At 41.5% G+C, this 128,995-nt stretch overlaps 5 protein-coding genes and 3 pseudogenes across 7 annotated transcripts; 3 read left to right on the top strand and 5 right to left on the bottom strand.

The window, feature by feature from the left end:
- Positions 1 to 13,242: 13,242 nt before the first annotated feature.
- Positions 13,243 to 24,044, bottom strand: Trim31 (tripartite motif containing 31). Its single transcript, XM_076859557.1, has 9 exons — positions 23,631 to 24,044; positions 22,911 to 23,006; positions 21,925 to 22,155; positions 19,866 to 19,888; positions 19,217 to 19,332; positions 16,970 to 17,044; positions 15,536 to 15,583; positions 14,776 to 14,976; positions 13,243 to 13,769 (listed from the first exon to the last, which is right to left on the bottom strand). The coding sequence occupies exons 1-9, from the start codon at positions 24,042 to 24,044 to the stop codon at positions 13,243 to 13,245; spliced, it is 1,731 nt and encodes a 576-aa protein (XP_076715672.1).
- A 2,028-nt stretch (positions 24,045 to 26,072) lies between these two features.
- On the bottom strand, positions 26,073 to 26,489 carry LOC143400804 (protein cornichon homolog 1 pseudogene; annotated as a pseudogene).
- A 3,906-nt stretch (positions 26,490 to 30,395) lies between these two features.
- Positions 30,396 to 30,856, top strand: LOC143401517 (large ribosomal subunit protein uL23 pseudogene; annotated as a pseudogene).
- Positions 30,857 to 45,187: 14,331 nt separating this feature from the next.
- Positions 45,188 to 59,477, top strand: Trim40 (tripartite motif containing 40). The gene is made up of 5 exons (XM_076859075.1): positions 45,188 to 45,532; positions 57,138 to 57,233; positions 57,752 to 57,970; positions 58,276 to 58,298; positions 59,411 to 59,477. The coding sequence occupies exons 1-5, from the start codon at positions 45,188 to 45,190 to the stop codon at positions 59,475 to 59,477; spliced, it is 750 nt and encodes a 249-aa protein (XP_076715190.1).
- On the bottom strand, positions 47,349 to 48,386 carry LOC143401695 (receptor-binding cancer antigen expressed on SiSo cells pseudogene; annotated as a pseudogene).
- Positions 59,478 to 65,335: 5,858 nt separating the features above from the next.
- Positions 65,336 to 72,642, bottom strand: Trim10 (tripartite motif containing 10). Of its 2 annotated transcripts, none has more exons than XM_076859070.1 (7): positions 72,214 to 72,642; positions 70,731 to 70,826; positions 69,897 to 70,127; positions 69,161 to 69,183; positions 68,466 to 68,605; positions 67,279 to 67,311; positions 65,336 to 65,853 (listed from the first exon to the last, which is right to left on the bottom strand). In XM_076859070.1, the coding sequence occupies exons 1-7, from the start codon at positions 72,640 to 72,642 to the stop codon at positions 65,336 to 65,338; spliced, it is 1,470 nt and encodes a 489-aa protein (XP_076715185.1). The 2 variants fall into 2 exon arrangements, with proteins under 2 accessions (XP_076715185.1, XP_076715186.1); XM_076859071.1 differs by having other exon boundaries at positions 68,466 to 68,581.
- A 2,777-nt stretch (positions 72,643 to 75,419) lies between these two features.
- On the top strand, positions 75,420 to 82,336 carry Trim15 (tripartite motif containing 15). Its single transcript, XM_076859072.1, has 7 exons — positions 75,420 to 75,803; positions 76,147 to 76,242; positions 77,791 to 78,021; positions 78,764 to 78,786; positions 80,314 to 80,429; positions 80,789 to 80,821; positions 81,822 to 82,336. The coding sequence occupies exons 1-7, from the start codon at positions 75,420 to 75,422 to the stop codon at positions 82,334 to 82,336; spliced, it is 1,398 nt and encodes a 465-aa protein (XP_076715187.1).
- Positions 82,337 to 98,551: 16,215 nt separating this feature from the next.
- On the bottom strand, positions 98,552 to 125,969 carry LOC143401509 (tripartite motif-containing protein 26). Of its 2 annotated transcripts, none has more exons than XM_076859069.1 (8): positions 125,884 to 125,969; positions 107,384 to 107,870; positions 107,133 to 107,228; positions 105,663 to 105,893; positions 102,045 to 102,067; positions 101,510 to 101,625; positions 101,236 to 101,268; positions 98,552 to 100,675 (listed from the first exon to the last, which is right to left on the bottom strand). In XM_076859069.1, exons 2-8 carry the CDS (start codon positions 107,819 to 107,821, stop codon positions 99,996 to 99,998), a joined length of 1,617 nt encoding a protein of 538 aa, XP_076715184.1. In that variant the 5' UTR covers positions 107,822 to 107,870; positions 125,884 to 125,969; the 3' UTR covers positions 98,552 to 99,995. The 2 variants fall into 2 exon arrangements, with proteins under 2 accessions (XP_076715184.1, XP_076715183.1); XM_076859068.1 differs by lacking the exon at positions 125,884 to 125,969 and adding an exon at positions 125,239 to 125,326.
- Between the last annotated feature and the right edge of the window lie 3,026 nt (positions 125,970 to 128,995).

Below are 128,995 nucleotides of genomic sequence, written 5' to 3'. Positions count from 1 at the left end.
ATTTAGTAAGTACCTACTATGTGCCAGAAACAGTGTTGGGAGCTGGGGATTCAGCAGAGACCAAAGCACATAGGCACCTGCCCTCCTAAGGAAAACAGATCATTAACAAATATATAAGGGACATGTGATTGGTAGCAATTAGTGGCTTTTATCCAAAATGCTTGGGACCTGAAATGATTTGGGAATTTTTCAGATTTTGGAATATTTGCATATACAAGGTATCTTGGCAATAGGATCCAAGTCTAAACACAAAATTCAGTTATTATTCATATTTACCTTACAAACATAACCTGAAACTAAAAGTAATTTTATACAATATTTTAATTTTATTTTTGTTTTTAAAATATACATATATTAACTTAGTGTTAATGGGAATTGAACTTAGATTACTCCACCACTGAGCTATACTATACCCCTGGCTCTTTCATTTATTTATTTATTTATTTATTTATTTATTTATCTATTTATTTATTTATCTTTTATGGTGTTGGGGTCTTGTGCATGCAAGGCCAACTAAGTTATAACCCCAGCCCCCTGCCCTTTTAATTTTTGTTTTGAGACAGGATCTTGTTAAATTGCTTAGGGCCTCACTAACTTGCTGAGGCTGGCTTCAAACTTGTGCTCCTCTTGTCTCAACCTCCCTAGTCACTGGGAGTACAGGTGTGTATGCCACCACACCCAGGAATACAATATTTTGAATGTGTCTGCATTTTGACTGTGGTCTGTTATAGGAAGTCAGGTGTGGAATTTTACACTTATGAAGTTATTTGGACACTCAAAAATTTCAAATTTGGGGACATTTCCAATTATAGATTTTTGGGTTAGGGATACTCAAGCTGCACCATAAGCTATTTAAAGTCAGGAAAGACGATAAGGAATGCTGGATGGAATGGGCAGGTTTACAATTTTAATAGGTTATATTTGAGCAAAGCTTCAAGGAAGGTGAAAGAATTACTCAAGTCCTTATCTGGAGGAAGTTATTCCAGATGAAGGGAAAGGCTCTGAAGCAGAAGCTGCTGGTGTGTTGAAGATTTAGAATGCCTGGGCACAGTGGTGCCTGCCTGTAATCCCAGCCACTTAGAAGGCTGAGGCAGGAGGATCTCAAGTTCAAGGCAATTTAGCAAGATTCTGTCCAAAAAAAGCAGGAGGTTGTGGGGACTGGGATTGTGACTCAGTGGTAAAGTGTCCCTGGGCTGAATCCCTAGTACTTTAAAAAGAAAAAAGAAAGGAAGAAAGGAAAAGAAAAGAAAATGATTTAGCATGAAGGCCATGTGGCTGAAGCAGAGGGAGGAGTAGGAAGTGAGAGAGGTGACTAGGTTGTGCACTTCATTTAGTTCAGAGTAAGGTGAGCCTGGCAGTAGATGGAGGTGCTAGGAAGGAACTGATTCTGGACATGCGTCAACAGGAGCTGACAGTTTGCTGCTGGGTTGGATGTAAGTCATAACAGCAAACAAGGAGTTAGGGAACTTGAGGGATTTGGCCCCAGCACTGAGAGAATGGAACTGTCAGTGGCTGGGATGGGAAGATGAGGAATTTCACCCTGGACATGTGAAGCTCAGCTGCCTGTTGTAAACTGTGCAGTCCTTGGTCAGCACATGACATTATGAGTAGTGGCAGAACCAAAAAAATAGTATTAATATTAGCAAATAATAATTTTCAAGTTAATTTTTTTTTTTTTTTTTTTTTTTTTTTACCATTCTCTTACCTACTCAAGGAGAATATGTCACATTCCAGTTACAGGGAGGAAACTGGCGGCCAGGTAGAATAAGTGGCCTTTTTTCTCAAGATCAAAGTCGGCCTGGGGGCAGAATCAGGGCTTGAGTTCATCTTCCTCCAGCAGTGTTGGATCCCTGACTCTTGACTCTCAGGGACACAGAGACACAAAGAGGGTCAGAGACATGGACTATGAGTCAGAGAAACTAAGTCAGAAACATAAAAGGAAGTGTGAGGCAGAGCAGAGAGACTCAGTCAGGGAGACAGCTACACAGAGTGACCTAGAAAAGCCTCAAGAGCTGAGAGCCAGCCTCATGTGCCTCTGGGACTTGGCCCACAAGACATTCTCCCTCCCTCCCTTCCTTCCTCTTCCCCGGTGACCTGTTGCCAAAATATCACAGGCATGCTGCTGGCATCCAGCCTGCCAATTAATGCAACAGCCCTTCCCTCTGACTGCCGCCAGAGCCTCAGAGGTGCCCCCCAACTCACTCCTCCAGCCCTGCCCTGCCCCACCCTGCATCTCTGAGAGGAAAACTGGCCTGGGGACCCGCCTTGGACTCTGGGGCTCCCTTCATCAAGCCGCTCCCTGAGCAGAGTATGGCCTCTCGCACCCTTTTATCTGCCATCTCTGAGCACCTTTGTGAGCGTCCTTGAAACCAGGGCTTGGTAGAGGTACCCACACCCATGCCTGGCTCCCCTGCCTTCAGGGTGGCATGTGGGGCAGGAAGAGCAGGGAGGGGCTTCAAGGAAGCCCTTGGGATGGCTCTGAGGATGCTGTGAAGACAGATCATAGGAGGAGAAAGGTGAAGCCTAGTGCAGTGACACTAAGGAGGAATTAGGGCAAAATAGGGCCCTTTGGGTTAGATAGAGGGGATGGGGTGGTGAACAACAGCATCTGAAATGAAAGAGGAGCAAACACAGGGAGGAGGGAATCTGGCAGAAGAAGCTGGATGTGATGAGAGGATTTTATCAGAACCACATAAAATTGGACATGAAATTGGAGAAGAGATAATAATTTTTGCATTTTGGAGCACCGTTATATATTTTATTTCAGCATTTGTTTATCATAAATATCATTACTCCCATTTTACAGATCAAGAAACTGAGGCTCAAGAAGTGAAATGAATTGCCCCAATTCACATCACTAGTAAGAACAGAAAATCTCTACTTTCTCTTTTATACCATAGCTTTGTGTCTGTAGGTGACACGTTAAATAGAAAAGAGAGATTAGACTCTTAGGAGGTTAAGGATTTTCATCCTACAAATATTTATGGGCCACTTTTTCTGTGCCAGGTGATATGTTAAGCACTGAAGATATTAAAAGAGTCTGTTTCAAAAGACTGAGCTTCCAGTCCAGCAGAGATGTGAGCTGTATAAACAAGACAAGGGTGTGGCCCCAGGCCTGAGGGCTCCTCTGGGGGAGGGCAGCTTGGGGAAGCTTTCGCAGGGGATGTCCGGGAAGAGGGAAAACCTTTCTCCAGTGGATGGTGGGAGAGGGTGAGAGAGGGCCTTTTAGGTAAAAGCCAGTTTGCACAGTGCATGGGAAAATAGGTGTGTGAAAGAACAAAGAGGGATGTGAAGGGAACTCAATGGAGAAGCTAAAGAAATGATGGGGAGGACAGTGGCATTAAACTCATGATCCATTTAAAATCATCGCATAGCTCTCGTGAGGGTTAGGAGGGATCTTACAACTATAGGGCTATGGGTTAAAGTGCTTCTCCCTTTGTTGGGACAATAGATATATTCATAGCATACCTGTATGCCAGATGACATCCAAAGTGCTTTCATGTATATTAGGTAATTTAATCCATGTAGCAGTATTTAATAAGAATGAGGAAGGACTGGTCAGTGGTAGAGCGTGCTTAGCATGTATGAAACCCTGGGTTCAATCCCCAGCACCAAAACAAAACAAAGAACAAGGAAAAGAACCCTATTTGGGTTGACATGAGACAATCTCTAGGAACGTGGTTAAAAAGAAGTTCAGAATATTGAGTACTATGAGTTATGATTCATATTCAATAAATACCCACAAGGGAAGAATTTTGGTGGTGGGGATAGAGAGAACAGAGCCAGGCCTGGAGAAGGGCAGGTGCAGCTCACAGCTGAGGATTACAGTGTGTGGTGAGCATCACATCCTGCCTGGGGCTGGAGCTGAGAAGGACCTAGAGCTTGCCTTGCCAAGTGCTTAGCATCAATCCTTTATCCTGGGCAAGTCTCAGAGAGTTCTTAAGTCCGGTAGGAATATATTCTGAACATGTTCCAGAGATCATTCTGGCAGCAGGTAGAGAGTGGATTGGCAAAAGTGTGAAAGATCAGGAAGATTGCAGAAGGCTGGACTGCGGGGATAGAGAGGGGGAAGAAATGTGAGGGAGTGTGTGGGCAGCACAGCTTGATGTGGGGCAGCACAGCTTAATGTGGGCAGCACAGCTTGATGTGGAAATAAGATTATTTCCAGAATTTTAATTGAAGTTATTATGTATAAATAAAAAGTCGAATAATTAGATGAGTTAGTTAGAAAAAAAATATTAGTCCTCTCCCCTATCTCTCTACTTTCAACTCTTAGCTCATTTGTTTTTGGTGTTTGTTTCTATATGCCAGGATTATATTAGTAATTATATGCTCCTTCAATTTTAGGCATTATCTATTGATTTATGCAAGATATAACTTTTTATTTAAACCATAACCTCACTTGGTCCTCAAGCAAATATCCTCCCATCTTCATTACCCTTACTTAATAGCTATTTCAAAAACACAAACATACATACATGCACATTCACACACACATATATATATATATATTTCTATGTGTATATGAGTATGTACATAAATACTCAGAAAAATGTCCTGAAGGACTACATTAAGTTAGGATTTAGGGAGACAGTAGTTAAATGAGACTTTCATTCTGCCTATCTCATTTAAATTCTTTGCAAATGAATGTATACATTAATTACTTGTATAATTTTTAAAAATAATCCATACAACAATACTAAAAGGCAATTATCATTATCCACAGTTGACAGATGCAAAAAATAAAGCCCAGAGAATTAAGTAATTTGTTCCAGGTCTTACAGCAATCAAACACCTCTGGTAAGAAGATTTGAACCTAAAGGAAGAGAAGGCAGGACATAGGATGTGATAAAGAAAGCCAGGCATTGTGTGTGTGTGTGTGTGTGTGTGTGTGTGTGTGTGGTGGGGGTGGGAGAGTAATAAAGAACCTATAAGAACAAGAGAGTCTGCCTTTGTCAGAAAGGGGAAATGAAAGCAGGGGGCATTAACATCAGAAATATCTGATTTGAAGAAACATTAAGGGCCTTACTAGGAAAAGGGAATCATTAATACACAGAAGCACTGGAGGATTAAAGGTCATGGCCCCACATCCTTAGAGGATGTCCCAGGACAACTCAGGAGCCAGGCATCTGGCAGGCTGTTGATTTATCCCACAATGACTCACTGGATCCCTGAAACTGACAGGCTGGGTGAGATCACCACCCCAAAAGGCAAAGAGCAGAGACAAGAAGGCCCTTGGGGTCCAGGGAGCTGAACCCGTCTGGTCAGAGGCCACTATCAACAAAGAATTCATATCTAATAGGTTTTCCTCAGGGCTCAAATGAGTGGGTATGGGAGTCACTGTGAGACTGTGATACAAGGCAGGATGACAAACAAAAACAGCCCAGCCAAGACAACAAGCTTCAGAGTCTCTGCCCTGGGAGAACAAGGCACCTCCAGATAGGAGAGGCCTGCATGAGGCCCCAGTCAAGGCCACCCAAGGCTGCTCCCTAATGACTAGTTGTCTTCACCATGGCCATGAAAGGTGGGGTTTTATGGCTAGGTTGGAGATTGAATACCTTGGAGATAAACTCAAGACTTGTCCTGTTTGAAGAGCTTTTGCATTGAACTGGACTCTAAACACACATTCCCCAACCACACAAATTCATCTATGCCCCAATTCCCCACCTAAGCACTCAGACAGGAAAATAGAGCAGCCTCTGTTATTCAGAAGGTGGCCTGACACCCCAAGCACTTTTATTCTCCTCCTATGCATAAACTGCCCTAGAAAATACCAACCTCAGACAAATTTACCCCAAACTGTGATACAGTGAGAAAAAGCAAGATAATTTTGTCTGAGCACAGACCAAAAAAATCATGGTAACTGTACATTCACAAAATACCAAACACCTCTGCTAAAAGGGAAGATGCATTTTTGACCAATTTGTGAGATGACTGCTATGTGTGTGTGTGTGTGTGTGTGTGTGTGTGTGTGTGTTTTATTGGGGATTTAACACAGAGCACTTTACCACAAAGCTAAAGCTCCAACCTTCTATTATTTTTATTTTGAGATAGGATCTCACTAAGTTGAGTTGTTGAGGCTGGCCTCAAGCTTGTGGTTCTCTAGCTTCAACCTCCTGAGTGGCCAGGATGACAGATGAGCTTCACTGTGTTTGGCTCTTTAAAATAAATAAATAAATAAATAAATAACCAATTACAGTTTTATCCTCATTCTAGTCTCCTCTCCCACAAATCCTATAGTAGGTGTTCTTTTTTTTCCCTAACACACTTATTGAGATGGCCTATGATTTCCTATGGAGTGCATTCTCCCTCTTGCAAGGAATAATAAATTCAACTTGTTCAATTGCAAGTGTGTTCCCAGGGTCTTTGGATGGAGAACTATTCAGTGTTCTCTCTTTTTTTTCCCATTCCTTCTTTTCCTTTTAAAATTTTTCTTCCTCCCCCCTCCCCTTCCTCCTCCTCCTCCTCCTCCTCTTCTTCTTTTCTTCTTCTTCTTCCTTTTTTTTTCTGTTTGATGTGGGTCAGAGAGTTGAACCAGGGGATCTCTACTACTGAACTACATTCCCAGTTCTTTTCATTTTTATTTTGAGACAGGGTCTCACTCATTTGCCCAACTGGACTCAAACCTGTGATCCTCCTACTTCAGTGTCCCAAGTAGCTGGGATTATAAGCATGGCCACCACATCCTGCTTCATTCTTATCCTCTGGATGCACACTGAAGAACTGGATCCATGCTGTGGGGAAGAAGCTGGGACAAAGGCAGGAGGTACTGTCAGAAGGGACAGATAGTCATGTATTCACTCAGCAAGTATTTGTGGAGAACCCACATATGCCACAGATTGTTCTAGATGCCAAGGACAATAGGCAAATAGAACAAGATCCCTGTCTTCAGGAAGCACTCAGTTGAGGTGAGGGTGGGAGAGACACAAGCAGATCATTGATTTGTGGAAATAAGTCCAATAATTTAGATATGGCCTGGGGCTGTTCTATACTCATAGAGGAGATTCATCCAAACCAGTGTAGGAGAGAAGGGGGGGGGGCATAAAAAAAAAAAAAGGCTTCTGGGAATGGGTATTTGAGGCCTGGAAGCTGAGGACAAGCTCATAAGAAGAAACAAAAGCAGGTCAGGGAGATGATAGATAGTGTGATGGGTGGTGAGTTTTATGCAGTTTGGTTTTACTAGAGTGAAAAATGGGAAGCAGGCAAGAGGAGGGATTAGACTGGAGGCTCTTACAGATCACAATGTGGATTTCAGTCCTTCTCCTTTAGAGAAAGTGAATCACTAGAGTCCAGCTAAACCTGATATGGTTAGATTCAGTTTTAAAAAATCATAAAATTTCATAAAATTTCAAGATGGACTGATGATAAAGGGATGAGTAGATAGAAACATTGGATAAAGCAACTATAGACAAATGCTAATGACAGAATCTAGGTGGTGGGTATTTGGGTATTCATTGCAAAACCCTTTTCAACTTCTGTGTGTGTGTGTTGGGGGGGGGGTGTTTCCTTTGGTAGTGTTGGGGATCAAATCCAAGACCTCATGCATGCCAGACAAGTATTTTTACAAAGGAGTCATTTATCCCAAGCCCCTCTTCTGCTTGTTGAATGCTTGTGATAAAATTTTGGGAAACAGCTAAGCACAGTGAAATATACTTGTAGTCTCAGCAACACAGGAGACTGAGACAGAAGGAACTCAAGCAAGTTTGAGGATAGACTTGGCAATTTAGTAAGACCTTGTCTCAAAATAAAAAGCATTAGGGTTATAGCTAAATGGTAGAGCTCCCCTACATTCAATCCCCAGTCCTGAAAACAAAACAAAACAAAACAAAAAAGGGAAACAATTCTTTTGGCCTGAGTCAGAGAGGATGGATTGGGCAGAATAGGTCTGGAGTCAGGAAGATGAGGGAGACAGTGGTCATGGTAATTCAGATGGGGGCTGATGGCCTGATCTAGGCAGTGGCAAGGGGAGCAGAGGAAAGAGGGTGGAGTTCTGAAGAAGAAGCATAGAGTTGGGCCCTGAAGGACCATAAGAGTGAGGAAAAAGAGGATGAGAAAAACACCTAGGTGAAGGTGAGTAAGTGGAGGATGGTGGCAAAAAAATGAGTAGAGAATAAGGCCACAGGAAGGAGGACAAGATGATTTGACGATCCAGAAGTATCTGGACTATGCTTCAGGAGTTAGCAGACTCCATGCTTCTCAAGGGGTGGGTGGAAGGGTCTCAGCACCGTGGGCCTCCTCCTTTTGACATTGACCTTAGTTGTCACTGGACTTCCCCAAGAGTGGGTGGCTCTTGCTTACTCTCCCTTGCTAGGGAGCAATTCTTTTGCACCCCCTCATGCTTTTGCACTCCCACTACACAGTTTTCTCTTCTACCTTGCCACTTCCTTGGTCCTCCAGCCTACTTGCTCAAACTTGACTCTCCCTGGAGAATACATCCTCTGACCCACTACCTTGTCTTCCTTTCTTCTTGTTTTGACTTCCTTCAGGTTTTGGCCTTGGCTTTTTCAGTAATAGAACAATGACCATCCCCTTCTCAGCTCCTGAAGGAAGAGGAGTTCTTCTTTCAGAGCCTTTCAAAAGCTGTCATGACTCTAAAGAACCATTTCCTGTCATCATTTCTCTTTTTCATAACCTCATTTTCCAGTATGTGATAGAAGGAATTATAGGTTGAACTGTGTCTGCCAGAAAGCTAGTCCTATCTCCAGATACCTATGAAGGCAACTGTTTTAAAATAGGATCTTTTCAGATGAAATCAAGTTCAAATGAAGTCAACTGGATTACAGTTGGCCTTGGTCCAGTATGACTGGTGTCCTTACAAGAAAAGGGAAATCTGGATACAGAAATACAGGGAAAAACTGGGCACAGTGGTACATGCCTATAAACCCAGCGTCTCAGAAGGCTGAGGCAGGGGGATCACAAGTTCAAAGCCAGCAATTTAGTAAGAACCAGTCTCAAAGAGTAAAAAGTGCTGGGGATGTGACTCAGTGGTTAAGCACCCTGGGTGTTTAATCCCTGGAGGTGGGGGGGGTGGAGAGAGAGAGAGAGAGAGAGAGAGAGAGAGAGAGAGAGAAAAGAAGAGAAGAAAAAGACACATAGGGGAGAGGACAGATGAAGAGATCAGAGTGATGCATCTTCAAGCCAAAGAATGCCCAGGATTTCAGTATTACAGAAGCTAGCAGAGATAAGGAAGGAGTCTTCCTTAGACCCTTCAGGGGGAGCAGGGCTCTGCTGACATCTTGATTTCAGACTTCTACCTTCCAAAACTGTGAAAGAATAAGTTTCTGTTGTTTCAAGCCACTCAGTCTGTGTGAATGTGTTATGATAGTCCTAGGAAACTAATAGGGTGTCTAGGAGGGAACAATACCATGGAAAGATTATTATTTGTCATAATCATTCTGTCACTTGTTTATGGGATTTTGTCTTTTCAAAACACTTTTTGCATGTGCTTTAGACTTAAGTTTGAGCATCCATGACCTATCTGGAATGTGGGAGTGCCAAGATACATAATTCTTCAAGAGATTGTGAGGAGTAAATGGAAAAACATCTCTGAAACCATTTAAAAAAAAAAAAACTGCTGAACAAGTTATTGATGGTACTATTAACATGTGGAGGAACAGGAAAAAAAAAATAGGTTAAGGAATGGAAATTTCAGCTCTTGATATGGACTCAGTACCTGCCCGGAACATTCCTCAGGGATATAGGATTCCAAAAGGCTCTGAAAGAGAAGCCCCTCTTTCCTCAGGGATAAGGGAGGGGATGGTCATTGCCCAAGATTAAGATTCAGGTTGGAAGACCTCCCCAAATTTAAACCTGGTCGTAAAATATTCTTCCATTCACTCTGAACCATACCCTGCACTGCCACTGGAATAGGGGAGTAAAAAATGAGTGAGAGGCTGCTTCTGTCTTCAAGGAGTTTCCATCTACTAACTGGTCCTTTGGTAGCTTTGAGAGTATGCACACTTCCTACAGGAAGAGTCAGGCACCCTGCCTGGGGAAGACTTCTTGGAGGAAGTGAGGTGGAACTGGTCCATAAAAATTGAATTTCCAGGGCTGGGGATGTGGCTCAAGCAGTAGCGGCTTGCCTGGCATGCAGGGGGGTGGGCGTTGGGTTCGATCCTCAGCACCACATAAAAAACATTAAAAACTAAAGATGTTGTGCCCACCGAAAACTAAAAATAAATAAATAAATATTAAAAAATTCTCTCTCGGGGGGCTGGGATTGTGGCTCAGCGGTAGAGCGCTCACCTAGCACGGGTGGGACCCAGGTTCAATCCTCAGCACCATATAAAAATAAAGACATCGTGTTGTGTCCATCTACACCTAAAAAATAAATATATATAAAAATTCTCTCTCTCTTAAAAAAAAAAAGGCTGAATGTTTTTTAAAAAATTGAATTTCCAAGACATTGGCCCTTTGCAGGAAAGAAAAATTAGGAGATGGTTTCTATTTAGTAAATATTAATCAACTACCCCATTCTAGTGTCTGTGCTGTGTCAGGGGTTGGGAGAGGGGCAGAAGTAGGTAATTAATGTAATACAGTCAGAGATCTCTCTTTCTAGCAAGGAAGCTAAATATGCACATAATTAAAGAAACCTGGGTAAAGTGTGTGAAGTTCATGGCTAGGACTTTTGAATATGGGAATTTGAACTACCCCGGGGTGATTCTGAATGAATGTCAGGACGGAAGTTGCTGGCCGGTCTTGGCCGCCTTGTCACCAGTCCCAGGTCCTTTCCTTGGCTGAGGAGCCAAGGCTGTTTATGTAATCAGCGGCGCCTCGCGGGCAACTGGGGGAACTGGATGGAGGAGCCCAGCCAGAGCTGACAGCGCGCTCTTGGAATCCGCGCTCTGGGCGTTGGCTCGCTCCCGCCCCGACACCTGGGCCCACCCTCCCTTGGCGGGGACACGCCCCCAGCAGCCTGGCGGTCAGCAGTCGACTCGGCACGTCGACTGCAATCCTGCCGCTTCCTAATCCCAACTGGGCGGCTGTAAAAACCTGGGAATGCCCGCCCCATCTGCCAACCCTGCCCGCCGGCCAGCTGAAGAGAGTCGAAGAGGAAGAAGCCCTTGAACATTTTGAACTCTGGCGCAAATCGTGGGTCAGACGATTTTTTACTTATTCAGTATCACCCAGGAAACACAGGCAGTCCTTTGAGTTTAACTTCGATTCCTGGCAAAACTAGAAATGATACAGATTTTTGTTGTGATGGTGAGAGTTTGAGAGGAAGATGCACATAGTACTGCTTTAACTTTGCTTTCTCAGTATCAGGACCTGGAAAAATCGGATGGATTTGTCTTTGAAAAGAAATCTTTTGCCATAATCAGAAACTTTTCAGCATTTCTGAAGGGATAGATGTCTGGGTCCTGAGTCAAATTCACTCCCAAATATTGATTCTGGTAGAGACCTTACTTAGAGGGTCTCACTCCCCCACCCTCGTGTGTGTGTGTGTGTGTGTGTGTGTGTGTGTGCGCGCGCGCGCGCTCCCTTTCTATTATGGAAAAGTTTTAAACCTATATACGCTCCCTTTCTATTATGGAAAAGTTTTAAACCTATATACGCTCCCTTTCTATTATGGAAAAGTTTTAAACCTATATAAAAGTAAAGAAAATAGTATGATGAACTCTTGGGCACTTATCTCCTCCTTCAACAATTAGCAACTCATCTCGCCTCTTTTTTCCCACTGTTTTTAAGCAAATACCAGACATCACATCTTTTCTTTTGTAAAAACTTCAGTATGCAAATAGCTTATAAAAATATAATGATCATACCTTAAAGATGAACAATTCTTTAATGTAAATGTACAACTGATGTTCAAATTTTTGTCTCATAGTTTTAAAAATTAATTACAATTAACTTATTCAAACCAAGATGCAAATAAGTCTGCAATGCATGTGGTTGATATGTCCTTTAGTCTCTTTTAGTCTGTGTGTTTCTCCTCCTTTCCCAGCAATTTTTTGTTACTTTTTATTTTTCTTTTTTTGTGGTATTGAGGATTGAACCCAAGGGTGCTCTAACACTGAGCTACATCTCCAGTTTTTTTATTTTTCATTTTCACAGTCTCACTACATGGCTATGACTGACCTCCACCTCTTATTCTTCCTGTTTTAGCTTCCCAAATTGCTGGGATTATAGACATGTGCCGCTGTGCCTACCTCTCAGCAATTTATTTAATGAAGAAAACTTGTTCTTTCTCCTGCAAATTTTCCAAATTGGAAGTTTCAGACTGTATCTTCTGAATCTCTTGTTACTCAGATCTAAATCTGATGAGTTTCAAATTAGTTTTAGTTCTTCTTTATGGACACAGCTAAGAAATACTGCTAACTATGTAGACAGTTAGATTCATTTAATCTCATTTAATTTTTTATAATGATGTAAAATATTTACATTATGTCAAATATACAAAATGACACACACTTGTGCTGAGGATGTGTCTCAGTGAGTTCAGTAAAGGCTGGCAAGCATAAGGCCCTGGGTTTGAAATATTTAGAAAAGACTAATTTCCACCTAATTTTACCCTCCCTCATAGGTAATTTGAATTAGGTTTTGATTTATCCTTCTATTTAAAAAGAAAATAAATATAAGGAAAAATGTATATTAATACCCCTCCTTATGTGACATTTAACATACTATGTGTATGGTTACCCACTTAATTTTTTCACTTAACAATATATCTTGGAGGTCATCCCATATTACAATATAAATAGTCCTCATTTGCAAATTGGTGTTAAAGAGGATCTGGCTGAGTCTCCTGAAGAGACAAAGCCCAACATAGTGGTTTTCAGACCTCAGGAAAGGATGAGGTCCGGACCAGCAAAGGCTGCATTCAGAGTTACTTGTGCAGGTGTGTGCAGCAGGAAAAATGAGGTGGAGGAAAAGAAGGGAGCAGCTCAGGTCAGCTTCTGCATCTTAGTCTCAACTAGGGTTCAAATGCTTTCTCACCTCAGCTTTTTTTAACCATCACTTGTTGAGGGGCATTTGAGTTGCTTCCAATCTTGTTCTATTACAAAAAGTGCTGCAACGGATAGCCTTATGTATAGTCTTTTGGTGTATTTGAGTCTTTCTTCTTGATTCAGACATAGAAAGGGGAAGGGGAACCTGGGAGAAAAATGGAAAATTTTAAATGGGGTCAGAATATCAGAATGTTTGGAAAGGGTTCCAGGAAGCCTAGCTTCAATGGGACTAGCTGCAGCGCATCCCAAAATGGGGAGTTAGAAGGCAAGAGACGGAGAGAAAGGAAAGGGAACTCTAGGGACTCAGGGAGATTCGGGTGCCAGGGTACAGGAGCTGGAAAAAGGGGAAGATCTGCCCAGCGAAGGAGGCGTGAAAGGTATAGATGTGCTTGCTTGTGGTGCTGTCAAAGAAGATGATCTCCCCGCGTGCGTGGTCCACGAAAATGCCCACTTTCTTCGGACGGATGGGGAGGTTCTCCCGGGTACCACCATCGGTGAGCGCCTCGCACCCAATGCTTGTGATGCGCAGCGTCCAGAGGCCTGCCAAGGGCTCCACAAGCAGACAACCCCGTCTTGACACTAGCTCCGAGGCCACGCCCACCAGACAGCCCCCGCGTTCCCTCCCTTGAAGTTCTGCCTCCCAGGCCTGGCAGCCAGAAGAAATGCCTGGAAAGCCCAGTACACAACGAAAAGGGTAGAAGCACTTGGGGTTGGCGGGCTCCTCCGACCTGCGCGGGAAGTGGAGGGCCAGAGTTACTGTCTTTAGATCCTGGGAAAGGATGAGGTCTGGGTGGGCCGAGGCCGAATCCAGTGTCACAGGGGCTGTGGGAAAATGAGGAGAAAGAGGGAGAGAGTCAAGTTATTCAACCCCAAATTCTGAGCTTCCCCAGATGCAGCTGGAAATAGGTTTCCTCTCCCCAGGCACAACCCTAGCCATAGGAGAAGTCCTCGGCCTATCCCCCCCCTTAAAGTCCATCCCTAATTTCATTATGTGCTGTTCTGTGGGTGCAGAGGGGAGCTCCCTGCTGCTGATGGTGGTGGGATCATTTCAACAATCAAAGTTGAGAGATCATCTTTTCCTTCCTCATTTCCCGTGGTCCCTGATTGAGGCTAGTATGAGATGTTGAGGCTCAGACTTTATGAGCTTAAGTAATTTTTCCAAAGTGAAGTCCCTCAAACACAAGAATGAAGAGGAAGATTGGAACACAGAAGGAATATTCAGAATCTCCTGACATCAGTCCCACATTGAGGATTCAGACATTCAGGCACAGTTTACCAAGGCTAGAAGGCTCCCCATCCACCCTCCACAACGGTTTGATTGTGGGGACTTTCTGCTGATTTGTAATCTCAATCTTTGCTGCAATATTAATTTTCCATTGCTACATGTGGGCATTTGGATGAGATGGAGGATGTGGGAATGCAGGTAAGAGCGACAGCGGTCAGGCTCATGGGGAGGGTTAGGATCTTGTTCCAGGCAGGCCTTACTCATCTTTGGCCTTGTGCCCGAACTACTGCCACTCAAATAGTTTAAAAAGAGGAGCAGCGGGGTAGTCAGGGAGGGAATCAGAGGGAGACAGTGGTAGGGACTACGTTTATCCTCTAGGAGGCACCATAGCCAAAGTGATAGGAGAAGCCAAGAATGAGGCTAGAGCTCCAAGGGTCCAAGGTTGCCTTTTCCTTTCCTTTCATTAAAGAACGCGTTCATCCTTCTCCAGCCTTCACCACCACCCGCATCTTCCCTGTCAGTAGCCCAGGCCTCTTCCCGACTTTCCACTCCCTCGACGCAACTCTGCTCAACCAGGGACCATGATCGCCTTCAGCCACTCACTCAGCACCACTTTGAACCGTTCAGTAATCTCAGCGCCAAAGCTCCCCGCTCCGTTTCCAGGAACTTCAACATAAGTCTCCCTGCTTCCGGCCAGAAGTGATGTTGAAGGGGCGGCTTCCCCAGCAAAGGGAGCCCCAAATAAGGCGTGGGTTGGAGTTGCGGGGTAGGGATTCGATGGCCCCGGCTTAATTGTTTCGTCCCCTTTGAGGAAGAAGGAGAAGGAAAGTAGAAAAGATGCCAGTAAGCGTCAGCAATGAATCTCCATCGCCAATTCTGCGGCTGAGTTCTACCTACAACAGGAGGGACCTAGGCTAAATTCAAGAAACAGGTTAGGGGCAAATGGATCCGGGGGCCCAGTATTTCCTGTAATTTGGAAAGTAGAGAAGACTCATGAGATGCCTGTCCGCCACCCATATCTGCCCATGCAATATGTGGCACCTGGTATACTCAAGAACTATAGATTCCACAGCACCCCATCCCCCAATCTCTTTTTAAGGTGTCTCTAAACCCCTCTTTCTGTTGTTTTCCTGTTCTCCTATTTGAGTAGTGGGGAGTTTCTGCTGATTTGTAATCTCAGTCTCAGGTAGGTACTGAGAGCATTGATTCATTCCACCTAGTTCTGACAGGAGAGGGTGGCCTGCATGTTAGGAAATTTCAGTGTATTCTGGGTCAATTCAGTGTATTCCCGAGGGTGGGTGGAAAAAGCATTTCCTCCAGTAGACTTGGAGGTCCTCTCACTACCCCAATGTTTGGAGTAGACTCCTAGTTGGAAAAGATGACTCTGGATTATTTTTCTCTAATAGACACCCTAGGAATTAGGGAGAGAAAACAAAAAAGTTTTTTGAGGCACTAGGAATAGAATCCAGGGTTTTTCACATGCCATGCCAGCCAAGCACTCTACCACTGAGTTATGTACCCAGACCCAAATTTAGTTTTAATAACTAGAAACTGCATATTAAAAACAAATACAAATAGTCAGCTAGGGGTAGTGGTGCAAACCTGTAGTAGTCCCAGCAACCAAGGAAGGTGAGGCAGGAGAATTGTAAGTTTGAGGACTGGCAACTCAGTGAGACCCCATCTCAAAACAAAAGATAAACAGGGATGGGGATGTAGCTCAGTGGTTGAGCACCCCAGGCTTCAATCCTCAGTACCACAACAGTCAGTGGTTCTCAGTGAACACCATCCCTGACCCAAGGGGATGACAGACAGAAGGAGGCTTCCCTACTGGTCCATAATGCTAGAACCTGGGATGTTGAACACTCAACAGGGTACAAGTCAGGGAATACAGCAAACACTTACCTTCTTCAAAGGTCAGTATCTCCTCTTGTGGAATGCTGGTAGAATAGAATCTCTAAATCTTGCTGACTTTGGAATGAACAGTGTCATTTCTGGCTTTGGAGAAGTGAATTCTTATATATATATATATATATATATATATATATATATATATATATATATATATGTTGTAGTTGGACACAATACCTTTATTTTATTTACTTTTATGTAGTGCTGAGGAACGAACCCAGGCCTCACACTTGCTAGGCAAGTGCTCTACCTCTGAGACACAACCCCAGTCCATGAATTCTTATTCTATTTCACTTAAAATCACATGGCCCAAGAAGCCTAGCTCTCTTCTCTGGAGTTCCAGGGAGCTTCATTGTAAATTGCAGGTAATAACATCTACCTTGAGGGATAGTTGTAGGGTTTCCAAACTTGGAAATGGGATGCTCAGAACATAGTGGGTCTTTAAGAAATGATAATTCTAGTGTTACCATCAGGTGGCAGAACCATTTCTACTGATTTCAGTAAAAGCTGTTATGACAATGATTCTCCATCTCTGAATTATTCTAACATCACATCCATAGTAGTTTGCCCAGAAACCTAGGCCCAGCAGGTCAGCTAATACTACGAAGAGTCGCCTCCTCTGCTTCCTTGTCTCACTTTTTTTTCTCTGCCTCTAAGCAATGAAGAATCTTAAATTTTAGAAGTATTCAAAAGTAATAGAATACTTCTAAAATTTAGGATTGTCACTATGCTGTGGATTACATAAGTTTAAATAAATAAAACATATGAGTCTGTTCTTCTCAATTGGTTCATTAGCATTCACCCAGGGAGCCTTTTTGAATCCAAAGAGAGAGTTCTTCCCCTTACATTTCTCACTTGCCCCAAATGACAAGAAGCAGCCATCACTTACAGTTCTGCTTGTCTTTTTCATTCATGCCTTTGAGGAATCTGTTTTTATCTTTCTTCCCATTAGCCTGCAGGTTATCTAGGGGTAGAAAATGCAAAGAAATGGAGTTGAGGGAGGTGAAACAGGAAGCAGGACTGCACAGCTTGGCACTGACTTGAAATTTGAGATGCTTGGGACAAGTGGGGAGATGGATTTCCTCTCTCATATTCTGGTTTTTAGATTTTAAATTTTATTTTTGGACTGAAAATTGAAGCTAGGGGCTGAGTTACATCCTCAGACCTTTTATTTATTTATTTTTATTTTGAGACAGGTTTTCCCTAAATTGCTGGGGTTGGCCTTTGATCCTCCTGCCTCACCCTCCCCAGTTGCTAGGATTATCGGCATATGTAACCACACCCAGCTTGGTTCTTAATGAACCAAGAAGATACTAAAATATAGAAGTGTCCTTTGTGCTTCCCTGTTCTTTAGCCCAGCACTATTCAATAGAAACACAGTAGAAGCCACAAATATGAACCACTTAATTTTAAATTTTCTAGTAGTCATATTTAAAAAGTAAATTAAACTGGTGAAATTAATTTTAAAGTATGTTTTATTTAACTCAGTATTTTCAAAATGTTGTCATTTTAACATATAGAATAAAAATGTATTGCTAGCTGAGTACCTGTAGTCCCAGCTATTCAGGAAGCCAAGGTAGGTGGATCACTTGAGTTCACAAATTTGAAACCAGCCTGGGCAACAAAGTGAGACACTGTCTCAATTAAAAAACTATTGTAGAGCTAGGGATATATCTCAGTTGGTTGAGTGCCTGCCAAGCATGTACAAGACCTCGGATTCAATCCCAACACCATAAATGTTTACACACACACACACACACACACACACACACACACACACACAAACACACACACGCACATATTCTACATTCTAGATTCTTTTTTTTTTTTTTTGAGACAGAGTCTTGCTTAGTAGCTGAGGCTGACCTCAAACTTGGATCTTCCTGTCTCCATTTCCTAGGAAGCTAGGATTACAGGCATGTGCCATTGTACCAGCTTACATTTTATTTTCATACCAAGTCTTCAGAAATTGGTATGCATTCTAAACCTGTAGCGCATTCGGACAAGCTACATTTCAGAGCTGACAACACATCCTAAAGTAAATGTGGATGGAATGTGGACTTTTGTGATAGTTCTAAGTAGGGGACTCTATTAAAACTATCTTTACTCCCAGCTTAGACAACTCAGTTTTGCAAGGAAGGGAGTCTTTACTGACGCCAAACCTGCTTCCCTGTTGCAAACCCAGATAAGATTTTTTCCTTTCTTCTTTCCTTCCTTTCTCCCTCCTTTCCCCATTCTCTCTCTCTCTCTCTCTCTCTCTCTCTCTCTCTCTCTCTCTCTCTTTCGTACCAGGGATTGAACCAGGGACTCTTAACCAGTGAGCCACATCCCCAACCCTTTTTATTTTTTATTTTGAGACAGAGTCCTGATAAGTTGCTTAGGGCCTCGCTAGGTTGTTGAGGCTGGCCTTGGGCTTATGATCTTCCTGCCTCAGTCCCCTGAGTTCTGAAATTAAAGACATGTACCACCATGCCCTGCCCAGGCAAGTTTTTAAAAAAAAAATTAAAAAAATTTTAGTTGTAGATGGACACAATACTTTTATATTTTTTATTTATGTGGTGCTGAGTATCAAACCCAGAGCCCGACGCACGTGAGGAAAGCACTCTACTACTGAGCCACAATTCTAGCCCTAGACAAGGTTTTGAAGAATATTTGACCAACTATCTAAAGCCCAAGTTGTTCACTTGGTGTTCTGGATGATTTCTGTTTCCTCAGGAGGGAGGAAAAAGGATTTTCCCAAAATGTCATTAACTTTTAATTGAGATTCACTTCTGTACTCAGGAAGAATCACTGGTTATAGATCTCACAGTCTCTGCTTGAAGTCTTGGGAAAGTAGTATCCTGTCTCCTCTCTGGTCCCCCAGAAATAGTCACTTACAGTTTAAGTCAAAGCCCCTTCTAGTGGCTGTCATGAGTCAGGGAGGCAAATAAATAACTTACTATGAAGACAGAGTTAGAATTGCCTGAAAGGAAGCATAGCAATACTTGGAAACTGCCCAACAGAGATCCTAGCATTTGAAGGGCCTACTAATTATTATTGGCATGTAAGAGTTACAGTTCAGCTTCTGGGGTGCAGGGTGATGGGGAGAGAATCCCCAGAGGCAGGTGACGGAAGGAAGTGACAGCCAGTTCCATACCTTCGAATTTCTTCATGTTCTCTATGATGGAGTCATGTCTTGATTTTGCTTCACTGAGTTTTTTCTCCAGGTGTGGAGGAATCAGGGTTGGACTGAGAAATTGAAATTCTTCACTCCTATGAAGTCATGGCAGGTGATGGTGAGATCAGGGGATGGGATGTGGGGGAGGGAGGACCTAGTAACATGCATAAGAGGAGATGGAGGCCTGGCTGGTGTGAGTCAGGGGTTAGTGAGCTATGAGTCAGGGGCCAGGGCTAGAGCTACAGAGCTGGAAAGAGGTGGGGCTTGAGGAAATATGAAAACGAAGGTGGGAGTTGGAGACAGAGGAGAGACCAGAACAGGGACAGGGAAATCTAGTAGGGGACCCAGGAGCCACCTAGTTGAGCAAGGGGGCATACAGAAGGTGCCAGAAAATAGGAGAATCTGGGCTAAAGAACTAGGAAGTTGACAAAAAACTTCTTCTTTTTTTTTTTTTTTTTTTTTTTTAAAACCAACCAACCCTATGCTAAGGCTCAGGCATTCCCCATCTTCAACCTAAATAGCTGACTGCAAAATTAGAGTGGAGATATTTGGGAGGGAAAAATGTTGAGTGTGTTTGAACGTATGTTGAGTACTGTATGCATGATGCATGCAGGTTGGCCCATCGTACCTGTGCAGGATAACTCTGATGTCCTAGAAGAGAAAGAGAGCACAGCTTTAGTGTGTAGCTGACCACAGGGCCAAAGTGAAGCTTCCCACCCTGCTAGAGATGGAGTGAGAAACCTTCCAATTCCCTCACTCTTCCCATCTGCCTGGAGGGCTACTCTAAGAAGCACCTCATATACCAGTAGACAAGAAAGTGGTTAGACTGAGTGAAGATGAGGAGAAGAAACACTTGAGATTCTGAGAATTAATTTTGTCTCTGATACTAAACCAAGGACAGGAGAGAGGCTGGAATGGCTTTACATAATCTTTTCCTTTCTCTGTGTATGGGTTGGGGGTGGGGTGGGGAATGGGGAAGAGAGAATTAGAGAAAGAGAGAGAGAGAGAGAGTGAGTGTGTGTGTGAGAGATTTCTTGAAAGAAAGAAAGAAAAACTTATAGGCAAAGGAGATGAATTCAGGTGTGATCATCTCATCTAATTTTGTGCATCACCTAGACCTACGCTGTCCAATATGGTAGCCACTGCACAGCCACTTATGGCTATTAACACTTGAAACAAGACTAGTGTGACAATAAACCACATTTTTAACTTAATTGAATTTTCACTAATTAAAATTTAAATTAAAAACTGAAGCAGGAGTAAAATTCTCTTTCCATGGAACACAACTTTATTGATTTGGTAGGATTACATTTTATTTCAACAACTGACAATTTAGCCTCTGAACTGAGATGTACTAAAGGTGCAAAATATATATTAGAAGTCAAAAACTCAGTACCCCCCCCCCCCAAAAAAAATCCCCAGAATGTAATACCTCAAAAATATGGAGAAAGGGGCTGGTGCTATAGCTCAGTGGCAGAGTGCTTGCCTAGCATGTGTGAGGCACTGGGTTCAATCCTCAGCACCACATAAAAATAAACAAATAAAATAAAGGCATTCTGTCCATCTAAACTACAAAATTTTTTTAAAAAATATGGAGAACAGGACGAAATAACTTTTAGACATTGAGTTAACTAAATATTTTCTTAAAATTTATTTCAGTAGTTTCTTTTTTACCTTTTTAATGTGGTTACTAGAAAAATTTAAGTTAGATACATGTCTTTCAGTGCATTTTTAAATAACACTATATAGTTCACATTATATTTTAAATTACACATGTGACCCATATTATACTGCTAAATTATGTATGTGGCTTACATGTCTGTGCTAGAGGTAATAAGATTGGGGTAAATGCAAATTAAAACTACACTGAGTTTTTATCTTACCCAACTTAGAATGTCAGCCATCAAGAATATAAACAATAATAAATTATGGCAAGTATGTGGAGAAAAAGGAACACTTTTACATTATTGGTAAGACTGTAAATAAATACAACCAGTATAGAAATCAGTATGGAGGTTCCTCAAAAGACTAGGAATAGAATGACAACATTACCCAGCTATCTCACTGCTTGATGTCTATCCTAAAGCATAAAAGACTTCATATTATAATCATATATGCATCGTCATATTTATAGCAGTATAATCATTTTCACCTAACTATGAAAACAGAGTAGGTGCTCATTAATGAATGAATGGATGAAGAAAATATGGTATATATATGCACGATGGAGTATTATTCAACCATAAAAAATGAAATTGTTTCATTTGAAGGAAATAGATGGAACTTGAGAACATCATGTTAAGCAAAATAAGCCAAACTTGGAAAGTCAAGGTTCGTATGTTTTCTCTCACATGTGCAAGCGAGAGAGGGAAAAGGAAAAGAAATGTTGTGTGGGGAGGATGAAAACTGAAGGGAGATCAGTAGAATTAAGAAAAGAGATCAGAAGAAGGGAAGAGGGGAAGGAAAGAGAAATACTGGAGAATAATATTGGCCAAATTATATTGTTATATTGTGTGCATGCATGAATATGTACAATGAATCCCACCATTATGTACAACTATAATTTACCAAAAAAGGAAAAAAAAAAAGATGATTGGGGCAATCTCGCGTATTCTGCCAGGTGGTCCATGCTCTGACTAGGGATAGACTGTTACCTGTCCACAGTTCTGCCCCCAAAGGACTCTCACCTCCAGCAGCTGACTAGGAAGCATTTGCTGCTTGACCTTCAAGGAATCAATGAGCTTCTTGAGGGTGGTCAGCTGCAACTCCATTGAAGCCATGAAGAGTTTCCTTTGCTCTGTCCCTTCCTGCTCCAGCCAATGGAGCCGGGACAGGAGGAAATTCTTCTCCTCCTCAAGGACCTGCTGCAGGTGCCTGAATTCCCCAAGGATCTTTATCCTCTCAAAATTTACATGGTTCTGGTGGCAAGAGAAAGGGACACAGAGATGAGAGGGTAGCCTCTAATATCTGCCCAGGCCACTGTATTCAATTTTAAGTGTATTAAGTTTATACTGAGTGCCAGAGCAGAACTGTGTACTGTGACAGACTTGTAGGAAAGGAGAGGTGAGAAGAATGAACTTTAAAATCACTTCCTATGTTCTTTGTTTTAAGCTAAGTTATGTTTCATCATTTTCACCTTTAAGAATCTCAGTGTCTAAAACTCACATTTTCAGAAGGCTGTCAGGTTATAATCTGCTGTCACATAATTTTTCCTTGGACATGCCAACAAAAAAAGACACCTAAAAGTGTTGGGTGATACCACAGTCTCTCATTTCGAACTTGAGAATCAGTCTCTTGTCAGTCATGGCCTCCTTAGGAAGAGCTTAGTTAAAAGCCAATATTTCTGATTTTAAGACCAGTGCAGGTTTTCCTTTTACCAACTGTGGGGCTGGTGTCAGAGGCAAGCTGCCTACCTGCTCTGTGAAAGCAAGGTGGGTCACCCAGCTGCTGCACCCTGGCAGGTCAAGTCCTTAGAGGAGAGGGCGTGAACACACCTAGCCCGCAGGTCACATTCTCTGTCCCCACCCAGGGCTGCTCCTCCTATACACTGTCTCGTTCTGCCCCAGTTTTTATCACAGAGCCTTTTTTTGGAGGGTGAGAATAATAAAGAGTTTAGGATCTTCCACAGAGATGTTTCTGTTTCCAGGGACCATGGGATGGAGTTTTTCCTTACCATAAAATCATTGATCTTCCATTCGCCTTGCTCCTTCTTTTGTACTATCTCCTTCTCTGTTTGCTGCAAGATCTCAACCTGAGATTGAATCTTCACCTGTGGGGAGGGGTGTCCTTTTTGTAGGTTGTGCCTGAGTTCTCTTCTCATTAAATCTCTCTGAGTCTCTCAGAGGAGCAGGTATGATTGACTCTCCAGAGAGTCCTAATATAATTATTAATAGCACCCCCCCACTTTCTTTCTCAAGCTGGGGGGAAGAGTGGGATAATGGGAAAAGATGGAGCCTTAGTGACTGACCTAAGAGAGAAAAATGTTATTTATGATTAATTAGAATTAATATTTGCAGGGTGCTTTGGCATCATCAAAGAACTCCCACAAACTTGCCCTGATTTGCCCTATCAACAATTTTAAGACATAGGTTTTGTTTGGATCATTTGAAACTTGAGGCACCTGAGGTTGGGAGAGGTAAAGAGTTTCCTTGAAGGTTATAAGGATACACAGGAGTCAGAACTTGAGCCCAAACCTTCTGAGCCAGAATTCAAGTCCTGTCCAGTCTTCATGGTGCATTGCATTGGGCAGCATCCCTCCCCCACCATGGCTGACTGAATTGCCCACTTAAGAGCAAAGGATGGTACAAACCACCTGGAAGAGGTAACAGTTTACAGATCCCCACTGAAGTCCTCTTCTGATGTGGGGAGCAGAGAAGGGCCCCCAGATGCCTACCTGATATTTCTGGGCAGCTTCTTCTATCAAACTGTCATTATGCGTTCTGTGGTCCTCGGATTCACAACACATCACACAGAGGAAATTCCCACTGTGCTCACAGAAGTAATAGAGCTTCTCTCCATGCCTCTGACATTTCAGCTCATCCCTTTCTGGTTGCTCCTCAGAAGCACTCATAGCTTGGATTTTCTTCACCAGATTTACCAACAGCCAGTTGGGCCTGAATGTTTTGTTCACAGAACTGTTGCAGAGGGGACATTTGAAAAAACTGCCTGATGCTTCCCCAATCCGTGTGATGCATCTGTTGCAGAAATTGTGTCCACAGTCGATGGTGACAGGGTCCTGCAGAAAGTCTGTGCAGATGGGGCAGATTACTTCCTCCTGCAGTTGGCTGGAAAACTGTTGGCTGGCCATGAGTGAAGAGAAGGCTGCTTCAGGTGTTGAAAGTCTGGAAGTCTGCTATGGACACTGGCTCTAGTAATGGAGAAGGAAAGAGAGGAGGTGTGGGTCAAAGAGTCTACCAATTCAAAGGGTGGGGAGGGAGGAAACAAAGAGGGAGAGAAAAGCAAATGAATGATAGAAAAGAGTAAAAATTTTAAATGTCGGGAATATTATAAAGAGAGGAAAACAGAACTATCCTACCTGGCTACCTCTTAAGAACAAATGGATATTATAAATGCATCTAGGCTGCTTTTGAAATGAGATAAATTGTCCTGAACTTTGAACTAATTAAGGATATGTTTCAAAGGCAGTTAATTGAGACCAGAAGGACTAGGGCACCAAAGTCCACCCAGGAAGTATTTCCCATCAGCTGTGAAAGGACCTCAGGAGGGGCTGAGTGAAGCCCGCAATGCTTTGGGCATTCCTTGTAAGCCAAGCCCAAACTTGGGGAGAGCACATGGAAAAGAAGGAAGGAAGGAAGGGAGGGAGGGAGGGAGGCAGGGAGGAAGGAAGGAGGACAAGATAATTCTCTATCTTGGGTTTGAAGAATTCTGTGAAAATGTGGACGACATTATCACCCACCTTGGGGAATTTTTAGTCACAAAGAGAAACAACTATTTTCTCTTATGGGGAACTCCTAGTCCAGTGGGAGAAGCAAGGAACTTTCTTTCTACAGGGTCATTCTTACTTTTTGTATATTATTCTTGACCCTGGTGAATCTTTTACTTTCCCATCGTACCTGTAGCCATCTGTCCTCTGTTTTTTTGTTTGTTTGTTTTTTCCCTGCAGTTCTTCAACACTCTGATGTCTCTATGTCCATTCTTTGCCCAGTCTTATTTTGGTCTATGTATGTTTCTTCCTCCTTGTTGGTGTTTCTCTGATCCCTGGCTTACCCTGCCCTATGACTTTTGTTCTGATGAGGAAAATATCAAGCAGTGTCACCTGTGTTCCCTCCTTTATCTCAATACATTTGTGTCTTAATCTTTCCTCCTTCCATATGTCTCAAGGAAAAAGAGTGCTTCCTCCCTTCCCATCTCTGAGTACTGGTTTCTACCTTTACCTCCTCTTCTCTCCAGCGTCTGGTACCTATTCCCATCAAGAAGGACATCATTCATATATTTTTTGAAATTTCAGTGTTTTATTGTATTGCACTAAGGGAACAGCAGGATGGTTATACAATTTTCTCTCTCATTCAGTTTTGAAAATCTAAAGTACTTGCAAATTCTTAAGAATACCTTTACCACCAGATTAAAACAGTAAACATAATATAACCAATTTCTTAATAAGTAGTGTCTTACAAATAAAAACACATTTAAAATAGCTTTAAATGCGTCCTTCACAAGTAATCCAGTATATATATTTTATATCACATTCACTTATGCTTAAGAATTAAAGCAAGTACATTACTCTGATGGAAACATGGGAAGTCTTTCATTCATGCAATATATAAGGATAATATTCAAGTTGAAGGAAAAAATTCCCACTCTTCTTATTTTTGTAAATGTATCCATATATAATCATCTACCTGATAAATGAGGAAACCTATAAAGTTTCCCACAAGTCAGATACATATTTTCAATTCATCAGAAGCACCTGATAGCTACAGCTAATTTATGATTAAATGGCATTTCAATAAAACCAAAATGGGGCCTACAAGTTTCTATAAACAAAAGTTTCCAATGAAATAAGGACAGTCAGTAATTAATGCACTCATTGGGAGGATTATGGCTGTTCCTTAAGGAGTTCGAGTTCAAACCTGACAACACCAAAGGTAATAATTTTATATTAATTTATACATAATTCCATTTAAATTCTTTGTCCAAGTATAACATATGAAAACAGTCTTCTCACAAGCAAAAATGTGGAAACATTTAAAAAATAAGGAGTCATTTTTTTAAAGTAACTGATCAGATTCCATAGATTACTCTTGAAAACAGGATCTTGCCATCATTTGGTGGCTGTTGCATGCACTTAACCGCACCAGTTCTTCTGTGTGTTGTTCTAAGAGCTCACCAAAACATAGGTCATGCCATACAGTTAGTTAAAAAAAAAAAAATGCTAGAAAGTAAAAAGCTAACTTGCACCATCCTTCTTTCTGACAGTATGCTAAAATATCTGCATTCATGATGTTTGAAGGATCCTAGAGTCCTGGTCCACTCATCACTGGTCTATTCATGTACCTCCAAATATGATATGCCAAGACCCAGTGTAACCACTCTGCTGCACAAAGAAACGTGACACAGACCAAAGCATGGATGAGGTACTTTGGAAGTACAAGAGGATTCAGGGTATTATACTGGTCTATAGAATTCTTGTAATCAATCTTCAGCTCATTAAATGCTATAATCAGATGGTCAAGAAGATGAGTCCGGCGGTGAGCAGCAGTGCCAGCATGTAGCAGAAGGCCGTGAACGTGAACGCCAAGGCCGAGAAGAAGGAGCGGCAGCGGCGCTGGTGCCAGCGGAGAAAGACCGTTCATTTTTACCTGGTCTAAATCTTAAGTCAAGCGGAGATGGTGGATGATTTTATGATTATATAGCCAGAGCAATTATACATTCTTCTTTGCCTGGAATAGTGCTGCGTATCACCTTTGTCCTGGTACACAACTTTTTTTTCTCCCTCCCCAGCCCCCACCAGGTGTTAGGGATTGAGCTGAGGACCTTGTGCATGGTAGGCAAGTGCTCTACCATTGAGCTACACCCCCAACCTGGTGTAAAGATTACTAGTACTTCCTTTCATTCTCACAGTTTTCCAGTTTGGACAATAAATTATGTGGTTATGCTAATTATAGCAATTGTTGGAAACCAAGGACTTTCAGGAATAATATACCTACAGGCTTCTCCATTTGTTTTAAGATCAAATTAAAGCAGCTGAAAATTTTGTTTAAGATTTTATAGGCTATATTCATCCTAAACTAATGGCCTCTGGAGGCAGAATTTAACTTAAAAAAAATTCTTATTTATTTATTTCCCCACATTTTAAAGATTGGTGAATAATAGTTGTACCTATTGGGATTTGTTGTTACATATACATACATGCACACACTATAACAACATAACTTGGCCAGTATCACTCTCCAGCATTTTCCCCCTCCCTCCCTGCCTCTTACCCCTTGTAGAATTTAACTTTTAGACAGGTTTTATTTTGTATGATGATTTAAAAAGTAGTAATAATTTGAATGTCTCTCTCTACAAGGTGGCTATTTTCTCCACCACTCCCTTTTACCTCATGTCTCCCCAGCCCCTGTAGGCATTTCCTAACTTAGCAATTTATTTTGCATATATTATCATATTTAAATCTCACTTGCAAAAAAAATTGTCAGTATCCATTCTCTGGGAAACCAAGTATGCTTCAAAATCAAAACGTAGGATTTGTTAAACAATAGGACAAAACAATAGGACTTGTTGAAACACGGATTTCCTTAGCCCCAGAACAGACTTTCTGTTTCAATAGGTCCAGGGAAGAACTGAATTTACATTTTAAACAAATTCCCAGGAAATGCAGTGTTGTCCCACTGAGAACTACTGGTTTAGAGACACCATAAGTTGCTCCAGCTACTCCAGATAACAAATGACGGAGCTCCATATTAAATGTTCTTTCTTTCTCACAGCATTAATAAAAACACATGGCAATCTTCAAAAGTGACAAGCAAATCTTTTCAAGTTTGGAGAAGCCAGCAGAGAGAGAGAAAAGGAAAATGCACATATGAACACCATCAGCGATTTCAGACAATTATCACTAAACAGGCATGATAATTTCATGAAAGGGGAACAGACATAAAAGAGGAGACTGTAACCAGTGTGGAGGCACATGCCTGTAATGCAGCAACCAGGAGGCTGAGGTAGGAGGATCTTAAGTCTGAGGCTTCACTATGTAGTGAGATACTCTCGAAACAAAAAATAAAAAGGGCTGGGAATGTGGTAGAACACCCCTGGGCTCAATCCCTAGTACCAGCCAACCAACAAACAACAAAAACAAAACAAACACCCCCCCCCACCACCACCACCACCACACACACACACATTATGTAGTGGTCCAAAAGTGCTTTCACTCTCCTAGAATTATTATTGTTATTCTTGGGCTATTCATCCACGGGACTCAATGGAATGGAAATTTAAAACTCTTAGCAGATTCAGCAGTTTGCAACTAAACTGCCTCCAATTTACAAAGGATGAGGTCTTCTTTTTTCAGTACTGGGGATCAAACTCAAAAGGTGTTTTTCCACTGAGCTATTTGTCCAGCTCTTTTCATTTTTTGTGACATGGCCTCAAGCTTGTGATCCTCTTTCCTCAGTCTCCCAAGTTGTTGGGTTTAAGGTCTGCACTGCCATGCCTGCTTAGGATTGAGGACTTGAAAGAGATGCTATTGCATGTTAGTTCCAGAGGGATAAGACATCCAAGCATAGAGTTTATAAAAACTAGCCCTAGAAGAGAAGTGATGTAGTGCTGCTGCCAAGATAGCTATCAAAAAAAAAAAAAAAAAAAAAACAGACAAGAAGTCACACAGCAGTGGGTGCATGGATTCAGTGGGGTCCTGTTAAGACTAATGATGACCTTCTCAGAAGTCACTGAGGGCCAGAGGTAGTTCTGTGACTAGATATCTCCTGTTCTTTCCTACAATGTTACATCAGCCTCCCCTGTATCAGAGCTCCAGCTTAGAGATGAAGATAAGGATGGAAGAAGCTGATGTAGCTCAGGGGCAGAGTGGGAGCTAGGGGATGGGAACCCCGGCTCCCTGTAGTCATTGGTTGGGTGCTGCTTCTAGGGAGTGTTAATTCTGGGCACTTTCAGCCTATACTGCACAGGCAGAGCAGACTGATGACCCCAAGAAGCCCTTGCATGAAAAGTTACAGGAGCTGGAAGTTGGAAGTGGGATTTTGACAGTGTCCATAACAGGGAACTAATCTACAGAGATTAAAGATGGGCAAAGAATCAGACATGTTTTTAATCTCTCTCTCCCTCCCTCTCTCTCTCTCTCTCTCTCTCTCTCTCTCTCTCTCTCTCTTTCTTTTCTTTCTTTTTTTCTTTTCTTTTTTTTTTTTTGAGGTGGGTCTCCCTGTGTTGCTTAGGCTGGCCTCAGAATTGCACTCCTCCTGCCCCCAGCTTCTCCAGTAGCAGGGATTATAGGTGCTCTTTACCTTGCCTGGCTGTTTTTAAGCTTTAGATTTGAAACCATCTCTAAGGGGTTGCTACTGAACACCTGCTACTAAAAACACAGCTATTGGTGAACATCTTAAAATTAAGTTCAGGAACAAGATAGTAATGATCACTCTAGTGGTATTACTTAACTAGTGGTATTACTTAACACAATGAGAAAATTAAGTAAGCTCTTATGTAAGTAAGAGCTTAAGAATTGGAAAGTGAAAGATATATTTGTTACTATTTAAAAGTATGATAGATTTTTCTTATAGACAACTCAATAAAATCAAAGGACAGGTTATAAGAACTAATAAAAGAGTTACTGGATAAAGATCTATAATACAAATAGAAATTGGAAACTGTAGTGGTAACATATTCTTTTATATTATTAAAAACTCCAGACAAACTTAAAGAAACTAGGAATGAATCTGTCAAAAAAAAAAAAAGAAAATATAAAAAATGACATGTTAGCAGACAGTAAATTTAAATATAGTAATATAGTAATTAACCATTAATTTATAAATTCTGTGTAATTCCAATTGGAATCTAATAGAAATTATTTTGAGGTGTGTATGTAAAACTTGGCAGATTCTAAAATTAATGTAAAAAGGCCAAGGTCCCAAAAGAACCAAGGCAATTATGAAAAAGAAAGCAAGGGAAAGAGGAATTGTCTTACCACCTAGAATGGCCTATTATAAACCTATAATTAGGACAGTGTGGTGGTGTTACAAAAATAGACAAACTGATCAATGGAACTAAATATACAGCCAGGAGCCCAGCAATTCTTACACAGTAACTTGGTCTAAGATAGAGTGGCATCACAATCTGTGGGGAATATATAAGCTACTTAATTTATGATGCCAGGTCTAAGGACTTTCCCTGTTTGGTGGGGGCTTGTGTTTGATCCATACTCACACCACATACAAATATAATTCCAGATGGCTTACAGACTAATTCAACGTGAGGGAAAAAAAATTATAGGCTGGAAGTAGATATTTGTTATCTATCTCATCATCAAAGAAATGACTAAAACCTAGAATTTATAATGAACTCCTATAAATTGATAAGGAAATTCAAGTCACCTATAAGTTAGTATGTAAATTTAAAGTGAACCCAATAAAAATGTCTACAGGGAGTTCTTAAGAATTGGAAAAGCATATTGTAAAGATCATGGGGGGCTTTTTCACCAAGATGGCGCCGAAAGCTAAGAAGGAAGCTCCTGCCCCTCCCAAAGCTGAAGCCAAAGCAAAAGCTTTGAAAGCCAAGAAAGCAGTGTTGAAGGGTGTCCACAGTCATAAAAAGAAGAAGATCCGCACATCACCTACCTTCCGGCGACCCAAGACATTGCGGCTCCGGAGGCAGCCCAAATATCCTCGGAAGAGCGCCCCCAGGAGAAACAAGCTTGACCACTATGCCATCATCAAATTCCCTCTGACCACCGAGTCAGCCATGAAGAAGATTGAAGACAACAACACACTTGTGTTTATTGTGGATGTCAGGGCAAACAAACACCAGATCAAACAAGCTGTAAAGAAGCTCTATGACATTGATGTGGCCAAGGTTAACACCCTGATCAGGCCTGATGGAGAGAAAAAGGCATATGTTCGACTGGCTTTGGATGTTGCCAACAAAATTGGGATCATCTAAACAAAAGTCCAGCTGTCTAATTCTAAATATACTTTCTTTTTTCCAACAAAAAAAAAGTAAAGATCATGGGGGAAAAATAAATAAGGTCCAAGCAAAGAAAAAATAATGATATGGTGAATGTTGGGAAAAGTGACCTCATTTTATTATTAACACATTATATAAAACCTCAACCATGTGGAATGAACAAGAGAGACAAGTCATGAAGAAGAGCAGAAAGTCTAGCAACAGAGCCAGATATACTGTACACAGGGTGAAATTTAGTATTTGTTAAAGGCGAAATGTCATATTAATGATTGAATAAGTGATATTGGGACAAAAAAGTAGCAATCAAGGAAGAAAAAAAAAATCTATATTGAAATCACCAGCTTTAACAGGATGAGCAGGAAGAGGCCTCAAAACACATTCAAAAGAAAATATGAAAATGTAAAAATACTAGAAAAAAATAATGCAAAAATTACTTTATGACTTAAGAGTGGGGAATGTCTTTATAAATATAACACAAACCATTAATATTGGTGACTTTACAAATAGAAAAGTAATTCTGCATGACAAAAATTCACAAAAGCAAATTTTAAAAATAAACAGATACAAAACTGGGGAAAATATTGGAAATTTATATCACATAATATTCAAAGGTTAAGGATCACTTTCTTCAGGATATAAAAGAGTTGCTACACATCAATAAGACCAACAATCTCTTAGAAAAATAGGCAAAGGATATGAATAGACAATTCACAGGAAAGGAAATACAAACAACTTTTGTGCAAATAAAGAACTCTCAGCCTCTCTATGAGAAGAATATTAAAGAAATGCATATTAAAATGGCACTGAAATGCAATGGTTTATATTTCAGAAGTAAAATCCAGAAGTGATGGCCAATGTCAGGAAAAACAGGGCTCAAATTGCCAGGCCCATATAAATTGATACAGATGGAGCCCAATGTCACAATGTTTCAAAATTACAAATGCTCATTCTCCTTTATCCCAGAAATTCCACTTCTAGGAATTTATCCTGTAGCCACACTCACATGCCTAAACTTACCTTGGACTTTGTAGTAATGTTTGCATTAGCAAAAGATTGAAAACAATCTAAATGTTCATCAGTAGAGAAATGTTGAAACAAATCATATTCTAGCTCTATAACTGAGTAGAAATAAAATTTCTGTATTTACAGATAGAAAATATCACTAAGATGTGTTGTTATATGAAAAAAAATGATGCAATATAATGTATATACTCCCATGCCACCATTTGGATAAAAAAATTCTTGAACATGCATATAAGCTTTCTATATAACATTTGTTGCTTCCTTTTTTGTGTGTGGTGCTGGGGATTGAACTCAGGGCCTGTATATGTAAGGAAGGCACTCTACCAACTGAGCTATATACCCAGCCCTACATTTGTTTCTTCTAAAAGAATGGATTTAGCTGACTGAGAAATTGAGAGATTTTTCATTGTTTACTCTTAAATTTTGTGAATTTTTATTTATGTAAATACCTTATGTCTTCATGACATTAAATGATTAAAAAATGGACAGAGAATGAACTGGAAATTCACAGAATAATAAATATTGTTGACCCATTCATGTATGAAAATGTAATCTTGAAAATGAAAACATATATTTTATAACTCAGATTTAAGTCTGGGAATATAAAATATGACCAATAACATGGAGAAATGGGTACTCTTATATCTTGTTGTTGATGCTGTAAATTATATCAATTTGTTAATATTTAGTAGAGTATAAAATGTGCACCTTCATTTTAAGGTTATATAATTATGATAATGGAAACAGTACTACTACTAATAAAAGCTAACATTTATTGAGGGCTTATCATGTGCCAAGCACAAATTTAAACATTTTGCAGGGAGTTATATTATCCCAAGTTTGAGGACAAGTTACCTGAACTTTAAAGAGATTAAACAATTTTCCAGAGGTCATTTGGTAAGTACCAGTGGAATGGGAACTTGAACCCTGGTAACCTCAAGAGCCTTCTTACAATTCTGCCCCCCTGGAGAAAATCTTTTACATGTGCACTCAGAGATGTGTGTTGAGAGTATTTTCACTATTGTTTGTAAAAGCAAAATATTAAATAAGACCTGCATCAGAGATTCTCAACCATAGCACTAAAACATTTTAGGCTGGGGTAGGGCTTGCCCTGTGCATTTTAAGGTATTTACCAGAATCCCTGACCTTCACCACTAGATTACAGTGTTACTCCCATTCCCCAGTTGTGACCAACAAAAATGTCTCCAGACAGCACTTCTGGCTGAGAACCACTGATCTATAAGTATCACATGTCTAGGTCTCAAAGCAACAACAAGTATGGCATTATTTATATGCACTTAAAAATACACAATCAAAAAAGCAGTAGAAGATGGGAAACAATTAAAATAGGAGCTGAGATCAATGAAATCAAAACAATTGAAAAAACTGACAAAACAAAAGTTGGTTCTTTGAAAAAATAAATAAAATAGATAAACCCCTGGCCATGCTAAGGAAGAGAAAACTTAGATTACTAAAATATAAGATGAAGAAGAAAATATCACAACAGACATGTCTGAAATACAGAAGATAATTAGAAACAATTTTGAAAATTTATACTACAATAAAATAGAAAATATCGAAGACATTGACAAATTTCTAGAGACATATGACCTATCCAAACTGAATGAGGTGTTCATACACAATTTAAACAGATCAATATCAAGAAATGCAATAGAAAATGCCATCAAAAACCTACCAACCAAGAAACCTAGGACCAGACATATTCTCAGCCTAGTTCTACAAGACTTTTGAAGAATTAACACCAATACTCCTCAAAGTATTTCATGAAATAGAAAAGTAGGGAACCCTTCCATATTCATTCTAGGAGGCTACTATCACCCTGATACCAAAACCAGACAAAGACACATCAAGGAAAGAAACTTCAGACCAATAACTCTGATGAATATAGATGCAAAAAATCTCAATAAACTTCTGGCAAATTGCATACAAAAACATATTAAAAAGATAGTGCACTATAATCAAGTGGGGTTCATCCCAGGGATGCAGGATTGGTTCAACACACAGACATCAATAAATGTAACTCATCATATTAATAGACTTAAAAGCAAGAATCATACGATCATCTCAATAGATGCAGAAAAAGCACTTGGCAAAATAAAGCACACCTTCATGTTCAAAACATTAGAAAAACTAGGGATAGTAGGAACATACCTCAACATTGTAAAAGCTATATATATGCTAAACCCAAGGCCAGCATCATTCTAATTGGAGAAAAATTGAAAGTGTTCCATCTAAAGCTGGAACAAGACAAGGATGTCCTCTTTCACCACTTCTATTCAACATCATCCTTGAAATTCTAGCCAGAGCAATTAGACAGAAGAAAGAAATTAAAATAAGTAATTAAAAAAAGTAATTAGCCTGTGAAATTTTGCTTAAAAAGAGGTATATAAAATATGACAAAATTATATACACACATGTACTTGCATTTACTTCCACTCACATCAAGGAACATTGAAAGAACACAGAGGAAACTACTGTTTACCTGTAGGGCAGGGTTTGGGGAAGGGACAAAATAGGGGCAGTATTGTTGCAAATCGTCTTGGGCACACCTTTTTATATATTATTGAGCCAAGTAAATGCATAACTCTTTAAAAATTAATATAGTTAAAATTATTTATTTTTGGGGTATCCATTTTGCGGTGGCCAGAAGCTGAAATGGAAAACTACTATATCAATTTCTCTGAGGTTACTTGCTCATCTTTACTTTTTCCTGGGCTCAGAGATGGACCAAGTCCACCATACTTGAGTTTCTACTATATTTTAATTCTAGTGCTCATTATTGATTTAGTCTAGAATATTTTTCTTCCCCCAAAATCTCCTGTGCCACCTGTTAGAATTTTGAGTTCTCTGGCAAATTTCTAAGCATGGCTTTTTATCTTCTTGAAAATAGCATGTACATTGTTGTACAGTCTGTGTCCAAATATTCCAGCATCTGGAGACCCTGTTGTGTTATTTCTTCTTTTCTTTACTGTCCTCCTTCTGGTGCCTGGTTACCTCTAATAATTTGGAAGACATTCAAGAAAGTATCTGTAGAAAGAAATCAAGGCCTAGGGTGATATTCTCTTCCTCCCAAAAGAATTCTAGTTTTTGATACTAGCAGTTTGGAATGACCTTAAATAAGTTCTTTGCTTGAGCATTTTTGGCCTTGGGACTTCCAGTTGCCATAAGCCTTTAAAGGATGCCAAAATTCAGTTTAGATTCTCAAACCCCCTACAGAATCAACAAATGCCCCCTTCCCCCAGAACAAAAGCAATCCCAAGTTCCAGGCTTGTGTACACAGATTCCTTTCCCAAGTTTTGGCCTAGCAATTCCTTACTAGCCCTTTGAATTTTAAAATATTTTATCCAGCTTTTTTAGTTGTCTTCATCTGGAAGATTGGTCTGAATTACTCAGTCCTTAATGAAAGTGGAAATCCTTCTGATCCAGACCTCAGTTTTTTAGTGGTTTACTTTTCTCTGGACATGAGTTTCTTAGAAAACTTTTTTCTGATTTCTTTTTTCTTGAGCAGTAAAGTCTACATTGACTTGTGCGAGCACACACACACACACATTGCTTCCCTCACCTGCAGTCTGGGCTGGAAGAGAACCCTGCATCCTACGCACCAAATATCCCAGGAGAGCTGAGGTCAGAGTGGCCCTCCTTACCAGACTCAGAAACAGCCTATTGGTACAAATATTCAGGTGGGGCCTGGAGAAGGCAGGTGCACAGCCGTGGCTTTGATAATTTTCTCTTCAGTGCAACACTAGCATGAGGAGCAGCCCTGGGTATAAAGGCCCCTGATAGGTCTCAGTTTGCAGAATAGGACGTGACAAGAGGATCGGAGCTGCAGCCAGCTCTAGAGGGAGAAAGAGGAGCCAAACAGAAAACAGAAGCTAAATGATGCATTAAAAACCTGTAAGTCCCCCCACGAAGATTTCCTCTTCGGCAGGCTTCACTTTTAAACAAAAGCTTTTTCATTCCATTGGTTTGGGGTGAACTGTTCCCCGAGATTTTGCTAAATGGATCCGTATAGGGCGAATTGGGTCCGCAGGGAAGAATTTGTGGAGGCTGGTTTTCGAGACCACCTCTGTTGTAGGAAATCAAATGTAAATCTTCCCAGAGTCACTTACAGTATTTGCTTTTGGTGACTACTCTCAGTGGCCACTGGGGATTGCCTTCCAGGGTTCTGGGCTTCGGTTTCCTCATTTGTAGGTTGGGGATCACTACTCTGTGAGCGACTCAAGGCGCGCAGACCCAGGTGAGGCGCTGGCAACCCGAAGTCCGCAGGGTTAGAGAAGCCAGAAGGAGCGCGGAGACCAGAGAGAACCGGCTGGCGGTGAGAGGACAGTCCAGCATCCTGGCTGCGGGCTAGGCTGCCGCGACAGGCTTTGTGAGCCTAGAGACGGCACAGGAAGTCTCTCCCTTTGAAGGCCGGACAAGGAGTGAGGCAGCTCTGGTGGCAGTTGCTGGACGTTAGGGTGGTTGGGGCAAAGCTGTTGGTGAGCGCGCTCGAGAACGAACTGGGCGCGCGCCCCCACACCCGAATGGCTGAAGGTGTTTTAAAAAGCCTATTTGAAAAATAAACAATCTGGGAGTAATCTTGATTATATTTCCCCAGTTGAGGGGGTTCATTTTTGTTCTGCTTTTATTTTTTAATCCTAAAGCACATATTCGCTTATGAATGCTACGAAGCTGCGGGCCCGGAGATGCGTGTTGGTGGAGGTTTTCTGCAAACTGCATTGTGCAGCCCTTGCCTCTGGAATTCGGAAGCCGCTGCAAAGACAGAAACTAAAAACTGCTTGAGCTCTGGAAGCTGCAGCCTCTGGCGACGGTTAGAGCTTTCAGTAGGGACTCACAGATAGATCCATGGGCGGCAACTCTGCTTCTCACCTTCAAGACCTCATCTGCCAAGATATCTTTTTCCGTTTAGACTCTTTTAAGGACTTCCTGACGGAAAACCGCCAGGGCTGGAAGCCTTCCAGGAGCACAACCTTACAGCTTGAAAACTCAGGGCGGGGTTCAGTCCAGGTTCTCGCAGCTTGAGGCTCGCAGTGTAGGACCTCTTCAAGAAAAAAATAGACAACATCAGACTACATTGGGAACCAAAGTAGATATTAGCTTAGCATGCAAAAAGCAGTGTCAATAAATTATACAATTTAAAAAACCGACAAATACCGCAACCAAAAAAAAATCCTGATAAATATTTCTAATGGTTGCCTGAACAACTGCTATATTTTCCTATATTTTTAGTTTTCTACTATTTGATTAACTCTTAATTTGATAACAGTTTGAAATGTGTTTTCTTGGTTCAGAATAATTTGGTATCTCTTCTAAACGTGGTTAATTTAAAAAAATTTTAAGTTACTATTGAAAATTTAGAAAAGTTGATTTTTATTTCACAATCATTGATAATCGCATTTAATGCACTCATTTGGAAGGCTGCCAATGCTAAGAGTTTCTTTTATGATCCTAAGATTTTTTCAGGACATTTCAAGTTTCCTTGGGTAGTGACTCACTCTATAAATTGCTTATGGTCATTGACTTGTTCATTGCTAAGTCCTTCTGGTAAAGTCCTTCTAGTAAATATCTGTGTAGATATTTTATGCCAAATCAACAAAAAATTTAAAATTTCTATGTGTTTATACAGTTTGTTCCTCATCAATAGATTACAAAAATCTAGGCATCAATTCTACTTAAAATTAATCTTTTCTCTCCAGTAAATTACTGGTTTTGGTTGGAAATGAAAAATAATTGTTACAATTTACCTTTCTTTCTTTCTTTCTTTCTTTTTTTTTTTTCTTTTGTACTGGTAATTTTACCAATTATCCCCAGCCCTTTTTATTTTTCATTTTGAGGCAGGGTCTCACTAAATTGCTAGGGCCTCACTAAGTTGCTGAGGTTGGCTTTGAGCCCACCATCCTCCTTCCTCAGCATCCCAAGTTGCTGGAATTACAGGCTAGCACCAGTGTTCCCAGCTCTTACAGTTAACTTTATTTTGGTGGGGGCGGGGGAGTAGGGGATTGAACTCAAGGGCACCCAACCACTGAGCCATCCCCAATTCTACTTTGTATTTTATTTAGAGACAGGGTCTCACTAAGTTGCTTAGTGCTTCGCTTTTGCTGAGCCTGACTTTGAACTAGCGATCCTCCTGTCTTAGCCTCCCAAACTGCTGGGATAACAGGCATGGGCCACTGCGCCCATCTACAATTCACTTTTTTGATGTCAGAATAACTTCTGTTGAATTTATATAGAAGTCTGGGATATAACTCAGTGGCACAGTGTTGTCCTGGTGTGCTCAAGATCCAGCACTGCCAAAAAAAAAAAAAAATTAGATTTTTGTAGAAATATGTAAAAAACAATTTTATCTCATGACAAATGTACAATTGTATGTGTTGCATCGTAAATATACTCCTAAAGATGAGAGCTTCCATTTTGATTAGACATTGATGAGACTGAATCCTACATTTAGAATTTTCTGGTATTGGAAGGATTTATTGGCTCTGCTGCCACAGACTTCTGGTGCTTCATGTCTTAAGACGCGTTCTTATGGTGACAATTCCTCTGACCTTGCACTTTAGTCTTTGCTGTCAAGTGAGTAATCTCAGCAGGTGGCAGAAGTATTCCTGGAAGCCATTTCTAAACTTAGCAATAACCTGATGAAACACAGAGGTATTTATAAGCCACATGTCTTAGTACACTCAAACCATGTAAGCCTAACTCAATTTCCCTTTTGCTAGATCCCCAAATGCCCACTGATACAAGGAAAGTTGGGATGGAAAAAGAGAAATGCTAACTGCAGTTAAATATACATTACTTTTGCAAATCTACAAAATAGTGTGACCATGTGAACACATTGCTACAGCCCATCCCGGGGCCTTGGAAATAGCCAGTGCAAGTGATGAACTTCATGGTATTTGTTTCTCTGCACACCCAATAACTTGAATCAGAATTGTATTTGAAGTTTCCTCTGCTGAAGTCTTACTTCAGGCTGACTCTCATAGCCTTATCGAACATCACTCTCTGCACTTGCTTACTCCTTTTGATTTTTCTCAATGCCTCAGTAAGTTTGGAATTTGCAGCTCATAAATTCCCATATTATAAGGAAGTGTCTAATTGTGTAGCCTCATCATTTTGTTGAAATAGGTGTGTCTAACTTAATGCCTACAGTAAGTCAACCACTTGTATACATTCCACTCAGGGTAGATTCTTCCCTCTCCACAACTTCTATAAGCAAAATGTCCATACTGGTCCATCTGGCTGTTCTTAGGAGCAGATGTTTTGTAAGATTCTTTCTCAACCTGTGGATGTGAACTGCCTCAATACATTTCAGGTTAATTGGGGGTTTGTTTACTTGTTTTTGTTTCTTGGTGACAATATTTGAAATCTACATACAGAAATTTCGAAGAATAAACTGCACTTTTGCTAACTGTAGTCAACATGACATAGATCTCTTCAACTTACTCCCTGACCTGCTCCTTTCTCCAGAAGCTGGTAATCAGCATTTTACTCTTTGCTTCTATGAATTCAATTTTTTCTTCTTTGTAAGTAAGTGTGATCATGAGGTATTTGGGGCTGTTTCCTCCATGCTATTGGGTGGAATTCGGGGATTTTACTAGCAATTCTGAATGTCTCTGCTGAGGCATCCACATCTCCTGAACTTCATGAGTCACTTCATTTTCTGGGATCCACATCATCAAACGTCACTTGTTTTTGTTTCTTGGTGAAAATATTTGAAATCTGTCATTTATTGTACGTTACTTTTTTTTTTTTTTTTTGGATACCAGGGATTGAACTCACGGCCACGCGACCATTGAGCACACTCCCAGCCCTATTTTGTATTTTATTTAGAGGTAGAGTCTTACTGAGTTGCTTAGGGCCTCACTGTTGCTGAAGTTGGCTGTGAACTCTGTATTCTCCTGCCTCAGCCTCCCAAGCCGCTGGATTACAGGTGTGGTCCACCACACTTATGTTGTTTCTTACTCAAGAATATTGTGTATATTATATCAACTGATAGTTTCCTGGAGATTTAAGGGGGAGGTGGTGTTGAGTTCCAGGTTAGAGGATGGCTTGCATCAAATGACAAAATTGCAGAGCAGATAACTTAAGATTTTGTATTAGGCATTTACATTCTTCACCATTCTTTGACATTTCTCCCACATGACATTTCTCATTGGCAAACTGTCCCCAGTCCCCTTGCCTTCTGCTGCCCTGTAGGTTCTGCCTTTCTCCTGGTTCCCTCTTCCTCTTATACAATTTTATGTTCTTTCTTTCCTACTTCTATCCCCGCCCCGTCTACATATTTTATGACTAATTTTACACAGCCAGATATTTTTTCTTTTTCTTTTATTGTTTTGTGCATTACAATTATACATAATAGTGGAATCTGTTGTTACATATTTGAATATGCACAAAATATAACAATATAATTTGGTCAATTTCATTTCCAGTGTTTCCCCTTTCCTTCTTCTTCTCCCTCCCCCTGTCCCCTTCTTCTACTGTACTGGTCTCTCTGAGATTCCCCCATCATTTTTTCTTCTCCAGCTTCCACATATGAGAGAAAACATAAGTCTCTTGACTTTCTGAGTTTGACTAATTTTGCTTAAGATAATGCTTTCAAGTTCCACCTATTTTCCTGCAAATGCAATAATTTCATTTTTCTTTATGGCTGAGTAAAACTCCATTGTGTATATGTTCCACATTCTTTCCCATCATCTGTTGATGGACAACTGGGCTGGTCCCATAACTTGGCTATTAAAATTGTGCAGCTATACACATGGGTATGCATGTGTTACTATAGTATGCTCACTTTTAATTATATTGTGTCATATGGTAATTCTTAGTCTTTTGAGGAAACTTCATATTGATTTCCATGGTGGTTGTACTACTTTAATTTACAGTCTCACCAACAGTATAAAACTATTCCTTTTTTCCCCACATCCTTTCCAGTGTTTATTATATTTTGCTCTGAGTAATTACACTGCCAATTTTAAGCCACCATCTTTAAGAGAAATATCCTAGTGCTCTCAAGTCATGGCAGCAGCAGTCTACCTTCCAGAGGTGAAAGGAAGAAGTCATGATCCATCTTGGGAGACAGTGCCACTTACTTTGCACCCAGAGTCAGCTACCAAAAGCACTCAGCTGAAGCACCCTCTCTATTCCTGTTCTGGGCAGAGTGGCAGGTTAAAATCCAGGTAGGAATAATTTAGAAGGTACATTGAACTTGAAGTGGTGATGGGACATCCAAGGATGTGCAGGAATTTAAACTCAAGGAGATCAAGATAAGGAAAAAAGAATCTGAATGGCATTGAGGCTCAGGTGGGAAAAGACAGAGTGGTGGCATGAACCTGGGGCCTCTGCCTTGGAAGTTCATTTAGCTACACCTCATGGCACAAGGTTGGAGTAGTCCACCTTTTACAGATGATTAGAGGGGTGAGGTGAGAGGGAACCAATAGCCAAGGAAAAGAGAATTACAAGGAGGGGACTGCTTGAACTAAGGTCTCAGAATCATAAGTTTGGATGTAATTGAGAAAATATCACTGAAATTCAAGTTTAGGATTGTCAATCTAAATTTTAAAAAATCATATTTTCTCCCAAATACTGATATTTATTTGGGAATAGCACTGCAATGGGATTGTGCATGCCAGCAAACTATGGGTGTATTCAAGGAGGTTGAGACAAGGGGAAGTTTTTGAAGTTTTCAAAAATGAAGATTACATCAGATATTTTGAAACATTGTTTCTTGGCCATAATGGCAAATAACTTGAGTAACATCAGTTCAAGGTTAAATAGACAATTGCTTGGTAGATGTCCTTGTACAAGTACTTTTTGTGAAAGCTTGGGATCTGGCAGAGTCTTCTGTGAGTTATTATCAGGTAATTGTGTGTAAAAACCCTTACTTCATAAATTTCCAGCCTTACTTACAATTTTTTTCTTAAGCTAATATTACTCAGGGGTCTGGGGGTATAGCTCTGTTGGTACAGCATAGACATAAAGCTGTTCATTCCCTAACACCACACACACACACACACACACACATACACACACACACATACACACACACACATACACAAGCTAGTATTTTACACATATATAGTTTACACATACACAAGCTAGTATTACTAAATAGTGGGTTCCTGCCTTTAAGTTGCTCAATAAACCTGTAGGAAAAACAAGTACCTAAATAACTATAGTAAAAGTTGCCATATGATCAGTATTCCACATTGGCATAAAATGCTATTTTTCTTCATCTATGTGGCCATATATCCACTTAATCAGTCTTTCTATCCATCTATCCATTCACCCACTCATTTATCAAGGGCAAGGAAAGGTGTGGAGAGAGATGACACTTTGTGGCAAAAAAGCCATGGGTCTGGGATAACAGATATCCAAATATGAATCTCAGGTCTAGATTTACCCCACTGTGACCTTGGACAGTTATTTAATTTTTCTATATTTTGTTTCCTACATTATCCCATGAGATTGTGCAGAAATGTCTAATGCAGGAGGGTCAAGGACTAGAGGTTAAAGAACAGGTGTGGCAGTGAGTAGCTTACAGAGAGAGCAGCAGAACAAGGTTGATGCCTAGATTTGTGATTTCAAGTGCTGAAATCTGAATTCCGACGAAGTGCAGAGAGTGGTCACAGGGTAGGTGGCAAAAGGGAAGGTCATTAGATGTGGGCAGGTCAAGGAACTGAGGGACTTCAGTGTTGGATGTCCATTTACATAGTCTTGTACTTAGGATAATGGAAGACATGGGGTAAGGAAAAACCTGTGATCCTTGTACCCAAGTCCTCAATGAATTAAAGGAGACAGGTGTGTGAAGGATAGCAAAGAAGAGCCAGAGTAGACAACCAGAGATCTTTCAGACAGATATTCTTACTCTGAGTCTGAGAAATAATGGTCAGGAGGTGGGGGTATGGAGTGAGGAGGGTACCCACCCCACCTGTGACCTTGAAATTTTAGGGAGTCATCTCCTTTGAGAAGAAAGCCAAGGAACTATGACTTGAGAAAGTGACTTTTTGGTATCAACCTAAAAGAAAATCTGTTTAAACATTTGGGCACCAAATATGTGGATTTATTTTTCTCACACCAACTAATTTTACAATTCTCTGACATAACTAAATGTCCTTAATTCTGACACTATCGGTGGTTAATACAGATATCACAGGTTAAGGGCTTGTTCCAGAAGACTGCCTCTTGCTTCAAATGCACATCATAAGTAGTGGGTCCCCAGGTTACCCACACTTATGGCTGACTTGGCTACAAATTGGAATTCTCCATGACTCCATCCTTAAGTTTAACAATTTGCTATAATAGTGCACAGAACTCAGAAACACATTTTAATTGCTATTACTGATTTGGTGCAAAGAAGTCACGAACAGCCAGATGAAGAGGTACATAGGGTAAGCTCCGGAAGGGAAGTGAGCACAGGATCTTGTGTCCCCGCTGAGTTGTATCCCCACTGAGTTTGGTGAGCACCATTTTCCCAGCATGTGATGCATTTACCATCCTGGAAGTTCTTTGAACCCTTTTGTTGAGACTTTCATGAATATTCCAATATGTAAGTATAATTGACCAAATTATTGGCCATTGGTGATTACTCAGTTCCCAGGACCCTCTCTTCTTTCTCGAGGTAGGAGGTAGAGCTATAAGTTCCAACTCTCTAACCATAATTGGCTTTTCTAGTAACTGGCCCCATATTTTAAGAGCCACCTCTTTGGCATAAAATCAGGTTTGGTTGAAAGGGTCCTATTGTGAATAGCAAAATATACACCAGTCACTTCTATCACTCAGGAAACTACAAGGGTTTGAGGAGTTGTCTTCCAGAACCAGGGATGAAGACCAAAAGTATACTCACCTTATTATAATACCACACAACTCCACATAGCAATCGGTGGCAAAGTAGGATTGAAGGAGGGGGCTATGGATTGAGGTTTTCAAATAAGAATCTTAGATCATTAAAAGCCTCAAGCGGCGATCCTTATTACTGGCACCAGCTGGTGTCTCACCCAATGTCAATGCTGAGATCAGCCTGACTGGAAGGTTACTGGAGGACAGTGGGGTGGGCAACTGATGTTCCAGCATCATCCAGCAGTAAGTGTCAAGGTCTCATGACACCTGGATCCTACAGTTCCATAAGCTGGAATTCTGGTGGCCTCCATTCTGAATTGACTGTCAGTTTCTGTAATATTTGCATTAAAAGCACCAAGACTTTCCTCTTTCCCGTGAGCAAACAAGCCACACCCTGCAACAATCAAAGTCCACCTGTTCTTCCAGTTACCCTAGGTCACGGGGACTTTCATTTTCCTGGTAATTCAGTGTTTCTAAGATTGGTTGAGTTGCTCCACCTCTCCCCCAGTTTTACTGACCCATGAGCATATATAATTGGCCTGATTTAAGAAGGAACCATTCACCCGGCCGGCCTTCTCCCCAGATCTGGAGCCTGAGAAAATGACCTGAAATCAAAAAGGAGAAATTGAGGTAGGATTATAAAAGAGCTTTTGTGGGGAAGGAAGTTAGGCAAGATGAGAGTGAACACACCATATTTAAGGGAAGTGGTGTGGCAGAGACTTCCTTTGGGTCACCTTTGGAGATGATTTGAAAAGAAAGAAAAAGATGGCTTCAAACATTACACAAGTCTCTCTTCTGCTTTCTGTCCTGTTTTCTTTCTCTTTCTCTTTCATTGTGGCATCTATAACCGTGGAAAAGATGCTAGTTAGGAAAAGGACTTGCTGACAACATGCTGCTATAAATGGTTGGCTGTATCAACGGCAGTACGTTACTGTGGGCGAGAACAGTTTGAACTCCTGCCGAATCCTGGCAACCAACAGCAAATCAGAGAAGACTTTCAACTTGTAAATTATGGAGGTTCTGTTTCTGGCCATGACAATGACATCCTGGCCATTTAATTTTGAACTGTATAAATATTCACAGAAAGCTCTCAAGAGAAAATGGGGGGGGGGGAATAAAAGAGTTTTTCAATCACCTGCTTCTTAGAGTTGTATGGAAATAGTGATTTCAAGTGTAGCAGATATAGGGAAACCACAGGATGCAGAGCAAAGCTAATGAGGTATTTCTTAAACTCATTCAGAATCATGGTTTAGGTGGCCAGAACTGTCTCCCTTGATGGAAAGGGGGCAACTGCCTGAAGTTGGAGCCTGAGCTGTGTCCTTTGGGTCCGTCCAGGGCTGCCTCCTTCCAGCTGAGCCCTCTCATCTGGGCTATCAAGTGTGGCAGGATTCTTCAGAAGACCCAGTGGGAGGCTGGTGGGACAGGTTGGAGACCATGGTCTCCTTACAAGAGGACAGACAGGAGGAGGCTGTCTGCCCCATCTGCCAAGAACACCTGAAGGAGGCTGTGAGCACGGACTGCAAACACCTCTTCTGTCGTGTGTGCCTGGCCCAGCACATGGAGAAGGCCTTGGCCTCTGGGGCTCTCTGCTGTCCCCTCTGCCGGAAGCCCTATTCTGAGGGGGTACTGGGGGAAGGCTACATCTGCCACAAGCACCAGAAGAGGTTTCAGAGGTTCTGTGAGAAGAGCAAATGTCTACTGTGCGTGGAATGCCTGGAGTCCCCTGAACACCAATCTCATTCTGAGCCGACCATTGAAAATGCCATCAGTCACTACAAGGTAAGGCTGAGCACCCCTGCCATGGCTCCCTGAGCTATTTGCTTCTGTGCGTGGGACCTTACAGAGAGGATCAATAACTGACACCTTTGTTCCCTCTGCTTCATTCTATTTTATATCCTTGTCTTTGCTTTTCCGTGTATATTTTGCTGCTGATGTTGGACTTTCAAGCTTTAATGTGAGGCTGTCTTAAAGGTGATACTGTCCCTGTAATGGCAGATTTCCAGGAAGCCTGAGCCACTCTTAGTGTGTTCATCTGTTGAATGAAGTTGTACCAGATAACGTAAAGTCTGTTCAATACTAAGATTATATACTCCCTGGTTGATAGTACTAGAAACTTGGCTAGAAGTGAAATCAAGTTTTACCTACGCTAGCAATTATTCTGCAAGTATATTGAAACCTGTATATTAATATATGATTCTCTCTTTTTCTTCCCCCTTTCTTTGTCTTTTCTTCACTTTTTCCTTCTCATCATGATTATTTTTATCTTACTTAATGTTTTAACAGAAAAATTTCAACCTCTTCATATTAAATTCAGACAACACCAAAAGGTATACCATCAAAACTCAAAATCATTTTTCCTGCCTCCCCACATTGTCAGTCCTAGAGGTGATCATTTTTAGATTTTTGTGTATACTTTCAGAAAATTGTGTGTGCAAATGCACTCTTGAAAACACACACACACATACACATGATTTTTTTTTTTCCTGTAGCTTGTCTTTATCATCCAAAAAAATATTTTGGACATTTTCCCATTTTTTCCATCAGTGCTTCCAGATCTTCTGAATTCTTTTCAACAATTGTATGGTATTCATTTTTTGAATGTAACATAAATAGACAAACATTGTGTTATTTTCAAGTTATTATTTTGTTTTGAGGTTGTATACAATGTTGTAATATTTTTCAATGTATATTTTGGATAACTTAGAATACCCAAGATATATTTTGGTGAAAGTGTATAGGAGTCTAATTATTTTTTCTAAGTTACAATTTGTCCTATCACCATTTATTAAATATTGCATATAGTTCTCCCACTGATTTGAATGCCAACTTTGTAATATGCCATAAATGTATATTTACTTACATATGTTCTTGATTCTATTCTGTTTTATTATTCTCTATATTCCTGCTTGTATGCCAAATCATTTTACATATTGTAAATTTGTTCTTTACTTTTAAATGTTTATGCATGCATTATAAATTACAAATATGTATAACATTACAACATAATCCAAAATAAATAGTGATATAGAAAATTTTTATGATAAATAAAACTATGGTTTTAAAGCCATTTTCTGGAAAACCAAAAATGACAACTTTAATATAATACTAAACATAAATAATACCAATTCAAATTAAAGAAGTATATGCTAGTACCAGTTTCTGATAATAAAAACGGCTTAAGTCCTACTATATGTTCAATTCAGGACAGGTATTTGTAGAAACAAAAGAATATTAAAATCATTTATTTTATAAGTAGGCCATGAAGGAAAGAATAATAAGCAGCAGAGTTCTTTTAGACCATAAAATTACTTATGCTCACTTTTTCAGCTAGAAAACTAGCTTGAGAGGTGCTACGACATTTCATTAATAATTTCTCTATAGCAAATAATTGTTTTACATCTAGAGCATATTAAAAAAATTTTATCCTAAATCTTTTTGTTGTTGTTGTTCTTTTGAGTCTTAATCACTAAGAGTTCAAGGTATTTGGTAAAACTTTGATTTCTTAGAGGGCTTGGTGAATGAATTAAAACCAAGTAATATGTTTGTATTCTGAAAATGCTTCTTAAATTCATAAAACATTGCTTGACTGGTGGAGCTAGGTTTCCCCTACAGGTATCATGACATTTGAAGAATACATGTTATAAAATTTCCTACCAATTTTGTCTTGTTCCTTCCTTGTTAGACACTGTGCTTCCTTTTCCATTTTCTCCCTTTGTGGTCCGGCTCCTCTCTTTGATCTGCTGTCTCAGAACTTCTTGCCAGGCTCCATCTTCTTCCCATGCATTGGTCCCTGCCTCCCTTCCTTGCTTCCTCCTTTCTCTCTCTTTCTCATTTTTTCACTGCTAGGGATGGAACCCAGGGCCTTGGGCATGCTAAACAAGCATTCCACTGCTGATTTTTACCAACAGCCCTATGTTAGTATTTTCTTGCCAGATATTTAAGTCACCTGATGAAGCACGGACATTTTTGTGTAGGTGCTAATTTACTAGAGAAACCTGTGTTACCATCTGAAATACCAAAATTGAACAATTCTCTCTTCTTAATGATTGTCTAAGTTTTGCTCATAGTTGGCATCATGTTCTTAAAACAGGTTCCTGTTGTTCCAGGGCACTCTGTTGTTGACACATTCCCATTCTCTCCTTCAATCCTTACACTGAAGGTACATCTTCAATCCAGGAAGTCCACCCTTCAACTCCTGTTTGCTTAGGAACCAATAAATATTCCATATAGTTCTCCCACTGATTTGAATGCCAACTTTGTAATATGCCATAAATATACATAAATGTATATTTACTTCATGTGGTTGGCAAAGTTATATGATCTCCATTTAATTTCTGTCCTCTGCTAATCTGTGCATTAATCTCTTTAAGAATAAGTATACTATTGCTAGGCAGATACAAACTATATTTTTATTGTTGGTACTAGGGATTGAATCTGGGGTGCTTAACCACCAAGTCACATCCTCAGAACAATTTTATTTTTTATTGAGACAAGGTCTTGCAAAATTGTGTAAAGCCTCTCTAAATTGCTAAGGCTGGCCTGGAACCCGAGATCCTCCTATCTCAGCCTCTGGAATCACTGGGAGTATAGGCAAGTTATAAACTTTAAATAACTGAAACTGCATGATGGCCATCATGGGAATCAAAACCTTTCCCTCCCACTTTCTACCTTGTAATATATTTAAATGTCGGATAGATTTTCAATTTATCATCACACTCTGATTTTTCAGAATTTTTGTGGATATTCATATGTTTATTTTGTCAATTCCTCTAGAATTATTTTTACCAACATTTTCCCTCACCCCAATCCAGGTAGTATTTGTATACCATGAATATCTTTCTATTGAAATGATGAAGACTGAGTTTTCAAAGTCTTCTTGATTTTTAGAAACTATTGTAATGATATAAAATGAGAAAAAAAGATATTCCAGCTTGGGAGTGACTATAGAAAGGAGAGAAATAGCTCAGAAAGTTGAAGAGGCAAAGAGCTCTGCACCCTCCAGGTATGGTGTCCTCCGAGTGTGGGGAGGAGCTTCCCACTGGCTAATGAGCCACAGGCACAAGAGGGAGAAATCTACTCATCTACTAAATGATTTACCCAGGTCTGCACCTTGTATAGAATGTCATGCTAGCTGTTATAGGAAGTACCAGATGATTCATGATCGTTGTCTTCAAATTCATGTTTAAACAGTAATAGGAACTGCAGAACAAATAAATGCCAACAATATTTATTCATTTAAGGAAAACAGAGTGAGTTCTTTCTGAATTTATGTATGATGAGGTATGAGTCTTCACTTAAGAAAACAGACAAATAAGAAATGAAACAAACTACATGATTTTGTGATCTAGGAAGAAAACAAATAAGACCCTGAGATGGAGAGTAACACATGACTATGTTAGTGTGGTCTGACGGGGTCTCTTAGGGGAGATGACATTGAAGTTAAGACCTAGAGGGAGAAAAATGGACCAATGCAAAGCCGAGGGAAAGGAAATATATGCAGAGACCCAAGTCTGGAAGGTCTCATTATATTTAAAGAATTTATAATCAGAGTTTGAATTGTTAGGATTTATTGATAGGTTAGAATTGGGGTGAGGAAAAAAAATCAAAGAATCAAAGATGACTTCATGAGTTTCTGGTTTGAGAAACCAAAGGGATGATGTGACAGATAAGGACTGGGGAGACCAGGTTTGAATGAAATATCAAGAGTTTCATTTGGGACAAGTTGAGTCCAAGTTGAGACACACCATAGTAACGATCTTAGATATGTAATTGGATATCAACTCTGTATCTCCAAAGAGAGTCTGGGGTTATATTCTCAGAATCTAGAGCAGGAATGAAGGTAATATTTATTTATTTGTTATGGTACTTGAACTTGAACCCAGGGGCATGCTACCACTGAGTTACATCCTGGTTCTTTTTTTTTTTTTTTTTTGATACTGAGGCTTGAACCCAGGGGTGCACTCAACAACTGGGCCACATCCCCAGCCCTTTTCAATATTTTATTTAGAGATAGGGTCTCGCTGAGGTGCTAAGTGCCTTGCTAATTTTCTGAGGCTGGATTTGAACTCACAATCCTCCTGCCTCAGCCTCCTGAGCCACTGGGATTACAGGCATGCACCACCATGCCTGGCTCCCCAGTTCCTTTTATTTTGTATTTTGAGACAGGGTTTCACTAAGTTGCTGAGGGTCTTCTAAGTTGCCGAGGCTGGCTTTGAACTTGCAAACCACTTATCTCAGGCTTGAAAATTGCTAGGATTACAGGTGTGTACCACGGCACCTGGCTTGAATATGATATTTACATCCAAGGGAATTGATGCAATATCCTTAGAAGGGAATCTTGAGAGAAAATCAGTTTCAGGGAAGGTCATGGGAAAGGTGATCACTAGGATGTAGGATAGAGAAGGACCCAGAAAAGGAGACAGGGTGAGTCACAGAAGGACAGGAGAAAAACAGAAAATTGTGTCCCAGTGCTGAGAGAAGAGCTTTTTAAGATATGATGTTAGATTGCATTGAAAGAGACTGAGGGGCCCTTTAGATAGTGGCAGAGAAGAGAAGCCTGGGCTGGAAGAAAGGGACTTCTTCCACTTGTTCCGTAGGGGACAAAAGAAGCTGTCTCTAAACATAAGCAGTTTTTACGTTTTAGAGACAGCTTGGGTGTTCTGGTTTTTTTTTCCTCAATAATATAAGAAGCAGGAACATCAGCAGTGTGGCAGAGGTGGGGATGCAAAAGGTGTGAAAAGAGAGAATAGTTTGGGTGATATAATTCAGGCAAGTGAACTATGAGAGAACCAGCACAGAGTTGGCTGGCTGGCTGGAGCACCCGTCTGCAGTTTGAAACAAGTGATCTAAGATGTTCCAAGAGGCTGCTTGAGGACAGACAGCTGAGGAAAAGGTGATGTACAATTTACCCAAGCATAAGGAGGTGGCTGAAAAGTAGAGAGAGGAAGAGCAAGACAGTTGAGTCTATTTCCGTAGAAGTTATGATGGTGGGCCCTGTGTGCACCTGTTAACGTTGACAGAACAGGTTTGGTTTGGTTTTGACAGTACTAGGGATTGAACTCTGGGGAGGCTTACCACTGAGCTATATCCCCAGCCCATTTTTAATTTTTGAGACAGGCTCTTACTAAGTTGTTAAGGCTGTCTTCAAACTTGCCATCCTCCTGCCTCAGCCTCCAGAATCTCTGGGACTACAGGTGTGTACCACCATGCCTGGCATAAATTATATCCTTTGAAAAAGAATTATGCTGTATTCCAGAAAGACTGAAAAGTTTGTAATGCCACTAAGTCTTCTTTGTATACCTGTTTCCTTACTGACTGACCAATGATGGTGTCTAGCACTTTCATGTATTTTGTTGGTTTAATAAGTGTGTAACATTCACTTCAGTTGTTTTACTTGATTTCTACATGCGGGGGGCAGGGGGGAGGGTGGTGAGATTATTTTATCTATGAAGAGTCACTTTCTACATTTCCCCATAGAATCAGGACATAAATTCTGTATCATCACCTCACAGTACTTATTCTTTTGAAAAATAACTGTATTAGTTATGTTTAGCCTACATTTTTTATTTTATTCTTTCTTTTCTTTTTTCTTGTATTTTAGGGGCAAAAAATTTAGAAATTTTATATTTAAAATCACTTCTATTCTTTATAGAAATAAAATCTCCTTATCTTAAATACTCAAAAATTTGTCTAATATGATTATGCTGCTCTTTTATCTTTAAAGATTATAATTTTAAGCTTATTTAATATACTGTATAGTGTGAAGGATAAATCCATGTTAATTTTTAAAATTCTTGTATCCAGTCATCTGCAAACATTTCTATAATAGTGAGTCCTTTCCACATTTATGTGTTATTTCTGATTTGACATAAAGTAAGTTCTTATAACAATGTAATGGAAAATTTTCACTCTTCTACATTGATTATTATTTTTGTATTAATGTTATTATTACATATTTTTGATATGTTTGGTCTCATGGTTTACTTTTAAATCTAGAAGTATCTTTGCCATTGAAAATTTTTTTGAGACTTGATAATCTTGTTGACTCTCCTTTCAGAAGAATGTTCTTATATCACCTTTGTAAGTTTTTTGCTTTTGTTTTGAGATGGGGTTCTCATTATGCTGTCCAGGCTGGTCTTTTTTTTTTTTTTTTTTTTCAATGTTTTTTTTTTTTTATTATTAGTTGTTCAAAACATTACAAAGCTCTTGACATATCATATTTCATACATTTGATTCAAGCAGATTATGACCTCCCATTTTTACCCCGTATACATATTGCAGATTCACATCGGTTCCACATCCACTTTTTTACATACTGCCATACTAGTGTCTGTTGTATTCTGCTGCCCTTCCTATCCTCTACTATCCCCCCTCCCCTCTCCTCCCTTCCCCTCCTATCTTCTCTCTCTACAGGCTGGTCTTAAACTTGGCACTCAAGCATTCTTTTTGCTTCACCTCCCAAGTAGTTGAGACTACAGGTGTATGCCACCATATCTGGCTGTTTCTTTGTTTTTTAGAGTGCTCCCTGGGATTTTCAAGGTCATTGCATTAAATTTCTTGATTTCTTTAAGACTCGTGACTTTTGAGGGTTTATTTACTTTTCTTGACAAGTAGCAGGAAGTATCACCGAGTGTTTTTCTCTGTTCTGAATTGGAAATCAAAGTGTCTTTGACTTGAGGTGCCCTGATTCTATTGAAGTTAGCTATATCTATATTTTATAATGTTGGCTTTTTTTTGGTCTTATAGATTCAAATGAGAGTCTTTGCTGAGCTCCTATATTTACTCATAAACCCTTTATGTCTATTTCCTGAACTTTTCTAGAGCATGATGATGTGGATGATATTATTCTGTAGAAGCATGCATTTTGAAAGTTAGTTGTGAGGTTTTTTTTTTGTTGTTGTTGTTATTTAATATATTGGGGATGGGTACTTTTTGTCTGTCAACTGCATTTTCTTTTATACACGTTATTATGGTTAAGTTGTTTGAGAACAAATTTCAGTGTTGCTAGGTTTTCATATTCCATCACTGCTTAACACCCTCGTTTTTACTGTGAAGTCATAGTTTATCTGACAGCTTATAGGATCACAAACTTAAAAAATATTCATTCAAGACAAGACAGGCATTAAACTATTCACTATATTCCAATACGTCTGAGCCATTTTCTAGCCATTCAGCTCTAGCTCCAATCTTCATCATTTCATTCATTTATCTTTCTTGCTATTATCTCTGCTTTCTTTTCTCATTACACAGTACCAGTAAGTTGACCTTAAGTCCTTTATTAAATTTTATTTTTTATTTTATTTTTTTATTTTATTTTTTTTAAATTTTTTTTAAATTAATTTTTATTGTAGGTTGTTCAAAACATTACATAGTTCTTTATATATCATATTTCACACTTTGATTCAAGTGGGATATGAGCTCCCATTTTTACCCCATATACAGATTGCAGAATCACTTCAGTTGCACAACCATTGATTTACATATTGCCATTCTGGAGTCTGTTGTATTCTGCTGCCTTTCCTATCCTCTACTATCCCCCCTCCCCCCTCCCCTCCCCTCTTCTCTCTCTACCCCCTCCTTTATTAAATTTTAAACTGCCAGAAGATAATACTAAAGAGTATTTTTGGTAGGTAAATTGCTAGAAGCCACCAGTGAAATGTGCATGAACCTAATTGGCATGGAAGCCATTGGATAAGAAAGTCTGGTATCTGGGAACTCCTGGATACTGGTTTGAGATTGCCTGATACTTGTGACTTTCTATTCAGCTCTGTCACAGGTTCTGCATGGCACCGGAGATGAGTGACCCTGCTGGAGCCACATAGCCACACAACCTCTCAGAGATGGGTGTGGCTTGCCAAGAGGCCAATCAACCTGTTGACTGCAAGCCATCACGAAGCAAGACTCCACAGGCTGAAACCTTATCCCTGCCTTTGATGTACTCTCTCTTAAATAAAGAACCAGAGCCATTTTCTAGTCATTCAGTGCTAGCTCCAACTGGAACTGGAGGACCTATCCGGAGCTCCCCTTTTTTGAATCCACTTTCTGGCTCTGGCTCTTATTTCTTTACTAATTATTCCAGACTTTCTTTTTCTCAGGTAGTTCATCACCTTCTGAATAGGAAACTATCCTGGAAGGGTGCTGGCTGCCAAGGGTAGTAAATGTTTGTAGAAATTTGCTTTTTAACTCAAACAAGTGGCTAATTTATATGACATACTCTCATTGAATATTATTTTACTGCAAAATGGATGAAAACATACTTTTTGAAACAGAGAACTGTTTGAATATTGTAAATGATACATCTATATAACCTGCAATCTTCCATCATTTCATGCATTTATCTTTATTGCTGTTATCTCTGCTTTCTTTTCTCATTTACACAGTACCAGTAAGTTGACTTTAAACCCTTCATTAAATTTTAAACTGCCAGAAGATAAGACTCTGACTTTTAAAACTGAACTTGGAAAATGGGTTCTGACCATCAGAAAAAGATAGTATTTCTGGCAAGAGGAAATAAGAGATAAACCATAATGAGGTGGGGCTTCATGGGTGTGTTCAGAAAGACCCAAGCAATCCTGTTGACCAGTGCAGAGGGTGTGCAGGAAGCTGAGAGAGAGAGAGAGAGAGAGAGAGAGAGAGAGAGAGAGAGAACTGGAAATGTAAATTGGAGTTGTGTCACAGAGAGAAGAGCCTTAGAGGCTGGGTGGAGTTTGGGCTTATCTTGTCAAAGAGGAGCAGTTTGAAGGGAAGAGAAGCACAGATAAAAAGTGAAATGTAAGATGGGTTATGGCTCAGTGGCAGAGTGCTTGCCTTGCACATGCGAGGCACTGGGTTCAATCCTCAGCACCACATAAAAATGAATAAATGAAGTAAAGGTATTGCATCTATCTATAACTAAAAAATATTTTTTAAAAAGTAAGTAAAATGTGACAGAAGGGCAGGCAGAACAGTGGGTACAATGACAGAATTACGAAGGCTAAGGGGAAAGGGTTGTAGGTGACTAGTCTGAATTCTCCAAATGATTTTTTGAGTTACTAGCAGGACAGGAAATACTTAGCTCAGTTGAAAATATGAGATTAACTGTTAGAAAAAAAGATTTGGTTTCAGAATTATGACTCATCATAATCTGAAGTTAAGGACATAATCTAAGATAGGAAGGGTTAAGGAACCAACCTCCCATCAGGGTTCTTTTTATAGGATTTTGAAATGCAGAAACAGAGAAGGCACAAGGCTGGGAAGGACAGGGTGGGACAAGAGAGGGAAATGCCATCCACAAAAAAGAGAGCTGAGAAGAAGTCTTCTCACTTCATCATGGAGATCACAGGTCACCCTGGAGAGAGGAGCTTCAAGAGAAGGATGAAAAACCAAGGCAGATGGCCACGGAATGTAGGGCCATCAGGATGGACAATGGCGAGGACAGACTGACTGCTCAATAGACATCTGACTGTGAGGGCAGAAGTGAGCAGGTTGAAGGGCAAAGGCTGTTTGTGATTTTTAAGACCTGAACATTTGTGCTCACACAAGCAATTCCACAGCCCTTCTCAGCCTGTCCCCTTCCCCTGCAAGGCCAGTGAGTGACAGTGACACTCATTTATTGCCTTAAGTTTTAAAATTTTGCCTCTGCTGGGAAATGCCTGCAGGAAGTACCCAGTGACAGATTTGCCAGAATGCTCTAGCTGACTTCTTACCTGTCCACTGTCCCTGGGTTAAGGAACCCAGATTCAAGACTCATCCCATAGAAAAACCCATGTCTGAGAGACACTGTTGGGGAGAAAGGAAGACTTTGTTCAGTGGCCAAAGAATGGTGAAGAAGGAGCTTAGCTCATGAATCAGCTACTCAACTCCAGAAGGCTGAGGGGTTACAGATATAGGATAGGAATAATGAGGGAGAGGGATAGGCTAATACAGAGGAGGAATATTCATGTATTTTCTGGGAATAGGTGAAGATCTTCCAGGTTCTCAGTGCCACTTCATTTCACTCTTCACGTTATTTGGTGTTTACAGTCATGGAGGCTGGTAGATGTCTTTTAGTCTTGAAGCAGGCAGAAAGAGATAGTAGGCCAGTCTAGGTCAAGTTAACAATTATGATGGGCCCCATGTGAGCACTTGTAAATATTGCTAGGACATTTTGTATTGTATTATATTGTATTGAATTATTTTTATCATATTGTATTTTATTTCATTTTCTCAGTATTAAGAATTGGATCCAGGGGTGCTTTATAACTGAACTATATAGTCCTAGCCTTTTTGAGACAGGTCTTGCTAAATTGCTGAAGCTGCCCTTGAATTTACAATCCTCCTGTTTCAGCCTCCTGAGTAGCTGGGATTACAGGTGTGTGCCACCAAACCTCAATCTAATCTGTCATTTCTCTATTAATTTTGTCCATGTGCTGTTATTAAACAGAAGTGTTTAATCTTGATGTGATCAAATTAAACATTTTCCCCATCATTTATGCTTTGAGGTGTTTGTTTATGGCATTATTTCCCTACCCCTCAGTTCATAACTTTGTATGTGAATATTATTTTTTATTAACTTTACACTTTCACCTTTCATACTGCAGTTTTTTAGATAGGGACTTGGTTTTATTTCTTGGTTATCACAAGCCAGTTTTCCCAGGATCATCTTCTATAGTTCTGTTCCTCCTGTTGGGTAACTGTAGATGATGATAGTGTACAGTATATTTCCAAAAAAACCCTAGAAGTAGTCAAGTGGAGTGACATATGCCTGTAATCCCAGCAACTTGGGAGGCTGAGCAGAAGGATTGAAGTTCAAGACCAGCTTCAGTAACTTATGGAGACCCTGTCTCAAAATAAAATATAAAAAGGATGGGAGATATTGCTCAGTGGTTAAGTGCCTGTGGGTTCAAAAAAAAAAAAAAAAAAAAAGCTAGAACAAAGGATTTTTAAATGTTACTATCACCAAAAAACAAATCTTTGAGTATATAGTATGCTTACCCAGACTTGAACATTACACAATATTTATTGAAACATTGCATGGCACTCCATAAATATGTACAATTTTATGTATGAATTTAAAGTGAATATATGTATATATACATATATATGTATACATATACTATATACATATGTAAAATTGTCATATGACTTTTATATTTGGAGAGGAGAGCACCCTAAACTCAAGTGAAAATGGTTCTATCACTATCTGTTATTTTGTGTGGATCTAGACTAAAAAAATTACTCATTACTTTTCTCCTATGATTTTCTATTAAATAAACTCTCAAGTTCCTTGTTTCAAAGGTACCTACTATTTTTAGGCAGAACATTACATTAGCCTCCTGCTGGGCAGGACCCTACCTGCTGTGTGGGGTTCCCCCAGTGGGTGCGCCCCTACCACTTGTCTGATGAGCAGTTGTGCCCCGGTCTTTAGGAACGACTCACCCGCCGGTTCAGGAAGCTCAGAAAGGACATTGGAGAACTTCAGAGGCTCAAGGCTCAGGAGGAGGAGAAGCTGCAGGCTCTGCAGGTGGGTTTCTCCAAATCCTAGGAGGGAAGGATTATGTTGGAGAGTCCTCAGGCACCTCTCTTCCTATTTTGGATGTCTGTCCCCTGAACAGCCTGAAGGGGATGGAAGGTTGCTGAGGCTAAATACCTGGGTGTTGGGTTGGGCTTCAGGGTTGGCTAGTGGAGTGACCTGGGGCATGATAAGCCCTCTGACTTTTATGTGACTTATATTAACTGAAAACCAACCTTACTCTCTCTGGCTCATGGTGACAATCAAAAGAGACATCAATCAAGTGAAAATTACTACACCAACCAAGGGCTCTGTCCCAAGAGCCCTAGGTGGGAAGTTTCCTTTCTTTCGGTTAGTCTTTCTTTATGAGAAACACAGCTGCCTCTGTGATTCCTGTGACACAGGAAGGCTGTCCCACCAGGGGAAGAGGACTGAGGAATCAGCATCCTTACTCAGGTATTCAGACTGTGGAGGGCCAGGAGGGAGCATCTGACATTGAGTCTTAGGGAGTCCGTTTTCTGGAGTTTCAGGTAGACTGTGGAAACCACAAGTTGGAGGCTGAGCTGGTGAGTCAGCATCCAAACAAGGGACAACTGGATATTATCCCTCAACAGCAGCTGGGCCAGCTGGAGGACACATCAGCAAAGGAGGCCAGAATCCTTGAGCTCTCCAAGGCAATAGCACAGATCAGCCTTCTGGTTGCTGATCTGGAGAGTACAGCCAAGGAGTTGGATGCCAATACACTGATGGTGTGTACCTGAGGTACCTCCCCAACACTGGGATTCTCTCTGAATAGTATGCAGCCCACCTACAGCACCCCTCCAGGAGATGTAAAGGAAGTACTCACGTTGTACATAGGGGCAAGTAGTGGTGGTGTTTGTCCAAGGTCACACCCTGCTGCTTCAGCCTGGTAAGGTGTAGAAGGAGGGTACAATCCCTTGCAGCTTCCAAGGTGGCCCCCAGAGTGACCTTCAAGAGCAAGTTTGGAAGGGAATTTGGAGGTGTCAGGAACCTGAGATCTGATTGTGATTCTCACTCTCTTTCTCTCTTTTAGACTGCCAGTGACTTACTGAAAAGGTATGAGTCATCCCTTTTCTCTTCCCGCATGTACAGACTCATCACATAGAGGTGCACATCGACTTCATCATTTTTGCCTTCATGCTTCATGGCCAGTGGTGTCAAAGGAAAGCAGGGAGTTGAAACTCCAAACGTCAGCTGCTGTGTTCAGATGAAAGAAGATTTAAATTCAGACAGCAAAAGTCATGCAAGAGAACTTTATTAGAAGTCAAAGTGAGGTGAAAATAAAGTAAAAGAAAAGTGAGGCTTAAGCAAAAAGCACTCTCAAGGGAGAGAGTGGGCTGTCTCCAAGCAGAGAACAACAAAGGAGACAATGCTGTCCCCAATTTTATTATTGTTTTTTGTTTACCAGGAGAACTGGGGACCATGTTCTGTGCTCTTTGTCAATCAAGTGTTCAACTCTTCCTTCACATTGGGCAGTGGAGTTACTGACCTTAGTTGGTCCTCTCCGAAACTGCCATAGTGGCCATCCTCTTTAGGGAAGGTTTCATCTACAAGTCAATCCCATGTTAATGTGAGCATTGGGGTCATTAGCTTATCAGAAGTTACCTTAGTGCACCCACTAAAGGAATCTTCCTTCCCAGACAATTGGAGACACTTAAAACCATAATTCTGAGTTTTATGTCAACATCAATGGACCCTATAAGAGTTAGTTCCATTAACCTTTTCTCTTGCCATGTTTCCCAATTAGCTCCTTTTGCTTGTTTATTTTCTACAAATCAACTACTACTCTTTGCTTTCTCTTCTACTTTGAAGTAGTTTAAAGAAGGACCCTAAAGACAGATGCACTGGCCCATGCCTGTAATCCCAGGGGTGCGGAAGGCTGAAGCAGGAGGATCAGGAGTCCAAAGCCAACCTCAGAAAAAGTGAGGTGCTAAGCAACTCAATGAGACCCTGTCTCTAAATAAAATACAAAATAGGGCTAGAAATATGACTCAATGGTTGACTGCCTCTGAGTTCAATCCCTGGTCCCAGGGGGGAAAAGAAACTTAAAGTAATTTTAAAAAACACCTGTGACCTTGCCTGCATTTCACTGCTCATTGCTAGCGACTACCTAACAGTGGAAGATTCTACAGAATATATGAATTTATCAAGGATTTCTTTGTTTCTAGGAGTACTCCAAAGAATCTAGATGAACTCCTCTCTCTGCTTGCTCCAGCTGGTCCAGTGGCCAATTAATCTTCCTGGTGCATCATCAGGTCTGCCATCTCCAGAACACATACCTATTTCGTCATCCCTACAGCCGTGATCTGATGCCTGGATCTCTGACACTTGGACTCAATCTCCTTCCTGAATGAGTTTCATGCTATGGCTCTCACTGTGGAGGTCAGATCCATGATCTCCAGGACCACTTACGTGATCTCCATTTTGCCTGTAAACCAATGGTATTAAAATAAGCACCCAGGTATCTGGGTGGCACGAGCTCACCAATGATGATGCCACGTTAGTACATGGATCCCAGCAGGTTTGTGGGAGGAATATTTCTTCTGAGCTTCAGTAGCACCTGTTCTTTGTACCATCCAACTGTCATGGTAGACAGACTCCAGGGGGGATCCCCCTGATTCTCACCTCTTGGTGTTCATGCCCTTGTGTGACTTCCTTCCCCTGAGTAGACTGGGAATCATTACTTGCTTCTCATCAATGAAAAATGGCAAAGATGGTGGAGTGTCACTCTAGTACTATGTTACTTGGCTTAGGATTCCTTCTTCCTAGCAGACTCAACTCTAGAAGCTCTACTTGCTGATCTGTTGAAGTGGGAGGATCTACCTTCTAACCAGTAGGAACAGGGACCCTTAGTCTCCCAGCTATAAGAAAATGAATTCTGCCAACATCTGAGTAAGACTGGATGTAGATTCTTTTCCACTTGAGCTCCCAGATAAGAACCTGATTCAGCTGACACCTTGATGACAGTCTTATGAGACCCCACGCAGAACATTCTGTTAAGTTATGCCCAGATTTTTGACCCCCCCCAACTGAGACAATAAATATGGATTGTTTAAGGTAGTAAACTTATGGTAGTATTAATGGAAATGGATAACTAATATAATTGTATATTAATTACTTATTCATGTGTCTCACTTCTTTGGGTGAGCAAAGATATTACTCTATGTCCTCAATTGTTGGTGCTTGGCTCATAGTTGGTGCATAATAAAACTGTAAATGGAGGCATGAGTGAATTAATAGCATAACTTGATCCTCCATGTATGAAAGGAGTCATCAATTGCTTTTTTAATTTTTATTTTTAGTATTGGGGATTGAACCCAGGGATGTGCTACCATTGAGCTACTTCCCCAGCCCTTTTAATTTTTTATTTAGAGACAGGGTCTCACTGAGTTACTGAGACTGGCCTCAAACTTGCCATCTTCTTGCCTCAGACTCCCAAATCACTGGCATTACAGGTGTGTACCACCATACCCGGCATCAATTGACTTTTAACCAGTATTATTTAAGCCTTTGCTGAGTCAATATTATAGTAGGTACTTAGGGATTTAAAAAAAAAAAAAAGCCATGGCCTCAAGGAGGTGCCATGTTGTACTGCCAAGAGTGAAGACTCGGGTGTCAGAGTTGAGTTTAAGTCCCAGTGCTGAAACCTAATGCCTCTGTGGCCATGGACATGTCACTTAGCCTCTCTGAACATCAGTACTACCCCCTTTAAAGTGTGGGTAATGGTACCTGTGGCCTGCAGTGGTTGTAAGAATTAAACTCCATTGTGCATGCTCAGTGTCTGCTGCAGTGTCTCCCACAATGTAAAATATCAAGTATGTTACTTCCACTACTTTTTTAAAAATTCCACTTCCCCATCCAGAAGCTACAAGAGAGTGTGTAACTGGGTTAAATGAAGTGTCATGGATGTTAAATGCTTGGGAATTGCAAGAGAGAAACAAGTGAAGCTGGATGAGTCAGGGCAGATTTCATGGGGGAGGTGGGGCCTGGACAGGTTGGAGAGAAAGGCGAAAATATTCCAGGTCAGGCTATCACTTGAATGAAAGTATAGAGGTAGAAAAAAGTCATGACACAACTGTAGACACATGAGGAAACTGACTGCTCATCTGGAATGTTCAGGAACTGGGGAGACCAGACGTCAAACAGGTGAGATGGATGAAAACAAGATGTAGGGGGCCATCAAAGGCTTTTGAGTTGGGAGTGAAAAGGAAAGTGGTGTTTGCAGTAACTGTCTGGATCCTTTGTGTAAGATGAACTGGGCAGTGAGTTGGGGATTCCAGAGAGGCCAGAGGAGAAAGAGCCTAGTGTAGATGTTCAGGAAAACAAGAGTGTAGTAACTTGGCAAGAAGGTATAGATCTCAAGAAACCTAAGACCCCACATCTAAAAACAAGATAGCAGCCAAGGAAAGAAGACCCCTGAAGTTGACAGCTAACAATCCCTGACTCCTCCAATGGGTTAATGTCACAGAGAGAACCTGTCCAGAAGTGGAGGAGTGGGAGGAGACTGAAACTAGAGGTCAATTATGCTGCAGTTGCCTGCCAGGGCCTCTAGACCTCTTCCAATGGAACCATAGCTGTTTGGGACAGGGGTGGGTATCTGGTCAGCAGATGGTTGGCTGATTGAGTCTATGGGTTGCCTGTAGAGAAGAACCTGTCAAAGAGGGACAATAGTGATTCACTGAAACCATCAGGTTCTCCTGGAAATTCAAAAGGGATCTTTGATAATAGTATCATTAATTGGCAGGGAAACTACTGCAGACAGCAGCCAAGCTGCCATACAGCAGATATTGAGAGCAAGTGTTCATGACCCTGTTGCTGAGTGACTACAGGATGGTCTTGTCTCTACACTTCCTTGGACCTGAACCCTCCCCTTCCTACCAGTTCTTGGGCTTCTAATTGCATGATGACCATGAACACAGGCCTGCGAACCAAACCACCTGATTTCCAGTGCTTGAGCAGCTGCTCACTCTCAGCTGATGTGGGGCCATACTCAGCCTCCACATCTCAGTTCTCTCTCATGCAAAATGGGATCTTACCAATAGTACCTACCTCATAGAGTTGATGTGATGATTAAATGAGTTAATATATTAAAATATTTATTATGGCGTTTGGTCAAAGTGAGCTGTGTTTGTTCTTATTTATCAGCATTTTTCAAATTTCTAGTTCTTCCTATGGAAACTGGTACTGTTCTCCAATCCCCTAACCCTTGTAAGAGCTTCTGTGAGGCCTTAATAATGGTGGAAAATCTCATTTTCCTTATATTGATGTCTATTCTTATAATAAACTTTGCTGTTATCTGAATTAATTGGAGTGGGCCTCCTTTCTTTGCAAGAGAAAGATCTGCTGTAATGCAAACTGTGAAAAAAAAATTAGGGGTAAACTTGCGGATGTCACAGTAAGTGTGTGACACTAGAGTATGGGTCTCTAAACTTTAGCACTTACTTCCTGGGGAGGGAACCCAGAGTCTGATTTCTGCAAGCAGAGCATGGAAGTTCGTTGGGGTGCTTTATTGTAAGGTCACTGTTTTGAGATTTATCTACTTCCTCCAAAAGTAAGTAAATTTCAAGTAAGTAATTACCTTAAAGGAGGAGAAGGTCAGTATGAGTATTTTCATTCACCAGCAGTTTTATTCCCCAGTTTAAGAAATATAAGCCTTTTTTTTTCTGAATCCAAATTGCCTGTGTGGAGCATAGCCAGTATTAACATATTCACCAGGTTCCCCAGGCATCTTGCTTTTGAACAAGGCTGTAAAGCCTAGTAGTTAAGAGCTCTTGCTGAGAAATAACCAACTCACTAGGCCTTGGTTTCTTAGCTTCAAAATGGGTAACTCACAGAGTTACCAAGATTAAGTAACATAATTGTAAAGCCCTCTGGCTGGCCTGGACCTTCATACACATTTAAGTAGGCTCATCGTTTTTTTTTTTTTTTTTTTTTTTTTTTTTTTTTTTTTTTTTGGTGCCAGGGATTAAACCCAGGGGTGCTTAACCACTGAGCCACTTCCCCAGACCTTTTTAAAATTTTATTTAGAGACGGGGTCTCACTGAGTTGTTGAGGCTGGCTTTCAACTTGGGATCCACCTGGCTCAGCCTCCCAAGTCCTTGGGATTACAGGTGTTCACCACTGCACCTGGCTTCATCTAACATTTCATTCATTTTTAAAGACCCAGGAATAAACAATAGAAGCAAACAAAAAAAAAAATATAATCCTACATTCTAGTGGAATCCCAGGTTTGGGGGTATGATATGTTTTATCATTATATAGATACTGTGTGTGTCGTTATTTGGGGAATATACAACATTTGGGAATATACAACACTCTCAGGAGAAGCCATTTCAACCCCCTTTGAATACCTGGCTCCTGATCACCATGACTTTCCTACCTACTCCTCCGAGGTTGAACAACAGAATTCTCAGGGGAATTTTAAGCCTGGACCTAACTCTATGGTGCCCTCTGCCTTTGAGGTGGCACCCTGAGTGGTGCACCTTCTCATGGAGGACCAAGTAGGAAGACATGAGGAATTGAAGTTTATGTAGGGCAGGGTAAACAAATGTGAAACAGACTGTCAGAGTAAGGGGCATGTGTAAGCAGAATAAAATACAACACCAAGAATTAGAAAATAAAGGACGATCACTCAGTACACTTAAAAAAATATTTTCATAATGCATAGAGATGACAGATATCATTTTCCAAATTCTAGGCAGCCATATCTGTCCTGGAGTCAGTACAGGGGCAATTCTAGACTTCCCAGAGCCAGCATGACCACAGTCCCTCCATTACCACCAGGCTTCACAGTCTCCCACAGGCCTCTCTACTCCAAATCTGCTCATCTCCATATCCCTAATCTCCCCTTTTTCACTCCATTTTTCATATGTAGCCTTTTGTCTGTTCCTAGAGCAGCCTCAACTCTTTAGGCTAAGGGGCAAAGGTCCTCCAATTCATCCCCCGACCTTTTCTTCCATCACCTTATTTCTTGACTTCACCTTGATCAAGGAGGATGGTTTCCCCCCAGAGGTTGAATGTGGTCTTTGGGTTATGGTTTATGGTTAAGCCTCCCCTGTCATCTTTTTCCTAAGGCCGTATACCTTCGTCTCAGCCAAAGTGACACCACCAGGAGGAGGGGCAGTGAGTGGTGTTGGGTTGGGATGATGCATGTCTGCTCATGAGGTTATGGAGATGACCTAGTGCCCCCTGAGTCACAGCCCATCTACCCAGTTCTCTGCTGTCCCCATTTCCTAAGGTGCTTCCTCCCCTCCATTCCTCACTTAACACATGCCTCCTTCAGACCCACCTCTTTCAGAAAGCTATCCCTGACTCAGCCTCTCCTCTGAGCTTCCATAATACCCAAGTGGAACCCCTGTCACAGAAGCCACCATAGTGTGCCAAAATATACTCTTTACGTCTCTGTGTCTTCCCAGAGCTCCTTCAGATACAGGATGAGGTTTTTTTTTTCTTTTTTTTTTTTTTTTTAAGAGAGAGAGAGAGAGAGAGAGAGAGAGAGAGAGAGAATTCTTTAATATTTATTTTTTAGTTTTTCAGCGGACACAACATCTTTCTTTGTATGAGGTGCTGAGGATCGAACCTGGGCCGCACGCATGCCAGGCGAGCACGCTACCACTTGAGCCACATCCCCAGCCCTTTTTTTAAATTTTTATTTCAAATAGCCAGTGGCTGCCTACACTTTTTGGTTCATAGTTAGCCCACAATAAATGTTCCTTGAGAATATGAATAAATGAACTCTAACATTTTTGGTTAAGAAGACAAGATGAAGAGAGCTGGGGGTCCTGCTTGAACTCATACAATTGGTTGGTTACTAAGCTTGTTCTTGAACTCAGGTCTTCTGGCTCCAAATCCAGTGCTCTTTCTGTATATAGCTACTTCTGTGACTGATGGTGGTGAGGAGAGTTTGCAGCAATGGAGTTCCCAGATACCCTGACCATCCACTGGTCACTTGGGGAAAGTTCATCTCATCTTGTCCCTTACCATCATATCTAAAGAAGCCATTTCTATTCCAAGTCTTCCAAATGACTCAGCCAGAGATCAAGTTCACATGATATTTGATTTGAGTCTTGTATTTGGAGGGTAATTTCACCCTCTCAATAGCTCAGAGAGAAACTGGACCCTCGGCCCCAGAGCCCAAAGAAGGGAAAGACCTTCCCAGTGAAGGAGGCAGTGAAGGTGTAGATGTGCTCATGAGTGACAGCATTGGCAAAGGTCACCCAGCCCACCTCGTAGTCAAGAGATACCCGCACCTGCCGGAGCTGTTCCTCCAGGGCCAGTCTTGCGGGGAAGGAGGCCAGAGCAGAGACAAAGCCCCAGGCCAGCCTCAGAGCCCACACGCCCTCCTCTGGGCGCAGCCGCAGCTCCCCCTTACGCCGAACATCCTCACTCACCACACCCACAGTGCAGCTGCCCCCGTGGGCCAAGTCCACGCTCACCACCCATGTGTGTCTCCCACCTGTGAAGCCACTGTGGGCTAGGACACAGGTGGCCCGGTCAAAACGCTGGGGGCTTTCTGGTGAATTCTGCCATTTGTAGGAGAACTGAGCCCGTTGGTGGTCCTCAGACAAGAGGAGCTTGGGGTGGGAAGTCTGGGGGTCTAGAGAGATGTGAGCTATGGGAAAAACCCAAAGAGACAAAGATGTCAGAAAACATGCTGACCTTCAAGGACAGCCTAAAACTTCTTTGCACCCGCTTTCTAATGTTATGGCACCTGCAAGGACCCTCAGCATGCGCATCACCTGGGAACTTGTTGTAAATACAGACTCTCAGACTCTGCATCTCAACACGGTGCCCAGGGGGTTCCTCTAAGGAACCTCAGAGGGTGCTATAGCCCTTATTCGGTTTCTGTCCTGCTGGGCTGCAAGAAGTACCTGCCAGCTGGACCTCCCTCCTGCTGGTACACACAGCTGCCCCTCCCCCATCTCCTTCTCAGAGGCAGAGACTTTTCTCCCCTGGGGCCCAACTTCAGGATTTCTCCCTTGCTCTCTCTCCAGGGCATGGTGACTCCTTTGCACACTTGTGCTACCAGCAGGCTATCTGAGTCGGCCTTGACTCAGACAGCCTTGGGTTATTCACCCTGCTTCAGTCACTCCAAACTGCCAGACTCTGATGACCACTTTTTAACAGCAAAAACTTTGGCAGAACCCTTCAAATTTTTACTTTTAGTATCCATACATTGAGGAAAACGCATAAATTCAGATCTATCCATGGGTTAGGGAGCTATCCCAACAACTCTATGACTCCTCCTCCACAGGACAGTGTCTTTAGCTGATAGATGGGAAATAACGCTGCCCTCCTTCAAACTGTCATTAATGAAATGACACCTGAGAGGGAGCAGCTCTTTGAGAATGTGATTATAAACCCAGACCAAAGTTCCTCTCATGCAAAAAGGCTTCTCTGATAGGCCTTATCCCATTCCAATTTAATCTTTCTATCCACTCAACATGTGCAGATCAGAATGTGAGCTTCATGAGGAATGTATGTGCACCTGTCCTTTCATATATATATATATATATATATATATATATATATATATATATATATATATATATATATATATCATCCCTTGATATCTGTAGGGGATGGTTCTAGGAACCCCATGGAGACCAAAATCTTCAGATGCTTAAATTCCTTATATAGAAGGGTGTAGTGTTTACATACACATATCTTCTTATATGCTTTAAATCATCTCTAGATTACTTATAATACATACAAAGTTGTAAATGCTATGTAAATATGTTATACTGTATTGTTTAGGGAATAATGACAAGAAAAAAGTCTGGCCATATTTAGTACAAACAGATTTTCTGAATATTTCTATCTGAGGTTGGCTGAATCAATGGATATGGAACCCATGGGTATACAGGGGTGACTCTCTGTGTGTATACACACACAAATATATGTGAATACATATGCATGTGTGTGTATATGATGTGTGTGATTATATATATATATATAATTATTGTAGTGCTCAGTGTAGAGCCCTGCAAGATTGTTTCTCCTTTTTAGGATCGCCATCCTGATGTAGGCTGCTTACCTGGCTCATAGTCCAACTCAAAGCAGAGTTTTTCTGTAAAGAGGAAATAAAACAAGATGAGATTTCATTATTTTTGAAACCAGAGAACACCCAATGATAAGGGAACAGGTCCAGAAGAGGGAAGGGACAAGGAGAAGAATAGAAGTTAGAATCCTCTAGGCCAGCGGTTCTAAACCTGAGCTTGCATTGGAATTACCTCGAGTACTTGCTAACACACACCTGATTCACATTCCTGTGCTCTGGAGTGGGCTTCAAAAATTGCATTTCTAACAAGTTCCCAAGGGGATACTGATACTGTTGCTGTTGACCAGGAGCCCCCCTTTGAGAACCACTGCACTAGGTCTGAGTGGGCAGCGGCCATATTGCCTTGCTTACCTCTGTATCCACAGTCCAGTACATAATAAATGCTCAAGAAACATCTGCTAGATAAGTAGCTAGATTTATTTTCTATCCTGCTTAGAAATAATTTTTGGAATAGTGAAAGGTCAGCCTTTGATTAGAGTAAAATTTCCTTTACTGTCAGGCGAATGGGAATATTTGTGGGAAGTAGATTTATAGGGAAAATTCTTCCAGGATGATGTTTTTGTGGATGGGTCATCATTATGATGTCATAGTTGCAGGGGTGCTATCTGTTTTATTTCCTTCTGGACTCTCAAGCTCTCCTCACTCTTTCCCACCAACACTCCCTGTTCCAGAAAAGGGTGGAGCACAGTTGCCACAGGGGCAGCCCAGCTCTGGGAGCCACTCTAACAGAAGGAAAGCGAAAGGGAGGGATGGATGAGTCAGCTCCCACAGGGTAAAGATAACTACTGTCACAGGTTATGAAAAACTAACAACATCCATCATCTAAAACTTATTACAAATGCTGCTGTGGATTTTTAAATGACTGAGAATGATAGATGCTTGGCAATCATTCTCTTTTATATTATTTAATGCCAACTGATTAGTTTTGTCTATTTTTCAAATCAGTTGAATTTTTTCCCCAGAAATCTTTACCTTCGTTTCCTCTCTTCATTGTCACATCATCCTGAGAGGCAGATTTTATTAAAAATCTGCAAACAAGAAAATAAAGGCACTGAAAGGGAATAAACCTCGCCGAATTCACAACCACTTGGCAATGGAGCATGGAGACCTATTCCAAACCCAGTCTTCATGACCACCTCTGTGGGGGCCTGGGGTCCACTTACCTAGGAACATCTTCATCTCCTTCTGCAGTGGGAGGGCTTGTTGGGGGAAGTTCCGAATCCTCTGGCCCAGTTCAGGGGACACAGCTTCTGGTTTCCGACACTTTCTGGTTTCACATCTAGGGGCACAGAAATGACAGGGTCTGGGAATGATATTCCTTAATGAACACCTCCAGAGTCAGGTGGGCATCTTCTACCATGGCTTGGAGACACCAGTTTTCACAGACATACTTCCTTTAGGGCAGACGACACTACTATCTGAGGGTGTGCATCTACAGCTATAAGTGCGAATATATTTTGGCATGTGGAAGCTTATGTTTGAATGTATGTCCTTAATGTGAGGATGTTGTATCTGTGTATGGCAATAACTAGGTATGTGGTGCACATATTTATTATTTATTTATGGCACCAAGGACTTAACCCAGGAGTGCTCTACCCCTGAGCTATATTTCCAGTCCTTTTCAATATTTATTTATTTGCAGTGCTGGGTATTGAACAGAGGGCCACACACATGCCAGGCAAGTGCTCTATTATTTTTTTATTTTGGGACAGGGTGTTTCTAAGTTGCCCAGGCTGACCTCAGATTTTCTATCCTCCTGCCTCAGACTCCTGAGTTGCTGGGTTTACAGGGTGCACCACTACACCCAGCTATATATGTGTATTTATGTGGAAAAGAAAAGAGAAATTGCATTGCTTACCTTATTAGCGTGCTTCTAATATCCTAGGGGAAATGGGAAGGGGGAGAGAAGGATTTAGTTCCAGTTTTTCTCTACTACTTTTCTTAGGTCTACAAAAGACAAAATACCCTTTTCTAGACCTATACAGAAAAAGGACGCCAGATCCATAGAGTTCCAGAACATTAGGATTCACAGGCTTTGAGGATCAGAGCCCAACCTCTGATTGTGTAGACTCAGGTGGTGAGGTGACTGGTTCCTGCTAGTTAGAGTCAAAGGGGAATGAATCTCATTCCCAGGTCTCCTATTTCTTAGTCCCTAGTGCACCCTCCTAGATCATGCTGCCTTTATGATTCCTTGTTGGGTCCCCAATATCCCTCCTCCAGTTTGAGAAAGTGAAATAAATAAACCAGTAAGAATTTTCTGGCAGATGGAAGAGGCATTCAGGTTATAAAGACTGACTTGCATTGGAAGTAACACCTGACACTTGTTTGCATAATATTTGGCACTTTTTGAAGTGCCATTTCTACTTTCTCACCTCACAGAAGCCCTGTGAGATTTGAGAGATGATAGGATGGAGAGATGGAGACCAGGGCACAGTGTCCAGGGAGCATTTGGGAAAGCACAGCCTAAAATCAGGACCTGTAGTCCTGTGACCCATTTCCCATCTGGGATGTAGAGATGCCTGAGTGAAGGTAGCCTGGTGTAGACAAGGTAAAGATGGTGATCACAGAGAGCACAGTGGGGGGCCAGGCCTCACCGTCAGGAGCTCCTTTGCTGGCCTCTCGCTCTTCTCCTCCAGCTCTTCAATCAGGGTACTAAACCGGCAGATCTCCCCAGCAACCAGGGAATCAAACTCTTCCTGTTGCTTCAAGATGTCACCATCTAGCCTCTCCAGTTGCTCTAAGAGTATGCTCTGCTGTTCCTCCAGGAACTGGCTCAGATGTGCAAACTCAGAAATCACCTGTTGTCTCTTGGTGGCCACCTGAGTCTGAGAAGGCAAGATAAGAGCCAAGGAGAACATCTCCCCCATCATCTCCTCTCCTTAGTCCTCATCTGTTTTCTTCTTTTTCCTTACTTGGTCCTATCTCCCTCTTAGCCCAGGTCCATGTCCTCCAAGGTTTGGTGGTAAAATCATAGCCCTCAGCATCCCTGCCATCTCCCCAGAGAGATCTGGAGTTGTGGCATGGTTTTCTTTCCACCTGCCATCCTGTTCTGGGAACTGGACAGTACAGCACTGCCTCAGCCACCATCTGCAGGAGCTTCTAAAAGGGGTAGGGCTCAGAGGAGGTAGAGGGGACACCTGACCTCCTGTCATATAGGAAGTACACACTGTGTGCATACTACCAAGCTACTTTACAGGCAGGATCTCATTTATCCTTGCAGCAATTCATTGAGGTGGTAATGATTTTTTATCTCTATTTAATAGATAAGTAAACTGAAGTTAAAGAGTTGCTTGAGCTCATATAGTGAAGTGTCACTGCCAGGATTTCAGACTCAGGATGACTTTAAAGCCCTATGCTGTGTTGCTTGTTTTCAGGGAGACCCTGGACACTGAGGAATGGGAGGGACCTGGGGAAGGGTAATCACTTACCAGGAGGACTTGTATCCTTTTATTTTCTCTTGATTGGATTTCTTGAATCTCCTCTCTCTCCTTTCTTAGATTTCTAAGACACTTCTGTATTTGTTCCTGAGGGAGAAGGAGCATAAAATGATAAGATGAAAAAAAAAAGATTTATTAAAGGGGTGTCATTTATCCAACCCTCTGTCTCTGGGAATGGTAGACAAGCCCTGAGTCTTCAGCACCTTGACAGCTCACACTCTTTGGGTCTTTTCCCTCTTACACTGTGTTTCAAGAGTTTTAATCTGGGCTTTCCCCTTCCTCCTGTGCCATTAAAGTCTGTGACTTGCTTTTGCCCTTTCTTCTGGTTAAACACCCACTTTCTTTTGCATCTGGTAAGTGGTCTTTCTCTCTCCCTCTCTTTCTCTCCTTCTTCCCCTGTACTGAGGATTGAATCCTGGGGCAGTCTGCCACTGAGATACCCTCCCAGCCACTCCCAGCTCTTTTTATTTTTTATTTGAGACAGAGTTTCTTGATAAGTTGCCTAGACTGGCCTTTAACTTGTAGTCTTCCTGCCTCAGCCTCCCAGTCACTAGGGTTACAGGCATGTGCCACCATGCCTAGCTTAGTAGGTGGTATCTAGAATCTGTCCTGATATACTTCAAGCTTAATATCACTGAAATTGTTCCAGCTTTCTGACATATAGAAGGAACTTGTACAAATAACAATGCTCTCTTTTATAGAATCAATTATCTAGGTATGATTCCATAAGGGAGAAAAAACTTGGAAATGCAGAAATAATTGATAAATTGTTTTAAAACTGTTTGTTCTAGGATGGAATTAGGAACAGGTACATATATATAAAAACCCACATATGCATATTCAAAAATACATATGGATTCTCACTATCAAGAGCTAATTAACTAATTAAGACATCCACACATACTCTCACTTGTAGTAAAACAATATATGAACAACGAAAACTGGCACATATCCATTTAAGAGATAAAATCATCTACTACATATTCTATCCAAACTATATATATATATATATATATATATATATATATATATATATATATATATATATAAATTTATTCAAAAAACATAAAATGTTACACTTACACACTTGAATACACACTCAGATCCACACCCAAAAGACTGTTCCCCCTTGTGAACATGCAAACAATGGTACAATTACACAGTGTGTGATTGTTTCCTCAAATACAAGCCTAATACACACACACACACACACACACACGTTTTGGTCACTCATTCATTCAATAAGCACTTACTGAGGTCCTGTTGTCTGTGGGCCACAAGTGAACAATATAAGACACCCTTTAAATGATAAACCTGTGATTTTCTGTGCCTAGTTTTACTGCCTGGGTGACCATATAAGTAGAGAGAAAGAATTTGGATTCAGGATGGTCCAAATAATCTACAACTCTGCTCTGTTTCTCTTGGTCCAGTCCAACTTGATCCCACTCTGGGGAGCCCAGGTCCCCCTTCCTACCCGGTAGGGACCTGCAGCATCCTCCAAGAAGCGCACAGTGTGAACCCTGTGCTCCCCAGCTTCGCGACACACCACACACAACTGCGCCTCATCATCCTCGCAGAAGAAGTAGACCTTCTCCCCGTGCTCCTGGCAGACGTCCTCCTCCTCTGGGCCCAGCATGGCTACCAGCTTGAGGCGCTCGATGTTTTCCACCACATTGGCCAGCTGCCAGTTAGGCCGGAAACTCCCTGGACGGAAAGGCTCTTTGCAGAGCGGACAGGTGAGGGACTCCTCGGATTCTGAACCTGGTATCTCACAGTAGCGAGTGAGGCAGCCCCTGCAGAAGTTGTGGCCACAGTCGATGGTGACAGGTTCCCTCAGAGTGCCTTGGCAGATGGGGCAGTTGACCTCATCTACCAGGTTGGTCACAGAGGCAGCTGAGGCCATGCTGGTTCTGCTGGCCCTGTGGACTCCTCAAGGTCACTCTCTCTGCTTGATTAAGGTGGAAGGATTGGGAGAGCAGCAAGGGCACAGAACACACACTCACATACTCACATGTGTGCACAACGGACACAAACATAGTCACACACACTCAGACAAGGCACCCACTTGCATCTCTGGTGCCAGGGTTCCGTTTTCCTGCTCTCTTGGGAACAGGCACACACCTGCCAATAGCAGAAATGGAGAAAAGACAGAGGAGGGGAGGAGAAGAGGCAGAGGGGCTCACAGCATTCCAGAGATGGCCTCAGTTACTGTCTGGACCAATGATCCTGGCCTGGGACTTGCTGCTGCTTTCTGTCCATCCAGAGACCCTCACAGTGGAGGAGTGTGTTGGCATCTCAGCTGTCAGCTATGGGAAGAGATCAGTCTTCTTTTGGGGACAAGAGGGAGACTGGGTCCCAGAGTGATGATGCCACCCCTGCCTCCCTGCAATGTGACCAGCTGTCTCCAGGGAGATTGGAGGTATCAGCCATCCCAGGGCCTGCCAGTCAGTAGGGAGGAGAGTGTGGGGACTCAGATAAGGTCCTGTGCTGGGGTGTATTTGGTGATGTCCCAACTGGCTTCCAGAGGTTTCAAATGAGTTCAAAATATACCCTGCATGGGGGAAGAGAAAGAAAAATAGTCATGGCTAGCATTTCTTTATGATGACTACACACCTTATACTGATAAAAGCACTTTAAACACATCATTTTATTTATTGCACCTATCTGCTCTGTAACGCTGGTGCTATTAGGCTTTCTGCTTTGTAAAGCAGAAAGCTGAGGCTTAGCCAGGTTCCCTCAGCTTGCCCTAGGTCAACAAGTAGGAAGTGACCATGATTTGCAGGTAGAGCTGTGTGTCTTCCGAGTAATACTGTCCAATAAAAATACAGTGCAAGCCACATATGCTATTTATTTATTTATTTACTAAAATTAAAGATGATTTTTAAAAAATATTTATTCTTAAGTTTTAGGCGGACACAATATCTTTATTTTACATTTATGTGATGCTGAGAATCGAACCCAGTACCTTGTGCATGCTAGGCAAGCACTCTACCACTGAGCCACAACCCCAGCCCCTAAAGAGGATTTTTTGGTGTTTACGTATGCAATTTAAAATGTTCTAGTAGCCTTTCAAAGGTAAACAGAAAAAAATAATTTTAAGAATATATTTTATTTGGCCCACTATTTCCAAAATGTTATGAGTTCAACATGTAATCTGTATGAAATATTATTATTATTATTATTATTATTATTAATTGTAGTACTAGTAATAGTAGTAGTAATAGTAGTACCAGGGATTGAAACCAGGGCACTTAACCACTGAGCCACATCCCTAGTCCTTTTAAAAATATTTTATTTTCTAGACAGGGTGTCTCTAAGTTGCTAAAGCTGACTTTGATCCTCCTGCCTTAGCCTCCTGAGCACTGGAATTACAGGTTTTCACCACCATGCCCAGCTGTATAAAACTTTATTAATGAGATATTTTAATTGCTTTTTTTGTGCTAAATCTTTGAATTTCAGATGTATTTTACATATACATTTCAATAGTCAGTAGCCATATGTGTGGCCCGTAGTTCATATATTTGACAATATAGCTCCAAGACTGTGCTCTTGATAGGAGTGGAGGGTAGGGGTGATATACAAAGTAGCTGGAGGGAAAAGGGGGCAACAAGGAGGTGCCGGGCTGATCATGAATGGAAGGGGCCCTGATTTATCTGCAGATGCAGGTGAGCAGAGAAAGACTCCCTCCCCCAATTTTTGGCTTCTTGATCTTTGTCTTGGCTGGGGGTTGCAGGAAGAGCACAAGACTTGAAGCCTGGAGATTAGGATTGTCCCCAGTCTGTGGCTGTCAGCCTGTGACTTTACTTCTCTGTTTACATTTCCTTCTCTGAAAATGAAAGTAATGATACCTGCCCCAAAGGGTAGTTATTAGGAATGGACCTAATAATGTGAAAATAGTAAACCCTAGATAAATATAGTTGAATCTGTTTATCTCTTTGACTAATTGATTTTTCTATGTTTTTTTTAATCAACACATAATTTGCATTATGGTTTCTTGTCTTTTCCCACCTGCAGTTAAAATATGAAAAAGAAATCCAGGATTAACCAAACTCCACTGGAGATGGTGGTCCACAGAAGTGGGGCATTTAGGAGTATAGGGAAGACCAGCATGGCAAATAAGGCACGATGAAGAAAGACAGGCAGAGGAGGGAAACCTCCAAGAAGACCTGTACGTCTGAACAGAGTCCCCCAGAGTCTCCGGAAGTCGGTCACCTCCCATTCCAGTTTGGACTTTGACGCTACAGGCAAACCTCACAGCGAGTTTATGGCTCCCACCTGCTCAATCTGACAGAAAGTGGCTCCTCCCCAATTCTCCACCCCACTATGGTCAAGGGATTCCAGGAAACTTCAGACGTGACCTCACGGGGAGCTCTTCTCCCCAATCCAGGAACTAGAAGATATCAGAGGAGTGGAAAACTATCTAGCTCACCTGGCCACCTCTAGGTAGTTCAAGATGCCCTGGAGTTTGGACCCATTTAGCTGATGGGTGGTGGCCAAGGGTTCCTAGGTGTGCAAGAGGTGGAGCCAGGTGGCTTCTCCGTGCGGACATTCCTGCCTTCCTCTGTCAGCTCTGTGTTCCTTTCCTTTGGTGACGTATTTAAAAGTGACTCAATTTCAGGTAAAGGAAATTTGCGTGAACGTGGCTGAGGCTAGTGTGGACAGGCTGGGGAAGGCACCGTGATGCCTTCTACCTCCTCCCCGCAGTTGGTCCATGAGGGGTCTGCCTGTCCTGCCCGTGCGGGGCCCCTTCAGGATGCAGTAAGTGCCGCCTGTGGACACACCTTCGGTAGCCTCTGCCTCCCTGCGCATGCCCAAATGGGGGCCCAGCCCTCCGGCAGGGTCCTGCTCTGCCCACTCTGCCAAGAGGAAGAGGAGCAGACAGAGACCCTCTTGGCCCCTGTGCCTTTGGGTCCTGTGGGGGAGATGAACTGCGAGGAGCACGGTGAGAAGATCTACTTCTTCTGCAAGAATGATTCAGAGTTCCTCTGTGTGTTCTGCCGGGAGGGTCCCTCCCACCAGGCCCACACTGTGGGCCTCCTCGAGGAGGCCATTCAACCCTACAGGGTAAGAAGCTTGGCTTCCCCTTGGCCGGTTTGGGTAGGATGGTGTGGCTGAGGAAATGGGGTGGGGAGTCTGCTTTCTAAAGCCTTCCCTTTGCCCTACAGGCAGGTCTGTCCTCTGTGTTCCCATCTCGCTGTGTGCATGCCTGACTACTGCATTTATCTATCTAATATTACTCACTCTCAACAAACTCCTGCCTTAAGTAGTGATCCTTTTAGGGACAAGAACTGGATCTTTGTCACCTTCAAATTCTTCGGCGCTCTGCAGTGTTCCCAGAATGTGGGAGAAAATTTATATTTGTGAGTTGAATTATTAAGGGAGCCATCTCTGCCCTTTCTTCCCACAGGATCGTCTCAAAAGTCGTCTGGAAGCTCTGAGCACAGAAAAGGACAAGATTGAAGACATAAAGTGTCGAGAAGATCAGAAGCTCCACACACTTCTGGTAAAGGCCAAGCCACTTGCCACCATTTTCTCTGGGATTTTTCTTAACTGACTAGGAAAGTCTGTTGTCTGCTATCTGTTGCCTGCCCGGAAAGAACCTGGCAAACTGTTCTTATTCACTTTTCTGCTGCCACACACAAAGTCACTTGGGATCTCAGAACATCTCAGAACATCAGAGCTAGAAGTGGTTCTGATGTCCTCTAACCTAAGATCCTTTTTACATATAAATGTGTGGTACTAGAATTGAACCCAGAGGTGCTCTACCACTGAGCTACATCCCCAGACCTTTATATTTTTCGAGATAGGTGAATATATATTCATATAAAATATGTATTGAATATGTATAATATATATACATATAACATATATTTAAAAATATGAATATTTTTTTATTTTGACTTAGTGAGAACTAAGTTGCCTTTGGTCTCGAACTTGCAATCCTCCTGCCTCAGCCTCATGAATTGCTGGGATTCCAGGCATGTCTCAGCACCTGGCTCCAAGATCCATTTTTATCTATTTCTTACAGGGTGAAAAACTAAGTTCCAGAAAAGTGATGCTCGCAAGGCTACATGGCAAAGCCCAGGTTCATGATGAAATGACAAAAACCAGAGTCTTTTGACTCCTAGTCCTTTACTCTTTGGCTGGAGTGTGTCTGCTTGAAAACACTACCTTCAGATGGTAGCCTTGGGGTTCAAAGATGTATGTAAGTGTCTGGATTCTAGTTCGGACACAAGAATGACCCTGAGGTCAGTAGGCTAATGGTGGGGGCTCTATCTGGCTCCCTCACACCTCTTTATCCATGCTACAAAGTTAGCCAGGAGGAAATCCACAGTGTGGAATTGCTGGTACCTTGACCAAGGAGATGGACTATCAGGACAGAAAGATCTCTCCAGATCTCGACTCCCATCAAAGCATGCCCTGTAGATGGTGACCTCAGGGGCTAAAACCAGGGTCACATACTTGTTCACCAACCTGTGTTGATTCTAATCACAACTTCCTTTTGCCTTAATTTCTCTCTAAGAAATTACCATAATCATCTCCACCTAACTCTATAGAAAGTACAGTGGAGTTAAGATGGTATTGTAGATGTGGAAGGCCCTTTGAAAAGCTTAATGTGGTTCTGAAAGCATAATATGGCATCACTATTTGAATCTCAAGCTAATTGCATAGCCCTTGTCACTGGTAAATTTACTCTGATACCTATCAATTTACCATAGTTTTATTTGGAGGATTGAGTCTTCAAGCTCCTTAGTCCCTATTCCTCTTAATAAGTACATCAGTAATCCTTCTGGGAAGGCATGGTGACACACGCCTATAATCTCAGTAGCTCAAGCTGCTGAGACAGGAGGATCGGGGGTTCAAAGTCAGCCTTAGCAACTGTGAAGTGCTAAGCAACTCAGTGAGACTCTGTCTCTAAATAAAATACAAAATAGGGCTAAGGATGTGGCTCAGTGGTTGAGTGCCCCTGAGAACCCAAAATAAAATAATTCTTCTGGAAGTCAACTCTGTAAACCCCTTCTGACAATGTCTATCTTTCTCTCCCTAACAGACTCAGATTGAAAACAAAAAACAACAAGTAGAAACAACTTTTGAGAGGCTGCAGCAGGAGCTGGAAGACCAGCGGCATCTCCTGCTGGCCAGGCTGAGGGAGCTAGAGCAGCAGATCTGGAAGGAGAGGGATGAGTACATCACTAAGGTCTCTGAGGAGGTCACCCAGCTTGGAGTCCAAGTCAAGGAGCTGGAGGAAAAGTGTCAGCAGCCAGGAAGTGAGCTTCTACAAGTGAGAGACGCCCCACCCCCTCTTGGGAGAGCAGAGAGATTCCACGGGAAGGGGCACTATGTTGTGAGCTGGAATGTGCTGGAGAGAGGCAGAAAGGGAAGTGAGGATTATCTCTAATGGGAGGGACCAATGCTTGTCTAGTTCCTCTAGCCCAGAGAGTCTAGCAACTTGCCCAAAGCATACACTGTGGTCTTGTTAAGAGCTTGTTAAGAGCTCTTGTTAAGAGTTCAGAGAGCTCTGGGTTTGAATGTTGACTCTTCTAGTTGTAACACTAGAGGAGTCTCTTTAACCTCTTTTATGCACAGGAATAATAATAGCAACTCCTTTGTAGAGTTTTTACAAACATTATAAGAAAGAATCCATGTAAAACACTCCACATGGACCGTGACCACAAAGAGAATTCCTTAAATGGAGTCTGTCATGGTTATTATGATGCTGTCTTCTGTAGGTCCAGCTGAGAACTTAAGGCTGGTCCCGGCTCTCTACCAGCTCTTAATCTGTGGAGGTAGAACTTTCCCTCTAAGACTAAAACAGAAATTATCACAAAAGAACTGGCTGCAGAGTCCACATTAGCAAGGAAACATGAGGTAACAGGACAGTTTAATGAGTAGGTAATAAGTAGACACAACTCACTGGGGGAAAAGAGTTTTGAGCTGATATTTGAAGGAAGAAAGGTGGTACAGAATCCCTAACAGGAATTATATATGGAAACTAAGTGCATGTTCTTGTCTCTCTTTTGTAGGATGTCAGAGTCAACCAGAACAGGTAGGACACACTCCCTGGCACCACTCCTTCACATGAATACCCGTGACACTGCTACTACCTCCTCCCTGTGGATAGTCACCCAGAAAGGCAAAAGCACTGACAAAAGAGCCACTCCCTCACACACCAAGTCCAAACTCCCTGAAGTTTTGTATTCTAAAGGTTTAGTTTTAAACTGATAGGCCAGTATTGGGAACCTATTTTTATTCCTAGAAATGGAGTAATAAATAATAATTGTGTTTTTAAGTTGATCTAGGAACATATGTAATCCACACTATTAGTAATATTCAAAGGGAAAGTATCATCATAGACTATGACAGGCATGGAACCTGGGAAGACTAGCCAGATTTCCCCAGATCCATTTCTCCTGCTTCCTGCAGAGTTTTTCAATGCTACCCAAATGGGACAGCTGCCAGGTGCTGAAAGGCATTGTAAATACATGCTCCTTCCTTTCCTCTCTGCTGGGTGCATTAGCAATCCTCACTAAGACTCAGAATGGGGAACACTTGTCATATGCTGTGTGCTCATTCATGGAGGGGGTGGGGGTAGGGATAATCCCATGTGTCTATGAATCAGGAAATGTCTCCAAATATGCTTTCAAAGAGTGTCAGAGTCTGAGACCACAAAGGTCACTAGAGATCTTCCATTCCGATGCAGAAGCTGAGGCCCAAAGGGGTAAAATGCTTGTGCAAGGTCATATAGCCAGTGACTAACAAGTGACTAACAAAGCCACACAGCCAGTGACAAATAAGGGCTGCACTAGGACCAGAATCAGGGACTTTCTACTGTAATATGTGTCAATATGTACTTTCTTTCATGTCCTTTATTTATTTTTAAATAAAGGTACTGGGGATTGATCCCAGGGCCTCAGTTCATGCTAGGCAAGTGCTCTACCACTGAGCCCTGGTCCTCATCTCCTTTATTCTTCCTTCCAAGGCCCTTTCACTTTTTAAAGATCAGCACACAAATTAGAATAATTCATGCCAGGCATGGTGGGGCACACCTGTAATTCCAGTGGCTTAGGAGAATAAGGCAGGAGGATTGCAAGTTCAAAGCCAGCCTCAGCAACTTCGCAAGGCCCTAAGCAACTTAGTGAGACTCTGTCTCCAAATAAAAATAAATAAATAAAAGGGCTAGGGATGTGGGTCAGGGGTTAAGTGCCCCTGGGTTCAATCCCTGGTACTATAATAATAATGATAATAATAATAATAATTTAATAAATAATAAATTTTAAGGCTGTTTTTCAAATTGTACAGCACTGCCCTCTAGAGGCTGACAGTTCCAAATAGTCTTTTAGAGGACCAACCCTCCAATTCTTAAGGAGTGGTAGCCATTAGTTCCTGTAAAGTCTATCTGAAGGGCCTGTTGCATTAGTAACTGTATCTTTCTATCAAAGGTAGAGAAATTATACTCCATCTAATTATTCACCACAGCCAGTAGGACCAGTTTTTAGTTTAATTGTAGTCCTGTTTGGTTAGTATCACCCAATTATTGAGAATCGGACTTAACCAATTACCAACTTGTCTGCAGGTGTGAGATGAAGACTTTTGTGAGTCCAGAGACCATTTCTTCTGACCTTATCAAGAAGATTCGTGACCTTCACAGGAAAATACTTGCCCTCCCGGAGATGATGAAGAAATTTTCAGGTAAAGGGGAAGGGGTTGAAGCTTCCCCCACTCCTATTAGGTGCCCTTCTGCCTTCCATTCATCTACATTTTTTTCCTACCTTTAAAACCTGGCTCAAGTGTCTTCCCCCGCAAGCTTCCCATAGTGATCCCACTCTATTCATGGAAGTCATCTCCCAGAGTATTTCCTCCTTTCCCTGAGGACAGGCACTGGACTGGAAGCCCAGGAATGTGAGGCCACTTCTCTTCTATTAGACCACAGCAAACACAGAGCCTTCCTCACATTGTCCCTGTCCTCATATTGTAGCCAGGACAACTTGCCCTGGGAGTGCCTTTAAGAAACATTAAGTTACAGATCTTTCTATTTCTGCTTCCCTCAGAAAACTTGGTGCATCATCTGGAAACAGATTCAGGTAAACAACTAAGGGTTTGGGGAGCCATTCTTCACTTATCCTTTCATCCTGGGCAGCAAACAGAGCAATTATATGCATGCATTCTGGAGCCTGATTGCTTGGGTTCTCTATTTTGGCTCTTGCTAGCTTTAGGGTGCTGGGCAGATTATTAAGCCTCTTCGTCCCACACTTATTCTATAAAATGGAGATTATAATAGTGCCTACCCCATAAGGAGCTGTGAGGATTAAAGAGCTGATATACACTCAAAGAGCTAATATAATCCCGGTACATAATAAATGTTCAATTAACATTAGTTACTTGTAAAAATATTATTCATTCAAAATTGCTAACAAGTCCTTGATTTTTGCCTGGTATTGTGCTAGATTCTCCATAGGTTTGAACAATATTGTACAATTTTCAAAACAAAGCATTTCCTTTTGTGTGTGTGTGGGAGTGGGGAGAGTACTAGGGATTGAATCCAGGAGTGATCTACAACTGAACCACATATTCAGCCCCCTGCTTTTTTATTGTGAGACAGGGTCCCAAAAAATTGCTGAGGCTGGCCTCCAACCTGTGATCCTCCTGCCCTAGCCTCCCAAGTTCCTGGGATCACAGGCATGTACCACCATGTCTGGCTATAGCATTTACTTTTAAGTTGGTGCTTAATTCAGAAATTATTTCCACAGCATTGTGTCATTCTGAAATATATCAGTGATTTTTCTAATGTGAGGGGGAAAAAAACATCTAGGGATCTTGTTAAAACAGATTCTGTCTTAGTTGGTCTGGGATGGGGCCCAATATAATGTGTCTGACAAATCCCAGGCTATGCTGCTGCTTCGGGCAAAGCCGCTACTCTTTGGGAAGCAAGCACTGCTTGGCATTTAGGTAGAGAAGTTGCCATTGTCTGTTTTTACAGAACAGAAACAGAAACTGAGATTCAGAGGAGCAGGCCAATGTCAGGTTGCAGCAGGGCCCTGGTTGCTGTCAGTTCTATTGATATCTGTGCTCTCCTTCCTCTAGGGATCATCACTCTGGATCCTCAGACCGCCAATGCAAGCCTGGTCCTCTCAGAAGACAGAAAGTCAGTGAGGTATACGCGGAATAAGCGGAACCTGGCAGACAGCCCCCAACGCTTCGATAGTTTGCCGGTGGTGCTGGGCTCTCCAGGCTTCTGCTCCGGACTCCACCGCTGGCAAGTGAAAGTGCAGCTGAGCGACGGAGGCGGCTGCACGGTGGGAGTGGCTGCCGAGGAAGTGAGGAGGAAGGGGGAGATGGGCCTGAGCACCCAGGAGGGAGTCTGGGCTGTAATCATCTCGCACCAGCAGTGCTGGGCCAGCACCTCCCCGGGAACCGACCTGCCGCTGAGCGAGATCCCTCACTGCATAGACGTCACCCTGGACTACGAGGCGGGGCGTGTGACCCTCCTAGACGCAGACACCCAGGAGCCCATCTTCACCTTTACCGCCTCTTTCTCAGGCAGAGTCTACCCTTTCTTTGCCGTCTGGAAAAAAGGTTCCTGTTTGACTTTGAAGTAGGAAGCACCACATAGCAGAGACAGCAGCGCCCTAGGACCCAACTCTGTCTCTGTCCCTGGCTGACCAGAGAGGCAGGTGAAGATGAGATCTTGGAGTCTAGAACAGTAGTTGTTTTTATTTTATTTATCTTATGCCTTTCAGTTTCCTCCGGTCCTCACCTGATACCCTACACCCCGACAGTACTCCTGGGAATGGAGAACCAGGGGTGCATAAGTGGCAAAGCCGGGAGCCAGTGGGTTTTGGGAGGAGAGGGGGAACAGTGTGTGTGTGTGTGTGTGTGTGTGTGTGTGTGTGTGTATGTGTGTGCGCGCGCCAGGGATTGAACCCAAGGGTGCTTTAACACTGAGCCACATCCCCAGTCCACATTTTTGTATTTTATTTTGAGACAGAGTATCACTAAGTTGCTTAGACCTTGCTAAGTTGCTGAGGTTGGCCTCAAACTTGGGTCCTCCTGACTCAGCCTCCCCAGCCACTGGGATTACAGGCATGCACCCCTGTATCCAGCCAGACGTAAATAAAAATTTAAAAGGTTCAAAATAATCATCATGGGAAGGGTTTTGTTGGGCTTGCTTTTACCATTGACTTTATTTTGATACACACTAGGAGATGTCTCCACCTCTATGGAGACTTCTCAACAGCCCTTTGGGTCATTTCTTTAGACTTGTAGAGAAGGTTCTAGTAAAGTATGTGGCCCACAGACTTTTGTATTTCATGTGTCTAATCTGTCTATGGGGACTTGGAGCTGAGGTGGAGGTGCCATAGTTTGGATAGTGAGTGTTCCCCAAAGACCTATGTGTTAAAGACTTGATCCCCAGCATGGCACTGTTGGGAGGTAATGGAGCCTTTAGGAGGTGAGGACTAGTGGAATGCCTTTAGGTCACTGGGACTGTACTCTGGGAGGGCACTGTGGGACTCTGGTCTCTCCCTCTTCCATTTTGTTTCTTGGCTCATGAGATGAATGGTTTTGCTCCACCAACGGCTCTCACATGATGTGTTGCCTTGCCAGAAGTCAAAAGCAATGGGATCACTAAATCATGGACTGAACCTTCAGAATCATGAACTGAATGAACCTTTTCTCCAAGTTAATTATCTCAAGTATCTCATTACAGTCATAGAAAGTTGACAAGTGAAGGGAGGGAGGAAAGGTGCAGAGGGTCTGATCATTCTGTGATCAAGACATGATCCTGTCTCTTCTTCTACTCAAAACCTGCCTTTTGACAATGGGACAATCACCAGACCCTATTGTTTAATAAAATGAAACTTTTGTTCAGATCTAACCAACCTCCCAAATATTTATTATTCCTTTTACTATTATGTGGAATTGAAACAGATCACACATTAAAAGAACTTTGCAAAGCAAGTGTTTTAGTCAATGTTTTGTGTTGATATGACCAAAAGACCTGACAAGAAAACCTTAGAAGAGGAAAAGTTAATTTGGGGGCTCATGGTTTCAGAGGTCTCAGACTGCAGATGGCCGACTCCATAGCTCTGGGCCCAAGGTGAGGCAGAACATCATGGCAGAAGGTCATGATGGAAGAAAACACTCAGGACATGTCAATGTGGAAGCAGAAAGACGGCTCTGCTCACCAGGGACCAAATATAAACCCCAAAGTCATATCTCCAGTAACCTGTCTCCTCTAGCTACAATCTACCTGCCTATAGTTATTGCCCAATTAATCCATATCAGTGTATTAATTCACTGATTAGGTTAAGGCTCTCATCACCCAGTCATTTGTCTCTGAAAATTCTTGCATTGCCTCATACATGAACTTTTGGGGGACACCTCATATCTAAACCAGAACAGCAAGTTAAGAGCCCTGGTAAGGTTGCTAATTTCTTCACCACCACACCCTTTCTGGTTCTAGCTATTTCTCAAATTGAGCACTAATATCCCACCTTCCTACACCTAAGCCAGAGAATCTCAGGATATCTGTGTTGCTATTTGTGATATAAAACCATCCTCATATACATAAATAAATAATTTTTTAAAAATCCTCTATCTCCTCTTCAGAATACTCAGCACAATCTAAGATGCTCCCAATGCTTTTACAAGAGTAGCTGATTTCTGAGGAACATGAGAACCCTGAGTTTTGAAAGAACTGCCAGAATGCTGGATTATGTGAGGAGCAGTCACACGCTTGAGCTGCCTCAGAAAACCAGAAAGGTTAATGTAAGGTGGGGTCCATAGGGAACCTCTGCAGAGCCCAGGAACAGTGATACCATGGGAGGGATATAATGAACTACAGCTGCAGCAGACGGGTTGTCCCTCAGCTCCACTTGCTTTGCTCTGAATGTGGGACCATTCTGTCTAAAAAATAGGTTCACTGACTTTACTCATGTCCTTTTTTTTTTTTTTTTTTCATCTTTTTTTTTTTCCAGTTCTTTTTTTTCCCTTGGACTTTCAGTGTAGAGAATGGACTCACTTACACTACATTCTTGGTACATAGTCATCGTCAGTCTATGTGAGGTCTAATTTTAGTTATATTTTCTCCATTTTTCATTCCTATTTTTCTCAACCCCACAGATAGCTACTTCTTCAATGCATTTCATATGTCCTTGGATATATAGGAATCCTCAAATATATAACAATACTAGTTCAGTATCTTGTGCTTTTTAACAACCCGTTACCATTTTAAGATCTAGTCATATTGCTATGCATAGTTTTAGACTATAGCTTCTGATTGCTTAACAGAGTTTATTGTAAACCCAGTTTGGATTACAACTTACTATTTTATCATCTGAAAAATAGTTTTGACTCTGTCCTTCTAATCCATATAATTATGATTTTTCTCAAACTGTCATGTGGGCCAAGACCTCCAACACTATATTGAGCAGTAGTTGTGACAGAGTTACCCTTAGTCTCTTATGAACAGAAAGAAAGTTCACTAGGGTTGATTTTGTGGATTCTTGTGAACCTTTACCTAAATTTACAGTTTGGATTTACAATAAAAAAATCCAGTTTCTTTCTTTCTTTCTTTTTTTTTTTTTTTTAGAAATTATGCTGCTCTTTTAACTGAAGTTAACATTGACATAAAAATTTTACTGAATTTGAAATGATTGAAGAAAATTAATTTAGAGAATTTTGACATTATCATCCTATTCATAAATGTTCTTTCTCTGACTGTTTAGATCTGCCTTATATCATTTAATTTTGAAACTTGATTATTAAGAACTTAAAATTTTGAAAATATGGGAATTTGAAATTTTCTTTCTGGAACAATTTAGTAATATCTGATAATATGCATATCCTTTGACCTAGTAATTCTCCCTCTGGAGAAATAGTCACACATGTGTACAATGAGATGCATTGAAAATAATTTGGGCTTGTGTGGTGGTATATGCCTGTAATCCCAGTGACTGGGGAGGCTGAGGCAGGAGGATGGCAAGTTTAACGCCAGCCTTACAACTTAGCAAGGCCCTAAACAATTTAGTAAGACCCTACCTGAAAATAAAAAATAAAAAGGGCTGGGGATGTGGCATGTGGCTCAGTAGCAAAGCATCCCTGGGTTCAATCTCCAGTCCAAAAAAAAAAAAATGGTACAGCACAGTTTCAATTACTAAATAAATAATAGTATATTCATAAAATGCACTACTCTGCAACATTTGAATGAATCATAACTGCATGTATCTAAAAGGATTTCAAAAGCACACAGTGCCACTATGCAAAATTATTTTTAAAAATTATAACCTATTGTTGATTAGGCTGATATAAAGAAGTAATAAAGATTCTTATAAGTTAATCTATAGCTATCAGTTTTACCATATTCTTATTAATTCTGATATTTTGTTCATTCTGTAGGTCACTTATACAGAAAACTTACTATTTTGTCATCTGAAAGATAGTTTTGACTCTTTCCTTCTAATTCATATAATTCTGATTTTTCTCATCCTGTCATGTGGGCCAAGACCTCCAACACTGTATTGAGCAGTAGCTGTGATAGAGGGCACCCTTAGTCTCTTATGAACATGAAAGAAAGTTCAGTAGGGTTGATAATTGTGGATTTTTTGAGCCTTTATTGGACTAGAAAGTGTATCTTAGTTTTTTTGAGCTGCTATAATAGAATACCATAGACGGGGTGGCTTATAAACAACAAAAACTTATTTTAGTTCTGGAGGCTGGGAAGTCCAAGATCAAGGTGGATCCCGTGTATGGCAAGGACCCACTTATTGGTTCATAACTGTCTTTTCACTATAATCTTATATGGTGGAAGGGGTTCTTTTTTGGGGTCTCTTTTATACGGGTAGTAATTTCAGTCATGAGGACTCTGCACTAATGACTTAAAGCTCCATCTACAAATACCATCACTTTGGGGATCAGGTTTCAACGTGAGTTACAGGGACACAAACATCCAATCTCTAGTAGTATTTTTCTATTCCTAATTTTCTTAGGGTAGTTCAAATAATCCTTAGATTTTAGACTAATACCCTCCCCACTTCTTTTAATGTTTCAAGATAGTCACTGTAATTTTTTTTCTATTTGTCCATGGATGTGGTCATCCCTTAACAGATCTTCTTATATTAAACTATTATTCCTTTCTGAGATAAGCTTTACATGATAAGGCAGTATTTCTTAGTAATTGACTTAGTAATTATACACAGATCTTTCCACTTACTCAGGACTTCTTGGCCATGCTGTCTCTATATCAGTCCTTCTCAAGTGTTTAAAAGTCATCTGGGAGTGTTATTAAAATGCAGTTTCTGATTCAGAAGGTATACGGAGGAGGCTGAGAATTTAACATTTCTAAAAAGCTCTCAGATGATTTGTTGGTGCTGTGGACAACACTTTGAGTAAGAAAGACTCTGTATCACAGCTCTTACCCACTGCTTCTACTCTAGATCTTCAAGGTCCAATTTCCTGAGAAAGGCTTTCAATTGGCTCAGTCCTGATTTGAGTGTGTGTGTGTGTTCACCAGACTGCAAGTTTTGAGCAAGTGTGGCATATGTCTGGATGACCCTTGATAAGATCTACTGCAGGGCCAATCAGTGAGGTCAGTGGTACTTGGCACAGGTGGTAGTCCTTTGATTTCTTTAGTAATAGACTCTCACCTGTAGCCTTGCCACAGGCAAATTGCTTAATGCCTCTGAATCTTGGTCTTCTCATGTGAAAAAGAGACAAAAAGTACCTGTTCTGTGGCATTATTCTGAGACTTAAATGGATTAATACACATAATGGGCTTTGCCGCTGTGCTTGGTCTTTAGTAAGCGGTTAATGTTGGTGTTTGGCCATGGTGATGGAATTGAGGCAAATATCCTTAAATGAGACCATGGCAGGAGGCTGAGTGATTAGTGTCTCCCATGACTGGTCTGCAGAGGCAGAAGGAAAGTGGTGTGAGCCACAAGAACATGCATCCAACAGAAATTATTTAGGAAAAGGACAATCATTACTCATCCATTATTTTTCTCATTTGTGATCAATAAGTGTATGGTCAAAGTCTAAATCTGGGATTAAGCCCAGTCCAGCACTCTAGGACAATAATAACCAAGGAGAACTTATACAGATGAAAAGAAGGAGTGAAGCCAGGGATGGCCTCTGATCATCAGCTTTTTCTGCACCTCTAGTGTTGGGTGTCACCTGAATTCAAAGAGAAGTGCAAAGGAAGAGTGTTGCTTGTACCCCATACCCTCTAAGTCTTCCCTTATTTCTCAAAAACTAGTTTAAACTAGTAAGAATTGCTAGACAAATTATCTGTAATTTAGGAGTATGGGGCTTTGAACAGTGAGTCTTTGTAAATTCCTCCCTCCCACACTCAATAGAAAGAAGATACAATAGCTATTTATTCTCATGATGACAATAAACCATTGCCACCAGTATCATCCCTTCACAGGGGTCTCTTATAGAGACCTTGAGATTGGGCAAGTGGCCCTAAGAACTGTGCAGAATTGACAGTAAATGCAAACAAGTCAAGAGCCCCCCTTGGAGAAGTGTAGGCCTCTTCTAGTCTTGGCTCTGCCAATGATTTTGGCTTTAGGAAAAAAATCAACCAATCTCCCTAGAGCCTAAAGAGCATCTAGAATCCCTTTTAACTCTGTGAACCTGCGACTTGACTGCCCTGAAGGAGTGGTCCATGCAAAGGAGGAAGAGTGTTGCTTGTACCCCATACCCTCTAAGTCTTCCCTTGTTTCTCATAGGATTGGGAGACAATTTCACACACTTTCTTTCAGGCCTCTTGGAAAAGCAATGGTCTCATACCTTAGTGTCAGTGGTGAAAATCATGGGCTCTGAAAGCAGGAAGACCCTGGCTCTAATCCTAATTCATGTTTTAGTCATGTAGCCTTAGTATGTTTTCTTAATCTCCCCCAAATGCTTAGATTCTCACTTCTGCCTTTAGGCAGACATCTAATGACTCTTTTAAGGACAAGGCAATCAACATAAAGAAAGTTTAAGTAGTAGAGAAAATGGGTTATTTCCTTGAATAAATGAGACCTAGGGAGAAATGGCAATCTCATTTTTAAAAATATATTCTTTAGATGTCAATGGATCTTTTACTTATTTATGTGTGGTGCCGAGGATCAAATTTAGTTGTCAGTGGATCTTTTATTTATATGTGGTGCTGAGGATCAAACCCAGGACTTCACACATGCGAGGCAAGTGCTATACCACTGAGTCACAACTCCAGTCCCCAATCTCATTTTTTTTTTTGTTTTAAGAAGGAGCTATTTGTTCCACACAAGTCTCATTCTCTCATACCATGGCATGTGTCAGGATCACATGATCTTCCTTGCTATGTTCTTTTTTTGGTCAAGTTCAGAGTCACTTTGGATTTGTTAGGGGGGATTTTGAAACATGTGTCTTGAACCAACTTTACAGTTGATGAACATAACTCACCCTGAACTTTACCACATTGCCAGCCAATGTCAAAAAAATATGTTTCTGTCAGTGTCACTGTGAGTTAAGTGGTTGATTATTTTTCAGTTTTACAAGAACATAGGTGAGCACCACTGCCTTGCTGGAGGAATTGCAGGCTTAAAGTCCTAAGTAACTGTGAAAATCCAGGCAGCATGAGTGACAGGGGTATGATGCCTCCCTTGCACAAGACTCTCTGCCTTTAGTTATCCTGGACAACTCATCATATGAAATGTTGGTTCAGTAACAAGCAGTCACAACTGAGACTGGCATCAGGCCTGGACACTGTGTAGACCACACATTCAAAGAAAGGCCAGGTTGAAGGAAGACCCCCCCCCCCCCCCCATGGCAGAAGAGAGAAAAGCAAGGGAGCTTTTCCTAAAATTTCTGAGAAACAGAAACCCTGCCCTGGTACACACACAAATTTTTAGTTTGTGATGCAGGATCCCCCAAAGCCAAAAAATAAACATGAAATTGGTATTAACTGTAATTGCACATGGATTGATTGGCAGAAGCACCACTGGAATGTCCTTGGGACACCTCCTGAAGATGAGCTCACAATGTAATTTAAAACACATGAAGCAGGGCTGGGGGTGTAGCTCTGTGGCAGAGCATTTGCTTAGTACTTGCTTAGCTCCCTCCCTCCAAAATGCAACCAAACAATAGGAAACACACACACACACACACACACACACACACACACACACACGAGACTCCTTTTCCCATTGGAAGACAAAAACTGAAGAGTATAACCCCCAAAACCCTAACTATTGAACAAAAAAGCTGGTAAATATGTGAGTAAATATGAAGAAGTATTAAGTCTATGGAACAACAGCAGCAGCAGCTAACTGGAATCTTAACACTAAAATATGGTGTGCTCAGGGTCATCTTAAGAAAGGTTAAATCAACATTTGAAGGAAAACCAATAAAACTTTATCTGTGAAGCAATAACTGCAACTTTGCTGAAATTTTACGCTGTAACGGAAAATGTAAATCTGTAAAATATTATCTTCTAATAGATAATACAGGAGGATATCTTTAAGTAGAGAAGGGATCTCTTAAATATGATAAAAAAAGCACTTCCCACAAAGGTATAGATTTATAAAGTCTCCAGCATTAAAGTTAAGAAATTCTGATAACCAAGACACTAAAAAGAGTGAAAAGACAAATTGCAAATGGGAGAAGATACTGACAAAAGGCTTGAATCAAAAGAGCACATCAAGGACTGCAGATGAGTATGTAAAAGATAGTCTGAGAGAAAAAGATAAAACATTTGAGTGGCACTACCAGGAGAGGAAACCTGAAAAGTAACCCTACATAACCCTCCTTAGCAGCCAGAAAATGCAAATTTATTTACTGATTGATTTTTAGGCGTAGGTGAACATAACACCTTTATTTATTTATTTTTTATGTGGTGCTGAGGATCAAACCCAGTGCCTCACATGTGCTAAGCAAGTACTCTATTGCTGAGCTACAACCCCAGCCCAGGAAATGCAAATTTTAACCACAGTGTTCTAATACTTATCAACTAGACAGGCAGATAGATATTCACAAGGCAGACATTACCAAAAATGAGAACAACAAGACAGTTCAACCCCACAGGGGAAGTGTGAATTGGTGTGACTACTCTAAAAAATTTGGCATTACCTGGTAAAGTTGTCACTCTGTGATCCATAGTTTCATCCTACAGGAACTCTGGCATGTGCATACTCAGGGAATGACAAACCTGTCTTCGCAGCACTGTTTTTAAGAAAATGGAAGCAACAGACAAAGCTGCTATGATGATAATGTCACATCAGATGAGGAGGTGATCCAAGTTAATGCATTCCAAGGTTTTGTATTGTTTCAGAGAAAGTGACACAGATACACTTTATTTTTTAAATTCAAGTATGTATTTAAATTTCCATTTATGGATAAATGGAAAGAGAATTAAGTTCCAGACCAGGAGAAGAGAAAAAATGGGATAAAGAAGTCTCAATCAATCTAACAAATAGGAGAAAGAGGTGGAGATAAGAAAATAAATAGAAATCATAAGACAATGTGATGGAAATTAATTGTTCTATCAATAATCATAGTAAATGTAAACAGAGTAAACTCATATCTGCCAGAAGACCAACTCCTAGCTTCAGAGACAAAACATAAAACCAAAGAAACAAAACAAACAAAACACAGTTATGCTATTTACAAGAAAACAAAAAAAAGTGACACTGAAAGATTAAAAATGATACATCAGCCAATAATAACCAAAGAAAAGCTGATATAAATAAATCAGTATCAGAGAAAAAAAGAAAGAAGTATTATTAGGTTGGAGAAAGAAGGATACAACATTTTGATAAAAGGAGCAACTTATCTAGAAACTAACACTTCTAAGCTCTAATGAATATAAAGATTAAGAGAATTCCACAAAGGAAACTGGATATACCAACAATCACAGTAGCAGATTTTTGAACACATCTTTCTCGACAATTGATACTTAAAGACAAAAAAATCACTAAGGACCTAAAATATTTGAACCATGGAATTCTAATTCTAATAATGATGTGGTATATTTGCATAAAAAGATTTATCTAATGGGCATATACAGAACCTTGAACTTCATGGTGGAAATAGTCTTTTTGAGTCTCGCAGAACATTTCGGGAAAATGACCAATGCCTAGATGTAGATCAACTTCACTGCCAAAGTAAAACATTTCATCCTCCATTTTCTGTTTAATATTTTCCCCCACTTTCTTCTATCTTATTTTAAGTTTTTAAGCTGCTAGCCTGTCTTTTCTCCTGCCATTAGCCAGTAGAATTTCTATGCTTAGTGTTGGGGATGTTGGCTCTCCCAAGAAGCAGCTGCTGCTGAAAGGAGTATCAGAAGGAAACAAAGAGTGATGATCTCTCCTCCTGCATGTTCTGGTAAGGTATCCTGCCAAGGACATTAACAGAAAGCATCACAGTTCTGGGTATAGAGTTGTGTGGCAATTTGTAACTATAATCCACCCAATTCTGTTTCCCATTATCTTAAATCTCTTCTTGAAAATGTTAATTTGTAACAAAAGTTTCTTTCCAGATACCAACATTGGTCTGTAGAATCAGATAAAACATTTCATCGAAAGTGTCTATTTCATTAAACAACTTTCTTGTTTGATAATTTCTCTGGGCATAATATTTGAATAAGCATGTTTTCTAACAATATGAATGCTTGCAAAACTTCTTGCTTATAGTTTTGGAAAGTACCTATCTCCTTCCATGCACAATGACATAATAAAGCCGTAACTGACAGGCCTCTTTTTAAAAATAAAACAATGTCTAAATGATTTTCATCTTGTCAATAATGCAGACAATGATCTCTGATCACAATGTAATAAAATTAAAAGTCAAAGATGATTTAGAATGCTTATACAGTCATAAAACTTTAAAACACTTCTAAATTATTCATGGACCAAAGAATCATAATGAAAATTTCAAAATATTACAACTGAAAGACAATATCACTTGGCAGAGTTTGATGTAGATAAAATAGCTGCATTATTTGCATATTACTACATAGTAACATATTACCCCCAATTTTAGCATCTATGTAAATAAAAATTTATTATCTCACAGTTTTTGTGGGTCAAAAATCAGAGAACAACTTAGTTGGGTGGTTCTGGTTCTAGTTCTGAAATGTAGCTGCAGTCAACATACCAGCTGGATCTGAAGTGATCTGAAGCTAGAATTTCCAATTTCAAGTTCACATGCCATCACTGCTATAGTATTCCATGTGTCAGGATTAAGTCACTAAGTTTAACTAATACTCAAGGAAGGCAGAATTAAGCTCTACCACTTTGTTATTTTGGTGCTGAGGCTTGAACCCAGGGCCTTGCGTGTGCTAAGTGCAGGCTCTTCCACTCACCTACTCAACCCCTCTACCTCTTTATTTTGTTGTTGTTGTTGTTTTGTACAACATTTGCACATTTATTTGAATTGACTGTGTACACAGATGAACAAAATGACTAATAGGTTATTTAGAGGGCAGAAGATAGGGGAAAATTATTCAAAAAAGGAAAATTTTGTACATGAATCTCTCAATATTTATATACTATTCATCTGATATTGATACAAATGAAAATTAAAATATAGGTACGTTGGGTGAATGGGAGATTGGAAAAATATATTAGTGAAGAAATAAAAGTGGTAGGAGTGAAGTATATGAAGGAGAAAGAAAGAATATAAAATTCTTATCCTCCAGCTCCTCTTCCTCTTGAGTACAGATGGAAGGAATATCAAAGAGGAATAAGAGTATCAAAGAATTTTGTGGACATAGTTTTTAGTCCACACAGCATTACTTAGATAAGAAATTCAGTCTTAGACAAATATGTTGGAGAAAAAATAGTGAAATTAAACTATGTCTAGCTCAGTAAGTTAAAAACAATAAAGCTTAAAAAAAGTTAAGAGGAAGAGAGAGATGAACAAAAATGAGTGAAATAAAGAAGATAATCAAAACATTCAACAACAATGAAAACTTGGTTTTTTAAAAGATTACCAATATAGCAAATCTTCAGCAAAATTGACCAAGATACAGTAAAAGTATAAAAAAATTAGAAATTAAAAAAAAAAAAAAAACAGGACCAAATACACTGTTAAGAACCTTATATTGGGCTGGGGATGTGGCTCAAGTGGTAACGCGCTCGCCTGGCGTGCGCGGGGCCCTGGGTTCAATCCTCAGCACCACATACAAATAAAATAAAGATGTTGTGTCCACCGAAAACTAAATGTTAAAAAAAATTTTAAAAGAAAGAACCTTATATTGCTCTGGGGATATAACTCAGTTGATAGAGTGCTCACCTTGTAGGCACAAAGTCCTGGGTTCAATCCCCAGCACCACCAAAAAACAAAAAACAGAACCTTATATTAATGACTTATCAAATTCACTCCTGATGACATGGAAAACCTAAATAGATCTATAACCATTCATTAAGTAAAATTAGAAATAAAACATTTAATACCTTCTCCCCTGAACCCACCCCCCAACAAAAATAAACATCATGTCCATGTTGATTTGTGGGCAAATTTTATGAAAACTTTGGGAAAAAAAGAAGATAATTTCTGCTTACCAAATCACTTTATGTAGAGAAAAAAAATTTTTGGCCTTATTTTAAATATAAACATAAAATTCTAAATAAAATTAATAAATGAAATCAAGCAGAAATTAAATGATTGTTGTCCCAAAATAGAAAAAATGATCTAACATATTCATTAATGTCATTCATTAATAAGAGGAAAAAAAGATGGTTGTTTGAATATAAATAGAAAGGCATATTATATAATTTAATACTCATTCCTAATGAAAATATTTCAACTAGGAATTAAAACTTTCTTATTCTATCAAACATCAAATTGAACATACTTAATAATTCCAACTAAAAAACAGAAGCAGCCCATTAAAAAACAAGAACAAAATGAGAATGACATCATGACTGCTGTTCAACCTTGCACTGGAGGTCCTAGGTAATTAAGAGACCTAAGAGGTATAAATATTGAGATGAAAGAACAAGTCTATGACAATTTTTTGGGGGGCTGGGGATGTGGCTCAAGTGGTAGTGCACTTTTGTCATCATTTCATCATTCAATCTTCTTTTATTCAAAAGTGTTCCTGACTCCTTCGGGAAGATTCTTCAAGAACTGTCTCTCAAGTCCATGAGCTAGATTGGGAACCAGCCTATTCCTTCTATGTCAAGCATGCTCTCCATTCCTTCTCTTCACTCCATTCTCTTCATCACACCCCAAAGATTACTTCAATAATTACATCTTATCTCATTATGTTTATTCTCACAGAATTTAATGTAAATATAACAACCAGGCTTTACGGAACCTTCTTTGCTCATCCTCCTAAAAAATGTGTAGCACAAGCAGTCTCCTTAGTTCCACAAACACTCAACCCAGCAGTGTCTCATTTCCACCTTCCTCCTCTTTCCTCCATTGCCCCCACCTGAAAGTTAATTTGTTACCATGACCACTGCTCAAAAGGAGTAATTAAGGAGAATTTAATGGAGGAACTATTTAAAAAGATGCATGTAGGGTTAAGGCAAACCAAGGAACAGCGAAGCATTCCTGGGTTGGCAAGTGCAGTTACTGACCCCAGCTCTGAAAGGGTAAGGGAGGAGCAGCAATGGAACTTGGAGACCTGTGACTCCAACAGGAGCTGTGGCCTAAGATAGAAGAGAACAGCATTAGCCAACTCCTGGCAAATAACAAGAAGGGGAACGAACACCAGCTTCTCTGCTCCCACCCTTAGATCTCCTGCAGGTATGATGCATTAGCTAAGCCCAATTAGAAGAAAGAGGGCAAGAGACCCTGGTGAATACATTCCACAGAGATCATCCTTTGAGGGGACAGGGTAGGGTGCAGAAGGTACCATATATGACACAGTCCACAGGCCCTCTATCTAGTGTTCCAACTATTAGCATCCATTTTCTGCTAATTTTTTTAATGTTACAATTGTTTTTTCCATTTCATCTTCCATCCTCTCCACATGGCCAAAGCCATCACTTCCCTACTGTCACCTCCATGACTTCTCAGGAGCACCATAGTTGGCCATACCTTTCTTTAAACATCAGCTCTTCTCCTCTACTACTGGCCTCTTTCTGCCCAACTGGCTGTGGCTTCTATTCCTTTTGCCAGCTTTTTTGCCTGGCCAATCTATATATCAAAGGCCAAGGATCAGTATGGACCCATTCTAGTTATGATCTTCACACTCATTCCATGAATTTAAGTGGCATCTGTCTATCTATCCTCCCAATCCAGTTGTTCTAGCCCTGATTTCTTATAGTCAATTAACTGCTTGACTTCTCCACTTAGATGCCCAGTGGATTATCTCAAATGTAGCATAAGCAAAACAGAACTGTTGACTTTTATTACTATTGCTCCTAAACCTACTTCTTAACTTTCATCTGTCTCCTTATTCAAAACCCCAGTTCATTTCTTTTTTTCTGATTATTTCCAAGCAAGTCCTGTTGACCTTAACATCAAAACATATTCAAAACATGTTCACATTCATTTTTTCTATCACATAAGTCAAACCCACCATTTTGCAAAAGCCTTATTTCTAGATTCCCTAAGCCCTCCCTTGTATTAATTTCTTCAAATAAACAGATTAGATTTTTTTCTTTGCCCATTGCACTTATTTTCTAACATGCTATAAATTTTGTATTCATTTTACTTACTTTTCTTGTCTGTCACTCCCTTCTAGAAAGTAAGCTTCTTGAGGAAAGGAATGTGTCCCAAGTGCCAAGAACAGTGCCTGGCACATAACAGGTGAACAATACTTGCTTATTGAATGTTAGTCCTCTGCTTATGCTTTGGTTGCATCTCATTGCACTAAGAAATGAAATCCAAACTCTTAGGATGGTCCCCAAAGCCCTGGAATTCATCTCTGCCTACCTGTCCACCTCCATCTCTTGCACTCTCTGTTCTTCCATAACCAAACTTCAGACACTGTCTTTCTGCACTCCACTTGTCCCTGCCTTAGGACATCAGCATTCTTGGTGTCACCTTCTTCCTTCCTTTCCACTACTCAAGACAGCTTTAATGACATCTTCTTAGAGAACACCTTTCTAATCACCCATTATAAAATAATCTGGTCACTATCTATCACAATGCTATTTACCATGGTGCTAATTACTGTTTTATTTTTTACTTTAACTTATTTGCCTATTTCCCTTCAGTAGAATATAAACTCCATGAGTGTAGAACTTTGTTACCCTTATCACTGTTATAACCTAGAAATGTTCTGGCATATCATGGGTACTCTATAAATGCACTCAGGAAGTATGTGAAGGCTGGAGATAATCAATTTGAGAAAACAGGTAAAAAATGGAGGGAAAAATCATCGAGAAATAGTTCAATACAATTTCCCAAAACCAAAAGACTATAAATCTCTTGCACAAAAGGCTCATTGAGTTATACAGCACAAGGAGGGGGAAAAAACATACAAAGGCACATCAAGAAATCTAAGTGAGGAAATAGAATAAAACCCCCAAACTTCAGTAAACAGCATGTCACAATCAAAGGATCAGGAACCAAGGTCCACAAGAATTCTCAACAGCAAAGATGGAAGCCAGAGGGCAGTGGAGCCATCCTTTGAAATTCCTAAGTAAAATTATTTCCACTCAAGACTCCTTTACTTAGCAAAACTCTTAATTGTGAAAGTGGGGATGATATTTCCAGATATTCAACTTAAAAGATTTAACTTACAGGTACCTTTTCTCAGGAAATTACTAGATGATGCTTCATCAAAATGAAGTAAATTAGGAGGGAAGACAAAAGACAAAGAAATGCAGCCAACCCAGGATCCTCAATATGATTTTGAAGGAAGATGCAGGAAGCTGTGCACAGGTGAGGGAGCAATGGCTCTAGATTCAAGGTCAGGAGGCTTCAGAAGAGAGGCATCAGACAAAATTATAAGAGCATCTTGAGATCTTTAGCAACTGGGGAGGGGTTAGAGTAGTAATAAAGTCACAGGAAATAAAGCAGAAGTGGTGGGGAGAGCAGTTATTGACTCCAGGGAAGACAAAAACTTGTGCAGGAACTCAGACATAATAATGGACAGACTGGTTATTTATTCAATGTTAGGACCACATTGAAGGGCTGGGGATAGGTGGGAAAGTGTGTACACTGAGGGCAGAAAACTAAATCTTCCTCCCTTACAATGGGAAATCAGGGGATAAGTCCCTAAACTCAAGTTATTAAGAAATGAAAATAAACACTAATATAGTCTGCTTAAAAAGATGAACCAGGTTTATTGAGAGAGGAATGAAGCAGGGGATTGCTCTTTTTGGAAGCACTACAGAAAGTTGATCATTTATGTAGGCATAGTTCATAAAACACTAAACTATGCACATTAAAAAATAAAAATGGAAAATTTGAGTCCCCATATGGGAGTACAGGGAGAAAATATGCTCTTTGCCATTAGTGTCATCTCAGAGGTAGTTTTGTAGAATCTTTCTGTTTCTGTCTTTAAAATGGCAATTTCAAAAATTTAGAAGTGGCTAAATACTGAATGCAGCCAAGACTGGCTATAGATGGCATTTTCTTGGGGGCATCAATTTCCCAAGAATATGGGTATACCAGCTGCTACCACCCTTCTCAAGGTGGATCACTTACTGCTAGACCTAGCTCAAGGAACTACAGGAGAGGAAGAACAAGGTGAAACCATCTGTGTCTATGGAAGGCTCTTCTTTGGGGATTTACAGAAAGGATAGTATGTGTGCAGATAAGATAGAAAGTAGTCAAGAGTTCTAGAAACAAAGGAAAACTTTGGGATATTAGTATCAATAGAAGCTCTTTGAAGCCAAAATAAGTATGGTGACCTCTATGTCATAATAAATATATACATTATCTCCAGGTTGTTCATTCAACAAGTCTTTATTGAGCACCTACTCTGTGCCCAGCACGGCACTAGGTGCCATGGAGACTATAAGAGAAGTATTAAGGGATGATATCCACCCTTCAGGAGTTTACAAACTAGATACAGAAATAAGATGTACATGTGACTCAGGCAGCATGTGATACATACAAAGTAGGCCACTCTGGGACAATATGGTGGCTAAGAGACCACTGAGAACCAGAGTGGAAGGGAGCAATCAATCCTCCAGAGGGGAGGAATCAATGCTTGGGTGAGCAGGGGACTGGTGGAACACTTAAATTGGTAAGGACAAAAACTGGGACAACACTTTGGCTAGAGCAGTGAGCTTGTGTTAACCTGTGGGAACTAGGGGCATTTGGACCAAGGGTTGGATTCACAGGCAGTGAGGAGATACCTTGATCTCTTCCCTGACACGAGGATCTAAAAGGCTTGATGTGGACTCCTATTTTCCTTCCCTTTCCTCACAGCTTTTGTCTTCCCCTCCACTCTAGAGAATTGAGCTTGAACTCTTGAAGGGCCAATGATAGAAGCCTAACACCCTGGAAAAAATGATGAGAGTCCCCTTAGCAGGGGAGGATTTGCTGTCTTGGGCATCTTCTCTGGTGTTCTTAGATATAGGAATCAAGAACAAGATGTTTCAGATCTTTAAAAAAAAAAAAAATCCCCCTTATAAGGACCAATCCACACAGTTGATTTCTTGTTATCACAGTTGTTATCCCAAAGCCTTCCCCCAAGGCTCTGGGCGTCCTACCTATTAGCTATGGAAACCTCATACACCCAGCTTGATTTTAAAGGACTTTGTCCTGAACCTTCTGAGAGAACATAATTCCTACCAGCATTCCATGCAGCCAACCTAAATGGCCTGGGAAGTCTCTGTGTTTTTTCAGTTTATTTCTAGCATTTTCATGTATGTTTAAATCTGAGCTAAGGTGGGAGCAGGTTTGTTTAAAATGCCAGGGAAGGTAGACAGCTGAGTGAATTTTGGCAAGGGAAACCTAAGGAGTTTGAGGGCAACAAAATGGGTCTCAGGTGTAAATGATGGTCCCTCCCAAGACTAGCTGGCATAGGATGCCATATTGGACCAGAAAATCCTTCCTTGGCCCCTTATTCAACAAAGAGAGCACAAAGATAAGAGCATAGGATAGTTAAAAAGGAGAAAGGGAGCCCTCAAGGACTTCAGGGTCAGAAGGTCCCACAGGAAATCAGCAAGAGGCAGAAGAGCCTGATGAGGGCATTACAGACAGAGTGACAGCACTGAGTGAAGTCTTGAGGGCCACTGTGATGGGTAGGTGCGTGGCAGTGGCCATGGGGTTCCTCCTCTGCCCTGCTCCAGGTGCTCTGGCCAGGCACCTCCCCTATCAGAGTCCTGCGATCTCAGAGAAGTGACACATCCATGGGTGTGGGGCTGAGAACAGGTGTTAGGCTCAGGGTCTCAGCAAGAGGCGTGTTCCTGGCCACTTGAGCCATAAGAAGGGGACGAGGCGCCCAGTGAAAGTGGCAGAGAAGGTATAAATGAGTTCCTGTGACTCTGCATTGGTGAAAGTCACGGTGCCCCCTTCATAATCCAGGGCAATGCCCACTCTCCGGGGCCGCAGTGCTGGGAAGAGCTCGGTCTCAGGGCTGGTGTTGGCCCAGATGCTTGAGGAAGAGAGGCGCAGCGCCCACACCCCATCCTCTGGCCGCAGGGAGAGGTCTCCCTTCCTCTTCACAGAGTCTCTGGCCACCCCCACCATGCAGCTTTCCAGAACTTCCTCCTCTTCTTCCTCCTCCTCCTCTTCTTCGTCCCCTAGTGATTCTTCATCTTCATCTGTCTCCCAATCATATCCATCCCCATAGCCAGCTTCTTCTTCCTCCTCTTCCTCTTCCCCCTCTTCCTCCTCGTCCCCCTCCTCTTCATCCTCTGACCAGCCCTCCCTCTCTATCTCCACTTCCCAGTACACCTTGCCCCAGGTGAAACCCTTACTGCCTAGCACTCCTGGCTCACAGTCAAACTGCTGGGGGTGCTGGTAGACACTCTGGTACAGGCTGGTGTAGGTCACACTCTTCCAGTCCTCTGATGGCTGCAGGTACCCACTGGCTGATTGTGGGTCCAGGGTGACACTTACTGTGGGGACAAGGGAAGAAGTTACAGTGTAAGTGGCAAGGTGAAAAGGGCTACCGCACTGCATAACTGAAGGGGTCTTGATGGTATCCATGGAAAGGCTGCCACACTACATAATCCAAGGGTTGCTACTGACATCTTGCTCTAAGTATCCCTTAGAAGTATGCAGTGCGCAACCTGGCAGCAGGGCTGAGAGGGAGCATAGCATTGACCTTGGCAGGGATGGCCTCTGACCTTGAGCCACCATTGCTATTTGCTCCAAATACAGGACCACGTGGTCAGGCAGACAAGAAGAAACTTAGTCACAGGGAAAAGACTGGTGGTAATACTTGTGAGGACAGATTAACATAGGGCAGAGGAGCATTCCAACACCAAGCAGAGGCCCTAAGGCAGACTAAAGAGTAGAAGATTGGCCAGAAAATGCAAGGAGAATGGGGCTTCAAGACTACAGCTGGGAAATTAGGGGGGCTACCTGGGCTGACAGGCGGCAGCCAAAATTTCTGTAGGGGGAGTTTCCTTTAACTGAGATGAATCTGGGAAAACTCTTTATACACTCAACTCACCAGTCTTATATTCCAAGTCTCTCAGCAGCTTTCCTGGGGAGGAAAAAAAAATAGTGATGACCTTCAAGTCTAGCAAATGTATGGGTCCATTTCTTACTTGGCTGGTACTAATTTTGTGATATAGCTCCATCCCCGAGACCCTAAGAATAAAAGTGAAAACAATCAGGAGGCCCTCAAAAGAGGGAGGTTGAGATTATGATGGGGAGAAGCCAAGGGCTCTCTCTATGTGGTGGCCCCTCATGATTCCTACCCTGATGTTCTCCTCAACACTTACCTTGGAATTGCCTCAGGCCTCGCTGCAAAGAGAGAAGTTTATCTGAGAATTCTCCAGTCTTTCTTTTAACTATGTGAGTGATGGGCTTCCCAATCCAGAATTTCTTCCGTGGATACCTGAGAAGATAACAGGCATGACAACCTGTGATTTGGCTCTTCTTACTTTTCTCCTAATCTTCATGACAATTATGAAAGGGGCAGGAAAGGTCAGATTATTTTGTGTCTCCAATCAAGAGACACAAAAACAGAGGCCCAGAGATACTACCTAAGTCAGGACTTAAGTCCATCAGCAGATTCCACATACGAGGGCTTCTGTCTAAGTTAGGTTTCTACAAGGACAGTGATTACAAGAAGCTGGAATTACTCAGAGACATGCTCAGGGGAAAGGAATCTCTAGTCCTCCAGGTCATGCTCTTGTTTCCCACAAGACCATCAGGTTGATCACTCCTCACTGGTTCACATGGAACAGGACAAAGAAGAAGGGAGGGGACACAGGTACAGGGGAATGAGGTACAATACAGAAAGAAAAATCTTACCTATTCACAAAGTCTCTGGTATCCTGGAAGGAAAAAAAAAAAAAAAACATAAGCACCAATGTGAGTCAAATAAGATTGCATTCCCATGTAATTAGTACTGCATTAGAGGAGGGGGCACTTCAGTAAATAAAACCAATGTGGCCCCTTCCTTATGGAACTGATACTGTAGTGGAAGCAGTGGATAAAACAAGATAACAAACAAAATAATCACAATGACAGAAGCGACTAGTGGATGGCAGGGCTAACCTCTCCAAGGAAACACACGAGCTAGGGTATGAAGAACAAGAAAGTGTTAGCCACATGATTGGTAAGAAAAAAATGGGAAAGGGCTTGGAAAAGGAGGCAGGGCCAGATCATGCAGGGATGGATATAGGTGGTAGGAGTATGAATTTCTTCAACGTACAGTGGAAAGGGGTTCAAGCAAAAGGATGACATATGTGATCTGCTTTACATGCAGCTGAGACTGCAAAGTGTCTCTCAGGACCCACTGTGTCGTCTTCATTTTAGCAACAGAACCCACTGAGTTACAGATGGGCATATAGCTATCCTGAAAACTACATTTCCCAGATTTCCTATAACCATGTATAGTCATATGACTAAGTTCCAGTCAATGGGATATGAAAGAAAGTAATGACTATGATTTCTGGGTGAAGTCCTTTAAAAAAAAAAAAAGAAAGAAAGAAAATTTCTTTCAGTTTCTCTTTTCTTCCTGACTAAATTTCAACACGGTGGTGATGAACCCAACTTTCACCACATTGCTAAGGACAACATCACTAGAAGCTGGTGCAACAACCAGATGGAAGAAATCCAGTCTCCTGGATGACCTCATGGATACCTCTATAGACCCTCATAGAAATAAACTTCTGTTTTATTTGAGCTACTGTACAGCAACTGGCCCAAACCCTAAGCGACCAATCACTTAGCTGCCCTGAGGAGAATGCAGTAAGGGTAGCAATGTGATACGGGACGGTCAGCTGGGAGGTGCTGCTGTAGACCAGAGAGGGAGGAAGACAGCCTGAACTAGGGAGGTGGCAGTGGAGACAGAAGGTGCACATTCCAGGAATGTTCTGGAGATAGACTCAAGGGATTAAAACAGGCAAGGATAACTGAGGACAAGCCATGGCTTGAGCAGCAGGGAAGAAAGTGGTGCTGTCTGTATGAGGAAAAGACTGGTGGTGGGATAGAGTGAGTAGGGGTGGGGTCCTTGTGAAACGCTGTTTAGATCCTCTTCTGTGAGTTTAAAGCCTCCATAGTACTTTGTATTATTTGATTTTTGCTTTCCTTCATCTATTCCACAAATCTTTATTCAGTGCTTCCTATATATCAGGCACTGTTCTAGAAGCTTAGGAGACAGCAATAAAAAAGAAAGAGACACAAATCCCTACCTGTGTAGAGCTGACATCCTAGCAGGGGGAGCAGATAAGAAGCAACAAATATCATATTATGTTAGTAAGTGATATATGCTATGGAGAAGAGAGTAGTAAATGGGAATGGAGAGGGAACAAGCTGGCTTCCTTAGACTATCTGGTTATTTTCAGAGAGTACTTGCAAGGGTCTTCATGGATATAGTCAGTGACCAACAGTGGGAGAAGCAGAGGTGCAAACTTTCTATGCAAGATCCACTGTGGGCCAGACTGGGAGGAGGTCAGTGTCCCTCTGGGACACTGGGGTTCTATTCCCCTGACCCTTTACTATCTTCTTGATTCTCCCAGCCCAGGGACTCTTTCCGCTTCCATTCCCTTTATCAAAGGTCTCTGAGGTTTCATGTACTTTATCCTGCTACTGATCCTTCTCACCTGTGCTTCTCTATCAGACTTCTGGACCCTGCTTTGGTTCTCTTTCTTGCTGTCCCTTAATAGTCAAATAATCTCTGGGAAAATACTAACAATAATTAAGGAATTAGTTATTCAGTTTCCTTGCAGTCAAACCAAACCTGAACACACAAAAAATCCCACCAGTGCCAATATTTCATGTGCTGGTTTTAAGCAGACATCCCCTTTCTCCTGGTCCCCTGACCCATGGCAAGGAGAATTTCAGAAAGCTCTGAATCGGGGCTGGGGATGTGGCTCAAGCGGTGGCACGCTCGCCTGGCATGTGTGCGGCCTGGGTTCGATCCTCAGCACCACATACAAACAAAGATGTTGTGTCCGCCAAAAACTAAAAAAAAAAAAAAAAAAAAAAAAAAATTAAAAATTCTCTCTCTCTCTCTCTAAAAAAAAAAAAAAAAAAAAAAAAAAAAAAAAGCTCTGAATCAGTGAAAGCAGTGCCTTTGCCTTGAGGCAACTCCTGGGATGGATCAGGTTTTATCCTAGTAGCGCCCTTAGCCCTACTAGCGCCCTCAGCCCTGGGTCTCTCTCTGTAACACTGGCAACCAAGTATCTACATGTGGTGTGGGTGGCTAGGGGAAGAAAGGATGTGCATCCCTGAAGGGGAAGAAGAGGGGGAACAAGTGACCCAAAGAGCCTGCAAAAAAGAAATCAGAGGGAACAGAATGACATCTGGAGGAAAGGAGGGGGCCAGACACATATTTGGACAAAATGAGAGAAAAGAACAAGAGCAGAGAACCTGGAAGTCAGAACATCCAGGCTTGAATTCAACCCTAATCCTGACCTGCCCCATGGCCTGGCATAAATTCCTTCTATATACTAGACCTCAGTGATTTTGCCAGTAGAGGCTGAATTAGAAGAGCGAAGTCCTTGCCAGTCCTCTTTTGTATGTCCAAATCCACAGCAGGGAGAGGCAGTAAGAGGCCATCTCTTTATGCTGCCTGGGCTGGCACACATGGGGGAACTTGCTTTGCTACTGGGCTATCCCATTATCCTAGAGTTCCTGGTGGTTCCATTGCTGACAGACAGGCCCAGTCATCCTAAACCATGCAAGAGGGGGGAAACCACGAGATGGCTCCTTTCCTGGCTAATTAGGATGGAAAGATGGAGCCCTCTGTCCCTCCAAAGGCTACTGAGTCAGGGTAGCGACTTCTCTGAGAAGTACCAGGAGGAAGGCGATGTGGAATCATTTTAATCTGACAATCTACTCTCAGAATCAAAGCCACCCCCTCCAGGAAGCATCCCTAGGCACCTCACCTGCTCTTCTCCTTATTTTCTGAGGATAATTCATTATCTATGTCTCCCTCCCCCAGTTGCCTATCCCTCCCAGACACTATGGGTCCATGACAAGAGCTGCTGTTCAGTACTACCTCAGCTACCCCAGCCACGAACCAACTCTTCATCCCAAAACCACATTAAGCTGTCACCAAACAAGTATCTACTGATAACTTATCACAAGGAGGGCTCCAGGGGGTAGTGATGAGCATGGTAATGATGATCTTGATAACCCTGTCTTCCACTTCTATAGCACACTTTTTAACTATTTAGATACTCTTTGTAAACTATTTATTATTTGAAGTGACACCATGTCAGTTATCTCACTTTATGTTCACATAACCCTTGGAATAAGACGGGAGGATATGATTACTATTCCCATGTTTCGGATGAGGTGCAGTTTTCAGGTAGAAAACTGAGGCACCAAAGAAAGCAATTCTCCCATGGTCCTATGCTGTAGAGGCAGGCCGGGACACACCCTCAGTCTCCCAGCTCCCTGCCCTGTGAGGTCACTCACCTGCATGAGTTCTGCAGCTGGCTGCCGTGCCTTGCCCTCCAGCTCAGATATGACCAGAGCCAGTCGGGCAAGCTCCCCGACGCCCCGGGTCTTGAACTTCTCCCTACCCTCTGTGAGCAACTGCTCTAGGGTGGCCAGCTGGTCCAACAGATGCTGCTCCCGCTTCTTCAGGAACTGGTGGCCCTGCTTGAACTCTGCAACAATGTACTGCCTCTGCTCCTGCAGCTTCTTCTGCAGGGGAAGAAAGGGAAAAGGCTGACACCTCCATCTTGGGATGTAGAATACCTCCAGGACTCAGCATTAGAGGTGCACTGGCTAGCTTTTCCCCCTCATTACTCCCCTTTGTAAACTCTACAACCCTTGAGATGAGAGAAGCTATTAAGTGCTCTGGTCTACCCTAATATTCTCAAAAGACCTGACTAGTAAATCAATCCAGTTCACTCTGCTACCACAACCAGAACTGATTCCACTATCTGTTCCTGTATGTCCTACTCATGAGCTAACACATTTCTCCTTCTTGGACAAAATCTCTGTGTGTTGCTTTTGCTTGATTAATATCATCAAGCCTGCTCAGTCCTTCCTTCAGAATCTTAACATAATGTATAACAGGTCTACGTGCATCCCCTCCTTGTCATGCAGGACTATATCATGGTTCCTCAGTGAAAACAGAATGTTTGCTCAGGGACCATGTCCTTTCCTGCTGAGGCTGGACTGGGGTCTGGTTGGAGTCCTTAGTCCCCCTGCTGGCATGGGTTGGGCTACAGGTATCCATGCATACTGGGGCCCTCAGATGGTCCTTTGACCTGGGCTATCTTCAGGTTTACTTTCTCCGTCTCCCAGGGCCTAGTCACCTGCTATTGGTCCTGCCCCAACATTCTTCTACTGTCTACTTTCCCAGTACATACAATCCCCCAGAAAAATGGAACCATCTTGTCAGCTTTTTCCCTCCTGACCCACCTCTAAAGTGCTACCAGTTTTGTATCCACTAGCCACCTACTGGGCCTCCCTAGACAGCTTCAGCCTTCTTCACCCCTTCCTTCTCAGCTCCTACCCGGCAGCCAGCTCTCTCCTCCCAAGCCCTCTTGGCTGCCTTTCACTCTCAGGAAATCACATCTCTCCTCTGTTCCTTGAAAAGGAGAATGAAGCAAGTTAGGTCTTCCTTAGTTCCCTGGCAGAAGGCCACAGTTGCCAACATGTGCCCTGCAGCTAAGGTGAGAGTCATGAGGAGGGCAGGGACCCTGGTTGATATCCAGACAAACTGCTCACCTTGAGATGAGAAGCAAGTCCAAAGTCTGAAGCACACAGCTGGTGCATACATATGGAGCTTGGGCTACTGCCCAGGCCTGCCCCTGCTAGCACAATGCCCACCCTCCTGAGCTACTCCCACACCCCCTCAATGCCATCAACTTTGTCCTCCCCATCCAGCCCCACATAGATGACTAGCTCATGGCTTCCTAAAGGCCCACTCACCAATGCAGCCAGAATATCAGCTTCTCCCTTCTCCTGAAAGCCCTGAATCTTGTCTCTGTCTCTCCTGAGGGTACTCAAGTGGTTCAGAATTTTTTCCTATGGAGAAACAAGCAGTGAAGACAGATGGGTGCTCTGGGCTGGGCCAGTAAGAACCCACCAGAGGGGTTTTAGCCAGGCCTTGCCTCTGGAGGTGTGTATTGTGAAGCATCCCAAGGAAGACAGAGGGTACTTCCCGAGTGAGGAGGGCTTACCCTGTGGGGCTGGGCGGCCTTCTCCACCAGGACAGCTGTGTGCGGCCGGTGCTCCCGTGATTCCCTGCACATCACACATAGCAGCTTCCCATCATCCTCACAATAGTAGTGCAGCTTCTCCTGATGCCGCTCACATAACTTTGTGTCCTGCTGTTCCCGGGCCACTTCTCCAGGCTGCCTGCCCTTATCCACTTTCAGCCGCTCAATGTTCTCCACCAGGCTAGCCAATTGCCACACAGGTCGGATGTTTTCCTTCTTAAAAGGCTTCTTACAGAGCGGGCAGACAGGACGTCCACCAGAGATGGGCCGGACATCTGTGGTACAGCTGCGGCAGAAGACATGGCCACAGTCAATGGTCACAGGGTCCCGCAGGTAATCGAGGCAGATAGAGCAGGTTACCTCCTCCTCGAGGCTCCGCAGAGGGGCTGATGTGGCCATAGTGCCCTTAGCTCAGTGTAGTCTCAGTTCACTGGTAGGGTATCTCCTCCTTAAAAAACAGACAGGAGTTAAGGGTAGGCAGAGCAGAGGGGCAGGGGTGGCACCCTGCAAAGGGCTGTGACTACAGCATTTACAATTAATATCATCAGCCCTTACACGACTCATTCAGTGTCAAAATGGATCTTATCAATCTAGTCCAACTCATTTTATACATGAGAAAACTCTTCAGAGAGTGAAGAGCAGGGCTGCCACTAGCCTGAACCTTGCTACTGAGAAAATAGTACTGCCTTAGTGTGTATTCTCTTCATCTGTTGGAAAGGTGCTCTAATGCATCAACTAATAGAATAATCAACCATTATCTGCTGGAAAATGGCCATAATGAACATAAATCTATAATGTCTACCCTGTACATGGTATTTTCTATGTTAGGCAGTGCACAGACTGCACATCTGTCCACAAGGTCCTAACCAAATGAAGAGATTCTTTTCTTTGTTCCTCTAGGTTTCAAAAGGATTAAGAACACTGAGGTTCCCTACAAAACTCAAGAAGCATCAGGGAGCATCAAGAGTCTGAGCACTGCTGGGCACAGCGGTGCACACCTATAATCCCAGCAACTCAAAAGGCTGATGGCAAGTTTGAGGCCAGCCTGAGTGATGGAGCAAGACCCTGTCTCAAAATAAAAAATAAAAAGGGTTGGGAATAACAAAGCAGTACTAAAAGGAAAACTTTTTGCATCGAGTGCCTAATTAAAAAAAAAAAAAATAGAGATCTCAAATAAGCTTATGTTCCACCTCAAGGCCTAGACTTGTTAGAACAAACCAAACCCCCAAATCAGTAGAAGATAGGAAATTTAAAAATCAGAGCTAAATTAATAAAATTGAGAGCAAAAAATAATACATAGGGTCAGCAAAGAGTCGATTCTGCAAACAAATAAGCTCACAGAAACTTCTGAAATCTAGAGGATCACTGGAAACTATTTTGAAAATTTAGACTCCAAAAAAACTATAAAATCTGGAAGACAGTGACAAATTTCTAGACATATATGGCCTGCCCAAGTTGAATCAGGTAGATATAGAAAACATAAATAGAACAATATCACGTAATGAAATCAAAATAGCAATTAAAAGCCTACCAACAAAGAAAAGCCCAGGATTCTCATCTGAGATTTACGAACCTTTAAAAAAGAATTAACATCAGTTTCAAATTATTCCATGAAATTTAAAGGAAGGGACACTCCTAAATACAATCTATAAAGCCAATATAACCTTTATAACAAAACCAGACAAAGACACATCTAGGAAAACAAAAACTACAGCCCAACCTCCTGATGAACACAGATACAAAAATCCTTAATATTATCAAACTCCATTCAAAAACACTATAAGAAGATAATCCACCTTGATCAAGTGGGCTTCATCCCAGGGGTGCAAGGCTGGTTCAACATACACTAGTCAATAAATGTAATTATCCATGTAAACAGAAGAACAAGAACCATATGATCATATCAATACAAGTAAAAATGGCCTTTTGATAAAATACAGCAATGATTCATGTTAAAAACACTGAAGAAATTAGGGACAGAAAGAACTTACCTCAACATTATAGAGGCTATATATGTCAAACTCAAAGCCAACATCATACCAAATGGAGAGAAACTAAAAGATTTTCCTCTAAAATCAAGAATAAGATAAGGGTATTCACTCTACAATACAGTTTTCAAACTCTAGCCAGAGCAACCAGGCAAGAGAATGAAATTAAAGAGATACAAACAGGAAAAGAAGAAGTCAAACTATTGAAGCCAGAATTAGACAGGCTATCAGTGTAGATAGATAAATCAAGTCAGGTCGGATCAAGATCAAGAAGGCCAATTTTGAGTGAGTCTGGGAAGTTGGAGACTGTCCTCTGAGAGATTAAAATGTTAATTCTTTCAGAAAACTGGATATTTACATGTAGAAGAATGAAATTAGAACCCTATTTTTAACCCTGCACAAAAGTCAAATCAAAATGGACCAAAGACTTAGGAATTAAACCAGAAAACTTGCAAATGCTATAAGAAAACACAGGGTTAACACTCTACCATATACGTGCAGGTACCAACTTCCTCAAGACAACTAAAGCTCAAGAACTAAAACTAAGAATCTATAAATGGGATGTCATCAGTCTAAAAAACTTCTATACAGCAAAGAAAATAATTAAGAGTGTAAAGAGAGAGTCTATGAAATGGGAAAAAAAAATCTCTCCTAGCAACTCCTCTGACCGGGGACCAATATCCAGAATATATAAAGAATTCAAAAAACCCAATGCAAAAAAAAAAAAAAAAAAAAAAATCAGTAAATGGGCAAAAGAACCAAACAGAAATTTCTCAAAAGATGAACCATAAATGGCCATCAAATGTATGAAAAAATTGTCAACATCTTTAACAATCAGGGAAATGCAAATAAAAACTACTAAGATTTCATCTCACTCATCAGAAAAGCAATTATCAAGAAAATAAATAATAAATACTGGCAAGGATGTGGGAAAAGTACACTCACATATTGTTGATTGGACTGCAAATTAGTCACTTTGGAAAAGCAGTGTAGAGATTCCTCAAAAAATTAGGAATGGAACCACTACATGACCCAGCTGCTATCCTCCTTGGTATTTATCCAAAAGAACTAAAATCAACATTCTATAGCAACACAGTCACCTCAGTGTTTACAGCAGCACAATTCACAATAGCCAAATTATGGAATAAATCCAGATGCCTGTCAATAGATAAATGAATCAAGAGAATGTGCTATATACCCAATGAAGTTTCACTCAGCCACAAAGGAGAATGATAATGGTATTTGCCGGTAAATGGATGGAAATGGAGAAAAATCATGCTAAGTGAAATAAGAGAATGGGTTGAATGTTTTCTCTCATATGTGGAAGCTAAAACAAAACAAGGGAAAGAAAGGAGTTGGGCAGGGGATCAGATAACATAAAGATCCGGGGAAGATCAGTGAAGCAGAAATAGAAGAATGAGAGGGAGGAAGAAAGGAAGGGGCAGGGAAAAAATATATTAAGAATCTAACAGAATCACATTATATATAGATATATAAATGCACCAAAGGGAATTTCTCCTTCATGTATATGTAGAAAGTACCAATCAAAAATAAATAAAGGAGTGAAAAGAAGAACAGTAGAGATGGAGGGATAAAGGGAGAGGGAGAAATGGGGATTGAAATAAAATTCCTTATATGCATAATTTTGTCAAAAGGTACACAAATACAATGTTTAATTATAATATTCTAATAAAAAATGTAATCTGGAAAAAAAAAGTTTGGGGATATACCTCAGATATAGCTCACTGGTAGAGTTCCTTTGGGTTTAATTCCCAGTACCAAAACAAAAAAAAACAAAAGAGCAAAAAGTTTGAGTGTAATGTCTCCCTCTGCATGTGTTTCTGAAGGCTATTCTAGGGTTTGGCCTTGGTTCAGTCCTGGAGGCAGCCGGACTCTAAACTCGGTCTGTCAGCAGAGCACAGCCTGGCTGTATTAGATTCATTCTCAACTGTGAATCTCCTGGTCAAGCAGGCCTGGTTGTTCTTGTCAGAGGTGACAAGATTCAGCACATTTGACTCAACAGCTGCCTTCTGCCTCTGACTCTGTGACAACATCACAGAAGTCATCTAAGTACTCCAGGCCTCAGTTTATCTGGGGAGAGTAATGCTTACCTCCAAGGGTTTTTAAAACTTCTGTGGTATGATACAACTGAAAGAAGCCTGGGCATGTTTATTTCCTCAGAAGTAAAACTAGGGGATTGGACCAGGTGACCTCTAGCATTTTATCCTCCTTACTACCATTCTAGGGTAACTTCATTCATTCTTAGTTAAATGAAACACAGAATATGAAAAAAATGTGTTCAAAGTACTAAGCATAAGCCTGGTACACAAAAGGAAATCTAGGAAAGAACCCAGACCCCTGGTTCCTCAAACCAGAGTATTCAAACCACAAAGAGAGCTGAGACTGAATGCAGCAGCAAGAGAATAAATGAGCAGAACCAACTAGGGTGCCAAGTGTGCTCCAGAGTTACAGTAAACAAAGTCTTCCTGGTGTGGGACAGGAGTAGGGAAGTAGCTCTGCTGTAGATCCATGGATGGCAACTAGGATAGTGGCCGGGAAGCCAGCCAACAGGAGACAAAGGTAAGCAAGTAGAATGCAGCAACTAAAACCACAGGCAAATCAATACTATTATTGCTATGTGCAATCAAAGTCTATCACAACAGAGTCCAGTGGCCTTAGTCAACAGTGACACTAAATACATAGAAATAAGGGCCTGATTCTATAAGACTAAAGAGAAAACAAAACAGGATTATAATATAGTGACTGTAATACATAACGAGTGCTTTGTAAAGTACTATACAAATGTAAGGGATGATTATACTGTGGTAATAAATCCCAACTGGAAGCACTCATGGACTTAAAATGTGTGACTTTAAGAGATGTAATGAGTGTGAAAAAACATGCATGTTCACAGCTCAAATGAAGGGATCAAGGCATTCAACTGGCAAATGAAGGTGTCATCAAGTTCCTCTAGGATATCAGTAAGGCTAGTAGAAATGCTGAGTTGCCTGCTCTTACTTTTGAGGAAATAGCCTGCCAGGCATTCTTCCAGTGGGGACACACTGTAAAGAACTTGGAAAGAAGAAAAGGAAGTGGTATGGGTAATTCTTGTGGGCTTTGGAGCCCTTTCTCACGCTACTTTGTTGAATGGCTTGGAAGTTTTAAAGCTGAGGTTTTTTTGGATGGTTGTTGTTGGGGAAAAGAAAGTGTCATCTTTGGGGATGAGAATTTACTTTGCAATTTACTGGAAGACAAAAAGGACTATTAAGAGCTTAGCTATAGCTCCCCTCCACATAAAATATGGTAGTCACCACCAGGACAGGTACTGTCACTTAGCCAGGCTCCATACTGGGCTTCAGGGGATCTTCAAATGTCTTGAAACTATATAAAAATCATTGTACTAGATAAATAAAACTGCCTAAGGATTATAGAAAAACATTAATAAGTAGAGGAAACATAATAGAATTAGACACCATTTGGGGCTGGGAGTATAGTCTAGTGGTAAGAGCATGCATAACATGCATGAGGCCAATGGGTTCAATTCCTAGGACAAAAAAGAAAAGAAAGTTAAGGACAGAAAAAGAAAGAACATCTGCCATTATAACAACACAAGTATCATCAATAAATGCTAAAACCACAGATGAAAGATTTGTGGGGACAGAATAGTCCCCATGGTGCCAAAGTACACTGAATAGATTATTTCTTAATGTGCCCTCCACTCCTGGTACTGAGGATTGAACCCAGGGGCACTCTACCACTGCATTGCATCACCAGCCCTGTTCATTTTTTATATTTTTGAGACAAGGTATTACTATATTGCTGAGGCTGGCCTCAAATTTATAACCCTCCTATCTCAGTCTCTGGAGTTGCTAGGATTACAGGTGTGTGTCACCACACCTGGAACTAATGTTTCTTAATAAGGGAGAAATCTAGTGATCTTCTTAATCAAGTAACCAAATACAGTATCACTAACAGATGAGGCAAACTGGCATATGCTTCCCAATAAAGCATCATATGACTATACAGCATTACCTATAGAGATTTCTTGCCAAAAATGTTCAACATGAATGAATCCAATCAAGATTTTAGATTTGACTTCCAGTTTTAGAGAAAATATGAAGGATAAAAGATCACTGTAGTATGTCACCACAGAAAAAGTGCTGATAGTGAAGTTAAACCACACCAAGAGGAAACAGACAAATCCAGAATGTGGGACATTCCACAAGACAAATGGCCTGGTCTATTAAAGTCAATGTCATAGAAGAGAAGTAAAAACTAAATGCAAAAAAACCCCAAAAAAACCAAAAAAACAAAAACAAAAACAAAAAAACAAACCATGAGTGGATCCTGTTTTTGTGTTGCAATTTTTTAAGCTATAAAAATTTGGGGGGACTAATTTGAAAATAATTTGGGTGATTATTTCCTTAATGGGATTTATTGAGATCATGAATAGGAATATTATATTTCTTGGCCATGGATTCTTCAGAATTCAGAGTGGCATGACTGAAACTTAATTTGAGCCAGGTGCAGTCACATACACTTGTAATCTAATGGCCTAGATTACAAAAAGCAAGCAAGCAAACAAACAAACATAAAAAACCCTCAATTTGAAATGGCTCAACAAAACAAAGTAAAAAGAAAAATATTCTGGGGGAAGAGTCTATAGATTCGATCACATTCTTTTTTTGGCAATGGGGATTGAACCTAAGGACACTCTATCACTAAGTCATATCTCCAGCTCTTTCTATTTTGAGAAAGGGTATTACTATGTTGCTTAGGGCTTCACTAACTCTCTTGGACTGGCCTTGAACTTGCAATCCTCCTGCCTCAGACTCCCAAGTTGCTAGAATTACAGGCATGAGCCACCACACCCAGCCTCTAGCTGAAACTAACAAAAATATTTAAATCATTGCAATAGAGATAAAAGTGCCTGAAACCTTGCTGAAGCTCAACACACATGTGCTGAACAAACAAAGGGATTCAATGGAATTGAAGACAATGTTAATTGTATAGAACTTTTTTTTTCTTCTTCCAGAGTCTGCCCTAACTAGACAAATGAAACAGATCCACTCTCGTTTTCAATCCTGTTACATTTAAATCTGGAATGTCCCCAAAAGCTCATGTATTAGAGGCTTGGTTCTCAGCTGGTGGCACTATGGGGAGGTAGTGGAAACTGTAGGAGGTAGAAGTTGAGCCAGGAAAACGGTACAGCCAGGAAAACAAAACAAAACAACTCAGAGCTAATGTCCCTAATTGAAGGGAGCTAGTCTTTGAGGATGTGCCCTTGGGGACTATATCCTGTCCCTGAGCCCTCCCTCTCCCTCTTTCTTTCTCCTGCCATGAGGTGAGCAGGTCTGATCCACCATACTCCCCCTTCCACCATGATGTATTGCCTAAGAAGCCCAGAAAAAAAATGGAGCCAGCCAAACTGGTATGATTTAGATATGAGTGTTCCCCAAAAGCTCATGGATGAGAAAATGCAAGAAAATTTAGAGGTGAAATTATTGGGTTATGAGTTGTAACCTAATCAGCACATTAATCTGCTGATAGGGACTAACTAGGAGGTAACCATAGGCAGGATAGGATGTAGCTGGAAGAGGTGGGTCATTGGGGGCATGACTTTGGGGTATACATTTTGTCTCTGGTGAGTGGAGTTTCTCTCTCTGCTTCCTAACTGTCATGTCCTGAGCTACATTCCTCCACCACAGCCATCGGCTATGATGTTCTGCCTTACCTCAGGCACAGAGCAATAGAGCTGGTCATCTATGGACAGAGACCTCTGAAATTGTGAGCCCCAAATAAACTTTTCCTTCTTTAAAATTGTTCTTTTAAAATTATCTTTTGGTCCCAGAGGCAAACAAGCTGACCAATACAGCAACCATGGACTGAAATCTCTGAACTGTGAAGAAAAAAAACAACAACAACAAAAACCTTTCCTACTTTTAAGTTTATTTTCTCAGATATTTTATCACAGTACTGAAAAGATGACGGACACAAATCTCACTGCTTGGTTGTACAGACTCTATCTGCATGTATACTGAAAGACTGTGGTACTGCTAAATACTTACAAATAAGACCCCAGGTTTGAACAATGCAGGTTCAAGTTTGGGCTCTGGGACCAAATAACCAGGTGACAACTACTGGGCAAGGGTATCTGCCAATTATACATCTGAACAATATTTCATGTTCAGGATCCTCTTCTGAGAAAACTGAGGCTCAATGGATTTAGCAACCTGTCCAAGAACATTAGGGTTAGAAAGCAGTGTTTGTTGCCAATACCTTAGCCCAGTTCATCACACTCTTTCCCCAACCCAAGCACACTGTAAAATGGGGTCTAATGCCAGCTCCTTTGTTAGGATGCTCTGATGAGGTCATCTACATTGAAGGCTTTGTGAGTTGAGTAGTGCTGACAGAAGAAAAGGGACACATATTCTGCTGATACTGACTGAAAGTACCCTAGCCATCACTATTGCATGCTTTACATAAGGTAGTCCTGTTGGATAGCAGTTTTTCCTTTTCAGTGATGGAAAGAGGATCTCAATATTTCATAACTAGAGGAAATGAGGTTGGGTATGACAGACATGGGCAAACCAGAAAAGCTTTTCTTTTTTCCCCATGCCCAGTTCTGTCAGATCCTGTGTATAATCATCCTCTCCAAAAACTCTTCCCTCAACCACCACATTCCTCTATGGTTTTGACCTTTTTATCATTGTGCCTTCAGCATATTCTCTCTGATTATCTCCACAAATTTCCACAATAAGAGGCAAAAACCTTTACTCTCCCTTTTACACCTTGGATCTTGGGCAGACCATAAAAAAGAGTACAGCCAGAAAAATAAAACAACACAACTCAGAGCAAATGTGGTCTACCTCCATTCCCTTTACTCATAAAACAATTTTAAATCCCAAGGAAGTCACTTCATGAATTACTTTGTACCTGAGGTCACATATTACTTCTGTGGGAGCATTCTTATATCCCTTCAATAAGCTACAAGCCAGATGCAATTCTACCAAAAGAAGATGATGCTTCAAAAACTAAGGTCTGCAACTTCCTAGCACCCTCTTCATGGGCAGAACTGAGGACACTTTCTACCTTTGGCTGAGTTCCCCTTTCTCCATAATCCATTTCTGTCTTACACGTAGATATCTAATCTACATATATCAACAGACTGGCAGGAGCTGACATTAATTCCTGGCAGTACATTTCAGCATGTGGAAACTATGAACTAAAACCTAGCTGAGGAAAGCATTGCTGTCAATGTCCACACCTTGTGGGCAGATATTGGCACTCTTTGCTTCCACCTGTGCCTGGGCCCAGTTCCAAAGGAAAGGGGTCAGAACTCTAGCCCTGTGCTTCTTAACAGCAGCCAGCTTCTGCTCCTGCAAGTGCTAAACACTCACTCAAGACTCTATGGCTTCTTGTACCCTAATACGAACACATTTCCCCCTGCATCCTGCTGCTTTGGGTTCCTAGAAGCCACAGAGAGGTACCCTAGAAAACACTTAATCCCAGATATGTAATCTGAGGCTGAAGGACCTAGGTTTGCACCCTTGCCTCCAGACCACAGGTTCAGGGCCTCCAAATAATAGCTTCTTCTTCCTGTCATCTTAACATTTAGAGTCCATGCCCTGTGGGAATCTCATTTAAGGGCTTTTGGGGCCCCAGATCAAGGTCCATTTCTTAATGCAAAATAAGTAAATTCTCCTAGAAGCAAGCTTTCAAAAGACACCTCAAGTAACCCAAGAAAGAACAGAATTCAGGGCAAAAACTTTTACTTTCCTTTGGCTGCCTACAAATATTAAAAAAGAAAAAGAAAAAAAAAATTCAGGGCAAAAAGCAAGTGTGATCTAGATGTGCAAACTAGAGGACTGGCTGCACCCTAAGCACCCAAATTTTATAACCCTGGTTGTGGCTGAGTACTGAGCACCAGGCTATCCCCAGGAGATCCTGGTGCCTGGACAGTGCATTTCTGTGGTCCCATGTGGGTTTTACTTTCTCCCACAGGCCAAGCAATAGTGGTGCTCCTAAGGCAGTGTGGGCCCTGTGTACCACCAGGACCAGGCTTTGAGAATGCTCCAAGCAGCAGCAATTCCCACGGGGTTCAGAGGCAGCCACCAGCTGGGAGGTAGAGGAGACAAGGCTTTAAAGTGTCCTTGTCTTGCAGCCAGTCTACTGGGCAACCCTGCCTAAGAGAAAATTGGAAGTTCTAGGTGTTTGTTGACTGGAAATTTGTCTTATGTTGACTCATGAACCAAACTCTCTTTTGCCTATAATATTCCCAAAAGTCATCTGTGTGCTGTGCACCTGAGAATATAAGAAGTAATCTTGGGGCGCTTACCTAGCATTCTTGACGACCTGTGTTCAATCACTAGCACCATGGGGAGAAAAAATAAATAAATAAATGAAAGAAGAAGGAATCCTTTATCCTCTAGTGGGATGGTTTGCAGCCCAGATGACACAAAAATCACCTGGGGAGGAGGCTTCAACACATATCTAGACCAAATGAGTCAGAATGTCCGAGGTGGGCCTGGCTTTGGTATTTAAAAGTAAAAAACAAAAACTCCCCAGATGATTCTAATGTCTAGTCAGAACTGGGACACTAGCTGAACCCCTTTATTTAAAGATGAGGAATGTGAGGGTCAGAGCCTTGGCTTGACTTGGCTTGCTCAGTGGCAGAGCTTGTGGGAGATGCACCTCCCTGCCCAGAACTCCTTCCACTGCCCCACACCACACTCTGGGGTGTGGAGAATGAAACCTCCCTCACCACTAGAAGTGATGTGGAGTGACAGCCTCACAGGCAGAAGAATGGAGGGAAAGGATGGCTATGAGTACAAGGAATTGACAACTAGCCAGGGGTGTGCAGGGCAGGGGCAGGGGCAGAGCAGGCCACTGGATTTGAGCAGAGGGAAGGTGGAGAAAAAAGAGGAACAAATTATGCAAGCCACATTAAGACTGGACTTAATCCTAACAGCTCTGGAAGCCACTGAAGGCTTAAGAAGGAGGATGTCATGATTCACTCAACAGCTAACAGGTTATGTACTGGGTGCTTACTATATGCCAGGCACTGACGTTACAGAAGAGAACAAAAATGGCAAAGTCTTTGCCCTTCCAGAGCTTATAACTAGTGATATAATTGAATGATCCTTTAAAAGCTGAAATTGGATCCAATAGTGAGGATTATCAAACTCTCAGTGGTGTCCAATTTACTTAAACCTCCTCTCTCCTTTACTTTCAATGCTCCAGCCACTTTGGCTTTCCTTCTGTCCCTTAAGCATACCTTGCCATGTGTTAAAAGTGTCAATATGCTTATGTAAACACCCCTGGATGAAACCCCTCAATGGCTTTCTGGTGCTCCAGGGATAGTCAAACTCCTTCCCTTCCATTCTTCTGGGAGGCCTCAGATAATCTAGGCCCAGCTCTTGTCCCCAGTTCATTTTCTGACACTCCCTGCCTCCAAATTTATCTTGACCCACAGCTAAAACAAACCCCTCTCTATACCTTAAAGTGCTACTGCATGTCCCAACCCAATATTTTAAAAATACTATTCCCTTTGCTTAGGCCAGCCATGCTGGCACACACCTACAATCCCAGCAATTTGGGAGGATCACAATTTCGAGGTCAGCCTCAGCAACTCAGTGAGACTCTAAGCAACTTAGCAAGACCCTGTCTCAAAATAAGTAAATAAAAGGGACTGAGGATGCAGATCAAAGCTCTCCTTCAGTTCAAAGGTGACAAATCTTAAGGCCTGTTAATCACACAACACACCCCACCCCTAGTTTGCTTCAGGGCAGAACATGACTACATAACTGCGAGTCACAAGGAGACTTAGTTGGGGAGGGGGGATTTTGGTGGTTTCTTGGTAAAGTGTCCCTGGGTTCAATCCCTAATACCAGAAAAAAAAGAAAAATGGTGCTTGGGATGTAGCTCAGCAGTAGAACATTTGCCTAGCCAGGGTTCCATCCCCAACACATACCCCGACCCCTCCTGACCAAAAGAAGCCACTAGACAAAGTCCATGCAATTATATGTCTGATGCAAAGAAGGTGGATGTTAAGTGTCTGCTGAAGGAATGCAAGCAGTCCTAGCCTCTGTCCTTTCTCTCCAGCAAGATGGGAGAAAGGTGGTTTCTTCTTTTCCTGTAGAAGGGAGAACAGTGGGTTGCACAGCACCACTGGGTCACAGAATCCAAGGTTTGGCTCCAAAAAGGTACGGAAACCAGGAGAAGAAAGTGAGAAAATAGTTGTGGTGGAATAAATTATAATAGTGCCTGCCCTTTTCTTTAGTTTTAGACCTACACATGCATTCATAAACAGTATAATTTCTTTTTTCCTGGTTTTGAGCCTCAAATGAATGGAATCATATTAACAGCATGTAATTTTTTGGCGGTGAGGGGTAATCAACATCATTTTGATGAGGCTCAATCATGTGACTATGAGCTGATTTTTAAACTTTTTGGTGCTGTTGTATAAACTTTAACACCATCTACTTCTGGCCATCTGAGTTTATTTCCAGTTTGGGACAATTATAAACACTGGTCCCATGAATATATGTGCACACATGTCCTAGAACACCCTTGCAAGTAGACACATCCTCATCTTGATCAGAACAGACCAAACTGTTACCAAAGTGAGAGTACTGGTGTATTCGAGGGCTCCATAGCCATGCCAGCATCTGTTACTGTCAACTTTTTTTTTTTTGCTAATCTGGTGGTCAGAAATAGAATCTCATCGTATGTGTATGTTTTTAACAGTAAAAATATAAAAAGAAAAGAAACAACATGAGAGAAGCCCAATAATAGGAATCCTATAGCAGCAAAAGATATTGAATTCATTGACCCAACTAGTAAGCATTATAAATGTTTATCTTTGAGGGGAGGGGAGGGACCCACTCAGATTCCATTCTTCCTTCCTTTGGTAACTTCATTCAATTCCTTTCTGGGGATCCTGTGCTTAGGACAAAGCTCTCCCTCAGTTCAAAGGTGACAAATCTTAAGGCCTGTTACACACACACACACACACACACACACCCCACCACTAGTTGCTTCAGGGCAGAACAAGACTACTCAATAGCCAGTCACAAGGAGACTTAGTTGGGGAGGGGAGATTTTGGTGGTTTCTTGGGAACATTCAAGAAGTAAGCTTGGTTTGAAGACACTAAAACAATCTTGTTAATCAGAAGGTTAGTCTCTTTGAAAATAAAGCCAACCCAAGTGTAGAGAGCCACAGCCAGAATGGCGCCTAGCATATTACCAGAAGGAGTGGTTGAGAGGTGATGCCTGCGAGCCATTAAGAAGATAATTAAATTAAGCTGTGTATAACTGCTGTGACTGGATGATGCTGGATTGAAACAGGCTGTGTATTCAATTGTATATGGACCCCTGCTGTCCTGCAATAGGGCGGCTCCTGCTGCCTTGGCACCCGTTGAGTTCTCCCGGAGTGGGTGGAGGGCGGAGGAAGTCCTGGTGGAGAGAGTTCCGGTTGTGGTGTGGTGTTCCTGGAAGGGCCGCGTGGGTGGCTTGCGTTTGCTGGAGTTCGGGCAATAAAGGAGTTCCTGTTTGAACCTACAAGTGCCTCCTGGAAGCTCGGTTATTTTGTGCCCAGCCAGACTTCATCTATCCAAGAAGATGAAGATGAACTGAAGGATATCAGATCCTGAAGGCATCTTTCCAAATCCTGTCAGTCTGTACCTCAAGCTAGCTCTACGCTCAAACTATTTTTTCTTTCTTTGAACTTGTCTGTCTTCTGCAAAAACAGGATACTGTCTGATCCAAGAGAGGAAGTTATAAAGGTTATTAGGCTGAAATACACAAATAGCTTGTGCAGTCGATATATCTGCAACAAACATAGACACTCATCAAGGAGCAGTTCTCTGGCTAGCTTTCAAGGGTTGAACAAACCTGCTAGGACATAACAGATCACCAACTTGCTTTCAGCCATCATGGTGGCTCCCCACAGCTCCCATGAATTCTGAATGAGGAAACAGGGAGAATCTTCTTCCACTCTTTGCCAACCTTCTAACCAAGGCCTGCAGTAGAGTCCTAGGCTAAGGCTAAACTGGATTTTTACCCAGCCTCAGCAACTCTGCTGTGTCGCCCAGGGCTAGAATCTTGATCTTTCTGGACTTCACTAATCCTAACCCTAACCCATAAAAAAAAATGAAGGTCAGAGAATATAAAAGCCATGCACACAACAAATTGAAATGAAGGTTTGGCAGGTACACCAACAAATTTAATATGCAACGTAAACACAGTAATTGCTCTTAATAAAAGCAACCAAAGCAGAATAAACATAGCTAAAATCTTTGGTTCAGAAACACTTAATATTTTTGTGCTGATTTTGCCAACCTATCTTTCTATCTTTTCTATCTCTCTATTAGACAGAAAAAGACCAGTTTATCATATCTAGAGTTTCAAGATCACAAATGAAGCCAATGAACTCAACATATATGGGTTAATGAAATAGAGATATTTTAACCATTCATAACCAGGGGGAGAAAGACATCTAAACCAGCAGTTAAAGGAGTTACTATTTTTCATCAAGGTTGAGACACCCATACCATCCATTTCATATTAGTTGTGTTCAATGATATATCATAAACTTAATTGGAAAAATGTTTTTCCAGTTAAGGGCATATAAAATAATGTGGCATCTCTCATATTTGGTGAAATATGGTCTATCTCCTACAAAATGCTGCGGGCATCATCCTTCTTACACAAGGATCTTGTCATTCTCATGCTTCAAAACTCATAGCTGAGGTTAAAACTGTATATTGGGACACACAAGGCACTCCACAATCTGGTTCCAACTTACCAGTCCAGCCACCAACCCTACCTCACCCTGCCTAATGCTCTGACCACGTGTATAGGAAAGACAGCCCCTTTCACAACTCCCCACTTTCTTCCTTGCCCTCCTACATGTTCTCTCAGGCAGAGCTCAGCCTTGAAGGCTTAAACAGGATTGGTTCCCTTATCTATGAGCTCCTTCCTGTTCCCCTCCCTCAGTTACCTCCTGCAGTTCTGGACGCACTGTATTTCTATGATAATACTATCACACTGCCTCATACTTGTATTTTTACCCCTCTTCTTACCCAATAAGAATATGAACCCAAGGGTCATGTCTCACTGATCTTTTCATTTCCAGTATATGGCACAAAGTAGTGAAAGTAGTGTCTATAAAATGTTTGTGAAATTAATGTGTCACCAGACTCAGAGCCCCACTACTTCTCCATTCTCCCTAGCTTTCATCACACTCTCCCTTTCCACTTTACAAACCTGCTTCATAGCAGACTAAGAGATATTCTTGGCCATAAATATCACTCAGGTCTCCTGGGCCTACACACACACACACACATTTTGGGGGATATGGGGGGAGTCAATAAGCTGGCAAATTCTAATTCATCTTGGATGACAGTCAAATTAAGCCTTTGTTTACAAAACAACTTCTCATTCTCTGTGTATTTTTTATTTTGATCCTGGGGGTCTAAGTCTGAAATCACCCCTGGATGCTCTATCTGAGGTCTGCAGTTTCTTTTTTTTGGGAGGGGGTACAAGGATTGAACTCAGGGGCACTTGACCACTAAGCAACATCCCCAGCCCTATTTTGTATTTTACTTAGAGAGGGTCTCACTGACTTGCTTAGCGCCTGGACATTGCTGAGGCTAGCTTTGAACTTGAAATCCTCCTGTCTCAGCCTCCAGAGCTGCTGGGATTACAGGTGTGCGCCACCCGGCTATAGTGTCTTTTATGGTGGTTGAACCTTGTCTAAGTTCAGCCTGTTATTCCCTTGCAGGAAGTGACATCTAAGAAGTCACCTACTGCCCCCAGGATTCAGTTTCCTTACCTCTTAACATGGGGAAATGTTTTGCTAAGTTTACCAGCTGTCTGAGGTTCAAGAGAGGTCACATAAGTAAAAGTGTTTTCAATAGCAAAAGAGCATTATTAAAACAGGAGAAGCAGAGAAGCCAACTTGAAAGAAATTTCAATGGCCAAAGCTCTAACAATTATGCAACAGAATAAAGTAGTAGTGGATTATAACCCAAAGCATAAAATAAATATCTGAGCCCATAATGATATAAATAAATGATTGAATAAATCACTAAGTAGGGAAGAGGAGATCAATCTCCCTTGTACAGAATTACAAATAATATATGGAAATACTTGCCCTCAAGGAGGAGGATCATTCACCCCCCCTCCCTACCTGTGGAGTGTACATAATGACTTCCTTCCAAGAATACAGTACACAAAGGGGAGAAAATAAGAGTCTGTAACTTTATAGTGAAGAAACCTCTCAGTCAGGTAATAAAGATCAGCATCAAGTCATAAATCATGATGACCTCATAAAACCCTTGAAATGATGTGATGAATATGGAAATCTACTTTGTGGTTTTCCTCCAAATAACCCATAAGACCAGTCTTAGGAGAAAAACAACAGGCAAATTCCAACAGAGGGTCACCCTAAAATATACATGTTCATCTGCTACAGTTTGGCTATATATAGGTATACTCCAAAGGTCCATGTGTTAAAGGCTTGCCCTTGGCACCACAGGAGGTGGTCGAAACTTTGAGAGGTAGGGGCCCAGTGGAAGGTCTTTACATCATGAGTGGGGGGAGGGTATGCCTTAGAAGGGACCCCAGTTTCTTCCTCTCTTTCTCTTCTTTTTGTTTCTCTGGCCATGAAGTGAGTAGAACAGAGATCAATAAATCATGACTGAAATCTCCAAAACTGTGAGCCAAAATAAACTTTCTCTCTTTATAAGTTAATTATTTCACGTATTTCTTACAGAGAAGGAAAATGCATCAAAGGTCATCAAAACGAAGTCTGAGTAACTGACACAACCAAAGAGTCATGACAACAATACAATATGTTAACACAGATGGAATCATCAAACAGAAAAGTATTCAGGCAAAAAAAGCAAATCTGAATACACTATGGACTTTGGTCAACAATAATGTATCAATATTGCTTCATTATTTGCAGCAAATGTACCAGACTGATGTAAGACGTTAAGGGGTAAAATGTTTGGGGTATATGGAAGCTCTAGACTATCTTCTCAATTTTTTTCTTAAATCTAAAACTGCTCTAAAAAATAATGTCTACGAAAAAAAGAAAACTAATTTTGAAACATTTTAAAAAATCTATGTTTAGAAAACGTGATTTTTTTTAAAAAAAAGTTGTGGAAAAAACATGCTAGGGATTATGATTTCAGCTAACAGTTAAACAGGAGGTTCAGGCATGCATGAACGAATGAATGTCATTCTCCCCTCTTTTGAAGCATACACAAATGGTTGTGGTGTCAAAATCTGGAATCTACTGGGAATTCTGAAATGTTTCCCTCCTATTTACTCCTTAAGGTTAAATTAATATACTTTTTTTCCTAAAGCTAAACAGGGATAAAATTAACAGGGAAAATATACATCTCCAAGTGTATGTGGTGAAACTGGTTTACTCCGACCCAAAGAAGAAGAAAGGAAAGGAAACCTAACTTTGGTCATGGAGTCGGAATGGCTATCTATCTACACGGCTCCAAGCCACCAGACCTTCATCCGGGTCCCGCTTACTTCTAGCCCTGGGGACTATAAGGGATTAGAGTCTGAACTGGACTCAGGAAAGCTTGAAAGACTGACGAGGAAGGGCGAATGAAGGGTCAAGCAAGCAGGAGGGATTCGGTTGGCAGAGAGGACGCAACGAACTCGACCCCCTGCCCAGCCCGCCCGGCGGCCAGGCCGGGTTCTGTCCCAAGGCCCTGCGGCCGCATTCAGTCACCCCAAGCCTGGGGCGCGTGTGTGAGACTGCTGTTTCACGGCATTTCTCATCAGATGCCCCTTACTTACCAGTCCCGAGCCACAAATAGAGGGCCCGGGTCGCTTCTCTCCCGCACCGGTCTGTTCCGGGTCCGACTCAGGCTCGAGCAACCAGCGCGACAGCGCGTCCCCGCCCCGTAATCTCCCGGCTACTCGGTGCCCTCCGCCGAGATTTCTCCCCGACCAGCCCCGGGATTGGCCCCTGCTGAACTCCGCCTTCCAATGGGAACTTTAGTCTACCTGACGTCACTGATCACCGGGCAAATCCCCAGGCAGGGGCCGGGGGGTGGGGCAGCAGGGCCGGGGGGTGGGGCAGCAGGGCCCGAGAAAAGGAAACTGAAAACGGAAGGGCAGAGACTGGTCAGATCCGCAGCCCAAGTTTGATGCCTGCGGATATAGCTACAAGCTTTTAGGGAGTTAACTTATGAGGCCCAGTGAAGCACCCGTGTAGGACTCGGGTGCTATAATCCCTTCCTGGTCTTCCCGAGACGCCCCCACTTCCCGATCTCCTTGCACGGGTTCAGGGTCGCCGGTGGCTTTAAAACGAAGTGGCGCTCGCCAAGGCTTACCATTAAACGACTCCCTGTTCTCAACGTGACCTAAGTTTGTTTCCAGGACAAGACAGAATCTTAACAAGCAAATATTCTCAGGGGACTATTTACAAAAATAAACTACCATTTCCGACGTGAGTCGCTGTATGTAAAATATCCTCCTGCAAGGCAGGCACTGTCCCCATCCGACAGGAAAGAAAGCTGAGGTTCTGTGAGCTTAGGGGCCTAGCCAGCTCAGTGGGACTGTTTCCGTTCTTGCGCGCTGAATTTAGAAACTACAAAACCCGCAAAGTGGACGGGGACTCGGGTTCCCAGGGTTCCCAGGGACCTTGGTGGCGAGGTTTCCTAGAGGCTTCGGCGCGTCCCAGCAGCCCACGGCCCAGGAAGCTAACCACGACGAAGCATCCCGTTCTCTCAGCCTATGCTGGTTTCCTGCTCTGCCTGCAATCGCTGCACCTGGTCTCATGGCAAGGCCATCCCCTGTGCTGACGTCGCCATATCCCAGGCACTGCTGCGTGAAAATACCCTAGACTGCCCGGCAGCTGGGAGGTTGCTTCATTCAGTACTGGCACGGAGAAGCTGGGAAGAGGCGTTGAAGGTTCTGCTGTCCGTCAGTTCCCAGATCCTAAGGGTGGGATCTAGACAGAGGCGCGGGCCCACCTAGGCGACGTTGTCGGTGCGTTGCAGGTGCTGGGGTGGGGAATTTTCATGACCTGGTGATCCTAGGGTCCTAAACCCTAAAACCCATCTAGCCTCCACCCATCTGCTGCTGAGGGCGAGGAAATTTGGAGTGTATGGAGGAGGGGATGGGACACAACTCTGGCAGGCCTATGCTCTGAATATGGTGTCAACACATTCTACACCCACCTGCTACCTGCTCTTGCGGGGTTGTGGGAAGAAAGTGTATTTGAAATGCTCTTCAAATAACATCATGCTACTAAGCTGTTCTCTCCCAGAATCCTAGGAGGTATTTAACTTGCTCAGTCCACTGGTCCAGCCCTTTGTGGTCTTTCCACACACACCCTTTTTTTTTCTTCACCCCGACTTAAATTTCCTGATACCTTTCCAGCACACTTAGTGGGGGCATGGAAGACCTCTGCAGGGCCTGGGGGTGGGAGAGGGCTGGTATGACCTCTTGTTGTCGCCTTCTCATTTCCTGCATTTTAACCACTCACCCCAGCCCCTTGCATGGCTGCCCGCTTCTTTATCAGTCCTGTTTCTGCTTAATTGGCATTTCAGAAAGGCCTTTCTCCATCCCTCAGTCTAAATCATGTCCAATTATATTTATTCTGTGTTGATTTTTTTTAATGCACTGGTCACCATTTGAAAATATCTTGTTCATTTCTTTGTCCATCCTACTCCTCCCCCTCAATGTAAGCCCCATGAGAGCTGAGACATAGCTTGTCTTTCATGCACATGGTCTTCACTCAATAAATGGATGTTGAAAGAGCTCAGCTTGAGTATTTCTAAATTCTTTCTAAAACTGTATGGCTTTATTTGGCAGCACTATGGCTCTTGCACTGTCTTCTCTCATTATGTTACATGTTGGTTAATGCAGTTTCTCAAGTCTAACTAAAGACATTAGCAATGAACACTGGGAACACAGGTGGTTCTGAGGTAGGTTAAAAGAAATAAAAAAGATAGGAAGGATCAGGAAAATATAACTTCAATCTAAAAGCCTTATTGCTATGCTAAAGCTCTGCATATCTTTCCTCCTAGGCTTGTCACTCCCCAAGCCAGTTTTCTCTCCCAAGCCTGTCATTCTCAAATTTCTAAGAGAATTGTAAATTAGAGTTACCATAAATTAACCCATTTATGAGAATTACATTGCACACTGTTAATTAGCCAATGTAATAAATAGATTTACTAAAGAGATACAATATTTTAAGAAACCTATAATATCAGGCATTTTCCAGCATTATCTACTGCTCAGATATTGGAGAGCACATCAGCCTAAAGGATTCTGATAATTGTCAGACCACTAGTCATTAGACATATCATTCTCACATACCTTCCCATGCTGGTCCCTGACCAGGTTTCTCCTAGAACCTCCAAATCATCTCACTCTCGAGATAGCCAGCATTCTTTCTTAAATGTGTCTCTCCTAATAAATCTCTGTCTCTTACTGATGTGTCCTTAAATTAATTTCTGTGATGTTTGTCAAGAGCCCCACTCATCCTGAGTTAAGGTCCTTAAATTCATTTCTGTGATGTTTGTCAAGAGTCCCACTCATCCTGAGTTAAGGTCCTTATTTTTTTTTTCTATGATGTTTGTCAAGAGCCTCATTCACCTCGAAGTTAAGGAAATCTTTTGGTGACAGCTCCAGTGCTTACTTCATGGTCAAAGCACCTTTACAGTAAGTAGCAGGTGTCACACTTGCCACTCTAGTGGCTGGGATGACTCACTGCCCTCTAGGTTCCTGGAACAGAATTAAAATTCTTTGCTTGGGCTCTCCAGTCCTGTGCTTATATCCTCCTTCCTTTCACTTTCTGGACAAGTTGCTCAACTTCTATATGTCACAGATTTTCCTCCATAAAAGGGAAATGAAAATTAGATCTCCTTCATAGAGTTGTCATGGGGATTAAATGTAAAACTTTGAAACAGTAAGTGTAGACTAGGCCAGAGAGGATGGTATGTTAAATAGCTTACATATGAAATGAGAATCTTAAATCAAGCAAAAAGATTTAGTAAGTATGTTCTTGAGCAGCTCAGGTTTTACCTGAGGAAGAACTAGAAGTTGCCCTCTAAAAATGAGTTTGCATATAATGAGGTACAGGAAATGCTACCCCAAAATATGTCACCTTGAAAATTAAGGAGACAGCAGAAGCAGAAAATACTTCTGATCTTCTCTTGTTCTTTGTCCCCTGAAATAGACCATAGAAATTAGGATTCCTCTCTCCATTTCTCCCTTGACAGACCATAAAACCTAGGAAATTCTCTCTGTTCTTATCCCCTGAAGACCCTTATGTGAACAATTTTCTATGTTACATAAAAAAGAAAAGAATGTCAGAAAGGGATGCCAACGTTACTGGCTATTAATCCAGGGAACCTGCCTAGATTCCTGCTGGCTAGATTGAGTCAGGTGCCTGCATATGAAAAAGTGACAAATGTAAAAAGGAAAAATGAATTTAATGCAATTTGAAGGAAGCAGTCAGGTTATTTTTCAATAGGTCTTACAGAAGCAGTTACAATTTATAGAAATAAAAGCCAGGAGATAACCATGTAGATTTAGCTAG

Source organism: Callospermophilus lateralis, chromosome 6, assembly GCF_048772815.1.
Source record: "Callospermophilus lateralis isolate mCalLat2 chromosome 6, mCalLat2.hap1, whole genome shotgun sequence".
NCBI classification, from domain to species: Eukaryota; Metazoa; Chordata; class Mammalia; order Rodentia; family Sciuridae; genus Callospermophilus; species Callospermophilus lateralis.
The sequence above is the reverse complement of the archived record's forward strand: the minus strand, read 5'-3'. Positions and strand labels throughout refer to the sequence as shown.

Bases quoted from the DNA above. Each gene is read 5' to 3' on its own strand.
- Trim15 (XM_076859072.1), top strand. From the start codon at position 75,420: ATGCCTTCTACCTCCTCCCCGCAGTTGGTCCATGAGGGGTCTGCCTGT. The intron at 75,804-76,146 runs GTAAGAAGCTTG...TTCTTCCCACAG, and splicing joins AGGCCATTCAACCCTACAGG to GATCGTCTCAAAAGTCGTCT. The intron at 80,822-81,821 runs GTAAACAACTAA...TCCTTCCTCTAG, and splicing joins TCATCTGGAAACAGATTCAG to GGATCATCACTCTGGATCCT.
- Trim10 (XM_076859070.1), bottom strand. From the start codon at position 72,642: ATGGCCTCAGCTGCCTCTGTGACCAACCTGGTAGATGAGGTCAACTGC. The intron at 70,128-70,730 runs GTAAGTGATTAC...TTGCCTTCTCAG, and splicing joins AAAGGATACAAGTCCTCCTG to ACTCAGGTGGCCACCAAGAG. The intron at 65,854-67,278 runs GTAAGCAGCCTA...TTTTTCCCATAG, and splicing joins TGAGTTGGACTATGAGCCAG to CTCACATCTCTCTAGACCCC.
- LOC143401509 (XM_076859069.1), bottom strand. From the start codon at position 107,821: ATGGCCACATCAGCCCCTCTGCGGAGCCTCGAGGAGGAGGTAACCTGC. The intron at 107,229-107,383 runs GTAAGCCCTCCT...GTTTCTCCATAG, and splicing joins AGGCCGCCCAGCCCCACAGG to GAAAAAATTCTGAACCACTT. The intron at 100,676-101,235 runs GTGAGTTGAGTG...TTGTCCCCACAG, and splicing joins AGACTTGGAATATAAGACTG to TAAGTGTCACCCTGGACCCA.
- Trim40 (XM_076859075.1), top strand. From the start codon at position 45,188: ATGGTCTCCTTACAAGAGGACAGACAGGAGGAGGCTGTCTGCCCCATC. The intron at 57,971-58,275 runs GTGTGTACCTGA...TCTCTCTTTTAG, and splicing joins TGGATGCCAATACACTGATG to ACTGCCAGTGACTTACTGAA. The intron at 58,299-59,410 runs GTATGAGTCATC...CTTTGTTTCTAG, and splicing joins GCCAGTGACTTACTGAAAAG to GAGTACTCCAAAGAATCTAG.
- Trim31 (XM_076859557.1), bottom strand. From the start codon at position 24,044: ATGGCCAGCCAACAGTTTTCCAGCCAACTGCAGGAGGAAGTAATCTGC. The intron at 22,156-22,910 runs GTAAGGAAAAAC...TCTTGCCACCAG, and splicing joins GGAAGATCAATGATTTTATG to AACCATGTAAATTTTGAGAG. The intron at 14,977-15,535 runs GTCTACTCCAAA...TCTTCCTCAAAG, and splicing joins GTCATCTTTTCCAACTAGGA to GGGACGAAACAATTAAGCCG.